At 39.3% G+C, this 113,271-nt stretch overlaps 4 protein-coding genes across 6 annotated transcripts; 1 reads left to right on the top strand and 3 right to left on the bottom strand.

Annotated features, from left to right (window-relative positions):
- Nucleotides 1-7,214: 7,214 nt before the first annotated feature.
- On the top strand, nucleotides 7,215-15,092 carry STRADB (STE20 related adaptor beta). Its single transcript, XM_009947008.2, has 12 exons — nucleotides 7,215-7,288; nucleotides 8,421-8,477; nucleotides 8,802-8,882; nucleotides 9,273-9,372; nucleotides 10,018-10,139; nucleotides 10,616-10,724; nucleotides 11,233-11,356; nucleotides 11,907-12,078; nucleotides 12,514-12,618; nucleotides 12,845-13,074; nucleotides 13,635-13,677; nucleotides 14,155-15,092. Exons 2-12 carry the CDS (start codon nucleotides 8,466-8,468, stop codon nucleotides 14,305-14,307), a joined length of 1,251 nt encoding a protein of 416 aa, XP_009945310.1. The 5' UTR covers nucleotides 7,215-7,288; nucleotides 8,421-8,465; the 3' UTR covers nucleotides 14,308-15,092.
- Nucleotides 15,093-22,778: 7,686 nt separating this feature from the next.
- On the bottom strand, nucleotides 22,779-37,306 carry TMEM237 (transmembrane protein 237). 2 transcript variants are annotated; one of them, XM_086465781.1, is made up of 14 exons: nucleotides 37,277-37,306; nucleotides 35,497-35,532; nucleotides 34,699-34,730; nucleotides 33,772-33,782; nucleotides 33,183-33,239; nucleotides 31,402-31,515; nucleotides 30,907-31,021; nucleotides 29,996-30,156; nucleotides 29,254-29,377; nucleotides 27,749-27,940; nucleotides 26,702-26,775; nucleotides 26,117-26,210; nucleotides 24,758-24,879; nucleotides 22,779-22,846 (listed from the first exon to the last, which is right to left on the bottom strand). In XM_086465781.1, exons 1-14 carry the CDS (start codon nucleotides 37,304-37,306, stop codon nucleotides 22,779-22,781), a joined length of 1,230 nt encoding a protein of 409 aa, XP_086321907.1. The 2 variants fall into 2 exon arrangements, with proteins under 2 accessions (XP_086321907.1, XP_086321909.1); XM_086465783.1 differs by lacking the exon at nucleotides 35,497-35,532.
- Nucleotides 37,307-38,634: 1,328 nt separating this feature from the next.
- MPP4 (MAGUK p55 scaffold protein 4) lies at nucleotides 38,635-61,835 on the bottom strand. 2 transcript variants are annotated; one of them, XM_086465336.1, is made up of 21 exons: nucleotides 61,802-61,835; nucleotides 59,876-59,997; nucleotides 58,879-58,956; nucleotides 58,084-58,164; nucleotides 57,418-57,549; nucleotides 56,671-56,752; nucleotides 55,417-55,502; nucleotides 54,306-54,377; nucleotides 53,655-53,851; nucleotides 52,400-52,464; nucleotides 51,648-51,665; nucleotides 50,574-50,612; nucleotides 49,814-49,834; nucleotides 48,554-48,568; nucleotides 47,023-47,061; nucleotides 46,030-46,200; nucleotides 45,063-45,143; nucleotides 42,932-43,025; nucleotides 41,997-42,105; nucleotides 39,959-40,093; nucleotides 38,635-38,958 (listed from the first exon to the last, which is right to left on the bottom strand). In XM_086465336.1, the coding sequence occupies exons 1-21, from the start codon at nucleotides 61,833-61,835 to the stop codon at nucleotides 38,767-38,769; spliced, it is 1,863 nt and encodes a 620-aa protein (XP_086321462.1). In that variant the 3' UTR covers nucleotides 38,635-38,766. The 2 variants fall into 2 exon arrangements, with proteins under 2 accessions (XP_086321462.1, XP_086321463.1); XM_086465337.1 differs by lacking the exons at nucleotides 47,023-47,061; nucleotides 48,554-48,568; nucleotides 49,814-49,834; ... (1 more) ...; nucleotides 51,648-51,665; nucleotides 52,400-52,464 and having other exon boundaries at nucleotides 46,030-46,187.
- A 7,941-nt stretch (nucleotides 61,836-69,776) lies between these two features.
- Nucleotides 69,777-111,731, bottom strand: ALS2 (alsin Rho guanine nucleotide exchange factor ALS2). The gene is made up of 34 exons (XM_086465948.1): nucleotides 111,699-111,731; nucleotides 106,891-106,980; nucleotides 104,231-104,385; nucleotides 101,910-102,826; nucleotides 99,199-99,559; nucleotides 98,168-98,336; nucleotides 97,627-97,723; nucleotides 97,161-97,238; nucleotides 96,066-96,242; nucleotides 94,213-94,384; nucleotides 93,639-93,819; nucleotides 91,851-91,916; nucleotides 89,128-89,290; nucleotides 88,218-88,349; nucleotides 87,852-87,980; nucleotides 87,412-87,482; nucleotides 86,975-87,041; nucleotides 86,485-86,687; nucleotides 86,265-86,330; nucleotides 84,397-84,495; nucleotides 83,666-83,830; nucleotides 81,442-81,553; nucleotides 81,112-81,189; nucleotides 80,858-80,991; nucleotides 78,639-78,806; nucleotides 78,250-78,367; nucleotides 77,537-77,694; nucleotides 76,974-77,096; nucleotides 75,771-75,947; nucleotides 75,334-75,379; nucleotides 73,647-73,708; nucleotides 72,854-73,003; nucleotides 72,455-72,551; nucleotides 69,777-71,067 (listed from the first exon to the last, which is right to left on the bottom strand). The coding sequence occupies exons 2-34, from the start codon at nucleotides 106,908-106,910 to the stop codon at nucleotides 71,029-71,031; spliced, it is 4,950 nt and encodes a 1,649-aa protein (XP_086322074.1). The 5' UTR covers nucleotides 106,911-106,980; nucleotides 111,699-111,731; the 3' UTR covers nucleotides 69,777-71,028.
- Between the last annotated feature and the right edge of the window lie 1,540 nt (nucleotides 111,732-113,271).

Here is a 113,271-nt window from a genome sequence, read left to right as displayed (position 1 = left end):
ACTTCGTCAATTACCTACTTGTCTATACCATTCCTCCGCTTCCATATAATGTTTAGTGTATGACAAGTTCATTCACTGAAATGAGGCATTTCCCTTTTACTCTAAAGGACAGCAGCTCTAACTAAACAGAAATTTTCTTCAGGCTACTACATTTATTTGAAGTGATGGATTCTAAAGGCAGGATTTCAAAACTGTTGTTCTTAGCATTTTCATTGTTAAAAAAAAAGCTTTATAGGACTGTTTGCTTTAATCTTTTCCCCCTTTAGAAGTCTGTTAATTAAAAATTGGATCTATCAGAAATTTACTTTGTGGATCATGACAAAATCTGTTTCCTCTTCAGTAGGGACTCATTTAAATCAGAAATGAAACTACCATGACTAACCAAGAACAGTTTAATACACTAAAAATTCTGCTGTTCCCTTGCCAAGAGTGATCAGTCATCTTCCATGTAAAATACAAGAGCAGTCCTAGACGACAGAAAAATATAAAATGAAAGACAACAAAAGTTCCATTTTCCCTCCTCCTACATTCTGTAAACATAAAATTCTCCTGAAACCTTACATTAATTTCAAATTTGCTCTTAACAGTTTCCCTAAGATCTCCCACCACCAAACACATCAATCACAGGTTTGTCTCGCTGTCTATAGCAACCTCGCATTTGACAAGATCAAAATGGACAGTGCAGGAGTTTTTCAAAGAACGCCTAGAGCCTGCTAGTTCATCTGCTTGAAGACTTTGGCAAAAGATCAAAAGAAGAACTTTCTTCCATTAAGGTCAGCTCATACTTGTAAGATTTGTCATTTATTTCTTTATATATGTACTTTATTTACCAGTTTTAATTATTATTCATATTAAGACACTTATTAAAAATCAGTAAGACTGAGATTTCAGAAACATTTGCTATCTGAATGTATAGGTGCTTCTAACACTAGTCTATGATTTTTTTCAAGAGGCTGTTTTTTAATGGATTGCTGAAAAGCGTTAACTACACACATGCCCTGCTCTAAAACAACTCAATTCAGCAGAAGATGACACTTAAGAAGACTGCTGCAGATCCACACAGCCAAGATGATTCTATCTTTTAATAAAAAGTCACCAGCATAGGACAGTTTCTTCACAACCGACTGAATCTTCTTCCTTTGAGTTTTAATAATGTAAAAATGAATGCTAATTCCTCTCAAGATTGGATTTAATCTACCTTCTAAGTATTGCAAAGCCGAAACACTCTATTGCAGGTCAGTCTCAGTTAAGCCAAAGAGAATGGGAAAAAAAAAAAAGAAAAAGAAAAAAGAAAAAAAAGTTTGGCTCAAAGTTTTCTAGAGCATCAGGCCAACATAAGGCTATTGAATTGATAGGGCAACCTCATTCGTAAAACTTTTGAGAAGTTTGCTAGATAAGCAAACACCATAAAAGTTAATGCTTACATTTCCAATGCTTCTCATACCTTTCGTTTAGTGTGCCATGGAGCAACTTCTCTGGAAATTCAACCAGCTAACGCACTGTGCAGCGGCACCCTGAAAGTGACTCCATGACCCTTTTACTCTGCAGCGATAAAACTATTTCCTACGTGCAGATTCTTTCTGCAAGTTATAACAGTGATTAAATACATTTTGATAAACCCCATAAAATTTTCAACACAGCTTCAAAATACATGGCCGCGCTACAAAAGGATGGTCTAGAAATTAAAACTGTTAATAATGCAGAAAGACCTGTCCAAAACAGAAGCCAGAAAACTTTCTCAGGTATTATTTTTAATCTTTATTTCTAAAGATTATTTCCACTGCCAATTTACTCTATTCATTCCACACAGATGTACTTCTTATCAGTTTTGTCCCCCTACTCCCTCATATGCCAATTTCCCATTGATGCTTGAGTCTTTTACAAATAGGTTAATTGAACACAGAAAAACCAGGGAGAATTAAAATATTGGAGAATGGCCTATATGCAGGAGAGGTGCTCTCAGGAGGCTTTCTTCAAGGAAGGCTCAAGAGAACGCGAAATATCAGACAACATTTTATATACACACATACACATCTATCTCCATCTGTGTATTTCTGTGTTCCCTAAAATTACATGTTATTCTGTGATGTGTGTTTCACATTTCAACTATCATGTGGCTTGAAACAGAAGCTAAAACCAGGAGTACCTATAGCACGCTTAATAAAAAGACCTCTTGTGGAAGTAAGAACTAGTCCTAGGCCTTTTGCATCTGCCCCACAGAATCCAAGTTGCTCTGAGGTTTGCTAGCTCATTTGTGCATGGAAAATGGAAGAGAAACTCGAAAGGCAATGCTGGAGCCCATTCATACCAAGAAGTATTTTAAAAAGCACAGAGGGCTAGCACTTAAGACCCAAGCAGCAGTCGTCTTATTCACCAAAGTTATAACCAGACCTGACACAACTCCCAATGAAAACTGTACAAAAATTAAAGCATAACCAACAACAAAAAAAAAAAGAAGGGATGGAAAAACATGTTAAAAGCATTACAAGAAATATACATCAATTGTCTACTAAGTGGTAAGATATCATACTGTATAGGTTAAAAAAGGAAAAACTAAAAGAATAGGAACCACATATTCCATTAAACCACTAATATTTCAATGTATAGATTGATCTCAGTACCAAAGAGACAAAAAGAGTTCTCCTAACCACATGACAGGAAATTTTATTTATTTTTCCTTCAATGGATTAGAAGATCTCAGCCAAGATTAACTTGAAAAAGCAATACCGAGTAAAGCCTTAGGAAAGTTGAAATAGCTATAAAATACTAAAAATTATTGTCTTATCTTTATATCCCATTATTCCTGCTGTTTTCCATTTGTCGAGAGCAGCTGACTCCTCACAACCACTTGGAAAGACTAAACTAGATCCACTCCTCTGCACAATTACAGGATGCAAGACATCAGGCCACAACTAACACAAACAATATTTCAACACAAAGAAGATTCTAACTTGGTTAGAATTTTCCAAAATGTCTGTTTTCCAAAAGGAAACCAACTGAATGAGTCAATTATTCTGGGATGTCGAATTTTACTGCTATGTAAGTATGCAATTAAAGAAAAAAATTGTATCAAGTCATTAACACAGTACTTTTTTCATTACTAAAATTAGAATGGTATCAAGCCAGCTAACAACAATAAACTTATTTTGCATTTCAAGGTTAATGGAACAGTTCTATTCTCATAGCAAACACGACTATGCTGAGTTGCTGCCAAAACGTGGCTGGGACCAGTGCTCAGAGGCAGAGGCCAAATCCTTCAACACTATATAGTATGAGATGAAGGACAAACAGAAGACTATATACTGAAAAACAAATCTATGTGAACCCAAACTTTGTCTATCACAATTAACACTTGCTGTGTGCCTAACACGTTATTTTTAGCTTGAAAACCTACTTAGCGCTTGTGTTTCTCTCATGCAAGGAAAAAAAAAAAAATCATTTAAGAGAGTACACCAACACAATCCTAATAACAACTGTAATAATCATAAGGAAACCTGCAACAGACCTTCAACCACAAATAGTATGGTATAAGAAAGGAACTGTAAGAAAACAAAACCACACACCCCCATCTCCTGGATTGTTTTTAATTTGGGGTGGGGTAACGCTTCAGAGGCAAAGCTGCAGAATACCTGTTAGGGGATGATGACTATCAAGGGGGTCATGAAGCTGGGCAGAACAGTTCCCTCATCCTATTTATCCAGAGTTATGCCAAGCCAGACTCATTTTTCTCCTTGTCAGTCATTTGTAATAAACCGTATTTATTCTGCATAAGCAGCAAAACTACCTGTTGAGTACATGCACACATGCTTTATATATACGCATACACGTGTACTGTTAAATACCACAGTTTGATAGTTACAAATGTTTAAGTCCTCCATGCTTGGAGGTTGTCTGTATCACCCTTAGCACAGAGTGGAAAAATAGCACATGCTTAATTGAAGTCTAACTTCATCTTAAACTATGAATGCTACCTACATGAAATACCCATAACAAGTTTCATTAATTCCTAGTTCTTGTCTGCAAATTCACAATTACTAATTACGACGTGTATACCTTATTTCTTGCAGGTTTTCTTTTTTTCCACAAGAAAAAAGTCTACCTGCAAGAAATAATGCATACATGCTTTAATGTTATGATCACAGAGGAACTTATCTCTTTTTTCAGAGGAAAAAAGAACTGTCATGGATTGAATATTTCTTGGTTAGAGAGTACAAAAAATGTGACAGATGCCCGAGGCAAGTGCTGTGCTAATATTTCATTATAAAGGTTGTTAAGAGGCTTCTTTCAGAATTGAGGACTGTTGTCTACAAAGTATACTTAAAGTGAACTTAAATAATGTTTAAGTTAACAGAAATCACTAATGCTTTCAGTTGATGCACAGCTGAATTCACCCAAGGAAGCGGTTTGTTAATATACATCCCAGCCAGCGCTCAGCATTTTAACCATTACAATTCTGTATTTATTTTAAAGTAAACCAGACTGATCTATATGACTCAGTCACCAGAGCAGAGTATGATGGCAATCTAAGTAGATTTGATCTGTCATCTCTTTTGTAACCATCTCTGTGAAAATGCTATTTTTGCATCTTCTTGGAAAACTTATCAATGAATCACGTTTATCCTTCCTGAAAGACAGCACTCCTACTGCACAATATTCATCCCAGCAAGTCCTCTATTAAAGGCAAACCGCTATGAGAAAAGTCTGTGATTTGCCTACACTTTACTCTTTTAAGCCACATTTTCAGATAGATACAATGGAAATTTCATAAAGTGATACATTTCTAAGAGATCACCCCCACTAGAGACTTGACTAATTTCAGATATTGGAATTATTTTTTTTTTTAATGTAGCTTCAGTGTTAGAAGCATAATTAAAAAGAAGTCTACCTATTTTTACTCAGAAATACATCTTGTGAAAGATAACAAGTATCTGAAAGCAAATCTAAAATTGACTGTTGCCTTGTAATGTTGTGTGAAAAGTTACTTACTAGTATATTAAGTATTTGCATCAGACTCTCACAATCAGTCAACAATAATTTTGAAACGTAACCAAAAAATAAGCACCTATGCCAACAGCCTGCAGTTGAAGACTGCACTAAAAAAAATAATACAAGGATGCAACTTCACATAGCACTTTTTCACTAGGATGGTTGACAGAATAAAAACCATTTACTGACACATACCCTTACTAGTTTAATCAGCTGATCAGAATCTAACAGTGTGATTAAAAAGCTGACAGAAGCAAAAATCTCCTTGCCCTCAAATCCGTACGTAAGCAGGACCACAACTAAAATGTCACCAAGTTTTACTTTCCAAGAGCCTCCAAGAAGAGCCCGCACGATTGTGGGCGCTTCTAAGGCAGGAAGTAGCTCTCGACCACGCTGAAGGTCACACCAGCCTCCACGCCTGCAGTCACAGCCAACATTCGCAGCCACACTCTAGCATCTGACTGCAATCTAAGCACATACATTGAACGGATAAAGCTTAACGTAATATACACTTACATCAGCACTGTGAAAAGAGTTCTGTTAACTACATCACAAGAAAGGAAAAGGAACTCTGCATTTGCCTCTCCTTCCCGGCGGGCACGCCGCCCGGGACGGCACAGCTGCCCCAGCGCCGCACGGCCGGCCGGCCCGGGACGCTGACTCACACTCGGACCCCGCGCTCCGACGCCAACCAGCCGCATGGAAACCGCCGCTTGCCCACCGCGGCCCACCGTACCTCAGCAGCCTGCGCCAGGCACAGCGGATACCCCAGGAGAGCCTGGGTGGTGCCGCGACTCGGCGGGGAACGGCCCCAAGGAAGAAGGGAGAGAGGACGCGGCCCTGAAGGGGTTAACGCGAGGGGACAGAGAGACGGGAGCTCCCTAAACTCCCGTGAGGCGACAGAGCCACCCCGAATCAGCGCCCAGCACCTCTTACGCGCCCCGCGCTTCCTCCGTACTCCTCCCCGCCGCCGCTGCCCGCGGCCGACAGCCGCGCGTGTAATAAGGCGGCGACTGAGGAAGGACCCCGATGGCTTCCGCCCGGCTCCCGCCCCAGAACTACAGCCCCCGGTTCGCCCCGCGGCAGGGAGGGGCCGCCCGCCCACGCAAACAACAAGCCCCACAATGCGCTGGGCCGCCTCGTGCGGGTGGCCCCCACCACCCCCTGCGGCTCGGCGTGGGCTGGGAGCGGGTGGGGTTCCGGGCGGGTGGGCAGGCAGCTTGGCTCGGCCCGGCCGTCGCGCCGGCCGGTGACCCTGGTCTCAGGCGGCGGGTAGGAGCGGGTGCTGCCTCCCTGCAGGGCTTCCCGGGGACGCCGGGGCTCCGGGCCGGCCACGTCCTCAACCCCGCTGCGGGGGAGGCCGGGCGGGCTGGGGAGGGAGGAGCGGTGCACGCCGAGCTTGGGAGGCGGCAGTGGGGAGCGGCGCCGCGGCCGCCGCGCTGGCAGGGGCGCAGCCCTGTGCCGGCCGCTGCGGGGGGCCGGAGGGAGGCAGGGGCGCCGTTAAACCGCCGTCGGACGCGAGAGGAGGCCGGGGTGCCGCGGCAAGGCAAGGCACGAGTTTAAGAGCGAGTGAGGAGCTCCTGGGAGAGCCTGGAGGCGTCGTTTTCTGACGTTCCGTTACTTCTGCCACGGACGGATCATTAACTCTCGATACACGACCGAGAGGTGCCTCAGTCGCTCCAAACACTGAACTAGGAGCTGCAGCCCAGCGCCAGCAGAACCAGAGTAACGTCGTTCGCGGTACCTGGGCTTTGGGCTCCAGAGCCTTCGCTCTCCCCCAGCTCGCACGCACGTTTTTCTCCCCTGCATTGCTCGCTGCATCTGAGGCTTCGGCCGAGCTGGGATGAATGTGTCGCTATCTGCAGTACAATAAAAAAGCTTGCGATACAGAAAGAAAAATGTGGAAACAAGAAAAAGGTTTAAGTAGGGACATGATCCAGAACTGCATTGAAAACAGAAGCAATGCTAAACTACATAAGAAAACCCCAAAAATCTTACATTTGTAATGTTATTTGAACAAATGTGGATCATGGATATTTCTGTTGGCTGGCTATACCCCTTTGAACAAATTCTACAATTATTTTACTTTAGTGTATCATAATTATTAAGTCTTTATTCTTCAGCCTACTTTTTGTGGTTTTCTGTGCCGAACAACAGAATAAATTACCTTGTATAATGGAATGAAGTATCTTCTTTCCAGGTAGGAGAAGGATGCTGTAGCCACTACACTGCTGGCCAGTATCTTCAAGCACCTGCTTTTTTTTTTTTCCTACTCTGCCACAGACTTCCTCAGTGAAGTTGGGTAAGTCAAGACCTGATCCTCTGAAAATGCCCAATACCTGCTAAGGAACTCTTTGCCTCCATTTTTCACCTTTAATAAGGAATTACAGTATTTTTTTACTTAAAGTAGATTTTCAGGGTAAAAAATACTGAGGATGAGGAGTGGCTTGGCTATTTGGCAGTGGATGGGGTGGTGGGAGATTGTTAGCTTTTCAAGAGTGTTGCCTTGATTAAATAGTGCTACATAATTTAAATGCAGGATATAAGCAAGCTTAGCTCCTTGATAAACAAAATGATCAGTTTCTGATATAGTACTTCACCTTTTTAAAGTTAACTTCCAAGCAATAACTACATACTAACATGGAACTACCTCCTGTATCTGACTTTATGTCAGCTACCAAGTAGGATTCATCATGGTAGACTTGCTTGTAGCTAAAGTAAATTAGCTCGTCCCACTCTACACTTCAGAAGCTTTGATATGCTTATTAGACACAGTCTAATATCTCTCTTCTCACTCTCTAATTTTCCAAAGCATCAGACATGAAGTCTGCCAGAGGACTTTCAGAGGGGCTACTCTGATCTGAGGGAGTTAGAATGCTGATTCTGTAGGCTAAATAAAATGAAAATTACCTGAGTTGGTTCCCCTCTGTTGTTTTTGGTTTTTTTAAACTCAGTTTCCTTACAAGAGTATTTCCCCTCTCACTTGTTAAATGTAAAGTGCAATTTCTTCTGGCTTGCTTCTTTTGTGAGCTAGTTCAACTGCACACAGCTGAGCTGAGATCTGACTAGCACAGCTGTGCTCCTTTACAGTAACAATGATTTATTTTCCTACAAACTGCCAGGGATTCATGAATCCATTCCTTTTTACCTTCTGCACTTATGCAGTTAACTTGCAATTAAATTGTTTGTACAGAAGTGGTAGTAAGATCTCTAAACCCATGAATCAAAAAAGGAGAACTTGAGTTGGAACATACTGTATATCCTCAGTATGGAGTTTGAAATCTGTATGCTGCTTAAAGGCTCAACAGAAGCAGGCTTTCCCCGAGCTGTAGTTTTGCTTTTTTGTGTGGAATGCCTCACAGTTGTGATTAAAGAGACTTATATTTATCATAGGTTTATATAAGATCTTCCAATGCTACTTTTAATTTTTCTAGGATAAATGGGTGTATATGAATTTTCCCCTGACCTAAAGTGGTTCCATGTCTTGTTTGGTAAGTTTGTATTTAAAAATCTTTGGCAGTTGTACCTTGTTACCCAGTCATACCTTAAATTAAAAGTTCTGGTGAAATATCTTGCTTGAGGGGATTTCCACAGTGCTGAGATGTTTAAACTTTGTTCTATCAACTTTTGGTGAAGGAGACTCTTCTCTCTAGGTCTGCCATGTATGTGCTCTGTTTCTTAACATTTTGCTTCACTGACTTGTAGCAGAAAACTTTCTGAACTCCTGCTTATAGGAGCTACTTTTGATGTTTCCCACTGCCAGGTGTAATAAAATGCAGCAACTCCACTAACATTGACTTGTTTCTGTTCTCAAGGACTGTTCCTGTATTCTACGTACACCAGTTGAATCAATAAGACCAGAAGAGTTGTCTCAGAGCAGCATCCATGAATGCCTGGTAAGAAGAAAATAGAAACATTAACTGGCAACATTAAATGCAAACCTGGTACATATTAAAAATAATCTCATTAGGAAGTACTTCTTAAAATGTTAACAGTGCAAATAACCAGAGTACTTGAGGGCTTCCACTTTGGAAGAAGACTATACGTAACTGTTACTTTTAATCTTGTACATGTTTAAAACCAAAACGAACACATTCACACAAAAAAATTCACCAGTAGCTCATAAACCTAAGTCTCAGTGTAATGCTAAAAGCACCATCTTGAATGTTCTGACTTGAGTACTTGATCTTAGCATTCTGATGGATGATATTTCTGCATTAGTTTTAATCATGTAAATGTTTAAAAATTAAATAGTCATTTTGAGAACTGTTTTTCCTCACTGTTAGGCTGATTCTGGTCTAGCTTGGATTCCCCCATCTACAGGAAGGAATGAAATGGTATTTTGCTCTTCTAATGTCTCTCACTATGAACTCCAGCTGGAAATAGGTAACATAAATGTACCTTAAAATATTTCTTGTTCCTGCAGATGCAGGAACAGGTTATTGCTAACTACAGTAAATATTAAATTTGGAAAATGTATTATCAGCTGACTAGAACTATTCTTGCGTCTCGTTAGTTGACAAAAGTGCAGTACATTGCTCATGTTTCAGTAGTCACTTATTTTAAGACAAATCGACAATTACCTGAATTTTTCTCTTAATGTTTATGCATGTGCATGTCAGTTGTCTACATCTGTGGTATGGGGACAATAAATACAGCATTAAGTAACATCATGTCTTGTCACTTGGCTACCGAGTCGATTGTTCTAAGGATGGCTGCGCCCTGAATTGCACTTTGCATGCATATGTTTATGTGAATATGCACGCCAGAAGTGTTGTTCATTTAGATGTATAATTGATACTGACAAATCTTGAAACACTTTTAGTCGTTCTGAAAATAGCTGAGCCATGCTTTAACTAATTTGCTGGATACAGTTTGCTGCAACTACTTAAGTTCTTGACATTCTTTAAAAAATGGTCATACTGCTATCAGTTGCAATTTTAGAACTGTAAAATTATCTCTAAATATGAAGGAAATTATGTGGTGGATTATTATATTTTCCAATGTTAAGGTAGCCACTTCTGGTTTCAGGAAGGAGGTTCAACAACTTAACTTCAGTCTACCTTGCACGGCATACACCTACAGGCATGCAAGTTGCTGTAAGGATCACAGACCTAGAAAATTGCTCCGAAGAGCATTTGAAAGCCTTACAGGTAAAGCAACAACATTTCTACACAAGTCTGATGATGATAGTGATGAATATATATGAGGTTACTAAACAGAGGTAGCCTTTGGGTTTGTACTGGGTCATTTCAGTCAAGTTTTTCCTCCAAAGGAGTAGAATATAAACACAAGACGTGTAAATTTGAGAGTTACTTTCTGAAGAAAACAGTTGACAAATGTTTTAGAAATACTTCTGTAATTGTACAACTTCTTCTTTGAAACACGTTCTGTACTCTGTATTTAACACCAAAACTTCAGATGAAGTTTGAGCAAACTACATCTACTTCAGACAAATGTAACTATGGGCAAGTTAATTGTATTTCTGTGGCAGGGTATTCACATCACCTGCAACTTCGTATAAATGCACAGAGGGAACAGTTCTTTCTACTGTTTGCTGATGTAGTTAATGCTCTTAGTAAGACTGTTGTCTTGTGGTCAACGCATCCACTTTCATTTAATTCCACAGAATGAGGTGGTTTTGTCCCACTTTTTCCAGCATCCCAACGTAATGACACTTTGGACAGTGTTTACAGCTGGTAGTTGGCTTTGGGTCATCTCCCCATTCATGGCCTATGGTAAGAACTGTTAATTGCACTTTTGGAATAGGAAAAAGGGCTGATACAATTTGGACCATATGGTCCATGAGAGGCTTTTCTTTAAGCATCTCCTGTCTTGTAGAAAAAACAAACTTGCCCAAACCATTTTTTTAGAGAAGTCTTCTGTATGTAATCTTCCTCCCCAGTAAAGACTGGTATTTGAACTGCATTAAATTGCACTTAGTCCTAACACCCACCATGTGAGGAATGGTAACTGGGAGATGTATTTGACTTTATACAACTTTAAATTTTGCCAACAGAAAACTTGTCTCGATTGAATAGAGATTTAGTATAGACTTTCAGTTAACAGAAGCATGACTTGAGTGTGATCTTTGATGATGCATCAGTTGCATCCATGTAACTGTCCTTGATGTACCATACTCAATATAAAGATGAATGTGCCTCTCTTGATGTATGTATGCAGTGAAGCAAGCATAGAGAAGTAATTTTAACAAGGCTAGGCTTAGCTAGGTTTTTTTCACTTCAGGTTCGGCTAGACATCTGCTGAAGACTTACTTTCCTGAAGGAATGAGTGAAGCTTTGATAGGGAACATTCTTTTTGGTGCAATCAGAGGATTAAATTACATGCACCAGAATGGCTACATTCACAGGTAGGAGAATGTCAATATGTAAGAGTCAGATTACAGCATCCAGTTTATTAAGAATTTAGTTTCACTTCAAAACTAATTTTCACCTTAAGTGTTGACTCCTTCCTTTTTTCTATATACCTTCTTATGTCAGACAGTGCAGAAGCATTTTTTTCAATAATACAACAGAACCAAGTCTGTAGAAGCTTAAGAACGGTATCCATACATTATTTAAAGTCAGTTGTTACAGGGATTATACATCTGTGTGGCTTTGTTTCTCTGAAGCAGAAGAGAATCAGTTGTAGAAGGGGCTTCCTTACTTCACACCCTTTGCAGGGAAGGAGGGCCTTTCTCCAATTTCTGGCATTTGTTTTCTTGCTGATCATCTCTCCTTTCTCTTGGGGCTGTATTAAAAAGACAACTTATACTGAGTGAAGAACTTCCATGAAAATAATCTGCTAAATAGACCTGCACGCCAACATCTGACTATAAGTTAATGAAATATGAAAGCCTTTCTACTCTAGTAGTGCTTTGAGTAATTCTTATACCTAAAATTTACCACTTTATGTTACAGGAATATTAAAGCTAGCCACATTCTGATTTCAGGGGATGGGCTGGTTTCTCTCTCTGGCTTAAACAACCTCTACAGTTTAGTTAACAATGGACAAAAGTCAAAGGTGGTATATGATTTCCCCCAATTTAGTACATCCGTGCTTCCTTGGCTGAGTCCTGAACTACTGAGACAGGTGAGTATAAATGACACTTAATCTTTCCTATTCAAAGTTACTGGAAGTACTCAGCTTCTAACTTAAGTCAGCTTCTACTCAACTCCTAAGTTAAGAAGTGGAAGCTGTTGAACTGCAACTTTTAAAAGGACACACATGTACTGAATTTGTAATTCTCCTAGAGAGAACTGGTTTTAAAGCTGTTGATAAGGTGGTGCTGTACTAAGTCTCTTTATCTGACCTTCCTGGAAACTACTGCAGATCCTAAAATTTATCTTCAGTACAACCATCAGATTTCTGAACAAAGCCTTCACAAACAAAGGTTTCACAATTTAATTGCCTCAATCCCATGTAGATTACAGGATATTAGAATCTTGTCTTGAAACAGATGCTTGTATTTTTGTCAGCACTGCTCAATGGCATCAGTGATCCAGCAGAGTTTTCTTTCTCTCATAGGATTTGTCTGGGTATAACATGAAGTCTGACATTTACAGTGTGGGAATTACAGCATGTGAATTAGCCAATGGACATGTTCCATTTCAAGATATGCCTCGCACTCAGGTATGATGCTAAACTCTATTTCTACTTCAAAATACTCTGAGCTTTTTTTGTTTTATTCTGAGAAACCAATGCTATTTACTGCTGAAATTGTGGCTGCTTTTTGTGATTTCAAATATGCATGCTTCTTTCTAGATCAAATAATCCTTCCATTCCTGGAGTTTCACAACTTAGTCTGAATAGGTCTGGATAGCTGTTGCACTCTTATACTGCTCTTCCCTTCTACTAGATGCTGCTGCAAAAACTGAAAGGTCCCACATACTGTCCTTGGGATATAAATACCTTTCCCCGTGGGGAATCCAGGATGAAGAATTCCCGATCAGGTGTTGATTCTGGAATTGGTGAGAGCATGACACGCACAATGACCAGTGAAAGGCTACAAATTCCCTTTTCCAAAACGTTTTCACCTGCTTTCCACAACTTGGTAGAACTTTGCTTGCAACAGGACCCTGAGAAAAGGTAACCTTCTGGTGAAAACAAATTTTCTGTCACTTCAATTTAAGACCAAGTATAGCCTGCAATTTAGGATATGATAATTAGTTAAATACTGTTAAAGTCAGAATGTAGACCAGAAGTACTATGCAAAACACTACACTTACCTTTGGTTTTGCAATTTAAGAATCATCTTTTCTGGTAAAGGATCCATGTTGTCTGACCTCTGAATTTCTTCTAATATGAATGTACTTTGTAACAAGTAAAATTAATTTTTAAACATGCACTTTGTCTAAGAAAAAAACAGAAATCTGAAGTATGCGTTTTCAGTATGTCTCTTCTGATGTGAGGCATTAAATTCCTTGTTAAACAGAAAAGTGAAAAAGCTTTTAAAAGAGATTTCTTTAGTAGTACCTTTGCTACAAATTGAGGCATAGAATGTAAGAATTCTGTCCTGCTTTTCTCATGCTTCACATTTGTCTTGTGGATGAAAAACCACAAGCCTTAAATTTGTACATCTGGCCAGTTTTCCAAATGCAGGATTTTACTTTGCAAAACATAATTATATTGTTCATTTTATGATCCAGGCCATCAGCTAGCAGTTTGCTTTCGCATACGTTCTTCAAACAGGTGAGTTTACTACATTTTGTTAAATGACACAGCTATAACCTAAATAAGCCACAAAATACTGCAGTTGGATTACAAAATAAGTTAACTGGAGCCAAAAAACTTTCTTTAACAGTGTACCTGCTTCAGACTAATTTTTTTTTTTTTTTTTAACAAAATGGTATTGATATAGGAAGTGTAAGAGTAATCCATTTCTCCTTTGATAAAGTTGGTTTAACTTAACTAAAGTCAACCTAACTAATAAGTGTAATGGTTAATATTCTTAATTTAAAGCAGAATAACTGCATAGCTAACGTAATTAGTCTTAAAAGACTAATTCAGCTTACTTTAGAGTCAGGAAAGCTAAACCCCTCATCCTGTTATTTTCAGTATTGTAACATGCAAGAATATGGCTCTGATTTCATAAGCTTTCAATGAAGTCAGATGCAAGGTTATGTAGACTTTTATGTACAGCCCTGTTTCAACTTTTCTTCTTTCTAGATAAAAGAACAAACACAGAATTCACTACTGTCTCTATTACCACCTCCTATTCAAAATAATAGATCAGAGTTCTTGGCACTGCCCTCAACAGCTGTTCGGACTGAACTTGGACATACTACTGCAAATCAAGATGATACAGACTGGGAATTCTAAATAAATACCGAACAATCATACCTCTCCTGTGCTTCGAAGAAGGAAAATGTGATTTGTATTTGCTGCTTTGGTTTGTATGGTTAAAATACAATTAGTCAAGGTCTACTTGAAAATGCCATTGAAGTGGCCATATTTCATTAACTACTTCCTCTGTTGGCATCATGAAGTGCAGTGTGCCTCACTTTCTGACTGTAAGGAAAACTCTGTCTAGAGAATGCCTGAATGCTTATGTCCCTCTTTCAAAATATTTTGTAAGGAGAGAGTTCCTGCTGTAATCTTACTCTATACTGTATTTTCAGCTCATTGCTGCAGTCCACGTGCCTTTCTGAATTCAGGCTTGGCTTTTGTCTGTGACCTTGCTTAAACAATCTATTTGTCTTTTCAATATCACCCAAATTATTTTAGTAAGGAGAAATCCTTCACTTCCAAGTCGAAATTTGAAACTGCACAAATTAGTTGCCTCTGCAAATAAATGTTTCTCTTCTCATACATCCCAAAAGGCATTCTTCTCACTTGACATGCTGTCATACTTGCCAAAAGTTAGCTATGCATCATTTTCATGCAGTTTTAGTACTGCATGTTCCCCAGAGAAGTTAAGCTACTTGAAACTATGACTCATACTCTCACATTTGTCTACATTCTTAGTACAAATTTGTGCTTTTGCATCTCCATTTATTGTGTCATTTTAGCAATTAATCTGAGGACCTCTTATTGTGCAAAGTAAGTCTCAAGTTATAACAGGTATTGGGGAATTTTGAAGAATCATATTAAATAATCTAAAGTTACTGGTTTTATTTATATTTTATTCCTGTTCACCACCAGAACTTACCAGAACCTAATACTGTTTTCTTAAAAGAATAGGCACTGCCACAGGCAAACAAGCCTCAGTTGAATTCCCATGGAGAGATTCAGCCATAACAAGAACCTAATAAACCCCCTAGGATCCTAGTGAATTTGTCTGAGAGTCACGTGAAAAACTGCCTTTCTTCTCCGTACAATTCAGTAAGTTCTCATCTCTCATACTGTACCAGGCAACTCAAGCTGAACAAAAGCAGCTTTTTTTAAAAAAAGCTGCATATTATCATAGAATGCATTGGGCTGGAAGGGACCCCCAAAGGTCATCTAGTCCAACCCCCCTGCAGTGAGCAGGGACATCTTTAGCTAGATCAGGTTGCCCACAGCCCCATCAAACCTGATCTTGAATGTCTCCAGGGATGGGGCCTCCACCACCTCTCCGGGCAACCTGTTCCAGTGCTTTACCACCCTTATGGTAAAGAACTCCTTCCTAATACCCAATCTAAATCTACCTGTTTCTAGTTTGAAACCATTGCCCCTTGTCTCTCACCAAAGCCACTAGTATTTTACTGATGTAAGTTCTGACTCTAGTAAAAATGTATAGATATCGAATGGATAGATTTTAAATTTTCAACATAAACAACATTCCACATTAAGTCTTCCATAGCTGAGCCAGTCTGCAACCAACCTTGAGAATACTACTCTCTTGCCAGCAGCATCACTACAAAGCCTTGAAGACCAAATGACCAAAACACAAGCCTGAGACAGACTTTAGTGTGGTTCTTTAGAATTTTATATATTAACAGAAGAGTTGATTCTACTCATTATGCTGTGAAGAGAGCTCTATATTTCAAAACCTAATACGTGAAACTTAAGATTAAAACCTTTCAATAAACTTACCCTATCTGTCTCAATTTATTTCTGTAAGTCTTGTACTTCTGTTTTCACCATAGTCCACTCGTACTAACAGCTTCTTGTTACTGCAGGAAAGAAGTTTCATATTTATGTCAGTCATTAGGCAAGAAAATAGTTGTCAAAAGTAGAAAATTACTCTGATCATAAAAATATTAATAACTGACATACTCTTAGAGAAGATACTATTTTCATGTGAACCCCATGTTCTAAATTCTTAACTATTATAAATTTTGACTATTTTCAAATCAAATACATTATATAGCATTTACGAGTAACTTTTGACTAACAGTACATGTGAAAATCAAGTAAATAAGTGAGAACATATGAAGTTGTACATATTTTAATTACAGACTGAATAATTAATACTTTTTAAAAACCAACAACAAACTGCAGAAAAATTCAGACAGCTTAACTGCTAGTATTTGCAAGCTTTTCTTGAAACAACAGTGCCCTTCACTCTCTATAAAAATGAATAACAAAGCCAGATTTAAACAACCCTGTGTTCCAGTGGAGTTACTTTGCTGCTATCTCTTTCTGAGGAAAGCTTCTGTACTGACATAACTTTTAAGAAGTAAATTAAATACAGGTGTGTACGTTAAAAATCTCACAAGTCTTTACTGTTAGAATGATTACTTTTCAATAACTACAGTACTCTCAAACAAAAGCAATTAAAAGGCAGTGTGACTTCTAGAAATTTTTAAAATAACCAGAAATACTTTAAACTAGTCCCTGGATTATGTTTGGTGAAAGGTTTGCTGCAGTTTTGCTCATTAACTCTGATATTTTCTATTAAGGAATAATGCAAACTAAGTATTAGTTATTTTAAAGCGTATAATCATATTGTTAAGGAGGTTTTGACTACTGGTCACTGAAAAGTTCTTGGAAACAACTGTGTTCTACTGAAAACCTGAAGTTTTTGCATACAGTTAGTGTTTTCAAAATCTGAGATTCATGATCTGTATTGTTAAAGATTCAAGTTGCTGAGACTTCCATATTCCAAGGTGACCTAGTTCTAAGCACAATAATTATTTATTTTTTTTTAGAGCATTTGTTTACTCATACCAATGATGTGTGTTATCAGCATATGAACTAGAACTGAACTTGGGATTTTCAAGTATTTTACATTTAGGCCTCATGTGAGGTATTTTCAAAAGGGCTTATAAGACTTTTAGAAATTTGCAAAATCTCACAACCACTGAAACAGAAATTCATAACTTGGTTACTTTTGCAATACATGTGGAAAAATAACACAAGGTGGTTTTGCTGCCACCTTTCTTTGTGCTAGCATTTAACATTACATAAAATAATTAAATAACTGTAACAATAGAAAGCTTATGTTAATTAACATTATCCTGAATATATGCTCAATGCTGTTGAGTTTCTTATTGTCTTGGTTTGATACCACAGAAGTTTGTGAATAGCTGCATGGATGAACACAGGAAAAAGTGTGATTAACTCAGAATCAACTGGATCTGTGATATGAACTACTCACTTTAACAAGACTCAATGCAATAAATAGCTACAAGGTCTTCCACTTGATGCTATTAAGGAACAAAAGTAAATATTAAAAAAAATATTACTGTGTTTTACCTTACCTTTCTCTTTTCCCCACCCCCTCCTTCTCCTCAAGTGCTATGAAAGCAGTTTTTAGCCTAGAGGATGGGTAAAATCATGGGAAAGCATTTGAAAAACCATTGTTCTGAATGTCTCTGACACAAGGCAGATACCTAAGTAGGTAGATGACTTACGTATTCTGTCTTTAATGCTAGTAAGTAGCTTTGCTAAAGTATATTATGTTGTCTAATAAACCTCTAAAACTAAGCTAGCTGTAATGACCTGTCCTGGTGATGGTCATCCCTATCCTGTATGAATGAGGAAAAGCTACTAAAATTCAGAGATACTACACAACACATCCAGTGACACAGACTGCAAAAGACTATGAGTAAGAACAATACTATGAAATAAGCTATTTGCTGTAACAGGCCAGTAAAGACTTAAAGATTTAAAAAAGAAAGCACCAAAAAATTGAGGTGGTCTGCTAATAACCAGCTAGCAGAATGACATTTGGTATTTAACATAATTAAACCTACCCAGACACTTGAGATAGGGTGAAGGAAAGAATATTAGGTTTAAACAGGTTCCTATGGGAAGCCTCCATCATTCCCAAATGAAAACAACTGATTTTACTCCATAAATTAGTTACATAAATGTATGTTACTTAACTGGAAGTCCCATAAGTTCCTGAAAAATGCCCCCCAAAAGCCCATATGGAATTAGCTGCAAAGGAGTGGTGTTTGTTTTTTTTTAGGTATGATTACAGAATACGCCATTACTACTGGATTTACCCACAAATCCTGATTCATGGAATCTATATTTGTCCTGTTGTGAAATCCACCTGGAGTAGAGGAGACCACTAATACAGGCTGAAATCTGGCCTAACAGTCTTAGCAGGGCTCTCAAAGTTTAGGTTATGGCAAAACAAACCGAAACACTAGTAATGAAGTAGTAAGTAAAGGAATCTTACATCAAAAATTCCTAGGAAAGAACTCTGTGATCCTTCAGAGTGGCTGCTTTCGCTCACTGTAGCTGTAACACTGTAGTTAATGTTGATTGACCACGTTAGAAAAAATCCACTGGAAAATATTTCCATTTCTTTAAATAGTACGGGTTTTTCCCTTCCCCCGCTTTCCCGTGTCCGAAATGCAGGCACGCCGTTGCCCTGCCAGCAGAACCACCTTTCCCGCCGAGGCCGTCCTGTCCTTTCCCGCCCGCCGCCGCCCTCACACCAGCCCCTCACGCCCAGGCCGGCGCGCGGCCTGCCCCACCAGCGCCCCCCAACGGCCGCCTCGCGGCCTGAGGTGCAGGCGGGCAGTACGGAACGGCCAGGCCTCATCATCCGTCCCCACGGACCGGGGAGGGGACGACAGCTTGTCCCCGGCAGGGAAGATCAGGGAAAAAAACATCCCCAGAAGCACCTGCCCGAGAAGCAGCAGCCGGCCGGTTGCATGCGGCAGGGCAACGGGCCTCGCCCCGCTGGGAGTTCTCCTCCAGGCCCCAATGAAGAGAGCGAGCAGCCCTGGAGGGCACAGAACGTTAGTAACACCCAGGCAAAAAAGACTTTGTCCAAGTGTCTGTGGACTTATGGACACATTACAAGCACAGCTGCGGTGAGGAATACAACAGTACCTTCCACACCACTATGAGGAAAAAGGAAGATAAAGGTAAGTCTTAACCATAAATACCTGATGATTCACTCTATTCTCCCAAAGCATTCAGTCATTTAAATTAATCCTGCTGCAGATATTTTAAGGGAATAATTCTGACCTAACCATAACCCTCCTGAAGTTTACCTCAGCAATACCAAAAAAACTTTAAAAGACACTTTTCAGATTAATGCCACCCAGCTTCACGTTGAGAAAGCTAAGTTGAGAGAGTAACATTTAAAACAACTGGAATTTAACCAAATTTTAAATTACTACCTTTTAAGAAGCAAAATAAGAACAATTTACCTTAGAAAGGATTCTGGAGGCCCACTGGGTCCAACCTGCTCAGGCTGCACAGGGTTCTCTCCACCCAAGTCCAGAGCAGCTCCAGGGATGGAGCTTCCACAGACAGACCCCATGGTGTCACCCCCCGCCCATCCCAAATCCTCAATGTCAAAACTCCCGTGGTAGCTAATGATAATTTTCCTGATGCTGCCTGCGACCATGTCAGCTCATCCTTTCACTGTGCAGCTTGAGAAGAGTCTGACTTATCTGCTTTGTAATCACCCATTTGGTGGTTAAAGACAGCCATTAGATTCCCCTCTTAATATTCTTCTTTTTTAGGCTAAACAAACCCCATTAACTGATGAAATACACTTGCTCGTCTTCAGTAGTTTACACTACCAGTTCTGATTGCATAGAAGACCAGTACAGCAGCAGGAATCTGACGGAGAGAAAGCAAAGCCATTATTTACAACACTGCCAAAAAATGTTTTCCCATATTTCCCTGTTCAAAGCTGGTATATTATACATCATATTAGCATTGGAGAAAGAATTAGGTTTAAACAGACTAATCATTTGAAAACATGAAAAAGTAGTACAATCATTTCTAACTAGTTTAGAGCAGTTGTTTAATGGTTTAATATATGTAAAAACAAGAGATTGGCACCAACATCTTCATAATTTTTTTCATTAACACAACAATACTGCATTAAAAACATGTAAGAGGTATGGAAACGCACAAAGGCATTTCAGTTAAGGCTTCTACAGATATTGCATGTTCTGTAATTAAACATATATCTTGTAAACTTTTTCTTAAACTTTCCAAGTAACTAAACAACAAAAGATCATTTAAACTCATATTCCATTGTGAAGCTTAATGGAAGGAAAAGTACTTTGTAAAATAGATAATTAGCTATCAAATTGTTTATTAAGTGTGATTTTAAATGGCAACTTCAAACCTAATTAATTTAAAAATGCATATACTCAGACCCTCCCAAAAAGATAAACTGGAAAGGAAAGCCTGGTTTGAAATATTGATCCCATTAACTTAATTCCTGCTCAACCATCTAAACAAACTACTGTATTTCACAATGAGAACGAATCTGGCTCTTGGCTAGCATCACTTTGTCCAAGGGATACTTGGAAGGGCAATTCCTAGTAATAATGTCAGAAACCAAGCAATGACGTTATTCAAGTTTTTCCTGTCCTGATGTGATGCCTTAGCAGTTTTGCCAAAGCTCCGTACTTTATGGGCAAAATTATACTTCTTACCATGCCAAGATGACAGAAATGTCAAAGAGCAAAGAGAAGCCATTATTAAATCTCACCTTCAGCAGCTCAAAAACTGTGTAAATCAAGCACACATCTGGAGAAAGTGTGGTAGCAACCTACATGGGAATACTAAGTAGTGCCTCATCCCCCATCTCCTGCAGCCAAATCATGACAAGGACCTCCAGTGCAACGCTGAAGGGGAACAGCACCCTGAATCTCTCCACTTTAATGTACAATGCAGTGCCAGCCATAATTTAGCTCTACAGTTCTGCAAAAATACATACATATTGTATGAGCCATAACAACTTACAAAAAAGGTTAACAGCTCCTTCTCATAATGAAGTGAATGCCCCAGAAGGCAGCCAACAGCTATGGAATATTTTTTAATTCGGGTACAACTCCCTCCCCCCCAAGATTACTACAGTATATTTAAATAATGTCATGAACACTGAATTTTTTAATTATTTAAATTTGATAGATGGGTGTAACAGAACTCAAGTCCTCAACAGGGAGGCAGCAGCCCTAGTTATTCATGTTCCCATCCTTGTTTTAAAGCAACTCAGGTAACAGCATAGAAAGTTACTGGCTCTCTAACATACCCCTTTCAAGTCTTTTATCTGTCTACTCTTAACTTCACTATTAGAAAGTGCAGTAATTCTCCAGGGAACTCTGACAACTTCACACCCTTTACAACCACACTTAGACACACACATTAAATAAAACAATGCAGATTCAATACATATTAAATAACATATACAAATAGGTTTGGGGCTTTAGGTGATACTTTCTTGAGAAATGGATTTCAAACTAGCTCTTGTCTATGTCTGCTAAGGAGACTGTTTCATCTTGCAATACATCTGTAGTTATTGACATCTGCAATGCTTTCATTGTGCCACTTTAATATAAAAGAATGTTGGCTATCATCATCAAAACCCACCAACTGCCACTATTAGATCATTACGTAGAAGGTGGGTTGCTGTAGAGGTTTTTTTGCTTTAGTAAGCACATTCTTGTAGTTTCAGGAACAAGTTTCCCGTTTCATCCTAACACAAACCAACAAATATCCTTTTGGGGGAAATCAATCTCCATCAAAATAGGTAGAAGTAGGAACATTTTTAACATCTGTGAAATCCCAAGTTTCTTTAGAGTAACACTGTTGCTCTTGCCATACAAGGTAAGGAGAAATCAGAACACTGTTCGTGTGAATGGCTTTGTAATAGTTATGCGTCCTGATCATCAAGAAATTACAGGACGTACATATATCCTGTTGGCAACCCAAAAATGCCCTGCTTGACTAAAAGATGTATTTAGGTATTCATTAGCTGACCAAACTGTTGCAACATTAAAACTTCTGTTTCTTGTATTCACATCAACTTGAAAGAACTTGTTATCATCAAGATCTTTGTCAAAAGAACTAAATGAAGATGAAGAAAAATAAAGTGTCCTTTTTAAAGGATTATTAAACAAAATCCCTGACAATCCAATCCCTTATTCTAGCAAACATTTCTTATGACAACTAAACCCAGATTATTTTATGCTTACTAACTTTGTGGGTTTCATGTTTCCTAACTCTGTTTTGTTACAATCCTCCTTAGACTACTTTCTTCATAAGATTTGTTTTAATCTCTATTTAGCCAAATCAGGTAAGCCAACTGCTATCAGCATTACTAACAAAAGCAGGTTGTTGAAGACTGTACAGCAGTCAAAAAAAGCACTGAATACCTGATCTGCATCCATCTAGTTTCTTTGGCTGTATAGGTAGCAATATTTACAAAATCTTCTTGACTTTATGCACTAGAGAAAATCTACTTTGTAAAATAAAAGCAAAAGCATAAAAGTTTTCAATCACAGCTGGAAATTGTAGCATACATAAAAAGATCAAAATTAAATATATACAATATAAAAATACATTTTTTTCTTATGAAAGTTATTATACATGGCTATAGTGCACAACATGTTGAGCCATCAGTCTCGGTGACAATATATGCAGATGCTCGTTCCACACTATGGCTGGACTCTGGGTATGATATCTCCCTGGGGAAATTCCTCGATTTCAGCATGAAACATCAGTTCTGAAAAAGAAAGAAAATAATTATATTTTCTTTTAAAAGTTTCCCCTGAATACGATTTCATTATTCCTGAAAAGTGCTCTGTCATTCCCCCAAGCTTCCTGCCTTTCTTCCCAATTGATATCAACAACACAGCAATGGCAAGGGCCACCCTGTCTTTAGAAAACTATTGTTGCCCCCCAAAATTAACAAAATTGGTGATGATGTTAACAGCTGATCGTCTGCAGTACCATCCTACATTCAACCTGGACACTGAAACAGAACTCTACAGTAAACTGAGGGATTGTTAAAGTTTTAAGAGTGTCAGACTCAAGAAGGAAGATTTCTGTTCAGAGACTCGTTCATTTACAGATATATCTGCTCTATGTATCACAGTGTGTGTTAGCAACACTAGAACCTGGGATAGAAAGAATCATGAATTAGATTGCTCACAGCTAGCTGTCACCATGGCAGCTCACGCACAGGAGACAGCCTAAGGTCAGCAGAGAAGAGCTCCTTGTGGAGAAATTCGGCTAGGCATGCTAAGCGCCTGATGACATAGTCCTTGAGGAGCTCTGTGCTGCTGAGGGTAGTATTTTCTCATATCTGGGTTCCCTTAGGTATGCTTACTGCACCTTCAGCGTAGGTGTACTTTCTGTCTTGCTAAGACAATCTACATTCAGCATGTAGACCAGGTGGTGGTTGCCCACAACTTGTCAACATGGTAAAGTTACACAATCTGTACATGCAACAATGTGGTTTATCCACTCAAGTTTGAGATTTACATGTTTTTGCTACCTCATCCATAGTAGACTAAATTTTCTCTAATATTTCGGGTAAGTCTGAACAGAATTCTTCTCCTGAAATTTCTGAAGCAGGTTTTCTAATTTTACCAGGCACATGTAAATATCAAAAAAGCTCATCAAAACCTGAGTTAAATCTTGACACCGGCTTCCTTGAGTAAGTCTTTGTTATTTAAAAAATGGGGTTTAAATACAATTTAAACATCTATTATAAATTTTACTGTTGAAGATCGTAAAGGCTGCCACCTAGGGGTTTTTTTAAAATCATTAAGTTACTAGAAATAAACAGAGTAACAGGGGCTAGCTGAAATACAGAAATATGTACATTAAAATTCTGAAGTAATCTGAAGAAGCATGTTGAATCTTCTTCAGCCTCCCAAACAGAAATCTGTGCTTCAACTCATGATGCTCTTTGGATATCTGTTGACTTCTAAGTTGAAACTTAGGATTTTTATGTACAGCATAGCTTCAAGTCACAGGCTGCATGCACTTTATCAAAGCAGAAAGCTGGGTTATGATATACCTTTTGGATCCCAGTTGGAACAACAAAAGGAAGTAGGCCTAGTCTCTGGCAAAGCTTCTTCTAACAAAAGGGGATGACTTGCTTGCCCCCTTCTCCAGCCCAGACCAACAAAAGCATTCCTCATTTGAAGTGCTGTTCTACGAGCACAAATCTGACTTTTCAAACTCTGGGAGTTCCCCAAACTACTGCAATGTTCTATTGAAAATGATATTGAAGTCAAAACGCATTCAGCATTTGCAAAAGAACATTAATAACATCGGGGATTTTCCTAAAATATAGGCAGAATAAATACATTTCAAATGCTCAAAATACTGTTAAGAGTAAAAAAAGTTTTTCCCTTCACTGAAGAAGAGACACACTCTTTCATGTTACAAAATTCATACTGCTTCAGCCAGGATGAACAAGGCTTTTTTTCCCTTTTTAAATTACTGTTTTTTCTTTATAAAACCGAACACCAACACCAGCATCCTAAGAAGCACTTACTTCGGAAAGCTGCCAGGAGATGCTTGTTTTTCCTCAGCCACAAAATTTCTAGTCTTGAACACCAAACACAGAGCACAGCAGATAAAATTCTACACAAGCAACATTTTGCCTATGAATGTTTCCTACCTTCGCTGTGATCTAGCTCTGGTCGGTAAGACAAGAAGATCCAGCTCGTCCCAACTAGAATAGACACTACCAGATTCACCACAACCCATGGCTGAACAATTTCTTCCTCTGTACCTGCCATCCTGGGAAAAACACATCAACCCATCAGTCAGGGGTTCACTGGTACATACAGGTTACAATAATGATTTCCACAGAGTATCATAAAAACAAGCTTGCTAAGCCAGATGTGAAAACAGAACTACGTGTACTATCCTGATGGTCTTGCATTGTAAAGGCCTGGTAAAGACAGTGACTACCAAAACCAGGAACTTGGCTAATAAATCCCATTATCTGATAGAGCATGTCCACTTGTAGAATTCAACAGCAAATTCCTTTTCTTAGCCAAGTGACAGAAAATAAAAACCAAAATGCATGGTCAAATTTTACTGTGGTGAAAGACACTGCACAATGTTGTCAGTCAATCTTATTTTTAAGCACTTCCCCATGAGGCAGCAAGGCAAGTGAACAGCACATCAGTAGTTTGGAAGCCAGTGAAGGATTTGTGAACAGATGCTGTGGTGTGGTAAGACAGGGCTTTAAGAAGGTTAAGATTTAAGTTGGCTGATGCTTTTCTTACGGTCATAACAGCAGCAGGTTGTGGTTTTGTTACCAGAATCTAGGCTTTTTAATAAATAACTGAACAAACATTTATAGAAGCCCCAAAAAAAAGTGAGAAAGAAAAACATATCTAACTGCCCAAACCAGCAAATTTTCATGTAAACGCTTTTGTTCTACTTCTCCTAGTCTATTTTAAAAACTTGTGCTACTAAAGGCCATTAAATATCTACTTCAGAAAGTAAAGTTTTGGATGGAATCTCCTAGCATGAAACAATGCTTCATATTTAATGCCAGCTGTGTCTGCTAAGCCCTTGCATCCTGTGGCAGACACACCACTTTTTCATAATACCATGACATTAATTTCTTGGACAGATTAGACTATCTCCTTCAAAACCAGTGTTGACCCTCTACAGAATGACCTGCCCTTAAAGCAGAAAAGGGTTACCTCAGTATGGTCCCATTTCTCCAGCAAAAGAGATTCTTAAGGGCCCTGCCAGATGACATTTTCAGCATCATTCCAACAGGCTGTTGTTTGAGGTATATGGATTTGCAACCAACACAGACAAACCCATCCTTGCATTCTCATTTTCCAGTGAAATTATCAGATTCAGGACAAGCTCAGACAAAGTCAGGTTTAGTTGTGAAATCCTTCATTAATACTTCCTTAACTATATGGTATAATCTTTTCAATCCACCAATCTGACTAAGGTTCCTAAGTGAGCTATGTTAAAATTTACAGAAGTGATTTCATAAGTTTCCTACCAGATGCTGCCATTTTCCGAAGGTGGTGTGTAGAGGTTAATTCTGTCACATGTCATCTGCTGGCTTAAGGATAAGATAAGAGCAGCAAAGTACACTGGAAAGAATGGAATTAGTAGTGTCAGATACAAACTCCCAAAATGCTGTCTCATCATAACATGATAATTATTACTACAATTTCTTTCCTTTCACTCCACTGCCTCCAATGATAGTCTCCTTTAATTCATTCTCTCTTCTTCAACATTCCCCTGACCCATCAAAATCTGGTTTCTGCACTTTTGCAATCCATCAGCTACAACAAAGGTGGCATCTTGTGATTCTGGTTTTTGCTAGGTCTGTCTTCTGTATTCAGAAGTGGGAAAGGAACTACCTCGCTAACAGCCCCACTAACGCTACTATTGCAAATGCTTTAAAAAAATACATAGCAAAGTGTTCATAGCCTTTGAATGCTATTTTCAACTACTGAATGAGTCATCTATTCTAAAGCAGAAAATAACCAGGGAGGAAGATTTCACTGAAAACAGTATGTAGGATTTTTCCATTTACTGTCTTTTCTGGACAATTTCATATCCACTTCAAAATACTTACAGAAAGAGGCTACTGCTGCTGGGTCTAGGGTAAGAAAGCCCCTCAGTGCAACTGATGCTTTTGCCAAATCAATCCTGATAACAAAAACAAGAGTTATTTATATAGCCCAGTAAGATAGTAATATTGTTCCTGTGACAGTATTCTATTCTTTTTACTTCTTGCCAGATATGGTTTTCTGCCTCTGTTACAGTGCCTTAATACACAACTATAGCTCAGACACATTGGCAATGGTCCTCATTATGCCAAATCCAAGAAAGACTGAAACTAAGGAGGAGGTTTGTAGCTTCCACATTGCCATCCTTTCTGGAACAGGGAGGATGTGGAGAGATATGTCCCCTCTCTACTCCTTATCATACACTTCAGCATCCACACCACCAACCGAGTTATGCTAACATAACTGCTCACTGGTGTAAGCACCAGTACAGGAGCAATGAAGAATAACTCAGGCCTCCTCCCTGCCGCCACCACTCCATTAAAAAAAGTGTCACAATTTCTTCCAGAGCACTGACTCCTCCCCACACTTACCATGCCACCATGGACACTATCTGTAACTAAAAGAAACATCTGTAACATCTGTGAATCTATTCTGTTTATGGTCTTTTTTGCTCCTCTTTCTGTTCATTCCCACTCTTAAGCTGTAATGCAGAAACCCCAGCTAAGCCAGGAAAACTGTTTACACGGGTATGTTGCAAACCTGACTGGCAAATGGATTCACATGAAAAGTAACCTGATAGAAACACTAGTTGTTCTCCACCCCGCTCCCCAACAAAAATACAGGTCAGGTCTTCCATCTGTTTAACCTCATAATCACACAAACAGCCCCAGCACATTGAAGTAAGGCTTCAGGCAGTGGACAGAAACGAGTAACAAAGCTCTGAATGCACAAGTACACCTTTTGTCTGTATAGCCAGCCATGTGTAAAATAATTCTTTAAGTATATCACATTAAATCATGTGAAATCAAGCAGATTAAAATGTGCTATAGGAAGGAGAAAGGAACATATTGCACACAAATTACATACCCCTTTCAAATACAAACATATTTTACCTGTCAAAGGCTGAGACTGTACTGATAGACAGCAACAAATAGAACAAACTTTGAGCTGGGTATGCTAGTGTCTTATACTGCTCGAGCAGGTTAGAAACCCTGGAAAGCTGATTTCCTGCCAAAATATAGATAACAATGATGTTCCATACAGCATACCCAGCAAGGAAGCCATGGGTAAAGAGTCCAATCACCCTGAATGAAGAAAAGAACATTAGACAAGTTTAACATATTGAATTATCAAAGTACTACAGATAGAAGAGGCCTATGAATCCACCTGTTCAACCCTGCTGCCATGATAGGATCCCAGCCTTTCACAGATTGTTTTTGAGTGCTTTTTCTGATCTAGTTCTAAAAATTCTAAGCAATGGGACTTCTGCTTCCTCCGTTGACAGACTGCACCAGAACCTGAGCACTTAACCAAGAAAATCAACATGTTTTGCCTGATCCTATCACCACTTCATTACTGCTACAGGAATCAAATACTTTCACTTGCTGCCTGTAGCTTCCTCAGACCACTGCCCCTTACATTTAACACAATGCTTTTGAACTTGTCTTCCGAGTCAGTCTTTTCATTATCTTCCTGGCTAAGAAAAAGCTGAGAAGGGAGCACAGGCTTCCAGCTAAAATACACCAGAGAAGAAAATGGCTGTCATCTTCCCATTCTGTATCACAACACAACCACATACCAAAAAAAAAAAAAAAAGTCTTTTTTTGCTGTTGTGTGCAAGCTTATACCCCAGTCCAATCTGCTCCTCTCTCTTTTTCACCAATTCTTTGAGAATTATCTGAATTCAGGTACTTTTTTTCTGGTCATAGAGCTGATGGGCGAATTTTACTTTGTAACACATTTTTCCTGTAGGTCTCTAATATTTTTGTAATCAGATCAATCTCTTGCTATTCAGATTTTGTCTGAATCATTGCAATATGACTTCTTTAGTTTTTTTTTATAAGCTGCATTTCACATGTGAAGTCTAGACTAGAAACAGATATTCTTGACGACAAAACCCAAAAGCTAGAGGACTGAGAAACTTTATACCTGTTGCATCCCAAACTACCATTTATTAGGAATATAAAAGAAATAAAGATACATCAGAATCATAGAACAGTTTCAGTTGGCAGAGATCTTCAATATCATCGAGTCCAACCTTTGTCCTAGCTCTATCAACACCACTAAACCATGTCCCTAAGCACAACATCTACCCTTCTCCTAAACACCTCCAGGGATGGCGACTCCACCACCTCCCTGGGCAGGCTGTTCCAATGCCTGACAACCCTTTCAGTAAAGAAATTCTTCCCAATATCCAGCCTGAACCTAACCTGGTGCAGCTTACGGCCATTTCCCCTTGTTCTATTGCTTGTCACAAGGGAGAAGAAACCAACCCCTGCCTCACTGCAACTTTCTTTCACAATGATAGAGAAAAGGTGCTAACTTTCAGGGAGAAGAAAAAAAATCAACCAAACCACCCTGATTTCTGCTTATTTACATCAAAACATTTATCTTTCACCTGAAACTTCGGTGCACTGAGAGGGCAACATCTCTGGTAGTCCATGAAGCCTTTACATCCATAAGTACGTTGATATTTTCAGTGGTTTTAATCAATTCTGCACGGTCAGCTGCCTGAAAACGCCCTGAAATAATGAGGAAATTAGTTTTAGAGAATGCTGTTACCTTTCTTCATTTCCACAATAATACTTATTAGTGTTAAAAAACTGTGTCAGAAGTTCCTTCAGAAAATTTCTTCTCCCCACTTCCTGCCCTCTGTCAACTTACATTCATACCAGGATGCCTCAGTGTGATGCATCCTGGTGGGGCAGGCTATGGATTTATCAATGGGCAAAGCACTTTAGCTAATTATTCAGTGTTCCCTGGTACAAAAAAAGCTACCCAAAAACCACAACCAAAAAAACCCCATCAATATCGCTACAACTTCCACTTGAAGACTTTTTGCAATATAGTACTGTATAGTACTGTAACAGTATTAGATCAAATAAGCTCAGCTAGGAACTATCAAACAGTCTTTTTCACCCACACCAAGGACAAAAAAATTCAGCCAAATATGCCAGCACAGCAACACTAACATCCATGGTTGAAAAACTGTCGTGTATGTTTATTTCCAAGTAATTTCTGTTCTGGAAAACTTTTTTTTCCTAATTATTTCCAATACTGCAATATTTGGATTTAAAATACAAAAATGCTTCCTTTTTGCACGAATGTCCTTGAATTATTAAATCACAAGATGTACTTACGATTTTTTTCAACAAACACTTTGCTAACAGGCTGGCTAATTCCAGTGGGAGCAGCAAACACAGGCTGCTGATCTGGGCTCTTTCTGTGCTCATCTTCAATGATGTCTTCCTCCTCCACTTCCAGCTCATTGGAACAGTGCATTTCGGCTGGCCGAGGTTTCCTATTAGCACAGAATGTACAATGAGGCAGAGAAAGAACAGGAAGTAAAACATAAAACCTGAAGGCTCCTATGACCATTTCACATGTCTAACTTCACTGATAAGAACCAGTCAGACTACTGACCTGTATAATATTACCCCCGTTTATAATTTTAAGGACTAAAGTTCTCATGGAGTTAGTTAACTAAAGCCATAAAGCTAATGCTTGATTTGGGGGGGGGGGGTTCTCTCTATTTAAATTCCTTCCTGTGTCAGAACAATAAGGTGAGAAGAAATACATATCAAGAGATTAACAATTAGAAAAAAATTGACACAAACTAAATACAAGGCTGAGAAAGTGGATGCTTTTGGTAAAAAGGCAACTAAAATGATTTAAAGGCATAGTTCTTGGAGAAAAGGCAAATAAAAAGGATGAGAAAGCAGTTAAGTTTCGCATAAAATTAAGAAAAAGATATTAAGAATGAAAGCAAGCTGTTACACATTGTAATTTTTTCAGGTATGTGACTGAAATATTAGGCTCATGTAAATGTACTCAGAACTGTACTGCATCCAGGTATGCATAAAACAAACAAGTGAAGACAGTCAGATCTTAACCCTGGAAGAACTGCACACGTACTATTTATTGCACAGGCTGAATGGTATCATGGGCTTCAAGATTTTACATTTTTGTAATGTGACAACGTAAAATACCACGCAGCCACATTCACTATCACAGTTATGCCAAATTATGAGCTATACTAGTTTTGTCTCACTTTGTTCTTTTTCTCTGTTTGCGGATCACTGTTTCTTCAGCTTCAGGGACGTCCATGCCATTTCCATTCTGAAATAGGGATGCAACATTTTGCTGGGTAAAAGAGGTCTCAGAATCTGAAGATTTAAAATAAACCACACAAAAGTTTCACAACTTCCATAAAAATGGCAATACATTCAATTAAATACATAAATAGTTATTACATAAACACAGTGGCAAAAAAGGGATCGTCTTCTGAGCTCTGAATTATACAAAGGATCTATTTTCTCTCTCCCAAAACTGCATTGCCATTATTTGCATGAGGGTTTGTACCCTATGGAATCCGAAATCAGAACCTGAAACTCTGAGCAACCATTCACTCAGAGGATCACTTTCAGCTGTTTTAAGTATGAAAGCACAAGAAATGCTTTAAGCCAAAATACAAGTCGGCCAATCATATTTCTGTGTTACCAAGCTTTATTCAGCACTCTTTGCAATCTACAGTTATGTCACATACCAGTAGGTACTTTCTTCTTCTTGCGTTTCCTCTGAGGAGGGACATCATGAGGTTCAGGAGTTAAGGGCTCACTGCTTTCAGACTGCCGACGAACTGCTGCTTGGACAATGCCATCTGAAAACCACATTAAAAGATCCAGCAACCTTAATTCAGAGCTGCTGAGAAACATGCAAGCAAAAGCTGCCTTTTCTACGTTGTGCAGAATATCTGTATTTGCCCAGCTTACAGCTGAGATGAACATGTATTGGCTAGGAAATGTAAGAGTTGGGAAACAAATGTGGTTAAGTAGGAATATACAAAGGTGATAGCTGGCAACTCTCCTGTCACCTTGACAATTTCACACCCAGGAGGAAAAGTGTCCAAGAAGTAGCAAAATTCCCATTTGGGCATGCAACAGCAGACTGATTGAAAGAAATCTACCACAGGAAAGAACTATACACTGTATTTTTCCTTTCTACATGCAAAGATTATAATACAAGGGACAAGAAAAAATTAAGTTTGTTACAAGCTGATTCACACAGATAGGTGCTAAGGCAAAACAGCATCATATCAAAGGGAAATTTAAATACTAAACATACACCACAAGAGTAAAGTAGGAGCTTTAAAAAACAGGACTGAAGGATGTTTAGTCTGAGAGATGAATTACTACACTTTGGAGGAGCTACATTTCCATGAGAGATTAGCAAATATTCTAGCAGCAGTAGCATCAATTTGCATGATTGGTAGTAGAACGACAAAGTTACTTCTCCATTTTACATAACACCTGCCTTTTTTACAGCTCTTTCAAGTACTGCGATTTTTATCGTAACAACTCCATCTATCTTTTTTTTCACTTCAAGCACAGGTTTTCCCACCTTTTAGAAAGCTTTCCTGTGCTAAAATGCAAAATTAACCAGCAAAGTAATGGCCAAAGCCAAGGCGCAATTTGCACCATCATTCAGCTCACTGAAATCAACAGTAAACAAACCTTGATCCTTGGGAAACCCTGCTAGCACCAACTCTACTTGTTGCATTTAAAGGTCTTTCAGTGAGGCCTCAACTGTACACTCTTTTCAGCAAATAAAGGAGGTTTACTCACCAAACCATCATATGGACCCAGGTCAACTGGTTTAAAGAAATCCACTAGGTCCTATCAATACATTCTGACTTATCAAAATAGATCAGACTTGTAATCTTGCTTAAAACAGTATGTTTGTTCTGCGGATCTGCTTCTTGTAAAAGTACAAAGCTCTGGTGCTAGTCATCTTTTGTACTGTTAACACTTTGATGATAATGGAACAATTAACTTGTGACTTTATTTGCCAAGGACTGGAATTGAGCCCAGTTTGTTAAATAAGTTCTATCTTTGTTCATTCAAAATTCCAGCACTTAACACATTTAACATAACAAGCAGTTTACAGCTGGAAATAATATAATATCCAAATATTATTAATATAGTATCCAAAAATTTTGGAAAGGAAAAAATAGCAGGAATAAAGGAACTTTTTCAATTCAGTATCAGGACATGCTGTACTAGCAGTACTGGGAATGGATCTAGGGAGAAAGACCAGAGGATGGAACAAGTTACTTCAGTTAGCATTACAGACTTGTTCTAAAATGACACCATTTGGGGAAAAAGATTGCAGTCGTTCAGTATAAAATAAATTGTAATAAATTAGCTGAGAAGACTACTCAAAAATAAGACTACAAGACTGAAAACCATGTTATCTGTCAGGACCTTGGCACAGTGCAGGTCTCACCCGGAATTACAAACACAGTTTTCAGTCTTGGCAGGACCTTACCTAATGGAGTCTTTCCTTTGGGTTTCCTTTTTTTGGGACGACTGAGTGGAATTTCATCTGCAGAACATAAAACAGAAGTATAGGTGCACAGCATGAAGAAACCTCCATTTTCTTTTTTTAACAGCCATTCTATTGCTAGTTAAGAAAGGGGTTCCTTTTTACAAGTGAAGACATCCTTCACCTTTTACAGGTAAGATGACAATTCACCAGTTCACACAAGCAGGAGGAGTACAGAAGATGGTGGGAAAACAGGATAAGAAATCTGTCTTAAGTGCAACAGAAGCTAGATACACATGCAAGTGTGTTAAGTGAAAACCTGAAATAGTCTGAATAATGCTCTGAAGAATAAACTTCTTGTTTAGAGCACAGTGATAACATTTCAGTTACCTTGACTGAGTACGGAAATAGTGAACAGTAAAGAGAACAATGAAAAACAACAGACAGTTATAGCAATGGTAGCGCAGGTATCCATGCAGTTTAAATAATCAGCGTGCATTCAGGAAAAGTATAAGGCTCTATCTTTAAAGAGAGGATGAAGTGACACCAAAAGGAACTACCAATGTTTATGATTAATGCCAGAATACCTCACCTTGGTTTCCACTTCACATTTAAGTAGAAAAGGTGTTGAAGATCAGTGTAAAAGGAACAAAGATGAGAAGAAAGTTAATTTTGAATAAATTACAGTTCACAACAGTGAAATTCACACTGCTGCTTTTCATTTCCTTATCCCCACTCCCAGTTCTCTTTATGAGCACTTGTGTACAACAGGGTTAAGGGTACGAAGCAATCATCGAGTCTCAACACTTTGTTCATGACTATGCGCAGTTTCTTGATTGGCTAGCTGTGGATCAGATTAAAAGCTTTAATCACCTGGCTAATTAAAACTTGTGCCACTGCCTGATATGTAACAAACCAACAGAAGTTACGAAACATTTAAGTGCATATATTAGTAAAAACACGCTATATGTTTTCAATCATGAACATCACATTTGCTTTTAGGTACTCTGAAGGAATTCTGAAGTACCATGTCATAAAAACTATGCAACTGCTTTTCCTTCCACATTGAAAAAAAAATCCCACATTTTTCTGTATACTATATAGAACTAGTAGACACCTATACCCCCCATTCAAGAATATCTAGTGTAATTCCAGAAATTCCTGAAGGATTTGTGATTCAAATAAAGAACATGAAACGAAACAGAGGGAAGGGAAACTGAAAAGAAGGACATCAATAAAACTGAAGTAGCTATTTGCCTGAAACTTTTTAAAGAGTTTATCTCTCAAAGTATTAAAATTGAGGTAATACAGGAAAATTTCTTGATCTCTGTAAAACTTTAACATGCTTTGTATTCCTTGTAAGGCGTTCTGGGACAACAAATTAGTAAGAAAAGCAATTGTTTTTAAAGCTGTTATGACTACTTAGATGCTTATTTAACTTATTGCTGTTAATTTCAATACTTTTAAAAACACTGCAGTACAGAACTATGATCAGTTCCACAGAATGAACTGATTTTACCTTGGCACTGGAGGGAGGGCACGAGGCGGGCACTGAAAGACAATAAAGAGACAAAAGTCAACTTCTGTCAGCATGAAACCGCCTCTCAGAAAACAGCTATTTTCCAGATAGGGTCAGAACATAAGTATGTTTTGCTTCATGTGCCTCTTAAATAGCTAGAGACTCCTGATGGAGATGTAACATAAAAGTAATGTGTAATATGTAAAAGATGCAGAATAGGCTTTTACCAGAGTTCTGATGGGCGCTGCGTTAGGGACATGTACGTAACAGCTGTGTGCGAGGCGCAGCTTGCATTTGAACTTCACTTGAATGATTTTCACTTTTAATGTCAGGCACTGCTTTCATTGGAAAGCTTATCAGTTATTCTATTTAAATATCAAAATACTGCAGTAATTTATGCATTGAATATACTTGCACAGTATACAGCATGAGCTGAGTATTTTCTGTTAATGAAGTTGGAAGTTCAGAACAATAGTAAAAGCATTAAAAGGAAATAAAATTATTTATGAAAAAAGACCTCTAAATATGATAAAACATTATTTTTCATATAATTTTGAAAATATTTACCAGAGGTCAGATACAACTAAAATCTAAAAATAAGTATCTCCTGTTAACAATCTGAAATTGAGCTGTTGCACTCTCATCTAGAAAAAGGCATTTTACTTTCAGATTTTGTATTATATAATTATATTGAAAGAATATACATGAATAAATATTTCCCACACTTCAATAATTCAGTGGATATCAGAAATTAAAAAGACTGTAAGACTGGTAAGACTCAAGGATCCACAGACTTACCACTTGTTTCTTTCCCATACTATTTGAAGCTGTTCCCTGAAAGAGGCACTGTGAACCAGTCTATACTCCCTCACGCTGCTCATGCTGAACCTCTGCTAATTCAGAACTAAAAATAAGCTTCTAGCAGCCAGGATTAGCTGGACGTGAACTTTCCTGCTCCTGGGTTACAGCCAGTACTACTCCCATTTGAAACCACAGCAGTTTGTTCCGTGGCAGCAAACAATACTTGCACTGAAAAACCTGTAACTCCACATCCTGCTACCGGTTCCAATGGGCAAGTTTTACTTAGGTTTGTTTCTCCAAAACAAATGAGGCACCTCGTGCAAGGAAGGGTTTGCAAGATTAGTCCTTAAATCTCTCACTTGAATTTTGGCCATGCTGAAGACTGACAGCAGGTGCCTTTTCCACAGGTAGCGGACAGCACATCCTGAGCAGCATCCAGCAAACTGCTCACACCATATGGGTGCTCCGTAAGAGAAAAAAATATTGATAAAGGTCAGATCTCATTACTTTTATTGCTTCCTACATTCTTGTGGCAGTAATTATTAAATGTTTAGGACAGTTGATATTTTAAAAACCCTAAAATCTAAAAAACCCCTAAAAACTAAAAAAAAACCCCAAACCCAAACTTTTATACGGCATTTACTGCCCCCACAGTAGTACATCTGTGTTCTGTAGAATGTCTATTTTGTTACCTTCTACGAAACAACTGAAAAGCAAATTAAGTTCTGTGTCATTTATTCCTTGCAACAAAGGAAGTCACATGCAAGCAGGCAGTAGTGAATATTCATCTGTCCCACTCGCAGTAAAGTCCCCAACTCTGCCAACAAACACCAGCTTTACTCTAATAGTCTCCAGTTTCTCGGAGTCTGAAGGAACTCACTCCAAGCTCCATAGAAAAGGGGAGTTTGGGCACAGGTTTCCAGGGACATTTCATTACTGACAGAAGAGCTGCTGACTGCTAAGGTAGCCACAGTGCCCCTGAAGCCAAGAGACTCGCACAAACCAGGCAGCTGCTGCCTCAGTGAAACCCTGTGTTTGCGCACAGGTGCCAGGCCACAGGACGGTGGGACGCACCTGGGAACTCTCGCTCAGGAGGAAAAACCCAAACTCCCAAGCCCCTGGGTGTCCATCTAGGGATGCAGAGCAGAAGATGCCTCTACTCATAGGCGCGGTTCTCATGGAACGGCAGCGAGCAGCTGTATTTACCCCCTGCGTCGGTGAGCTAAGCCACCACCAGAGCTCGGCAGTGGTACCGAGGGGGCAGTTATGCACAAACTCGAAGGTTTAAAAACACTCAACACTTGGTCTTTACAGATTTAAAGCTTCGCATAGGTCTTTTTTTTTTTTTGAGAAATATGTACGGACGAAAACGTTAAAACAACGAGGAACGTTGCCTACGCCCCAGCAAAGGATGAGCAGCGACGTGCGACCCCGCGGCCGGCTACAGCCCACCTCTCGTGGGTAGCGGCAGGGCGGGCACCGCCGCCTGCCCCGCGGAGCGGGGTTGTCGGAGCCGCGCTGCCGGGGCGCCCCGCTCCCGCCTCCCGCTTCAGCTCCGTCTCCACAGCAGCAACTGCTGCCGCTGACAGCCCCGGTACAACTCGTCAGCAACAGCGCTCAGGCCGGAGCAAGCTCCCGCCACCGCCGGTGCTCACAGCCGGCCGCACCGGGCTGCAGCCCCCACGCGGCCGGCGCTGCCGCGGCCACCAGCACTTCGCCGCCCGCTCCCCACCCGGCCCCCTCCGGAAGCACCCCCGCACCCTCGCTGCGCCCTCACCCCGCCGGGGCCCGCCCGCCGCGCCGCCATGCTGCGGCCGCCGCCGGTCTCCCGGGCGCCGCGGGGAGGAGCTGGCTCTCGCTTCCGCCCCGCGCCGGGTCTGCGGGAGCGCGGCAAGCCGAGGCTGCGGCCCCCCCAGCGGCGGGGAGGCCCACCTCTCCTCTCCCACCGGGGTTCGCATCTTCTCGGGCGCTCCGTCCGCAGAGCGACCCCGTCGCGGGGCGGCGGTACTCGTCCCTTGGGCTGCGGGCGAGCGACGTCAAACGAGGGTTCTGGCTTCCTTGAGCTTGTTGCCACGGACACAACTTGCAAAATTAAATTACACACAGTAAGCGGAAGAAAGTAGAAAATAAATATGATAAAATTTTGTTCCAGCACAAATGGACACAAAGCAAATGCAACTGTAATGAAAACATCTTTCTTTGCTAATAGTGAAGTAGTTCTGTCTGTAAACAAATCACGAAAATAGGCACTCTTTCTAGTGGACAAATGCTGGACTCAGGAGTGGAAGTGGGGAGGTGATCACCACTCTTATCCTCTACCTGTACTTACCCCACACCAGTGACCTGTTGGGACTGGGTCTCCCCAGTTTTGCCTCAAAACAAGGAATACGAGGCCTGATTAGAACAAGCAGACACACTGCTAGCTGCAATATTTGGCTTTGAATAATCTCTTTCTAGACTGTTCGGATTGCTTTTGTTGATTTTCCTCTAAGCTGAGGTAGGCCAACAGAATAAGCATCTGTGTTCCTCAGCGGTCCAGACAGCCACAATGCGAGGTGAAGAGCGAGGAACTTGTTTGCCACAAGCACGGCCCTGTTTGATAAAGAGCCTGTACTACCATAGAGCAAACCAATCGGAAAAGGGGCTTATGACTTCATTTCCCTCTTTAGTAAGTCCATGTTCTATCCCTTGTGCTGTCAGTTTTTACTCACTTGAGTTGATGGAACAAAAGAAAAGACATGCTACATGTATTCTGAAAGTAACTGTGATTTCTAGAGTAATTTTATTGTGACAACACCACTCTGCTCCTGTCTTAAACAGTAAAAAGAACAAGAAGCAAACACTAATAAGTAACACTCTTTGCTCAAAGACAGCATGAATATTGACTAAATATCATTTGTCAGTAAGGCTTCCAGAATATACAGGTATCATGGTACCAGAATGACCACAATAACAAGAACGGAATTTACTTTTCCGTAGCTATGTACAAGTAAATTACGCAGATAATGCAACAAAATAGATTTTTCTTTATTCTTGTACTTGAACACTCACATTTCCCTTTTTGTACAAAAGTGGATGCAACTGTAACATAAAAAGCTGAAGAGCTACACACAACAGAGTGTGATTGTATCTCCTGTAGCAGCTTCTTTCCTAATCCTCTTCCAAATCCCTCACATACAAAGATAAATTCTTGCAATCCTGACATTAGGATTATTCTTGAAGTAAAACATAAGCTGTAATCTCTCTGAAGCTGCCTGCTGTTCAGAATTAGGGCTGAGTATCTGAGCATATCCATATTGCAGGGACCCACTGGGGCTCGTCCTGTGCACGATGGATTGCAGACAGCAGCTGCGCGGATGCTTCTTGCAAATTGTCATTCACAATCACTTGGTCAAAGAACTGACCAAACTGAGCTTCCATTTTCTTAGCTGAATCTTCCATCTCCTGTAAATCTTCTTCCTGTGAGACACAGAGTAAGTCTATAAAGCTTTAGTGTTGTGTAAAGAAACATACCTGCATGGCATCTGCAGAACACCTTGGGCCATGTAAACAAGAGGTGAACAGATAGTGCCAGTGTACTTTATTTCATTTACAGTTTTCTGTAGTAAAGTACACTTGCTACAGTCAGTTCCAAGTCCCTGAAACAGAGCTGACTGCTGTATCCTTCCCAAGGAAATACCTTGTGTCTCTGTATGCTCCATTTGCCACAAAAAGGTTATTCTACTGATGAGTGCTGGCAGAGGATGTTAGGGACTGGAAGGCAAATCCACTAACACTTGTGTTCTCCTTCCACATTTTGCTTTATTTCCCCAGTGTTCATGTTTCTTTCTGCCACAGCAATCATGATTCATTTCCGTATACAGTTGTGGACTGAGGTCTCCAAAATTTTAGGATGCTAAACTTGATTACAATTTGCATGGAATCAATTGTGACAATGCACTAGACACACTAAATACAAGATACACATTTTCTACACGCAGGATTTGTGTTGTAGCTATAGAATTTAGTATAGAATTGATATTGTTAACTGTCACTAAGCATCTGTGAAAAAACAATACATTCTTATAACTACATAAAAAAATATTTTATTAAATTACTGAATGAAGCATGTTCCAGGTATTTCAGTGCAAACAGTAAATGTATGTGTTGACTCAAATCTTGTCACAAGGCAGTTAATTAAAACAAAAATATACAAAATAGCTCCTCCTTTAAAGACATTTTGAAGCAAAAATGCCTTAATTCCCTCAGTACAAATTACAACCCTTCTGCTTCAAAGCACATCTGGAGCAGGAAAAAAATCCCAACAAAGCAAACAGAAAAAGACAAGAAAAACTTAGATTTGATCCTAAAGACACAATCTTTTTTAAAGAGTTACCACAGTAACATCGTAGAATGCATGATGTTCTAGACACAGAATCCCAGAATAATAAGCTGAGTCTCTTCTATTCCCAAATCTCACCTTGAATTTCATGTTCACATAATAATCCGTAATGATCCTGGCATTTTTGCGAGTCTGCCTCATGCAGCTTATGCTGGATGGCTTGATGAATATTATGTAGGGCTTTAATTCATGAGTCCGGGCTACTTGAATGCCCTGCAAATTAAGAATAAAAGAAATACTTCAAGTGTATTCATCCCAGTTTTACTCCCATAAAAAGCCAGTTATTTACAACATGCTGTTCTCTCCAGACCTAGCAGTAATCTTTTTCAGGAACACCTACTTTAAAATGACCTCCCTAATAATCCCTGGACCAGACATTGTTAAGCAACTCTAGCATACCAATCACTTAATTCTGCTTGGTAACATTAGAAGGAGATGCTTTCAACTCCAGTGAGTGGCTGGACATTGTCATTAACAGATCTTTACAATCAACAGCATTAAAGATTACTCTGAAATGTTATTTTTAACTGCTGGGGAGCTACCTTTGGGAAAAGTACACCTTTATTGCTCCATACTTGAAGAAAGTATCCTGCTTTTGGGAATCTTTGCACTGTGTAACATTCCCTGATGCTAGTAAGCATTTTTAAACTACTCCACACAGTAGAAAAAAAAATAAAACAAAAAAATATACAGCATGTAAAGTTGCCAAGCCACCAATAAAATACAAGTATGCAACTCAGCAGTAATTCTCTAACCTCACAGCAGTTACTGAAGAGTAGCTACAGGCCATTACTTCATACCCTTCCCAAAACTTGTCCTTTAAACTCACACCTTAAAAACCCAATAGTGGCACATCTATGCAAGTAGCAAGATTACATCCCCGCCCCCCCCGCCCTTCTCCCTTTTGGTTAGAAGTAGCGTAGCAAAAGAAACCAAGGACATTTTTAGATCTGAAATGAAGACTAAAGTGTTGCCTAATCTGCCCCTTATAGCAGTTTAGATTTTGGGTAGTACCCTACAGATCATGTAACTTAGCTTCTATTTTAAACAGCACAAACCACTGCGAACCTAAGGCTCTGACATGCTGGCTCTGCATAATTAGAGGGAAGTCTCTAAAAGTTACCGAGTAATAGCATCTCTCTTTACATTCAGTTAGAAGAGATGCTGAAACCTGGTAGCCTAAACAGCTCCTAAGTACTAAACATGCAAGCAATTCAGAGGAGTTTAGTAAGATTTTGCTGAAAAGTTTCTTAGATATTTACAGACTCAGGCCTTTATTTGCCTTATCTTCATCATCAAATTCAATACAAAGATAGAAGGCAAAAAAATAAGTGAATAGTGTCTAAATGAAAAGATTAGCACAGTAAGTAGTTCTGAAAGTGCTAGAGGTAATAAAAGTAAAAAAATACAGAAGAATGCAAAGATTGCATTCAAAGTTTTTTTGCAATGCCCAGCATAGAAACATCTGGTAATCACCCTAATATTTGAAACATTTCTTGCCAGTATCTGCTAGGGCATAGGTGCAAGCTGCCCTTTCTCATACAGTAAACATTTACAAACTGTGGTCCCTAAATGACTGGCAGTCTACATGGCAAGCACTCGCTGCAGGCTCTTGTACAGTTTTTTGGTCATGTGCGCCAGCAGCTTACTCCCAGCTTCTGAGGAGAAAGAAATGCATGATAGAATTCCCTTCTTTTCCTCAATAAAAGTTGCAGCTTTTACCAAAGGGTGTTCAGAAATTGCTAACGGAAGGACAGAACTCTCAACTAATGGGGCTTGGAGGAGGAGGAAATCCTATGCAACAGTCTCCATATGAAAGAATAATCCTTGCTTTAGGCAAGTATGAAAACTCATTGCTGTACCATTCCACCTGATAATGCAACTGCTGACTTAGAAACAAATGAACTATACTGATCTATACATACTCGTCACTGTGGTATTCCCCCCCAGCCAAGACCTATGCAGAGAATAATCTATTATTAATAAGCACCATGAGCTGAAGTGAAAAACAAGACAACACAACTAACACTGTTCCAATAGCTCAAGAAATGTACAGACAATTATTTTTCTTTCCAGAAGATACGAACTGTAGATTCCCTGCCCCTTTACAACTCACCTGTGGTTCTAAATCTATTACACAGATCTTCCCTTCATCAAGGACTGTTCGTACTGCATCAATACTGGTACCATACAGGTACCCTTTGTACTCCCCATATTCCAGCATTCTACAACAGCGGTGAGGAAGAAGAAAAATTAAAGAGCGCTTGGGTCTCAAAAAGTTTCCATTTAAGGGTGAAATCATCAAATATAATCCAGTGATCAAGACTGAATGATCATAAAACATAGTGAACACTTATGAACAACGTCCACCTTTGCTCTTCCCCACCACACTGGGCACAAAATCAGAACCATTACCATTTGACACCTCCAAAGCATGCATTTTTTACTTATCTTGTTGTTACAAATTATGTGTTTAGAGGTTGGGATTCTAATGATAAAATGCTTGTCATTTATATAGCACAAGTAACTTCATAAACCAGAAGATCTCAAAGCACTTGACACAGCTCAAGGAGTGTATCTTCTGGTGCTGAGCTGGTCTGTCTTAGGGGGATTATCGATGCATAGAAAGGAGCAGACACATTTGAAAGTTTAGCCCTTACAGTTCAGCTGCTTACATGGAGATGTCATCACTGCAGAGGTTCTGCAATGGAGTCATAGATCAGGAACTGATTTGACTCCCTGCTCAATTTTAGAAAGCAGTCTGGTTTCCAGGAGAGTTAAACTCATAGCTCGCTAGCACATCAAATAAGCTCAGGACTGGAGAGCCCACTTTCTTTTAGAAGGATTCTGAGAATAATTGTAGAGGAGCTTATTTGCAACTGCACAAACACAGTCTTTGAAGCAATGGGCTCAAGTAATTTGATCCAAATTTACACCAAACATACATAATGAGTGGAGGAGCCCAGATCTGGGACCTAACTACAAACCTGTCTTTTCTTGGATCATGTTACATTTTAAGTAACAGAAGTGTAATTCATCTCTCCTACTTACCTGTGGCTATACACCATGTTTTCAAAAGTTTCTTTTGATACGTAGTGATACTCACGACCATTCATTTCATAACTCTTCTGAACACGAGTGGTGTCTGAAAGGAGATATAAACACACAAAAAAGTCAACTGCAAGTAAATTCTTGTAATTTTATAAATGAAAATGAAAACGACTTTCATGAAAGACTATAAATTAGTATTTTCATAAGTAATAAAATGAGCTGTTTCCATTTGTTAATCCAGAGCAAAAGCCTCGTCTGCCTTAATACTGGTTGCCCAGTGGCAAGTCCTTGAAAATTATCAAAGCACATCTGTATTTCTTGGAATGGAAGGAAAGTGGTTTAATTCAAATATCTGCAACTCAAACCAATCAGGAACTGCTTTGGAACTGGTTGCACAACTGTCTTTGCTCTTCTCAGGCAAAATAGATTAAAGTTCATTCAGAAACATCCTACAAGCCTTCCCACACTCGCACCTTCCCCATATCTGGGATCTTAAGCATAAAAGAATTCCTGAATTTTCAACCAGCTTCATAGAATTATTCAGGTTGGAAAAGACCTTTGAGATCATCAAGTCCAACCATCAACCCTACTCTACCAAGTACTCCCCTAAACCATATCGCCAAGCACCACATCTAAACAACCTTTAAACACATTAAGGGATGGCGACTCAACCACCTCCCTGGGCAGCCTATTCCAATGCCTGACAACCCTTTCAGTGAAAACATTTTTCCTAATGTGAAGCCTATACCTACCCTGGTGCAGCTTGAGGCCGTTCCCTCTTGTTCTATCATTAATTAGGTGAGAAGAGACCAGCACCTACCTCTCTACAACGTCCTCTCAGGTAGCTGTAGAGAGCAATAAGGTCTCCCCTCAGCCTCCTTTTCTTAAGACTAAATAGCCTCAGTTCCCTCAGCTGCTCTTCATAAGACTTATTCTCTAGGCCTTTCACCAGCTTTGTTGCCCTTCTCTGCACTTTCTCCAGTACCTCAATGTCTTTCTTGTATTGAGGTGCCCAAAACTGAATACAGTACTCGAGGTGTGGCCTCACTAATGCCATGAAGAGGGGGACGATCACCTCCCTACTTCTGCTGGCCACACTATTCCTAACACGAGCCAGGATGCCATTGGCTTTTTTGGCCACCTGGGCACACTGCTGACTGATATTCAGCCACTTGTCAATCAGTACACCCAGGTCCTTTTCTGCTGGACAGCTTTCCAGCCGCTCATCCCCAAGCCTGTAGTGCTACATGGTGTTGTTGTGGCTCAAGTGCATGACCTAGCACTTTGCCTTGTTGAAGCTCATACAGTTGGCCTCAGCCCATTGATCCAGCCTGTCCAAGTCCCTCTGTAGAGCCACCCTACCCTCAAGCAGATCAACACTCCCACCTAACTTGGTGTCGTCTACAAACTTACTAAGCACGCATTCTATCCCTTCATCAAGATCACTGATAAATATGTTAAACAGAAGTGGCCCTAGTAGTGACCCCCTGGAACACCACTTGTGCCCAGCCGTCAGCTAGATTTAAGTCCATTGATCACCACTCTCTGGGCCCAGCCATCCAGCCAGTGTTTTACCCAGCAGAGCATATGCTCATCCAGATTCATGCATTTCCTGTTTGGTTACCCAAATCACAAGTAAGAACAGGTAGAAACAATTTCAGTTATTACGTCAGAAATTAGGCTGTGTAAGTCTCATCTGGTACTAGAAGGCTAATAAGGAAAGCTGCAAAGCCTACTAAGCACCAACTTCTGTTGCCTTCATTCTTATATCTTATCACTTAAACACTATGAACTTACAATATCCCTAAGAAACATTCTTATTTTTAAATCTAGGAAAAGCAAACATCAAGATTAAACAAAATCATGCCAATAATCTACTGTTACATTAAGCTTTAAGGGTTTCAGGAGGGGTAACTTGAAAATACCTTTGGCAGATTTGCCAAAATAAGCAGATAGATAGTATTTTAAACTAATCCTTAGAAAAGCAAAGGACTCTGGCTTGCAGTAGAGTTGAAAAAAAAAAGCCACACAGCAAAGAGTGTATGAAAACACAAAGGCAAGAGGGAAGGACTTGACACTTCCTAATCACCTTTGAAGGAAGTAGCAGGGGAAAGAAAAGAACATTACATACGAGGTATGGCACTTTGAAACTCTCGTGGGTTACTTGCGATAAGCCTTCGCCTTAGCTCATTCACACCAACTCCTGCAGGACCTGAAAAGTTCAAAAAGCACTAATATTACTGACAGAGGCACTTTTCGCATGCACCCCCCCTGTTTTCTAACACATTGCACACACAAATGAAATGTAAATAAGTTACCAAAAATGCACCAGAAGTGACTGAAGCATCTTGATTGATTCAGGGTAGGAATCGCTTCCTAGCAATATAGTCATACCCAGGAAGCAACTCAGCAATACAATTTTAAAAGAAAAAAAATATCAAATAATTCTGGTCTTAGAAAGGACAACGGCTTTGCCTTTACCCAGTTTGCTTCATCAGGATCATGGAACAATGCAGAACAACAGCTTCCTTTCCATCACTATCACTAAAGACTACCTGAGAGCCTGCAGCCCACTTAACGCAGTATTTCCTGCAGCAAGCATTATTAAAGGCATCTTTTCAACTTTCCCTACTGCCCATGACTGAGATTTTTCTAGTCTGGAGTTTAAAATTAAACATTCTCCTTATCATTGCCATATCCATGCACTTAACACTGGCTGTAGAAATGCCTCCATGTAAAGATGCTTTCTAGTAAGTTACAAACGTTCTCTCATCACCTTCTGTACCAGTCCCAACTAAATACAAAACTGAACCATGTCCCTAATAAAATCCAGTATCAACCAGCATTCATAACTGTATGGCTGCTTCTAAGGATTTATTTTGTTTTAAACATTTACTATCTCAAGCAAAGAAGATGATACATACATTAAACTTTAAAAACAATAACGGGGTTGAAATGTTGCTTTGAGAGCTACCTGCACAGTCTGCAACCACTGCCATCAGCAGCAGGAAAGCTCAGTGGATCAGTCCATGACTGATTGTTTGCTCCCCGCTGTTACAGGTTGTGAAATTTGCATGAGAGAGTAATTAACCTCTTACCCACTAGTATAATTAGTCTGTTCCGGTCTGCTGGGTGCCGCTGGTACCTAACAACCTCTTCATACGGAGCTGCAAGAGCACTGTAACAGCTGCTGGGACACCGAGTGTAACATGACTGCTGGTTGGTCCGGGATTTCCTGCGACACAGGCGCATACTTCTACGGAAACCAGCTGTAAGGTGCAAAGATACCAGTACTGGAAAATACACCCAAGATGCAGGCAACTAGTTCTTTAGTCTAGAGTGTCTTTTTCTAAGCCACACAACATACTGGTTTGTTGAGCTTTTTGCAGGGTGAAAAATTTGTGAATTTCATTGCTGCACTCGGTATGTCAGCTTGGTAGAACCTCTGAGCATTAAAAAACAGCTAAAAAGGAGGTCAAATCTCACTGAAAGTCACCTGAAAATTAGCCCAGAATTAAAAAGACCCCCAAAAAGCCCCAAAACAAGCTGAAGGAGGTTTCTGGCCACATAAAACATCACTAGGGAACAGATAAACTATTTTTTGATAGCGTAGCTGGTTCACTCTCCTAAAGCAAATCTGGAACATTTGCTCCAGCCTCCAGAATGAATCCAAATATTTTAAAGTTCACAGTGGTTTAGTAACACGGATAGGTTTGTTGCTCCATGTTACCATTCAACTCTGAAAACCTCATTTTTAGGTCTACTGTTCTAATGAAAGCCCTCATGATTATTCTCAATGGGTGACAGAAAACATCATGCTCTAGTGAAGGGAAATCTTAACAGCCAGTCAAGTTAAAATAGTGGTGACCAGGTCTCAGTAGAAACCTAACAGGAAGAGATGTTTAAATGGAAAGAACAAGCATTAGTAGGAAGAAAGCAGCTTCTTGAAGTTTGGAAAATGGAGCAAATAGAATTCAATTCAATTCAGTTAAGTCTTTAGGTGAAAGGAAGGACAAAGCATTTTAACTTCAGACAAGCACTTAATCTAGATCAAGCCCCAGACATCTTACTTATCTTTAGTCACTGCGTACCAATAAAGACTCGACCAAATTCACCAAATTCTTCCTCTTCTAGAATACGAAGAACAAATACTCATGAAATAAAAAAAGAACAGTGAAAGCTTAAGAGCTGAATGGCTAACAATTATTGCTGATCACAAATGAAAAACAGTGTTTAAGTAAACATATGGAAGTACTGTGCCTAATCTAATAAAAAAGCAGAATACTCCATAATATGAAATACGCAAATATTTCACATGACCAATGACCAATTCAAAGGACCAATATTTCTGTAAGAGAAAAATTAAACTTAGAAAGTCTTGATATTTTCCAAATTAGATTTGAAACACATTTTGTTTCATTCTTAAGATAACTAGATGCCAGACATTGTTTTGAAATATTTATAGTGAAAAAACCTCAACATAATTTAAGCTTTGCAGGTGAAACGTAGCTTACAAGAATTCCTTAGTTGTAACATTACAATAACCAACAAGTCAGTAGCTCAAGATCAGAAATAAGAAATTTATAATTCTGTTTCTGCTCAATAGCATGCTTAGAAAACGCAACATGCATCTGCTCAGATCTTTCTGGCAGAATGGAGACCTGATTTTATTATTTCTTTTGCATCATCTTTGGATCAGTGATATATGTGCTCCAACATCCCGGACTAATCCATTTCCTCTGATTTATTTTTTTTCCCCCATTCTCATGCTGTTCTTTGTGAAGGCTTAACTGTTCAGGTTAAATCTCTGTATGTATTTTCTGTAAATGAAATCTTTCCTATAAGGCTCAAAAATATCAATTTCTCAACGGATCAATGCTCTAACAGTTTAGAAACTATTTTATAAAGGTGATTCGAAAACAACTAACTAAGGAAAAAAATGGTGTCAGTACTGTTTAGCTTTCTCTTTAAAAAGGACTCCTAATTTTCTCCTAATCATGCATGCAGTTATCCAAGCTGTGTATTCCCTTTATTTAGGCCTTGTTAAAACAAGAACAAGATACAGACTACACAGGCATATCTTTAAAGGCAGTAATTGTTCCAAGGCAAGAACATTATTTTCATTTGCAAAGCACAAAATGTATCGTCTTTTAGCACTAGATTCTTTGATTGACAGTTGTCTCATAAGCATGCAAGTATCAAAACAAAATTAGATGCTTCTTAGTTACTCTCTCTTCACATCACTTTTCACTGCTTGTTACTTTAAAATACAGTTTTATTCCTACATTTCTATATGTACAAACAACTCTTTGCTTATGACTCTAGAAAAAACGTGTCACAAAACTCCTCGTTCAGGGCAAAAGTTCAGAGTACTGTTCAGCTGACATATACCTGTATCATTTCTATGTTCAGGTCTTTTGAGCTGTCATTCAAATCTTTTTGAGCATTTCTGCTTTATCTACCCTGTGTTCTATGATATGGAGTGCACTGTGGAATTCTACAAGGAACAAGCAATTCAGCTACTAGGTGTTCTAAGAGGAATGGTACTTCCTGGTAATATAATAAACACATTCTAATAGATTACTTCTTGCAGTAGACAGGGAGAAAAAAAGTTAGTGTTACCTTCTTTAAGCTCCTCTGCACATTCAGATAGAGACAGATATAAACCCATTAGCTTTGAGAAGACAGTCTATACTAAGATTAAAAAAAAAAATCCAACCAGCCTCATCCAATGCATTTAGGAAATTTAGGAAGCAGGTACTGCAGGCTTTAAATCTAAAATATACCTGTTTGAGCTTGAATTCTCAGTTCCCAAAGAATGAGAGACTCAGCTACAGCATCTATGTCAGTATTGTACTTGCAAACTACATCACACAGATGTTCAACTACTGGTTAATTGAAAGTAAAATGTAGGATAGCAAATATTTGCACCTTTATTCCTCTGATTGTCTGGATACAGCAGAGAGCCAACTCAGCACCGAGTAGTGAATAGGATTTGCAAGAGTAATCCCCAAGCGCAGTTATCAGAAACATCCTAACCTGAAAACAAAGGACTGCCCTGGTTCTGTCTTTTAAGAGAGCTTTGGGCATTGCTTGGAGAGTGGAAGAGACCAAACCTCTGTGATAAGAGAAGATCTGACTGGCAAGTAGGAACCTTGTGGAAAAGAGCAAGTGTAAGGTGGAATGACATTTTCTCCAGAAGATTACCAAATATTTCAAACAAGAAGTTTAGCAGTAGTACATTTATTTTATTGTGGAAATGATTTCTTTTAAAGACTTAAGTTTTGCAGAACTCTGGATATGCTGTAAATAGGTATCTGCTCCCTAAAAAAAACCAACTCCAAAACGGCTTTGTTAAAAAAAAAAAAAGGCACTGATTGATTGTATCTCTTACACATAAATCATTCATTTCATAAAAGCATTTTTGTTTCTTGTATGCTAGTCATGCACACAATCAGGAATCCAGCACAGCTCTCTACCACATCAGCTCCTACAGGCACTGGGGATTCAGGCCTCCAATACCTTAATGGAGGTAATCCAATTATCCACTGACATCAGTGCAGCCCCTGCTGTCACAGCTTGCATGGGTGTAACTGATTGGGATTTGATAAACAGATCTGGTACTGATGCACGAGAAGCAGCACTCACACTTCTGGGATAACAGGACAAAAACCTTACTACTAAGGTAATCAGGGAGCAAGAGGAAGATTTAAGGCAACAGGATTTTACATAATGGCTTTTCAAGCCAGAAGGGCTTCTAAAGCTAAAATGGCATTCTGTTTTTTGTTACCTGCTTGTTTTTAAGACACTTGCTTGTTTCTGGACACCCTTCTCACAGCAGAACAATAGCAAGGAATTTGGAGTTAGGTCAGAGGAACTTACCAGACTCAAATGTTTCTTCATCTTGTTTAGTAATCCAGATAGCAAAGATATTAAAATAAATTCAAAATTTAATTCTTTTCCTCCTATAGAATTTCAGAACCAGAAATCAATTTTCCAGCTCCTGTCTGTCTGTCTCACACATACATTCCCCACTTCCCTCTGCATTGAGATGGCAAAATACAGCTTGTAATACTTGAATTAATTATCTGGTCTCTCTCCACCCAGCCCTACATGATCACATCCCTCCATGAGAGCTTTCTGAATTACCTCGTGAGAAGAAAGAATGAGCTGTGTTTCTTTAGGAAGCAAGTCAAGCTAACAATCTTCACATGTACTATTTACATGTAAATACCTATTCTTGCTCAGTGCCTAGAAAATACTCCGGAGATCAGTTTAGTGACAATTAATTGTATGGGTTCTCCAAGACTGCAATCATCCGTGGCATTAAATCCACAATAGGCAAAAACTATGGTAACATTACAGCCACAGTCCAAAACCTGAATCAAAGAGGCTGTATCTTATTCAGGCAGCTATTTTTGGGGTGGTCCCTCTCCTTGGCACAACATTTCACTGCAAGCACTGACACCAGCACTGCAAACAGGTTATTTTAATACACTAATATAGGATGAGTTTTCCAGGGTATGAAAAATCGAATTTTCTACCACTAGGAGAATGAGTGTTTTTATCTTGGAAACAAAACATGACTTTAACTAGCTACTACCTTGAAGCAAATGGAATAATCGGAAGTGAATTCAGTTACCTGTTTCCACACACTTCTCATCAATCTGCATGTCATCTTCTACAGATCAACACAAGGAAAAAAATTCATCCGAATCAGAAAAACACTAGGGAGCAAAAAAACCTTACAGATCGTACAAGACTGAACTCAGACATCAGAAAAAAAATATTTGAAGCTCAGATCAGCTTTAGACATCTTTAAGAATTTTAACTGGTAACTCCAATTTACTGATGTTCCCTGTCTTTAGTGAGGGAACACTTAAACTTGTGCTCTGAAGGGCTTGTGGCAGAGGCAAACGTGTCTAACTTGAATTCTCCTTTTGAAATAACAAAAGTTTTAACATGGCTGTTGCTCTCTTTATCCTGTAGATATCTATTAAGTATTACCATGACAGAATATAATTTCCCATTCACTCCTTTCTCTCCTGTAGCTTTTAAAAGCGTGCATCTTTCCACTATGCTTCACTCAAGGAAAGTGTTTTGTTTGCTTAGTTTTATTAGTATTTTTACAAGAAAGAAAAGAAAAAGAAAGGATTGGTTCAGCTCCCTCTCCATCCCCAGACCACATCAACTCACATCCCTGAAATGCAATCTTGTGGGCTTGGGCAATCTCACGGGCTCACAATACTGCACTGTTTGTGTGTTCCATTTTGCGTGCCCCTCCAGATAGGCCCCGTAGGAGCTATTTTCCAGTTACAGGGCAATCGTCAGAGCATCTGTCAACCGTATTCTGCCCATATGTATCCTTTAAAGAAATACTCTCTCAGAGTCAGCTGCTGAAGATGGGAGAGAAAGAAGGAGAGGAAAAGAAGAGGAAACGTAGTCTTTCCTTCCTCAAACCAACCCGTCCAAACTGTCAGTTCCCTACCAGATAGTCCATAGCTTAAATTTCCACTTTAAGACAATGTAAGCTTCTACTATTTCAAGTGAAAAAAGGCTTGATTTCAATGATGCTAAGCACACAAAATGCCACCAGCTCGGCATGTATTTACCAAACTGCCTCATTTCTGGCAACTTTTTAAAAAGCCTGTAAACCCATGTGCTATACTGATTCCAGGTTACAGGAATGCAACGTTGTCCAGATACAATCTCTTACCTTCTTCCACAGTGCTTACTGCCCACAGCATATCCATTGAAGCAGTTAAAATGCAATAAAATTATGGTGAAAGAGAGCCCTAGCTCTAAAAAACAAAGCAGACAGTGCAAGAAGAATTCTAGGCAATGAAACACACTCAATCTGGGAGTTACCACAAGAGAAAAATTAATTTTTTACTAGTGTGAAGAACCATAGAAGACAATGGGAAGAGAAAAAACAGGAAGAACATTCTTTGTCTGGGAGTAATACAGAAAGTTCTAGTTGGCAGAGGATAATGTTTCTGGATTGTCACCATGAATAAACTCATGGACACCATAGCTTATCTTACCCCTCAAGAAAAAACGTTCTGTCTTTCTCACAATAGTTGTATGGACAAGGAAACTCTAAACGTACCACATAGCATCTTCCAGTACAGAACTGTTATCTGTGTCCCTGGAAAGCCAGGCTAGTACAATTGTCACCTCAAGACCTACTCACACCCAGTTCTCCTAGAGAGCTCCTAGATCTTACAGACTTTAGGAGGAGTTGAATTCACAGCTTCTTTCACGGTCAGAGACCAGCAGTACTCCAGGTGCAACTACCATTAAGTATTTGTTTTCCTGGGGATAATTACACACTTCCAAGTTTACAATATGGCTCCAGAAACAATGTCTTTGTATTAAAGTGAATTGTATAAGCTTCTATTTCAGTATCCCTGGAAAGAGACAAGACCTTTCTTTCCTACTCTACCATTCAAGTAACTTGTCACTCACACATTGATGATTTGAGACAGAGATGGGGCTGGAAAGGCTGAGACCACCAGAATTCTCGCTGCTTCCTACATAGAAATAAATTTATCAAGTTAAACAAAACAGTCCACAAGCACATTATGCTCCAGTCAGATTCACTGCTTACATGTAAGATCAATCAGTACTGAGCTGACAAGATGACACCAAGAATGGAAACACTACCAATGTTTTAGCCTACTGCAAAGTCCTGAAAGAAAAACAACATACTATCAGAATATTTAAAAGCAGTTTCCAAATCAGCAGCCCAGAATTATTTAGAGTGTTTTGAGTTTATACATAAGGACAGGAGGATAAACCATACTGTGGTACAGACTCCTGGAAGCAGAAGAGTGTGCTACTGCTATGTGTAGTAGTACTACTGTCCCTGTTATTACACAGAGCCTCTTGATTGCAGCCTTAATCACAACCTAGTTTGATTTAACCTTTCATTATACAGACCACAGCTTGGTTTACATAGAGTACAAATCAAAGCTTATCATCTACAATTGCATGGCCTTATGTTTTCCTGAGGGTAACACAGACAGAACACGTGGTTAGAGGATCAAACTGAAAAGCATGCTACAGCAGTTTAGTACTCTGGTTCTGAAAGCCTGTAGTGTAAAAATAATGGGCTATTTATACAGAAAATAATAGGCAAGAGATCCTTGTTCTTCTGTGAGCTTGTGGGGTTTTTTTTGTTTTGAGATTTTTTTTTCTCTCCTTTCTTTTAATCTGGTCTACTCAGTTTTGACCAAAGCTGAAGAGGTCACTCATGCCTCACAGGACATCTTTAAAAAAACCCCAAAACTATTTCTTGATACAGCTATGCCCTTGTACTATATGTTTACTATTCCACTCTTCCCTGCTGCCCCCTCCCCCCCCTTTTTTTTTTTTTTTAATCATAGATGATGATCCTAAACAGTCAGGGTCCTTAATTTCTACCCATCCTTCAGCTGCCACACTCCACTAGCTATCTTAGCAACTAGCATAGATACTAGGCAACTGCTGCCAACTTCTTGGACATCAATTTAAAGTGATGCAGGTGCTTTCAAAAGCTTGTTCTCACATAGGTACTCTTAAGGGAAGGAGAGCAAGAAGTTGGAGACAGAATGAGGAAAGATGTTTGTCAGATGTCACTCTGAATCATACTGCTCTATAACGTAGGAAAATTTTAAATAGCAAAGTCTGAATAACTGACTAATTTTTGAACTGGAAATCAGAAACATTATGACTTCTTTACCTTTTAAGAAGATGATTTGAGGGTATAAGTCCAGCGCAGGCACTGAGATCTGAAACTTTCCTGGCCTGCCACCAGAGCATATCATTCTGGTCCACAATCTGGAGTATTTCACCCTTCTTAAAGGGCAAACCTGCATCAGCGCATGGTATGGCAGGATCTTGCAAGGGCCAGTAATCTGCCATTGCTCGCACATAGAGCTGGCAAAGAAAATATACAAGAGTAAGTGGAAGCCGTGTTTAGAAGATACAACATGAGATTTATAGTCACGGGGCCAGGTGTTGCTGCTACTTAAGTCAATTCACGATGAAATCAAGTTTTAAAAGTCAGATCAAGCCCCAAAACCTATCTGTTCATTAAGGGAGGGGAAAAAAAAATTGTCTCACACACTGTGAAAAAAAATTGACCTTCAACCTGTAGATCACTGAACATGTCTTCATTACCTTTAACATGACTGTATTTCTGCTTACTATCTTTACTGCTTCAGCAACAGCATATTGATGTCAGCTGAGAGGTAGCCGTACAGGCAAGTAACACTTTAAGGATTACAATAAACTTCTAAGAAACACCATTTCTTTGTATCGCACCATTAGATATCACTGGGGTAACTGTTGGCAGTAACAATCCAGGGGAAAAAAAAAAAAAGTCTCTTACTGTTGTTTGATTGCTGACAGGCCGATCTGAAACTGGAATTAATTTGAACATAATTGTCCCCTGAGACAGGGCCTAAATGATTAGAAAAGGATTAAAAGATGAAATTAAAATATGAAAACACACACTGGTATTCAACACAAATAACAAAACATTGGCAGCACGAGCTTAACACAGCATGGCTTTGAGATTACTGTAACGTCTATATGACAAATAGAATTTAGGCAGACAGAGTCAATGTGACAATACTGTATTTTTTTTCAAAAGGAAACTCAAGAATGAAACTTCAACATCTTGCTAAATATTTTAAATTCACTGAAATCTATGTTTCATTATAAATATATACAATTTCAACATTAATTCATACCAAACTCTTCTACTGAAATCTAATTTAAATTATCAGCAGGGTCTGGTTACACAAGTGATGTAGAGAAGGAAAAAATTACAAATGTTTAAGAATGAAGCATTCCAATAGAGTTTGTGTTTCTTGCCTAGAAATAGTACAACCAGGAAAATAACTTAGAAAGACTTGCTACTGATTATGTACAGCAATACCTAACTGACTGGCACTACCACTTCACAGTGAGGAACACTGAAAGACTGTGGGTAAAATTATGAGTTTCAGGTACAGCTCAACAGACTACTTCATAAGAATTCTGACAACAGTAATTACCACTGCCCTTTTTTTTTTTTTTTGGAAAGTGAGGTCTGTAGCTTACAAGTTTATTTGCTCTGCTTTAGTGCATTTTGTAACACGGACTCTTATTAGAACAGCACCTTTTCACTACTTTCTTGTGGAACATTAACTAAGTGGAGCTTCCAGAAAAATTATGCATCAGTAAAGTCTGAATAAATTAGTATTTTTCCAGAAGCTGCAGGTGGAATGGTCACAATAAGTTAATTTCTGTCCAGAACAGGGGTTAGATTTAATTCTGGTTTCATATATTCTGATTTCATGAGAGTTGTGAACTTCATCCACAGTAAGGAAACAATCTGAATTTTCTGTTAAAAATTTCAGACCTTCTCCTCTAAGAGTATGTGTGTGTAAAAGAAACAGCATACAGTTACTCTTAAGGTACAAAGTAGAAAAAAGGTTCAAAAAAAGATTCAATACCAGAATATTAATAACTTGCTCAGGCTCAAGTCCCTCAACGGGAACTCCATTTACTTCTACCAGTTTGTCTCCAGCATACAGCAGCCCTACAGGGAAAACAAGGATGAAAGCAGCAGCAGCAGTTTTATCACAGCATGGATTATGTTGGGTAGGCATAGTAGGGACACAGATATACCACAGGTTTGGAAGTCAGCATTAAAAGTTTCCATACACCAGATATGCAGGAAAGCATTTTGGATTCAGGCTATATTGCCCCTGGATAGGGCTGCAGACTTCTGTGGGTCACAAGAAGCTTATATGCTTCAGTTTCCTTGTTTCCTCCCACTTGCCCCATACAACAAGTTTACAATCTATTGATTATTTGCTTTAAAAGCAGCAGAAACATTTTAATATAGCTTAATTTCCCAAAGTAATTTCTCAACCTGTTCCAGCTAAACCCATTATATTAATAGACCATGAGACTTTGAATCAGACCCTTAAAAATTCCAGGTGCAATGGGAGGCCCTGCAACTCCTATCTGTCCTTTACAAAGTTTCCACAATATTGTTTACTTCTACATTTTCCTTCAGCTCAATTAAAATATTAATCAAACTAGGAACTTAATCACTTATTTGCTACGGTTTGGGTTTTCTTCTCCATACAAAGGCCAGAAAATACTAAAAGGAACTATTTTATAATGATTACAGTTCAATTTTACTTCCAATGTTTTATATTTTAGTTACCTTGCATTTCCCAAGGAACATGGAACACATTCAATTCTAGGATGACAAAGTAGTAACATTTCCAAGGAAACTCCTTGGAAGACTGCTTAGCAACTAATGCTACCGAAGTGCTTACTAGACTAGTTGCCAAAAGGTATTACTACATATTCCTTAAAGCCCATTATCTTATAGAATCACAGACTACTGATGTTTTCCATTTCTCCATTAGGGAATGAGCTGCTGGTGTACATACTACACTGCAATTTGGGATATTCTGATCAATCTCATGACAGATTTATCCAGATGTTAGTGCCAAGAATACATAATGAAAGCTGGATTTGTACCTCAACTCAGTCTCAAACATTGCACATTCATATGGAAATTAATGAAACCTAAATCAAAGTCGCTGCAACTTATCACTATTTACAATGCCATCCAACGCACACACCTTCTTGCTTTATAATGGAAGACTAATTTTAGAAGCTAAGTTATAATTCAAATGCCTTATTTCAAGTTCAAATTTTTCTATCACGTCATTTCAAATTACACATACCGCTTCTGTCTGCTAGCCCACCATGGATCACACGGGCAACCGTTATGTCACCTGTTACCTCATGGCGTTTAATGGTGGCACCCTGGCAAATAACAACAAAGGAAAAAAACATTGATCACTGAAGAATTCCAGGAAGTTTCCTTTCACATCACAAGTCTGATCTTCACCATGACAAAAAGGCATCGAAAGATAAGTCTTTTGAACACCACAGGGATCTAGCAGCAATAATGTACCATTATTAGTACCAAGCGCTTCAATGTCTTTAACTTCCATCATACTAAAATAACCTCATTGACTGACTGTAAGAAGTCTTTTCCATCTCAGATATGACACCTATCTTTTCCTAAAACAGATTAGTTACCCTAGACAATGTTTTCTGCTCATAAGCACAAATGATTTCTAAAGAACCTTTCAGAGTCTCTTCTCCCTTCTTTACTATTTTGGCCAAGGGAATAGCTCTCAATCTAATTTGTGTTTTCATTATATGAGATAAAAACATCTGTCAAATGTTCAATCCCCAAGCAGACAAGGCACTGCACAACCTGCTGTAGTTGTACCCGCACTGAGTAGGGCTACGTCATCTCCTAAGACCCTTTCCAGCCTCGACAGTGCTTGTGATTCTTTAAAATCTGGACCAGAATGCACACAATCTGTGATGTTCCTGGAGAGAAACCAACAGGCGTGTGATGCATTATCAATGCTTGTGTAGGTTAAAATGATTTGACAGACACCAGAAAGCTCCCTCACCAGAGGCTGGTTGTTTTTCACTAAGCAGACAATCCTCATAGCTTCCTCATTTTCAGGTATGTTGTCTGGCAGTGGTGGAAGGGTTGGTTCAAAATCTTTCTGGGCCACAGTATCATGAGCAGATAGCAAGGCCTGTTACAAACAAAAACAAACCAACCAACCCATATGCAAATATCATACAATAGAACAGCTTTAAACAGTGACTAGTCAGAAAACAGAAAACAGCGATTAACTTCCTATGTGAACATAGATCACGTTGATGTTTTCTTCTTTCCACCTGGAAATTCAAACTGTGAAAGAAAGTTTTAAAAAAAATTCCTCTCCGCTTCTTCTGGAAAACTTAGAAAAGATGAAACATTTCTATCTGAAGCTCTAGGGTAAATAAGTCAGGTTTTGTAATTACAAGGAAAATCTGGTTTTGTACGTCTGCATCAACTGCTTGGAATTAAACTTTAAGAAAACATCTCTCAAACATAGCCATTAAATAAAATGTAGCCCACTGCAGGTGCTTCAGATACACAGTCCACATCTGATTTCACAGCTAGGTTAGTTCATGAAGCTGTCTCTTCCAGCTCCTTTGCCAATGCTTGTGAACAGCTGGCCATTTCCCTTCCCACTGCAGACAGCTCTATGAGCAAACTTTTTCTTTCCTTATGCAGGACTTGCCTTTAAGTGTGGAGCACGCAGTAGTCGTCTTAGCTCTTTGATCTCTCCAGACTGAGGGGCTTCACGCAGTAACTCTACCACCTGGTAAATGTTAAGAGAGAAAGCACAGAGACTGGTTCTGGAGGACAATTAATTTAGAACACTCTAAACTGAATGTAGAGGAATATGGTACGGTGAGAGTGTTAAGCTCCCCATGTTATATGACTCAGAGCACATCCGTACAGTTTGCTCTAGCATTGGACAATATGACCACAGCTGCACAACACTCAGCCAGGCTTAATTTAGTTCAGGCACAGTGCCACGTGCTCCAAATTAGTTTTTTGTCCTATGCCTCAACCAATTACATCACTGGTGTCAGTTTCTCCACTTAGCCATTAACTCTCACGCTAATTCAGAAATTTAAGAATTAATCAGTTATTATGATTAGAAAAGTCCAAAGAGCTTTTCAAAATCATCATGTCCGGCTGCTTGATTGCAGCTGTAACACTGAATCACACAGTTACATGGGAAGAAAAATACCTGTCCAGTTATTAAAACAAGCAATACCTGTGTTCATTACACTGGCCAGGGCTCATGCAGTCTAGTGACCACAGCTGTACACATTGCTCATCCCCCCTACCCCCTTAACACTGTAAGAGTTATCAAGTAGTTTGACAAATGTGCGAGGACAGAATCTTTCCGGTTTATGTAGTGTACTCAGACCTGAGTCACAAAATGAATGCCACAGTGTCATTTGCAGCTAAGTTGACTAATTAAGTGTAAGTAAAGCAATACACTATGTATATACGGTCTTACCTCACGATTCAGTGCACGTGCCTGCAGTGTGACAGGAACTGGTCTTTTTCCGAGATAGTGTTGGAGGCATTCATAGATCTATTGCATGCCATGATAGACAAGACAGTGCAATGTTGATACACGATCTAGTCACATGATTATATAGATACACACACAATGGACAATATTGATTTCTAGAATTGCAAGCCAAAGAGCTTGCAATCTCAATTCTTAATGTCTAATGCATCTGGAATTGAATCTATAATTCATTGTCTTTCCATATTATTATCCAGCTGGGCAGTTATGCTGTAGTTTTGAATTTTCCAATAAGAAAAGCTGATTACACAGGACAATAACCTGATAGCATCAATTCTCTGACTTGTAGCTTCCTTCCTCTAGTTGCAGGCATGATTAACAAAGTAAATTTAACTTAAACTAAATTGCTGTATTTAAAATGGCCTTATGGACATTCTTACCCACTGCAAGCTGTTTTTCTTTGAATCTTAGAGATTTTAAAAATCCTTGTTATAGGAAAAGCAGAATTTGTACAGAATGTCTCAGATATAGCTCTGCTCAAGAGAGAAACACCAGCCAAAATTCCATTCTATAACAACATAAAATCTTCAATTACATCTCAGATCAGTGCGTGTAAACTCAAAAAATATAATTTCTCAAGCATCCATGCCAAAAAGTAGCATGCATAGCCATGCAGAGATTCAGGAATAGAAAAGACAGCTGAGCAGTGCTGCATTCAGCCTATGTCTCCAGCCCCCTGGCCTTAATACAGACGTGTAAAGTAGAAGAGCTTTAATGTCTAGGACATTATGAAAGAGAATACTTTTTTTTTTTTGTTTAAAGCAGAAGTGGTTTTGTTCACCTTGACTGCTGATATTAGGACCAACATCAGGACTATCAGCAGTTAGTGTAAATAAGCATTTATTGATCTAATATGGCAAATAAAGCAGCTGGAAATTGTTCTCTAGGAAACCTTTGCCTTCACAGCTGAATATTACTTTACCTTTAAAAGTGCTTGCAGCCAGCGAGATCGCAGCAGGTCATATAACATGCCAACACCATTGACATCTCTTTTACAGAGCAAACTCAGTTCTTCTAGCACTAGAGTCAGAACATGAGATACACCTGAGCCCAAGAAACAGAAAAGTGCAAGACACTTCAGTATAGATAGAAGACCAACCAAAGCCAAACAGTGACCCAGGCCTTCAAAAAACGCTTTTCCTCAGCTTATACTTCCAACAAGTGCACTCATTTCCTGTCTGCTTTGCTTGTTTCCTGCAATCAGCTCTGTGGTATAAGAGTTTTAGTTTAGTATGTTCTTAACCAGCAGGGGTAGGTCAGTACTAGCAATTTTCAACTGACCCGTGAGAAAAACACATGGGGAATCTCACGCATATCAGGTCTGGATTCAAGCTCACACCTCCTACTGAGAAGACGTAAACATAAAAAATTGCCTTGTTCATTTTATAGGCTTTTCTTTTGGATGACCTGCTGTTTGGGCCAGGGACCATCTGTCTTTCTCCACTCTTGAGAGGCGCAGACATTTTGGAGAATATCACTAATGAAAATGTGAATTTCTGCCAAATACGTACGGTTGTCAGACACTCACAACATGTCCCAGGAAAGGGGAAGAACCATTCTTACTATTAGAAGCAGCACTTGATCTGTTAGGAACAGTATTCTAATAGAGTGGAAAACGGAAAAATTCAGTGTCTTTCTAAAATCTCAAGGAGGCAGAAAGTAAAAGGTGACAAACAGATGTTACACAAAGTTAGGCCTAGATACAAACTGGATTTTTGTGCGTGCATGGAATTTAATTTTACCTCAGAAATGACAACAGATCATTTCTGATACGTGATGCTCTTCCCAAGAAACACAATGTTTATAATAACACTAATACAATAACATACCAAATGCTAGGAGTTGGATTTATTAAGCTATAAGCATTCTTAAAGAGACCATAGGAGTTGAATGCCTGACTCCCACTGCATGTTAAAGCAAAGTAAGTTCAACTCTTGTGTATTTTGGTAAGCACAAGCTGTCTCTTTGCTTTTTAGTGCCAACGTCATCATACAATACCAGAGACTTTCCTTTTTATTTACTTGTTTACAACATGAAATTTGGCGTGTTTCAGTAGGTAATATTGTAATACAAGAAAAATATTGAAATAAAACCAAGACACTAGGAGCTTCTGAAGTTACATCAGCCAAAGCCAAAATAATAATATTTTCTTAAAACTAAAGCTCATCCAGCAGACCCAGAATAGCTGAGTATTCCCTACTGCAGACAATATCATCAGCTGCTATCACCCAGTCATCACAACTAACCTAAACATGGAAGCCCTCCTTTACTTATTTCTCTCCTGAGCACAGTTTTTACAGCCATTGACCGTTATTTCCTGTGTCAGCTCGAGACCTCAATGTGAGATCTCACAACACTTATGTGAGCTATATCTTCCACTTCAGTTTCACTGAGGTATTTTCCTTATGCATAAATTTATACAGGTAGTTGTCTGCTAAGTTTCTGCAGATGGGACTTTTGCCTCAATAGTCAGGCAGAATTATTGAGTATCCAAACTGGGGAAGCCTGGGAATGTACTTCATTATCAAAAGAATCATCTGGTTCTGGAAAGCAGACATCTAAGCACTTAAAAAACCCCTCTTGCAGTTATTAGTCATTCTTGATGCAGCTGCAGAGACCCTTGACTTTATAAGCAAGAAACGGATGCCAGGAGTTGTTTTCTGACACTTTCTAAATTAACTGCATACCACCATTAAACATGAAGAATCATTCCAATTATTAAGTAGTAATCCTTCTAGACACGTTCATCTCTCATAACTCAATAGAAGAAGACTTACAGAGACCAAGAAATAAAACTTTTTGTCAGTTTTCTTTGTCTTTGAAAAAGAGATGCAAAAGTTATGAGTACCATTATCTGGACTGCAGACTGTTGGCACCTCCATCTTTTCCTTTATTCAAGGAGATTCCACCCACTTCTTTAAGTACTGCATTCACGCCAAGCAGGTTTCAAAAAGATAGATGCTGAACTAGGGAAAAGAGTACACTCATGTCAGAATACTGTCAGGTACTTCAGATTGATAAGAAAGCACAATTTAAAAGGAAGGGGGCAACCATTCATGTTTGAAGTGCACAGCAGGTTGCAAGCGTAAGTTAAATACATGAGTCCCACTTGTAAATTCAGTTACCAGCATCCAAAATGCAGACGAACCTCAACTGCAATATGACATTTTATTTCCTTCATGGAATTGCCATTAGCTTGCTTCATTAAGCCATCTATTTGGTACATCTTCTGTTCCCCAGCTTTTTAAGTGCACTACCATGTGAAGTTACAATTTTTTCCAAAGATTTTTAAAGCTTGTTTCACATCAATATAGCTTGGAAAATAATAAAATTTAAGAACATATTACATTTAGTTCCTCTTGTTATTGACCCAATATTAAAACTGAAAGGCTCTGGAGTTTCCACTGACTTTTAATTGAGCAAACATATGATTTTGGAAAAAAAAAAAAAAAAAGGGGATCCTTGTTTCTATCACTGTTAGAATTGAAAGTCTTTAAAGGATTTGTTTCATAAAGATTTCGTTATTTTGTTCTATTTCCTCACAGTGAATTAAAACTCCAAAAAAACCCCCAAATGTGAATAAGAAACCCCACACCTTGCCGTACTGGTATCTCATCTCTTTCAGGCAATTTAAAATTGGTTGCTACTTTTAGAGATGGAGTGAAAGAAGTTATTTGCTAATCTAAAAAAAAACCCTCCTATATTATCTTTCATTGTAAAAAGCAGCATATACTACCTTATTATCTTTTTTTTAAATTTTAAAATAGGAATTTAAGTAATGCAGGAAGCCAACACTTACACTAATTAATATGTATCCATGTCACACTGAACTTTTTGCATGTTAAAAATAGGCCTTCTAAAATTTTCTTCCAAATTCCATCCTTCCCTTAAAGTTCTGTGACAAACTGTCACTAACCTATAGTGTTGCCTTAGACTAAAAATGGAGGAAGCACTCCAGTCTGCTGCCAATAGGAAACAATGCAGTACGAGATTGCTTTAGAGAATTCTCAGAACTCTTCTTTGCAAACAAGTATGGAAACTCCCCAGGGAACACTGTATGGTGCTATTTATACCCCAAAGCATAAGGAACCTATACATGAAAGCTCTGAAGTAATTCAGAATCTCCATTACATCCCAGCTGATCTAACCTCAAATCATATTGGATACAAGTTTGGAGATACTGTCACGATTACCAGTATTGTAAGATTAATCTTAAAGCGTTAAATATTTAAACTGGTCACTCAAGAGATGATTCAGAGTCCAAGTTAAAAATACTGTAACATCAGGTATCCAAGCACCTCAGCCAACAATGAATACAGTGTGACTGTATGCACAGTGAATGCCTTACCGCATTCTGTTAGATACACAGTAGTTTATCTCCTGGATTAGTAAAGCAGTAAGGCAGCCATTTCCCTCTAGATTGCCTATGGACAGAAAACTGTCAAAGGTACAAGCAGGAGAAGTATTATCTTGATCTGCTTATGAAAGCAGAAGGCACTACTGTCACTTATTGCACTTCTTAATACTTATTTTTAGAACATGCTTCCTCCCATTAAATCATAAAACTGCTTTTAGAAGGCAGTGGAAATTAAGAGAGAAAAAAACTCAGGAGTTATGAGGTTATGATTCAAACATTTTGTTACTGAGTATTGGTACTAAATTTCAAGTTACCTCTACAGGATAATCGGTGATACATGTTATTGAAATTCTAATTCAAAGATTCCTTTAAAAATTATGATTTCTTCTTCAAAGACTAACAAAATATAGTTTGATCCTCCCCCAATACCCAATGCAACTGTGTTTTGAGTTGCAATTAATTTTTTTCAATAGTCAGAGTTCTTTTCCTTTAAGAGTTTGCCTTTCCCTTTGTTAAGCTTGGTTGATCTGCCTAATGCTCTTTAACAAAGCAGACCATATAAAACTAATCATCAATACCCGTTTCTTAATTATTGAAGACATTAGAGGTAGGACATAAATCTTTACTGTGGGACAGTATAGACACGGAAATAGGAATTCCTAACTTGCAAAGTACATTCAGGACAGTGGCACTCCTGGTTTTCACTGAGTAAAAGCAGTGTGAAAACACAAGTAACCCTCAGCTTGGCTGATCTCTGTCCCTCTCCTCTTTTTGGAAAGTAGGTGTCTATAGCTCCAGATTCAGTTGCAGAAGCATTTACAAAGCGATGGTACTCAATCTGCAAGTTAGGTCCTGAAAGGAAACTTCCTCTGACAGCTTATCCCATAAGCTACATTTCAGAAGCCCATTTCCTATTATTATTACTAATTCTAAACCTTCTCTAGCTTTTATAACTATGGGGTTTTTTTCAGATGTTCAAGAACTAAAGACAGACCCTGCTGACTGTTGATTGGTTCCCACATACTACCTGTTGGTTCCATGTACAATGGCTGTTTACTTTGCTTTATATAGTCTACACAGACATCTAACAGCATACTCCCAATTCAAAATCCTGATTACAATTTTATGGTAAGGGACATCTGAAGACAAAAGAAGAGCATGTCCAAACATTTTGGATGTACTATAAGGGAGCCAACTCCTGATCTGTATGTTCTATTTCACGTACTGGAAGTCCAGATTTAAAAATCTCATCACATACATCCCTCAAAAAAGCCCCCAAAACAATCCAACTTTTTTCCCCTCAAAAAAGAATGAGTAAAATCCCTGTTATAATATAGCTGGGCTTTCTGGGACAACTCCCCTAATACTAGTTGAATTTGTTTGGCCATCTGACATCTAAAAATATATTCTGGTTGTCAACTGTGATCAACTTTACTTATTAATATGCATCTGTTACCAGAGGTATGATTTTTATAGCAGTTGGTTCACTCAAAGCAAATACAACTTTCATCCATAAAGATACTCTGCCACCCAGAAGCCTCTCAACACATTGTACTTACAGTGACTTCACATTCAAAGCCCAGCTCTCTCCAGAATAAAACTCCAGTTATTTCAAGCCTAGATCTGGCTTTTCCTATGTTTTGTCCTGTTTAGCTTCAAAGCATCGGACTGCATGCCCTTTTAAGTAGGGTGGGACCCTGCAAACACATATAGGGAAACATGGAAAGACAAGAAATATTTCCAAAAGCTTTTTGGTTTAACTAGTTAAAAGAAAGCTTAGAAGACCCCTTAACCTCAAAATAGACAAGCAAAACCCCTCAAATGTTTTGTAGAAGACTCCTCAGATGCATACTGAAAACCGAATCTTTTCTCTTGAGGTAACCGTAGTGAGATTACCATAATCCTAGGAGCTGCTTTGTTCAAGCAGTGTTGTCTACCAAATTGGCATGTCACCTTATTGACAATTAGCATTGCTTACATTTCATTACAAAACAGAGAAGTTTAAAGGAAAAGAGGAAAAAAAAAACCCCACACAAACCCCACAACCGTCTCCAGTATATTCTCAGGAATACCTTCATCGAGGTCCCTTTTAGCCTTTGGGAGCGGGATCATATTTATTTCTTCTTAGCTAGGATAGATCTTGCACAGCACAGTGACTCAGAATGGGAAAGAACTAAACCAAAAAGCAAGCAAGTTACTCTGTTTCTGTCAAAGAAAGAATATTCTACAACCTTCTACTGAACATTTATTTCATTTTTAATATACTACTGAGAATGATCCTGCAGAGACAAAGGAGAATATTTCTGGAGGTGCTAAAATACTTCAGATTCTGCTAAAATACTAACAATATTGCTGTCCCTTTAAAATACTTGAGAGACTAAATTTTTTACTCCCCCCCTGCCCCCCGGAGCCTTGTAGCTCCTGGTATCATTACTGATTCTATAGAGAATAGATCTGGGATTAACTTGAGAGCATTTAAAAGTTTTGGACGCACTGTCTTGAAGGTTGACCTCAGATTTCTAAGAAAAGCTGGGAAAACTATGGAATGCTGATTGCTTGCCTTTTGGGGTGAAATCCTTGGGCATAGCTATCAGAGCACCACTAGGATTTATAGTAAACATGGAGTTAGTAACCCTTCCACCCACTGTTGCCTTTTTAAACTACTGACTTTATGCTCACACTGACAGAAGTAGCATTTAAACATAAAAATCTGTCAAGTTCTTAACAATGCAGCTCACCTCATTCATAAAGTAGCAGCTGTTTCATATTTTCACACAACAAAAGGAAAGCAGCTTCCCAATGTGAAGCCTGATTTCAGCAGCTGTCAGTAGCAACAGATGGTGAATAAGTCATAAACACAAGAGAGGAAGAACAGTATCTTGCTTCTGTGCAGTTCTTTAGAAAAAGACCTACTAAATTGCTTGCTTAAAGGGAAAGGTCAGAGTTCAAACAAACTTGTAACTACTACTGTGCCTTCATTTCCTAAGACTTAGATCTACCCAGACTGTAAGGCAGAGCTCAAGGTCTCCTCATCCCAGGGATCTAAATAAATTAGATGGAAGTTCTTACTAAAAGGCTTACCTGACTAATCTCCTAGCCAGTCTAAGGTCCTTCCCATTCACGTGTATTGCACGCAATTACAGATGCTCATTAATAGAAGACATATCTCTGCCTGTTACTAGGGACAGAACTGGATATCCCTGCAGAGTGTGCCAGAGATTAGAGTCAAAAGGAGTCTGTCACCTCAGGTCTACAAACATGTTATCCCAAATTCAGGCGACAGGGCTTACTTCCTTCAGCAGCAGAGTATGAAATTCCTTGACTCTATTTGTCAGACAGAGAAGGTCTCATTGATACAAGACAGGAGTTGCAAGTGAAGCCAAGCGCTGCTTTTCATGCACTCTTCAGAATTGTCTTTGAATGGACAGCTGTGGATGCTGTAGGGTCTCTAAGAGGGACCACACCAGAGAACTCGACATGAGAACATCAACCCCCCTGCTCTTACAAGCTTCTTTGGTTAATGCGCTTGACAAGGTTATTGAGCACTTTTAGCAAGGAAAACTACTCATGTCTTTATATTTGTCACAATGAATGATTTGGCATATCGAAGACTGCAAATTAGCTTGAGGACAGGGAACAACACTCTAAGAAGGCTTGTTGCAAATCAGCCACTATAGCTCAGTAAACTGAGTAGGCATAAAGTAGCAATAAGAGACATTCCGCATCTCTCAAATGACATGCCCTATTGGACTTTTTTGTTCTGCATTAAAGAGACTTAATTAGGCCGGTCTCATCACTGTAGTCTGCCAGCTTCCGTTTCTAGTCAGTGTAAAAAAAAAAAAAAATCTTGCCTTTTTTTTTCCCTCCACACTTTTTGAGCCTTAAAAGTATTTTAACTGAAAAAGTAACCCTAAATATTAGTGGAACAAATTGACACATTTTAAACAAAGGTAGAGACCTGTCCTTTGAAACCATATATCCTTATCTTGACCCAAGAACCACTTATTGCAGGTCAGAGGTGGTACAGGTTAAAAAAAAAAAAAGACTAAACAGATTTTATGTTCATATAAGGCATTCTGTGAGGTTTAAATAATCACACCTGCATATGCAAGGCTGCTGATGGAACAATTTCTGCTATTACCCTTTATAATCAGATGTATTCAGTGATGATTCATTCTGCCTCCCCCTAAAACAAAAGCTTACAGCTCCAGTGGTGATGCGAGTACCTTGTTTATGTGGAGGTAAATGCCATTAAAGCATTGCTTCCTAAAAGAGCTGCACATTCAGAGAATACTCGGTGCAGTGCACTGTAGTCATGTGAGGCAGCCAGCTTTACTTCCAGCTGTTTGCTGCCAACAGCTTGGGCTTACTAAAAAAAAAACCCACAAACCAGCCACCACCTGACAACATCAACACACTGATACTAAATCAACTTAGAAGTACACGGCTAGGTAGTTCAAAGAAAGGGTTTGCTTTACACTCCCGTACCAGTCACATACCTTTCCTCTACATTCTCTCTCAACATACCAGAACAGGTAGTTCCCTGCACAGTTAGGAAGTACGCAAGTACACTTAGGAAGCAAACCTACTTTCAGCAAAATAAGTCAATAACATATAGCACCTGGCATTTAAGTCAGAATACTTTGTGAAGATTAAGAGTGAGGAAAAAAAAAAAAATCTCTTTTGAGCTCCCACTCCCCATTCATACATCTCTCTAATATTTAGCTAATGGAAATTAAACAGATGTCACAAGTTTAATTAGCTTTGCTGTAGCTATGAGTAAAAACCTAAATTTCACAGTTGCAGAGGGAAATGCATCTGTGCAGTACAATGGTTTCAGTACAGTGGGTATTTCCTTACCTGCAAACACCTCAGAATACACCATGTTCAGCTCATGCAGAATTTCCAGAGGGAAAGGCATTTGCTGGACGTTAGTAGAGCAAGTAACCTTTACTGCCCTAGCTAATCTATGGACATCCTCTCCTTTCTAATCCGCAGAAACCTAACCTTAGAACTACTCATTACCAGGGAGAAGAGAACAAATCCCCTTAACCCTTTTCTTGCATAAAATGCCTACTTTAAGTTGTTTCTCACTTAAGTAGTTTCTTACTCTCAGCAACTTTCCCAGTCAACAGGGCACTCATCTCCTAGGGTCTGTCTTCAGCTACCATGCCTGCAATTAAAGTGAGAATCTGTAGTACCGTAACATTGATCTTCTGTTGCCGGTTACAGGATTTCTGCTGCAGTACAAGAAATATCTGGCTTTCAATTTAAGGGAAAAAAAAAATAAAAAGATGAGAAAAAAGTAATTACCATGAAGCAATACAGCTGGAGAAACCCTGCAAGTTAACTCACTTCTTTGTTAGCTACAGAAATACACAAATCAAAGCTGGTCTGTAACTGATTTCCTAAGGCATCCCAGCCCACGCAGGCTGTAAAGTAGAATCTGTGTCAGAAGCACATTTAATCCTAGGATTCTCTTCAGCTAATAACTAAGCTATGTATCAGAAAGACCAAAAATAATCCAGCCCAGGCTGTCTGCTTCCATTAATCTGCAAGCTAAATTCATATGCGATACCACTACTTTTTATAAAAGGTTGTGTGTGTATATAAATATATAAAATCTGTAGAGGCAGATGTAGTTGGTTTTTTAGTTCTCAACTTTGCATCATTCACAGTGACTGAAGTTAAACATTTGAAGTTGCTACATATTTGTAGATACAGCTTCTTCTTGAAAGGCGGGAAGATTATGGGAAGACTACTTCCCATCTCTAGTTACATTCTCAGTTTAAGTCTCAGAATCAATGTGGGAGTAAGGTCATATGAAATAAAGCTTTTCACATGTCAAAGCTGAAGATTAAAATCCTTCCTTTCTTCTGAAATGCCTGAAGACAACAAATACTAACACAAACAGTTACAGGGGAAAAAACACAAACCTGTTTTTAATGATTACACTCCTAACAAAAGGTGAAATAAATCCTGAATTCAGATCTTTGCAGATGAAAATTCTTGTCATTGATTTACTCCGATTTTCAGCATAGCTCCTTTTCAAAGAACAGTTCTGCTCCTGCAGGTTTCAGTTAAATATTTTTTGTACATTGAGTTCTAAGAGATGATTGCATGGGAAGACTGCATCTAGCACAAAAGATTGTTTTGAATTCCTGCCTTATACTTCATTATACTCTCTACCCTTAGTTGTGTATCTTCCCCCCACCATTTTCAAATAAACTTATTTTTATAGCTTCCCTTTTATTCATATTATTGCTTATGTCTCCTCAAATCAGTCAGTGTAACTTAAAAAATAAGATTGAGCTAACAAAAAAATGTTTGCAACCATGAAGAAGTCTATTAGCTCTAAATTCTATTATTACTATAGCCTGTTGCAAGTATAACAAGCATAACAATAGTTCTAAACATCATCTTGCCAGAATTACTCTTTCCCCTTCTCCAATAATCATAAAACTAATTTCAGAAAGACCAAATAATTTTTACTTTATTATGAAAATTGCTACATTACAGTCACTGTTCAAAACAGTATTTTGACATACGGTTTCTTTCCATTTAGGTGTCAATACACAAGCCATGATTATTATCTCAAAAATATGATTAGCATTATCTATGGTAGTTTGACATAACTCAAGCCATTATAACATTCTGTAGTCTATTCCTCTCTCCCCCTTTTTTGAGGCTGCCATGGTAAAGAACAGCACCTACAATACCCAAGTTATCCACTAGTGTTATTGGTATAAATAAAGTTAACCGTAAACCACAGAAGAACATACACACACACGCGCACATGAAAATCCCCCAGGGAAATTACTTGTTCTCTACATGTTCAACAACGCAGCAAGGTTAGCTTTTTTCACTCCGACATATAAGTTAACAGGCAAAAGTCTCAAACCTAATCCATGGTCAGCTTGGTCAAGAGCATGTTCCCATTCTACCACCACACAGGCTTCCAGAGACCTCAGGGTAATGGAACTGAACACTACAGAGTTCAAGTATTTAATTCAGTGCCAAAATTTGAAGTGGTCAGTGTCTTTTATTTCATAAACAGAAAGAATGGCGAGTGCCTCTGTATTCATAGTTCTAGTAAACAGGGAAGTCCAGAACAGTGTGATTATTTCCACAACAGCCCATTAATACTGCATTCAGCAATGCTGTTTAACACAGATGCCGCAAAACCTTTACAGCTAAACACGCTATAGGTTACCCTTTATAAGTACTAACATATTTCTATTTTTTAAATAAACAAACATAATAGCTTCATTCAGGAAGACTGAATGGTTCCGTGGTGCAAATCATTCTCTTCAAACATCTCTGTGGACACAACAGGAATAATGAAAACAAACCCACTGCTTTAGAAGCCATGCTGTCCAGACTTTCACATGTACTCTATGTAGATGCCATGCCTTTTTGCAGCATTGTTAATTTAAAAAGGAGTAAATAATCTTTCTGTTAGAATAGGAAATGGTTTCTTCTTGGCAAGTACTTGACAAACCAAGCTTCTATAGCTTCATCACCACTTCATAGGTAGCCTCTGGCTGCAGTTTTCCAATCTCAAAACTGAAAGTTCAGAAGAAGCAACTGAATATTTTCATCTGTAACAACAGAACTGTACCAGAGTATTTTCTAAGTGCCATTTCAGGGAAGAAAGTGGGTATTAGTGAAGTTCCACTGAGTAGATTATCCCACAGAGCCAGGTTGTAAGTGATGGTCTAGGTAAGCTTTTCATGTTGAATCTGGTAGTAACATGCCTGAATTAAAACAAAGGTCAGTTTAGCATACACGCCTGTTCTCAGCAAGCTGATAAAGCATCATACACAAAAAGGTTATTTTTTTTTCTATCCAAGAAAACAGAGGACCAGGCTTTCTACAAGCAGTGATAATACAGTGATACACAACACAAGAGAATCTTCTAATATGTAAACTAGCCAAAAGAACCAGAGGAGATTAAGTCACCAATTTAAGTTACCAATTATGTCTAACTCCTAATGAAGCAAGATAGTACAATTTGGCACTCTGAATACTTTCACAGCTCCCAGCTTTGCCAAGATGAAGTACATTTTTTTGTTTTTCTATGCCCTTTGACAGAAGGGGCCAAAAAAAGAAATTATTTTCTTACAGGACCAGGATGCAGGGATTAAGCATTTCAAAAGCACTCAGACTGAAAAGCAAAGGTTTCTGTCACCTAGATAAATACCCTGAACTGCTGCCAACAGCTATTCACTCCTTAATGCTGGTTCAAATATGCACTGGGTCAGCCATGACCAGAAACTTAATATAAATGTCTCAGACAACACTTGCACTCATGGAAAATAAGATTCTGCTTCTACTACATAGATTCTTTAATAAATTTTAACCAACTCAAACCTTCCCTTTTTGCAGCACTATAAAAAACAGGTATGAAAAAAATCTCTGCACCCAACTATTTCCAGTTTGCACAGACAGAAGATACAATCATGTTCACATAACAGCTCATCTTAAGATTTTTATTTAAGTTTCAGATTAACAGCCTCCCTCCAAAACAACCCCACAAAAAAGCTCCACACAGCTGAACCGTCACAAGACCCACTTGTTTGAACAGCTTTGAGGTAACAAAACAACCTATTTCCATTATGGAATTCCTGGCGTACGATAGGATATTCATCAAAACAGATTCTCTTCCTTTTTCCACACTTAAAAAGAATACCAAGTAGTATGTGGAGAGGGACACAGTCAATTTTTTTTTTTCCCCCCAAAATTGAATTGCTGAAGCATCTTGATGTAACGTTAGACCTCAACATTTATTGGAATGGCTATCCCCAAAGCAGCATTTAATTTCAGTTTTTATAGAGAATAAAGTTTATTAAGTTGCAGGGGAACGCCAAGCTCCAGGTGAGCATTCAGAACAGTCAACAGCGACCAGTGTTACAACCGAATAGAGTACATTTGCACATTGCACCATTTTATCAACAGTACCTGCAATTGGTAGATTATCCTAAGCACCAGTTAAGTTTCCTTGCTCATCCTAGCTAAAAAATTCAATTAAAATGTCAAAGAATTTACAACCTAACGTTCAAACAACTCCTAAGCTGATCATCATTGCTCAAAGCTGATTAATTTCCAAATAAATCTATTAATAACCCTGAATGATTTTCATACCTTCAAAGTAGTGAACATGATGCCTTGCTCCCCATGTTGCAGATAAGGATCCATCAGATCTTCTATTAAGTGCACCTCAGACCCCAAATTCCTTATCCTGTCACATGGGGGAGAAGGAAAGAGAAGAGATAGACAAGAGATACCATTATAATGTTTTTACTTACATGGTGTTGTGCAAAACCCATGCTTTTCCCTAACCTCATTCTGAAGTCATAGCCATTTCACAGTCAACTGTTCAGAATTCTTTCAGGCCAAAGCAAAAGGCCAAAATGGAAAATTTACTAAGTTACACAAAGCTAGAAATTAGTCCTATAATGAGAAGCAGCAGTGTTTAATAGAGGTAAAAGTCCTCATACTGCCTATACTCAGCTTATGACTGATGCCACTCCTGGTGCCTACCTGGCTCGTAGCACCACATAGAGAAAAACAGGAAATAAGTCATCCATGGACCACAGAAAATCTTCCTGAAGAGTCTCAAGTACATTCTGAGAGATCTCTTCAAAAGTCTGCTGGATCACCTTCAACTTGTCAGCTGGGGTAAATGTGGTACTATTTGGAGAGCAAAAGCAAAACAGTGTAACAACAAGAAGTTACATATCAGCACCTAAATTAGGAAGATACCTATCTGTGTCTGGATGAGGAAGACAGTTTGCTAGCTAGTGTGCCCCTGCCCAAGATCAGCCAGATCATTCACAGCCAAGGCTGCGTAGTACCTGAGGCTATAATTACTGGCTGAAGGCACAGTACTGCAAGTGAGGCTTTCTTCACAGTTTTAAGTTATTTAACATAATGGTAAAGGGGAAAAAATTCCTTTCTAAAACGCCTTTAATTTATTCTGCAGTCCTTTCAGCAGAATTCCTTATGTGAGCTGACAGACACAGAAAAGCTCCCCATGCACAGGTCATTTTGCCTAACTATTTAGAAACTCACATGTATATTTGGTTGGACATCCTCACACTTCCGATTCTAAATGGTGTCCTATAGACACATCTTGCAGTCCCATTTATGAGGCTATACTTCATTCCTCATTGGGAGAATTTGCTAACATTTTTAGTAGGAACTCTGAAACTTCTTGGTGACCTCTTACGAAGTTAAGCAAAGAAAAGTTGACAGGTAAAGGATCACAATCACGTAAACTAGATGCTACTATAGCAGAAACAGTGAAACACAAAGTCAAATTTCAGAGAGTTACCTGATTTGCTGTAAACATTCAACTGCAGAGGCAAAGCAGGCATCTTTTGTATTTGATGATACCTGTGTAATCAGGAGAAGATTTATCATGCAGGATTAACACCACCACTATTCAGCAGAAAAGCAGTGTATCATGCAACACTGGCATAAACCACATTTTTTCAGTTTTTCACTGCAAACAAAGGGGAACGTGCCTGGATGCTAAGGCTGTCCAGTAAATCTGCCTATGTATAATCTGTAAGAGTTTCATTTAAAATTCAGAAAAGCTTGTGCTGAATTCCTTGGTATGTTACGAGAATTAGGTTTCGGATATCTTCCAGGTCAACTAAGGCTGAGAATCGTTAAATCTTAATGGAACTGTAAGCCTGGAATGGTTAAAATGTAGAAGAGTCACATCAGCCAATAATCAGAGACCAGGTTTGGAGCAAACAGAAAAGAACAACTATAAATATTAGCTCTTAATATGCAACTGAGCCTAAGTCTTTCTGAATGGAGCAGGTAGAGAATAGATGGATGCAAAAAGACCTAGAGAAATTCAGAGAAATAAGGAAACAGAGGAGCAAAGCAGATAAACATGATGCCTTGGCTAAACACATCCTGTTTAATTGAAGGAATGATGCGGCAAATAAGGTAAATGGCTGCAGAGAGCATCATGTACTACGTAATTCAGAGAAGACACATGCTACATAGTACTTCACAGTGGAGGGGCTCTACTCTACTGGCCCAAAAAAAACCAGTCAGAAATGTGAAGGATTCAGACAGCTGGTAAGAATTTTACCCAGTACCTAAAAATACAGGAGATCTGTAGTAACCCAAGAAATGTGGTATGGCTGGATTTTCTAACATTTAAAGTCCAAGTGGAGGTTTGCCTCATGTTTTCTCAGGTGACTCTTCAACTTCTGATTTGGGAAAAAGGGGACTTGTCTTGCTGGGAGAACCCATAGCCCCAGGGGTGGAGTTCCGCAGCAGCTTTTGTTATTATTAACAAACTTACAACAGTCAATCTCTATCAAAGAGCATCAGCTCATCCGCGTGCAGCAACTACTCTGATGAAAGCCACGCTTCTGATTACTACAGACTCTGCACAAGCCACAGTTATAAATAAGGAAGAAGTGATCTGAAGGCAGAGTATCTAAATGACTAAGAAATTGAAAATTTCAAATAAAAGTATACTGAATCATAAACAGACATGATTTGAAGTACACTGTAAACTTCATAAACATGACTATTAAACCACTCTTACTGGAGCACAGATCAAGCACTACACTATTACCATCTAAGACCATGTTCAGCCACTTTCAGCAAGATAATGATTAGTAAGAAATACACGATTCTTCTCCTAATCAGAAAGTACACAATGGTATAACTCTCTCAATCAAGCAGCCTGAAAATTTCCTTGCTAGAATTTTATTCTCACACTTTCATAATTGGAGACCAAGCAGATGTATTCCTGAATTAGAATTCATTACAGAGTAAAACAGTTAAGTGACAAAGCCGAACTGACAGCTATTGTAAGAAGTCACTAGTGTAGCTTTTAAGTAGCAGACAAATTTTAAAGAAATAACTCAGCATAGCATCTCTTAAGCAAAAAGCCTGGACAAAAATTCTTTGACGCTTCTTCACAATCTCAGCTTCCTGAAAGAAGCACCAGGCAAAGCATACTGTACGTCAAGGCCCAATGAACATACCTTTCTGCTCTCTCCAAGGATGCATACAGTTCCTGGCCAAAATTTTCTGCAAGAAACCCAACATAGTCTATTGAGAGAGCAGAGTCTTAAAGCATTTTTCACCTGATGAAATTGAAGTCATCACATTCTCCTATGAGATACAACAGCTCTTTCTACAGGATCAGCTACATCTAGCACAATAGCTGGAAAATAGCCTAATCTGAAATGTCTCACTCTGGTTTTGTAGCAATGCCAATCTTTTTTTCCTTCCTCCCCCCCTTTTTGGAAGAGGAAAGTTTTGATTCGCACTCTCAACCATACTAATTAGCTTAAAGATATGTTTAGATGCATTTTAATCAAAGAAAACACTTTAGACAATAGGGGTTTTTTAGTTGCTTTATCTAATTACATGCTATAATCTTTTTCTAAGTTCTGTTTTATTGTTCACGCATACTCACGCTTGCACTCCAAGAAAACTTAGAAGAGCCATATCAGTTTGTTTGTTTAGACGTAAAACACATTCCCAGTAAATATCTTCCTCACGCTCATTGTCTAAGGCATACAACATAAATAGAGGAGGGTAGAGTCGTGGCAGTAATACAGGGAGCAGCAAGCCAAAACTGGTTACCACATAGCTATAAAAAAAAAAAAAAGAGGGGGGTGGCTTGAAGAGGAATACATTTTAAAAAAAACTAATTATCTATAAAAATTTAATGAAAAAGAAATCATTCGAACAAATCTTTCGTTTTTCCCATTCTATGATAATAAAATAAATACAAATCCATCAAATAGTATCTGAGCCCAGAAATACTTAGGAATAATTTTCCTTTACAGCCCACGTACAGGTGGGTTTGGGGCAGGGGGAGAAGTTATGGTGCAGGGTTTTTGTGGTGTATGTGTTTTAGACAGAACATTGGGTTTCTTCCCTATATAATGTAAAAGCTGAATATTATACTATATTACAGTTAAAGCTTTACCTCTACTTTCATGCCCATTCTCAGCCACTCTGCTGACAGCTGAACTTCACCTTCAAAGCACAAGCTAGGAAATATGCTAAACCCCATCAAGTTACCTGACCTGTCTCCACATACTCACACTCCAGGCTTGATAAAATCAGCAGTTGCTTGGCGTCGAGCTGTAATCTTAACAGGGAACGCTGAACGCACGGTGCCTACTAATACCGCCTGCAGAGGTCACTGGAGCCTTGCTCAGAAGGCACTCTCTCATGACCCCTCGTCCTTGTTTTGACCATACCTGAGGCTGCTCTGGACAGGACAACGAGGGACTCAGGGGTGAGCTCCATGTGACTGGCTATTTATGATACAGTACAGGGGCACTGGACTTGTATTACACCCAGTGCTCCCCGAAGCCCAGACCCAAGTCTCAACTTGTTTACCCACAAGAGACAAAAGCAAGTTTGGGCTTAAGTACAGTACCATTGCATCGCACAAGGATGAACTGATTATAATAGCCAGCACAGGGAAGTTTGGTTCTGATGACAGATTCTGACAAGCAAAGGGAAAAAAAAATTGCGTATATATCCGTAAGTTAAACACGTGCCTATCTTTCTTCCCCCACCCAAGGAAAAACTGCAAACAGAAAGAAGATGAAGCCTTCATTAGTTTTTGTTTGTTTCTTTGTTTTTTCCTTTCTTTATGTACCCCGGCTCAGGAGATTCTGATCTGGAGTCAGATTTCCCACTGCAAAATGATCGCCTTCCTTTTGTCTCGGTTGCCAGAAATGGAATTGTGCTGCCCTCTTCCGGAAGATCAGGAAACAAGAACCTAAATGGCAATACGCATAACAACAGGATTTCATTTCAACAAGTTTCCACAAATTACAGCATTAGAAGGCAAGATTGGAGAAGAAAAGTAAGCTGAAATAATACATGGTGGACTATTAAGCCAGTGTATTTAACAGACATACAGTACCACCTAGCCAGAAAACTTAGGAAGGCCAACCCCTCCAATGCCAAAGATACCTTTCCTACCTTGACATCACTTCCCTCCAGACAAGGCTTCTCAGAGTTAATAATTTGGAGTATTTCTGCTTTCAGATTGGCAGGACCCAATTAAGCAACCCCCAAAACAGAGTAAAGATACTGGCACACTTGGACTACATAAACACTAGCACACTTGGACTACATAAACACTAGAAGTTTTAGTACACAAGACATCTTTAATTCAGCCGTAGTTTGACTTGAAAATATTAAGAGTTTCATTACCTCACCAACTGGAAGATGCGTTTGAGGTAGGACTTGATCTCTCTTACAGCCTCCTGCAGTAATCGCCGATTAGCTCCCACTCCAACATAGGTCATTCTGTAGACAGCTACTAGTGTTTCCACCAGCTTGCCCAATGGATGGAGAGGAGTATCACAAGCCTGAGGTGAAAGATATTAATTGGCCAGTCAGAGAGGTCAATGCCAGACAAGTTAAAGAAAGAAAAATGGAATTCAAGAGAGATAGGTCAGAGATCCAACAACAGGCCTTGAAAAAAAATACTACAAATACATTAAAAATGAGCTGTATTTAACAAATTGCCATTTGGATTATAGAATTTATGTATGAGCTGAATAAAGCGCTCAGAGTCAAGACAGTACAAGAACATATGACATTACTTGGACTAGTCGTCTGTTCAGTACTGTTAAAATTAACATGCAGTAATTAGCAAGTATTTCAAGATGCTTTGCTGGGATCCAGTGCGTAAGAATTAAAACAGTAACTGACTTTAAGGCAGTATCCTTTAGGTATATAATGACTTTAGTCTTAGTTGTGGATTTTAATTAAATAAATTAGGAAGTTATGAGCAGACATGAATGAATACAACATGGATTACAAGAGTGCAAATACGGAAGGAATTAAGGAAAGCTATTACAAAGTGAGCTTGACATCATGCCTTACCAACAACCAATGAGAGCATGTGAGTGTGACAATACCTTTATCAAATATTTTTTTATATTTTCGTATTTTTCCAGGGTGAAGGCACCAATGTGTTGTGGAATGAACTCCAAACTTTCCAGTGTCTGAGTATGTGAGCGGCTCAACAATTCTGGGCTGCAGTTACAAAAAGGACAAAGACATTGTACAGATTATTTATGTGACAGAGTAGGAAATAACCCCTGAAGCTAACAATTGAATTAATTCTAAACATCAGCACGTCTTCGAAAGGGTTTATAGTGCAGAGTATTAAGAATTCTGATTTTGGTTAGGATTTTTTTGTTGTTGTTTGAACTTTTACAGTTAGAGTTTCTAGTCTAGAGTCGAGTGGGATTCCAGTTTCTCTCTCAGTACTTTGTCTTACTGAGTACAGTCTCTAGGAACCAACCTGTCTTTGTGTTGCCTTCGGTTGGTGGTCAGGGCCACCGCAATGTTGTCCCAAGCCTTCCATCTGTCCCCCTGACCCGGGCTCTCACAACCAAGCTGGTTCCAGCATTCTTCAAATACTGCCTTCCATTTCTCATCAGGAGGCACTGCCAGGATCCCAAGTTTCCGCCTAATAAAATGATCGGTTAGTCTGTTAAAATCAAACAGTTGTGAAACACCACACTCAGCTATGAAAACTACCTATGGCTAATGTCAATCTAATATCTCATACTATTTTACCAAAAGCTGATACACGTAACCAAATGAAGTCTATCTCTAAGAATAAACCTATAACCTACTATTTAATTAATGTGTTGACTTTCAACACCTTTTAAGAAGAACTTACAAAAAGTTATACTTATCCTTTTTTTTCCCCCCTTGCTAACATACCTTAATCCATGTAACATAACGTTACAAAGTTAAAATGTTTTTAATACCTACATATGGGATCAACTGTGAACCTTATTCCATTAGACAAGTCAGTCTTTCTTGTTGTCTTCCGGGAAATGGTTTGTTTAAGCACAAAAAGGACTGTTTGATTTCCAAAAAACCTGCCCTTGACTGGGCTTATCTTCCCCACTGGTATTCATTCAGGAGGTTCAGGACACAGTCACACAGCAAGGACACATACAAATATGTCCCAAATATCTCACCGTCCTCGAGTGTGCAAATAGCATAGCTACACAGATAAATACCAAGGGTGGAGTAGCATCTACATATGATGTTGCATGACATGTTAGGGATGTGCAGGTAGCTTGGGCATCTTTTCACTGACAGCCAATGCTCAGAGAGCCTCTACAGTCAAAAGAAACCAGGAACTGTGTTTTTCATAGATAGATACAGACATTTAATGAAATTCAAGGCTTTGAAAAGCCTTTGTAAAGCGAATAAATGCTGTCAGAATTAACAGTTCTACCTTGATTTAAATCAAGTGTCATAAATAGTCAGACCTTTCATTAGTATTTTTTCTACCACGTTTGAGGTGAGATCTAGACACACTGGTATCTCCCCCTGCTTCCAGTTTCAAAGAGCAGAAAAAGTAGGCTCTAAGCCTTTTCACAAATTATACCGGAAGATTTTCAACTTCAAGAGAGCCTGAAAAGGGTAGATGAAACCCCTATTTCATGAGCAATCTTCACAAATATGTACATACATTTATTCATAGACTCCCTACTGGGGTAAAAAGCAGACAGCTGCTAAGGTTGCAAGTGTTCAGTTCAGCAGGGAGGCCTACTTAACTTTGCATCCCGTTGTAGGTGTCAGCACTGTCAAAGGAAATTACCAGTAAATGCTTCAGGAAGCATATCGCGAAGTAATCTACGTAAAAACATTAGAGTTTTGTTTCCTATTTTAATCTGAAATTTGAGAGCATGCTTTAAACACACTGAATCCTGTACAACAATTGCTACTACTGTAAACCAGTATATAGTGCTACCAAATACTGAAATTTCACTATCTCTTTAAAATTACTTCAATTTCTTTGGCTCAAAAGATCTCAGTTATGAGTTAAAAAAAAAGGTGGGATTTTTCCCCAGAGATAATTAAGCAAATTGACCTAATGCATCTGCTATAAACAGGGTTATATGGATACTTCTCAAAATTATCTTTGCCAAGGTGTTAAAATGCTCTCTTTTATAATTCAGTAGAATTTTCTACTATTTTCTTAGGCATTGTTTGGAAGAGGTGTAGTAACTAGCTAATGTATCCCCACTGGCATTATTAAATGAGACACTAAATGTATTAATTCACCAAAGAATAATGGGCAGAAGGCAGAGAGGTCTGCGATTGACTTAATCACTCAAATGTAACTTAGTCTTCCTCAGTACCTCAAAAATTCATCAGCAGCTCTGAACTCAGGTTCTAACAGTCAGTTCAGATATAAATAATAATAAAAAAAAAATATGAGACTGCTACAGGACAGTAACAGCATGTCAGCCATCCTGTAATTTCACACTGTTACTTGCATATTCAAGTAGTAATTAAAGCAAGAACAGCTATAAAGAAAAATTTTATCTTATTTTATTTCCTAAGCAGGAGGGAAGAGGAATGAAAAAGGAAAAATGTTTTCAAAATCTGTTTCTTTGGAAAAAATATTTTTAACTTGCCTTTGAAAAAGGACAGCAGTTACGTGCCAAAGTATTACTGAACCATATGAGAAATTATTTCTTATTCAACACTCACAACGCTTTAGGTTTGTCCTTCTCATTCTCATAGAAGCTAGGTTTGAAGTAGGTTCCTGTGATTTTTATCCCAGATCCCCATTCTCCACTGAAGAGACCTTCAATATAATCTCCATTTGGCAAGGTTAGTGTTCCCTTAAGAGAATATAATAAAAAAAAATTAACTGAAATCCCTTGGGAACCACATTACAAGGAAAGAGACTTTTTTTTTTTTTAAATAGTAACAGTTTGGCAAGCGACAACTGTAATACCAACCTTTCCACTTAGAGTCCAGTTATCTGAAAATTCACCCTCATAGACTGTATCATCTTCAGAAAGAAGAATTCCAGTGCCCTATAAAGAGAATCATAAAGAACACAAAGTAGTATACAACACAAGGCCAGACTGCAGCTCTACAGATACACTGAAAAATCTGTTACTAATTCTTAGCAAACAGTAATTTTTTAAAAAGCAGTTTCCGAAGTAGTCCTAAATAAAACAGAGCAGGGATTATAAAGACACTTTAAAAAGCCAGGACCACAGATGGTTAGAACACAGGTTTTACACAGCCTAACATATACTCCTCTACCCCAGAGTTCAACTCACCATCATTTTGTTGGTGCTGAAGGCTCCTTCATAATACAGGCCGAACTGGGTAACCACAACACCATTGCCCTGGCAAAGATCATCTTGCCACATTCCCATATACTTTTCTCCTCTGAAAAAAAAAAAAAAAGCCCCACACCACACAGCAGGAAGAATACAGTCCAAGGACTATATTTATATCCTTTCTTTGGCTTTAGTGTGCTATTTGACCATTACGGAAACCATTAGAAAAGAGTCATACAGCACTTGCTTCAGGTCTGTCAATCTAGTTTCACTGAGAAACTATTTCCACTATTACACATGGAAATAAAGACTCTTTTTGATAGAAATAAACTATAATGAATGCCCTTTCGCAATTCACATTACAAATTGGCTACATCCAAGCAAACTGTTTCTGACGACCTGAAACAATGCTGAAGCCCCGTTAAGCCCAATTCCTATCCAAACAAACCTGAACAGTGGCTACAGCACCTAAGACAGGAAAACTTGTTAGCTCATCTGGATCAGCTTTATCTAAGGTTTTAAGTTGCATCTGAAACGGGATCTTGAGCTTCATCAGGCATCTACCTGATGTATTTAACAGCTATTTAGAAAATATGCAAGAAACTTATTCCAGGCATTTTTTTTGCCACAGCTTTTGATTTTTTACCTAAACTCAGACAACTCAAATTGAGAGGATATCAAATGAAAGAAACCAAGGTGTTCTACTTGTGGGATAGGAGGGAGACACAGAAAGTCATACATGACATTTTGAAAATACCGGAGTTCAAAAATTTTAAGGAAGCAGATCATGTTGTAGAAAGTGATTCTGGATAATAGCCTAACAATTGCTATTAAAAAAAAATTTTAGACAATTAAAGGCTGCTCAGAAATAAACATCAGTCGCTTTCAGACTATTATTTAAAAGACTTTTTTGTAAGTTTAAGTCCACAGAAGTTAAGCTAGAGTGTTTGAAACTAAGTGCAAGTCCCAAATATTCTGAAACAATCTATGGGTGAAAGCTTCTTGAAGAGACAGATGCAGCATACTCAGTTGTGGGATGGAAACATAACAAGAGCAGAAATCTCTCTTGCTCAAATGACTGGTTTGCAATGATGACAGCAGGTTATGAAGAGTGTCTGCAGCTATTCCTCATTTGTCTGGGCTGAAGAGTAAGAAGCAAAGAAAATGAATCCTCGTGCCACAAACATATGCACATTATCCTTCCCAAAGGACCAGAAAGAAAACTAGCATGAGGGCAGCTCACTCATATTTGAGGAATAGAAAGCAGATGCCACACTGCTCCCCCACCATGAACGGCCACTGCATTTACAAGTTCTGGAGGCAAGAGGATCTGCAAGGAAAGCTGCTGTCTCTTTAGCCTGCCCTAGGTAAATAAATGACTAAAAGTATGTGGAGACATCTTGACACTAGAGTATGAGAACAACTACCACCACTGAGCAAGACTAGATGCAAAACTGACATCAGGAAATACCCAAAGATGCTACAATAGCTCTGTTTCAGAAAAATATCCACATACACACTCCCACACACCCCCTTCACCTACAGCCTTTTATAGTATTCTGATTTTCTACATGGGCTTTCAGTTCAGTTAAACCAAAACCAGTTCTGGGCTATCCAAAGGGCTCTTTTCAGGAAAAAATTGGTGACTGAAAAACCAGACTATACTGAGCTGTGCTCAGACAGTATTTTTTTAGTGCAGTTCTGTTTCCGAGACCATCATTTCAATAATCTGCCCTGAGAGAAAGCATCTTCCCTCTCCAGCACTGACAGAGTAAGTCAATGTAAAACCTGAGCACGAGCTGAAGCTCACCTAGTCCTGGATGTCCAATTGCTGAACAACCCAGTCTTCTAGGCCTGAGACGAAAGACTACTCCTCATGTGACATTCATAAAACTTCCAGCACTCACACAAGATACCATATTCGGTGCCAGTTTTCAGGCAGGAGTACGATAAGAAAGCAAGGCCGAAGTCAAAGCAAAACAAACAAAAAAAACCCCAACCACATTCACTCCAGAAGCAGCACCAAAAAGCAGTCTCTAGGCAAAATTCTTTAGATCATCAACCCAAAAGGCCTAGCATAAAGAAGGAGAAAAAAAAAAAAAAAAAAGAAGAAAAAGAGACATGCACTACTACTGCTACTAACAGATCAAACCCTTTCGTACTCTTTTTGTGATTGTACATCATACCAGTGTTTTAAGGATTTGTGGAACTGAAGCATTACCTTGTGATATCATCAAAAACTCCATATCCACTCTTCTTATCCATTGTCCACTGTCCAATGAACATACTGGGAGAGGAAGAGGTCAGCTTCCCACTGCGAAGCAGACCATGCCCGTGACGCATGTTATCCTGAAAACACCCTTCATACACCTCACCAGTAGCGTAGCTATAGCGAAAGAGAAAATAAGTCAGATTCCTATAATCCACTTTTCTGTTGCTTTTTTTCCCTACTGTTGGGTTTTGATTTTTTGGCTGGCGCCTTTTTTTGGGTGGTTTTGTTGTTGTTTTGTTTGTTTGTTTGTTTGGGTTTAGTTTTTTTTTCCCCCCACAAATCAACTCTCTCTTTTTTCCTTCTAGGAATTACATTACAGCCACACCAAGCAGGAACTACAGCAAAAATATATTTGAGATAAAACTTTAATATGAGTCTTTTGATGCTTTGTTGTTTTAAAGCCACTCTATCCCCAACAAGTACAGTCGTTAGAGGTTATATTTATCTCTCAGAAGAAAGAATCTTCTGTTACTGAAAGGTGGTAGCAACATTAGAATAGATGTTAATAACAGAACACTGTATGCGCTGCGAGCAATCTACCAAAAGCAAAGCAGAAAATAAGCCACACTAACTATAATCACAAGTCTGAAATGTTACATACAGAGGCTTGGCAAGCCGTGTGCCAGAGCATCAGCCCTGCTCTCCTTCTGCAACTACAGCACACAAATGCCACACATTACCTGTAGACTCCATGCCCACACATTTTCCCTTCCTTCCAGTGCCCCACGTAATGGTCATCCTTATTCAGTGCTTTGTTTGGCACTCTGTATTCACCATACCTGTCAATGCACAGAAAGGGAACACAAACAACGATAATGCCAACACATTTTATTAAAAACAGAAGCAGATACATATCACAGACCTATTCTAAAATCAGAACGCTCTACATAATTTTTAGCACATCCCTTCAACTACAGCAGTTACAGATTTTTTAATTTTTTTTTTTTTTAAAGAGAAAGAAGGAATACCAGCATCACTTTGTCAATTTAGTCTGTGCTGCTCTTCTCCCATTCCATAGTGGCTGCATGCTGCAAGTATTCCCCGCCTCTACCACACTGCAGCGTTTTTCTCAGCTTTCTAAAGGCCACAAGGCTTCTCCCATCCTAAGACTGCTTCTACTTTTGATTTCTTCAGCTCTTGATAATTCAAGCACACCTTTATTCCAGGGAAAGATGAGAATATATATTGCTACAGAGGAGGTTTGAGGGGGGGGGGGGGAAGAAGAAAAAAAAAGACTCTAGCTTCCAATTACGCTCAAACAGTGGCACAGAGTTGTTCACCATTTCAGTACGTCTCGAAAGAATGAGACACACAACGCTTATTTATTGATTTTATCTTCTGAGGAGATAAAAATCCAGTTATGAAGGTTCTCCTGAGAACATGTCCCTACAAGACATTACTACTGTTGTGTTGAGACTATAGCACACGTGTTGAAATACAGACAACATGCATTTGATAATCCTAGCAATTACAGCTAAATACCAATCCATTTATTTCTGGTGGGGATTTGTTTGCAGTATTTCCATCTCCAAAAGCACTAAAATCACCAGGGTTACTTACACTTACTATTAGTTACAAATGATCAAAACTCTAATCTGGTTTTATAGTTTGTCATTGTACCAATTGCTAAGGTGCATTTTAAAAAGCTGTCTGCAGCCAGACCACATTTCAATTTCCCCTCCAACTCAATACTTTGAAAATACATCTGGAAGCCAATAGGACTCCTTACATATTTTTATCCTGAGCAAACACATAGATTAAAAAAAATTTAAAAAAATTTTAATTTAGTAGACAGCTTTTTTTAAGCTGTGTACTAAATTAAGTTACTTTCAAGTGGTCTTATTTGTTTCACCAGATAACTTGATAATATCTAGAATTTCTGTTCATCCTATTTTCAAACTCCTCTGTACTATTATCTTAATCATCAGGTTCACACACTCTCATTAGTTTTGTTTTCATCATCAAACTCTGAAGTCTTGATTCAAGATTTTGTCATCTCCTTCCTGAATTATTAAATCCTTGCTCTACCAGAAATACAGCAAGGAAAACATTAGAGAAGATGCATCACTACTTTGTATGAAAGGCATTGCATTGCCTAGAACTATAAAAGGCCCAAAACAATACCAGAACTTTTGAAAGAACCTTGCAAACGAAAGAGTTAATAGTTACCCATACAGCATAAAGTTGACTGCAGACTTTTCAATTGGCTTCCTCTGCTTAGGAGTTTACACCCACCCACTCCTCCTCAGCCCTTTTACCAGTTCCTTCCACCATCCTACAGCTGATTAGGTTTCCTATTAGCTGACTAGGTTTCAGTTTTTATGAAACAGCAAGTTTTTAATCATGCAGTTGCAGAATCTGTTGTGAAGACAACTAGCATACCTCTGGATAAATGACAGGTTATCTATGTATCAACATATAGATATATCTTGTCAACGTAGATAACCCTGAGTCAGTAAGATTCACTGCAAAACCTTTAATTACAAAGTTTTTGTTATTATCTCCTACAACATCCTGTCTGGCTCCACAAGTAGTGACAGGATCTTACCCATCCTCCAGCCCCGTCCGGAAAGTCCCGGAGTACGTCCTTCCATCTGCCCACTTTAGGATCCCTCTGGAAAAAACACAAAGCCATCCACATGTATAATGATCAGTTCACATTGCACTTCCCAAGTAACTTCTGTGAGTGAGCCTACCTATTGATACAGCAACCACTTAATTTTTTTTTTTTTTTTTTCTCTCCAACTGCCTCGTTCAAATGCTTTTACCTGCCATGGGGTTTTCCCGAAAGCCATCTCCCATCATAAACAGCATCCTTAAATCGAGGGTCCTTATAGAAGGTGTATTTGGCACTGCGAGAAATAGGAGGTTCCTGTCGTGGCACATTCCCACCAGGTCCATACAGCATTAAGTCGGAAGTCCCTTTAAGGGCCTGATCCACTGCTTGGCTTATTGCCCTCAGCCACTTGGTCTGAAACAGAAAGTGTTTCATCACAGAATCTGGCTAACATCTGTCTTTGCATTGAATCTCACCTTTAAGCAACTACAGTAATCTCCTCTGCACTCCTCAGTACGGCGCTGCGAACTGAAGCACTGCTACAGTCAGGCAGTGTATCATTTTAACTTGCATACCAAGCTGCAGGGAGACTTCATTCTTAGTGAATACTCTGGCAATACTTCTCCCTGTTTGGTTTCACAGTAGGAGAGGAAAACTCATTCCTATCACTGAAGCCATGCAAAATTTGTAGATATGCCTACCTTTTCCTGTGGTGTTGAAGAAACAAGAATAAGCTGTTCTTCTGGTGTTGTAATCTTCAATCCATTCCTAGATGGGGAAAAAAAAAAAGTATTTAAATCTAATGAAATTTCATTCTGAAAAAGGCAAGGTTTCCTAGAGCATGAATATTGTATCTTCCCACCCCAGCTACCATTCACTTTAATACTAAGTCAGCAGAGAAAAGAAGCAGCAGGAAAGACTACTTGCTTCCCTCTTGACTACCTTGTTCTTTCTGATGTCTAACAGATTTTTTTTTTTTTTAAAGACATAGAAATACATAAGTTTCCTGAAACAAGAAAGAGGAGTAGACATGATTGCATCCAGCCTATTCCGCTCCTAGTTTACAATTGGTTACAAAATGCTCATCCTCCTTCCCAAGATATCTGACTATTTCAGCATCACAAGCAAGAATACTCACACATTACCAGCTTCTTCTGAAAGAGCTTCTACCCACAGTGTGGACAGGGGAAAAATATGGTGCGTGGAGAACTGTAGGCAAGAAGGAGAAAGGAAACTTCACAGTACTGATCCATTATGCCTGCCCCATGCTGCTTCTGAACTTTTTTTTTTTCCTTTCTTTAAGGACTAGGAAAAACTGAGCATTACAGGCTCCTCATATGCACCTTGCTCAAGAAACACCCAACAGAGAGCATCCCAGATACAGGCCAACAGCAATCAAACACTAAAAAAATAGTACATGATTTCAAATGTATTTGTCAACATTAAAAAAACGTCACTTTGAAGTGTTCAAGCAACATTGCAGTGAACGGTGCAAAAAACTTGTCTTCGCTATATGAAAAACACGTCACATTATTTGAAGCAGAGAAAAGGTTTTGTTCTGGATACAAGCAGCCTTACCTGAGCATGTACCAGAGCATCATTAAAGAGGATGAACCAGTTTACAGAGAATCTTCCAGCATGCTGTAGGGACAACCCCCGATTGCTGCTTTCACAGATTAAACGACGCTCTGGCCTCCGCAGGGAATCCTACAGGCAGGGTTGATAACAAAATTACAGAAACTTACTTCTCACTGATTGTGACAAGGTCAGCGCTACTTGTCTTTCACGGCAAAGGCCCAACCTTTCTAAAGTTAAGAGTACTACAGCAACGCAAGTTAGAAAAATGAAAGTGCGACTGGGACAGTAACGTCAGTAACAGACCCAGGGCATAACGCTAACAGCAAAAGAGTCGAGCTGCTAACAGACTGACAATTGTCATTATACCGTCATTTTCCCAGGAAAGGTCTTCCAGAAGCCAAGTGTGTATTCTGCTTCTTTCCTTTTTCTGCCAAGATGGACAGCAAGGCTTTCATAACAAGAGCTAGAATCCTGTAGCTTCTGGTACTCTGGAGATGCCTACAGGGCACAAGGTAAAGACAGACCTAAGAGTGTTTCTGAACACCTGTACCAACACCACTAACCAAGCTGCAGTGCGACTGTTCGTTTTATTAAATCAGCATGAAATTCAGGACAGTTGGTCTGGTTAATAAGGCAACAGCGGAGGCTAAACTATTTTCTTGGTCACATGTTCTGTTGGTGTGCTGGGAGTTCTTAAAATCACAAAAGTTCCTGCAGTGTGAAGAGGAGAATGATTAATACACAATTACATGATCTACCTTCTTGCCACTTAACAAGCTGTAGTGGAAGTAGTGCTAGTAATTGCAGGAGTAATACTTTAAATTACTATATTGGGATAAACGTACAAGTAGTTTAGTCATCTTTCAGTTCAAAAGAATGCAATCATATACATCTAAATGGGTGGTAAAAGTCTAATAGATACATAGTATTTTTGGTAGAGTATTACAGCCAAAGATAGCTGCAGTAGTGATGCCAGATGGAACTGAAAAGCAACAGGCAAACATCAAAATAATAAATTTGCAAATTAACTGCTTAGGCACATCAACAAGTTCTGGCAGGGTAACAAGTTTCTACCCATCATATGATCTGTGCAGGTGGGGTGTAAGATTGCACAACTAAATGCGCAGGATCTTCCTTGCGGCAAATATGAGTCCAAGGGAGCTTCTCTGAGGACTAAGCTCTTTCTCATTACCTGGCATTTGCTTCACACAGTCACTTCCGAGCCATAAGTTTCCTGTGTATATTTATTCAGATACAGATAACAAAGCCAGCTTACCACTTCAAAACATGTGGCAAGCTTCAGCAAAGTTCTAGCATAATTATGAAGCCGTCCAAATGGCATGAAAAACAGAGCGTTCAGAACTTCCACTAGCTGGAGGTTTTCCTCATTCTTCTCAGACAGTTTCTGTAACAGCTCCTGGTTTTTACTCAAGAAATCTCTAAATGATGGTACCATTGCAGGAACAGAGGGAGGAGAGAAGAAAAAAGACAGCAAGATATCAGTGATGTTTTATATAAATGAGGTCAGAATGCCCCTTTTTGGGTCACCACAAATCAATAAAAATTACAAAGGCAAACGCATGCTGCTTATTAATCTACTCCCACTTTAGTTTAAGGAAGTACAGTAACAGACACGTAGCTCCCTAACAACTGCCACACAGGACTTTTTTTTTTTTACTTCTACTCTCACAGGCTCAGTCATTAAACTGGTTGAAGGAAGTTGACCTAAGTCGCCCCACTTGGAAAGTAACTAATTGCCTTTTTCCCCTTTAACATTTGATTAGTAAAAGAGCTAACGGGAGAATGTGTTAGAGTAGTAACCTTCTAACACTGTTGAGTCATACAAGAAGGCCTGAAAGAATTTTAACTTTGCTGCAGCGCACTTCCCTAAATATATCCAAATAACCTCTTCCCCACCCCTGCTGTTCAAGGCAACTGACCAGTTTTTCCCCTAACTAGAAAAATTACATCCTACCTCAAAGAAAGGCAGGAAATCTGTTCAATCCTCAGTCTGATTTCCAAGAGGGAGAACTAATCTAGTTCAGAGAAGAAGAGGGAAATGATTCTGAAGACAATGCATTAGCACACAAAACCAGGATTTCTTCATTACAAGGAAAACAAACCTACTTTTCCCTCTCCTTCACCATACCTGTGTGCACACATGTGCTGGCACATATGACACATCTGCATTAAAAGACATTCAGCTGGGGAAGCACTTAAACCACAAGCTGCAAGAATCAGATGAGGCTGAGAAAGCAGGCCCCAAGGAGAAGCAAAACAGATCAGCAACTTGCAAAGCAGGGTCCCTAAGAAGTCTACATGATTAGCAAGATGCCATTTCACACATCAAAATAATGTGCCTTGTCTAGGTCTGCTAATGATATTTAAGAACTCTCTTGTTCAACAAACCTCGGGAATAAAGTCTTCTTTAGAGAGAAGATGGTATTTCTTAATTTTCAATTTAACCATCTGGATGGCTTGCATTTTTAAAGTGCTTCGAGATCCTCACGTGGAGGCATCTCTGTAGAAAAGCGTCAAATAACAACAGATTCACAACACCGAGTATAGCTCATCTGCTCTTTCAGAGGACATGCTCAAAAACTTGCCACCAATGAAGACTATGGAAGCTAGCACGTTTTTAAAGTTGGGACTTCTCCTAATGCATTCATACTGCAGAATATCCACAAAAGACAGGCCGACATCATTAACCATTGACTTAAGACAGTATCCCTCCGGGAGGGGGCGGGGAGGAAATTCACCATTGTCAAAGATATTCCTGACTTCCCTTTGCAAGTAACAGGACAAAACTTCTATGTCATCTCCTCCCTGAAGTTTCAGAACCCAAAAAAAATGTTATTCGCCTAATGAGACCCTGGTTGCAGTAGAAGCTGTGACACCTGACAGTAACAACTGAGGTGATGAATTGAGTACAAGCAATTTCAGCATCTAGAACTTTTCTAGTACTAATTACAAATAAGCTTATACTTGAACTAAGATTTCATGGAAGTCATCCTAAAAATCTTCACCAATGCAGAAAGGTTCTCAGTGTCTCTCTGAAGTGGGATTTTGTATTTAGTCTCTGGCACTAGTCCTCAGGTGCAGAAGAATCATTGCATTAGACACGCTGGCATTTCAAAGAACTTCTAATGCCATCATTTACGCTGCATTCAAAGTGCTCCATAAACAGCTGTAACAGAACTACTCCCAGATTAGAGAATTTTGGAAGGAAGGAAAGCTGGCAATTCCTCAGACAAGTTAAAAAAATACCCTCAATTGCAACAACTTCTGCACAGCACTAGAGTGGAAGATGCACAGTGTTATTATTTCCTAGACAAAAATACTATTCAACTCAGAAAAGCTTTACTTTATGATCTACAAGCTTTAAATATACTGTCTCAGGCCTTAAGGTACAATTCCTTCCTCACATTTAAGAACCTCTATGCATGAAGTAAAGCAACCTTGAGAGGCAGAGAAGGTACACATGCAGAAATGTTATTTTTGTGTCATTTTAAAGCACTTCCATAAACTTAAAGAATTCAAATGAAACCAAATTCACATTATCTACTCTTGCTAATTCCTAAAGCAAAGTGTGCTATTCTGTATTTTCCTGACAGTAATGTTTGAAAGAATAAACCACTAACAAACACTGAATAGATGATGAAAATTTAACCTCAAGACTAAGCTTTCAAAAAAATCATTATCTGGAATCTATTTACATTTCTTTCAAGGAATTTACAATAATTTATGCTTTTCTCCTCCTTTCTCCACCTTCAAGATAAAGTAACTGAACTCATTCAGAACCATTTTAACCTAAATTTTTATCACAGTGGAGAGGAAGTACCTTTTTCTTCATCTGATGGAAAAGGAATTAGCATACTCAAGTAAGCTGAGACCAAGTCTCTACATGCCCATTACTACACACATACACACACAATTCTTTAAAGCACAGTTCTTTGCTAGTTGATCAAAACCTCCAGAAAACAGTAGAAGTTTGCTTACATTGCTGGCTTTGCAAGGAGCATAAATCCTCCCATTACGAGGAAGTTTGTTATGGAAGTACAATACCTAAAATAGGGAAGAACAGCTTCAGATACAAAATAAGAACATCCCTGGAACAGCAACTGTTGTAATTTCCAACAGTTTATCAGTGAGCTCTGCAGTATCTTTTACTTACACAAGTAATCCAAGTACTTCAGAAAACATTAAGCAGTGAAACACTCAATGTTACTGGAACACTTAGTGTTCACTTTCCACATGGAGGATAGCACATGCATTATTACTATGCCACATTTCTGCTGCCATTAACACAATGCAGGGGGCTTACTTTGCAAACAAAACTTTGCTTTTTTTTTTTTTGTTGTTTGTTTCCCCCAAATCTGGGCACGTAGAGAATAGGCCATCTGTTTCAACAGTTTAATCCTGCTAGCTTCTAACTATATTCAAGATGGAAATTTCAAGAAGAGAATTTCTTTTCCTGCTATTCAACATTCTACCTTTCACTTCTCCCCTACCAAAAAAAAGAAGCCATTTAAAAAAAAAACCACCTTTCTCCAAGGGAAGAGGTCTCAGCTTAGCCCAATTAACAGTAATACTGATGTTGTCTGACAGATCCTCGGAAGATGCTCAAGGCACTATGCTGAGGAGCATGCATGGGTTCTGATGTCATACACAGAAAAATGTGTAAAGCATTAGATAGCAAAGGGGAGAGCAGAAGACCAGTAGGAACAATGAGAACAGAAATTTGGTATTTCGGTCTTTAACAGTGAGGAAGAAATAAAGAAACCCTTCTAATCTGAGTAATGAGAACCAATTCCGGAAATCCAGGTTATACAAGAAAAACTGAAATAAAAGACTAAGAAAGAAAGAGAGAAAATACATATTTACAATTATGAACAACCCATTTGATAAACAGAGAAGAAAGCTTTTTGTTAGGGTGATATGGCATAAGTTTATCTCTGACCCAGTAAAAGTGGTAACTGTTGTGCTTGTGTCAGAAAAAAGTGCAACTGGATGCACATTCAAAATGCTACTGCATAACAACTGAAGTCTATGGTCTTAGAGATTTTCAGATGGCTAGTAACCAAGGCTACATTCAGAGAGGACATTTTTAGACTCTCCCCTCTGTCAAGCCAGTACTTTTCACAAAAGCCTGTAGGTATTAAGTATGATGGACTTCTGCTACCTTTGGATGAATGCATAGACTTCCTCTCCCAAAAGCATTACGCTAATAAAAATAAAACCCAGGACAATTCAGACTTAATTCTGAGCACTAAAGCAGCTCTTTCTTTTGGGTGAAAGGTGTAATGCTAGCTATTTAGCAAATACCAGGACGGAAGAATTGTTCTTCTGGAAGACTATTTTTAGTTAATGACTACTGAAAAGGCATTTTGTGACCACAATAAACCCCCAAAGGTAGCTTTACTTAGGAGCCTAGCCAGGGTAACTTTTACATTATATTAGAACACCCTTACTCATAAGCAACAAACATGTCACTTTTTACAGGTATATATGCAGCAACCAAAGAAAAGTTTGTATGTAGAGCTTTACACTAGGGAAGCTGTAGCTGTCCAGTGTGCTCCACTGGCAAAGACTTTGAAATACATAGCTCACTACAAAATTAATTCGTTCGTGTAAAAAACTCCATACATTTTAAATTGCAAGAATACAGTTCGCACAACAGTTACTTATGTAGCTTTCCTCATGGTCTACTTTCCCCTAACTCAGGGCTTGTTGTGGTCAGTAGATACGCCTGCAGAGACTCAAGGTGAGGGGGAATTTGATACTTGCTCAGTGTAACTATCCAAAAAGAGACTGGAATGCTTCAGGATGGCCAAGCTCCTGGCTTCTTTCACTCCATGAAGAAAGCTACTTAGAGAAGCTCCATGCTGACCAATGAGATAGCATAGCTTGCTGAACCTGCTGGCCATTTCCTGCAACAACTGGATTGTATTTGCATTGCCCAAATTATCTGTAACAGACCAGAAAGCAATTTAGCTTACCTTACAAAAGAGCAGCACCCATTAATAAAGAGAATTAGCACAAGGTGCTGTTTAGATGTTTTATCAGCAATTTCACCTCGTGGCTACATTATCCAGGATCAGGAATTCAACAACTTTAGTCTAAATACAGCTCCAGTAATTAAGTCATTTCAGGTGAAACAGTCAGGAAAGTGCAAATACTAATAACATAATGGAGATGTCAAAATACAGCTGTATTTCACCAGTTCATCAGAACAGGGAAGAAGAGTAAGACCTTAGGTTTATCTTAAAAATACATCATTACTTTTAAATTTCGCATAAAGAAATATGTTATGGAACATAGGGGAAATAATATCAAAGAAAATATTAAAAGAAGTTCTTACCTAAACCTAAAAGAGGTCTAAGAACCTGAGATTTGATCTCACTCAGTTTGAAATAAAATCTTCTCTCAGTAGAAGCCAACTCATGCAAACTGGCAATATATCCCATCACGTTTTTGTCTACTAAGAGCAAACAGTTGTCACCACCAGCTATCACATTGCTTATGTACCCTATCTGAAAGATGAAAAAGAGAGAAGAAAACAGCAGCTTTAATTTTTCCTTTTACACTCCAATCTAAAAATAGGGCAATGCAGAATAAAGCATATCTTTAGGAGCACTAAGCGATAGTAAGTATTAATTACCTACAGTGACAAACAATCCATTCAATACTGGCTTAATACAGGAATGATAAAAGTAGAAAAATCATTTATAGTCAATGCTGTTCATTTTACTGACAGCCTAAAAGACAATAAATAGACCATCTTTTAAGGTGACTCATACAACCATTCCGTGTTTAAGAGATAGTGACCTTAAGTTCAGAATTGCAATATACTTCATGCTAATATCAACAACATTGGTATTAAATAGCATCATTACATCACCTATTTCTATTAATTAGTAAGAGAGAATAACAAGGCTTTAATATCACTGTGCTCCGAACTATAGTCCTCCCTGGACCTGAAAGATGTCAAGTTATTGATAAGAGTAATACCACAGTATCAATAAACTGGACTAATACCAATAACTACACTAACAATGCAAGTGGTATTAGCAGGTGTTTACTTTCCACAGTAGTAAGAAGCAAAATTCTTCTCCAGGTTTGCACAAGTGCCGCTGACACATTGTGCCTCCTCACTGACTCTGGTTCACATGCAATACCATACAGTAACGCGGTGTTTGAGCTCTACTTTTACTTCCTTTGTTGTTAAACAAACATTGAGCCAGAGTCGTTCAATAAGCAACCCACAGGCCAATTTGATATGCAAGAGCCTACAAGTCACCCTACAAAGGAAGAGAAGGGAATGGTGAGCAACAGTCTTGCAGAAGGAATACTAGTGTGTGTGTCTGTACGCAGACATGTGCACACGCATAAGCGTGGGCCCAGTGTACAAACCCCTTTCCCTCCTCAAAACCCCTCTCCAACTGTTATTCTGCTCAATCTAGGGAAGCAGCAATAAGACCCAGAAGAGTTGAGTCAAAGAGCTGCTTTCTACCCTCACCATTTACTTTTTGTTACCTGAAACTCAGGTTGGCCTGAAATCATACAAGCAACTTGGAAGATGACAGTGCGGTCAGAGCACACACTCCCCTACCTCATGCCTACTTCAAGGCCGATACAAGATTCAATTTGATGAAAAAAACTGCACAGGGGCACCTCCTCTCCCCCATAAACATGCACACTTAGGTGCCTTTGCTCAGTTCCCCTTTACACCCATGAGAAAGGTAGGGGCAGGGAAGGAGATAGTGCAGAACTCAGGGGGACCTTCTGCCCACTCACAAACAAGATGCACAGCAAGCAGAACAGAACAGAGCAGGCAGCGCCCTCAATCTCTTGAGAAACAACAGGCAAATGAAGAGCAATAGCAGCGGAAAATAAACACATTAAGACTGTGGTGAAAACAGAGCACAATGTAAGGGTGCCCTTCTGCAGCATGCACACCTGGAAGGAAATGGATTAGACGCACCGCAAAGACCTCCTTGTTCCTCAAACAGATGGAAGACCAAGAAACAGGCAGGGAAGGGAACTATACTGATTAGGCCTCCTCTCTGCCCTCCATAAGCTGCGCTCCTGATTTCACTGCTAGGAACCAGTTACTAGACCTGACACCCTTAAAGCTAGTTGAACAACCAGCACTGTGCTATTTCCAAAAAGCATCAGTATGATTTGCGCTAACTTAAAGAAAATACCACCCACCTTACTACAGGACAATAACAAAACTGGACTCTTAGTACAGCTATTTTCATCCAAATTATTTTCTGTTGTTGTCTCCTGGCCGCTGTAATATAATCCAGGTTGGAAGTCTTCCTCATCTGCTAAGAAGAGGGAATAATCTAGTCCTGCTGCTGTACTCCAAACACCATCACCACACACCTGAAATTCATAAGGAAAAGACATTAGAAATCCTCACCCGAAGCTGGAAGGAGAGGAAAGTACTTAACTCTTCTAGCCACACATGCATGTAAAACACCTGCCAAGAAAAAGTACTGCAACAACTAGTAATTTTTCAACTTCAGCATCTCATAACAAATACATTTCTTGCATGTATTCTGAAAACTATCTTTCTTTCCAGTCTTCTTTCTAATGGCTGATTTTTTGCCTTTTAATTACAAATCAGTTTTATTTTTAAATGGGCATCAGGTGAACTTGATTAAAGTTGGGACACTATTCTCCCCTCTACGTTTAACTGCAAAATCTATACGTTTGGGAGACAGTTAACATGCTGTACATTAATTTGCATAAGGCCCAAGCAGGAAAACTCTGCAGCTAATTGTCAACAAAGACAAGCACCAGAAAACACTGGAAAGGGTCTGGTCTAATCCAAAAATCATTATTTGGCTATATAGTTCAAAACAAACAGAAAAATCCACTGCCAAAACAGCTCTGGAAATACAGAAATGAACAACAAATATGGTCATGATCTAATAAAGCTAAAAATGCTAGAAGCAATTATTTAGAATAAAAACAGTGTCCCAAAGTATTTTAAAGTTTCAGCACTGCAAAATCTCTATCAGAGAAACCAAATAGAAGGTAGAAGGGAAATTGGGTAAGAAGATACAACCAGTCACATTTCCCAGTTTTAGAAGTTCAATATGGTCAAAAAACAATGGAAGTCTGGATTTCTTGGGTAGATTTTTCCAAGCTCATCTAAGGATTGTATTCACAAAGAGACCTAGGGCTCTATTACTATATAGCACACAGATCCACAAACAAGGTCAGTTTCTAGAAATTACTTTGCACTCACTTGTATAAGAGACCCTAAACTGAAGAAAAATACAGAAAACAGAGTACCTTTGCGAGACGAGGGACTGTTGTTGGGGAGTTCAAGTGACCAAGCTGGCCAGAGATATTACTGCCCCACGAATACACCTGTAAGAAACACAGCCAGTCATCAGAATGAAGTCTATACACACAAACACAAGCTGAATTGTAGTAGTACAACACATCAAGTGTGCAAACACACACGTCAAGGGTATAAGATTCAGGTACTAAGATGCACTTCCCTAATATCCACTGTCTTCCTACATTCTCAAATTGTCTTCTCACATTCAGAAATAGAATGCACCAAATCAAGTCATGGCAATCTTTAAATGTAATGTTGATGGTACATGCAGAACCTTGGCAGAAATAGAATTAAAATTCCACACCACTTCCAAGATGCCTCCCACAAACGGGAACAAAAGTTTAGAAGCAAAAGAAACAAAAACCTAGAAAACACCAAACATGATAAGCAATAGATGATAACAATCACTTGTACCTGGGATTTGGCAGTGAGTGCTAAGGAATGATGGCCACCAGCAGAGAGATGAATCACTTCTTTACCATCTAGGCTTTTCACACAGAGAGGCTGAAGCCTGTCAATCCCCAGAACCCATAAACGGGCAGGGGAGAAGAAAAAAACACTCAGAGCTATAAATGAAAATTAATTCTAAGGGTTGTCTTGTTGGGGTTTTTTTCCCCAAAAAAACAATTAGAGAAAACAAACACATATGGAGAATTTTGGCAATAAACCAGCTTAGGCAAAAAGGTCATGAAGGGCAAAAGTTGATGATAAACCTCACCCCAATTTGGACAAAGTCAAAATATCACCCAAACTCCTAATGATTACAAAGGTAAAAGTCATAACTGATTGACATCCAGTAACAAGACAGCATAAAACATGGTACTTGGAGGAACTTAGGTCACAACACTCAAATTAACAAGAACACAATGCAAGGCAGTTGACCAAATTTGAGAAAGCTGAATACTCAAAATTTCCCAGTGACCTACTGAATTAAAAAAAATTAAAGAAATCTCACCTTGGCAGAACATCACCATGCCCTAGCTGTCCTTCCTTTCCCTTTCCCCAGCTCCATACCTCTGTTCTTAGAGAGGGTAAAAGAGCATCAGCCTCACCGCTGTAGGTTGGAGTCAGAGCTACAGTCCTCATTTTTGCCCGCCCTACCTTCCGTAAGAGCCTAGGAGAAACTGAAAACAGGCCAAGAGATAGAAAAATTGCTCATCGTTTTAGGTAACAGTATCACTCAGACTGTGTGTACACAGTAACAGTACCATTTGAGATAATTAAGACTTCTTTGAGAAGTCTTGATCAGTCCAGATTGAGAGCAAAGGCTGACATGTAAGAAGACAGGTTACTGATACACGGAAGTAACTTGTGCTAAAAGCAGACAGATCCCAACTAATTCTTACCAGCTATTAAAGGCTAACAGTCACGTGATAACTGTGCAGTTATACTGAGGCAAATGAACCAAAACAAACTATACACTAAAAAAGTATGTTTTGAAAGAAAATATATCCTTGCACTGAACAAACGATTTCCATACTTCCTAAAATCTCCCCTCAGATCCAAGATCAATGTAGAACTAAACCATGTGCCATTCAGAGCAATTAACAACAGTAAAATCTAGGAGCGAAGGTGGTCATTAACTTCGAAGTTTGGCAGCGGGAAGTGGAATCCCTGGCTCAAAACCAGCTCCATGCAGCAGGGATTACAGGCCACACAGATTTTTATCTGCTATGCAACCTGCATGAAAGCTGTTTTGCTGTTGTTTTGCAATAAGATACCCAGCCTACTGCAACGTGCCTGCTTTACCTTACCTTACCAATAAAAAACATTCCTAAACCCACTATGCTTTTGGTTTTCTTAGCATGCAGTATTTACTAGTATTCACTTCCTCCACTGCTTTCAAGTCCTAAGATACAGTTTGTAATTCATAAACACCTTTGGCAGATTATTAGATTTGTGTTCAATAAATATGTTTTATATTCAGTTATAAACCTCCACATTATTACAACTTTTCCATTTGGTTTTCCCAACATGCTTTTTTACCTTGTGACAACAAGCCAGGCAGGGAAAGTCTTCGACTCCCTCCTTCAGATTCCTCCTCTCTAATATCTACTAAGCTGGAGCTCTTCTTCCCCTGCATGGATTCCAGTCTGACCTGCTCTTCTCGAGTGTCTTTCAGAGCTTCAGGCCCTGGGGAACCACCACCAGAGTGAGATCCTGGTTCACTTGAAGGTGTGCCATAGAAGTTCATTACTTTCTTCAGAGACAACGCTCCAGCTTCATAGGTAGCAGCTACTCTCACACCAACCGCTGATGCGCAAGAGGCCACTAAGCTGTTTAAGGCAGATGTGCTGGTACCTGGAGGGCCAGGGATACAAGCACTGAGTTGTTCTTCTTGAGAAGGCTAAAACCAAAGAAAAATTGAAGACTATCACATGAGAGAGCATGTAATGGTAGGATGATATACACATTCACTATTCAAACTATGTGCTATACTGAACCAGACATTATGAGGAAGCTTTTTACACTTAGGTGTAAGTCTGCTCCTCAGAATCATACTTTTTAAAGTATGACTAAGCACCATTTCCACATGGACTGGGCTCTGTCCATTTCACCCGTCTTTTAGATCATCCTTAAAAGACTGTGGGTCTGCTTTTTTAAAAATAAATTTTAAAAAAGTATCTTTGCAAACAAATATAAAAAGGGATCTAATTTTAGGCTTACTACCAACTTCTTTGCCACCAGTTGAAGCACATCAGTGGGCACGCTGTATTTACAGAGAGGTAAGTTCTCTCTTCAATACGCTGGCAGGAAAACAGCGATTCATAGAATCATTTTGCAAGGTCTTAAGACCAGTCTGGGCTATGTGTCCCCTTACGCTACTGTTATATCCATATAAAGCTTAGTTAATAGTTATCAAGTCACACTAGGAACAAAGTGAGTGACGGCAATTATTAGTACCAGCACATAATTACCTATAAGACCAATAAATTTACCCACCAAATAAGAAATAACGTACAAGATTATATTTGTCAAACAGTTTGAATGCTAAAACAAAGACAGCTAAGTCCCATTTTCCCACCTAATACATGGCAGGAAATAATATTATTATAAATATTACAGCTCATTTTATTCTGCCAGAAGGAAAACAATCTTTGACTTCTCCTTTTTGTGAGAAGTTAGGCTAAAGGCCTGGGATTGGTCCTATTTGTTTGTACTTCATTCCTATATAAAAGGCATATCTAGCAATATGAAAAGGAAACTCAATTTGTGTAGGAAAGTAGAGAAACAAAGGATTTTACTAAAGCCGAAACATTACATTATTAGTCCTTATCTCTGCTGTTCACATATATGCTCAACTGGGTTAAGATTCAGTGAATCAATTCCAGGGCTGTTTATTCCTGGAACTGTGTGAGGGAAACAGTACTCTGGAAATATTCCAGGAACAAGGAGTTGAGAAAGGGAGCATGAAACTATGTGTTTCAGTCATTTCATAATGGCACGAGTTCTCGCATGAGTCTGGGGGGGCCCACAACTGCTAGAATACATCTGTATTAGCAAAAAGCAAAAGGAAGGACAACGGTGTTCACACAGTGTTTATTTCTCTGAAATAAGCCTCCCTCAGAATAGGAAACCAGAACTTGCTGAATCACCACATTACCAAACAGTTTGTTTTGTTTTTAATACTACTTTTTTTTTTTTTCTTTTGCAATCAGAGGTGATAACAAAGATCAACTATTTTTAGGCACTGTGAAATTTATCTCCCAGAACCACTGTGAAAAATTTCCTACTGTAACTGGAAAAAAAAAAAAATATGAAATTGATGTCTACACAACACTTGAAATAACAAAAGAAATTTTCAAAATTCTGTTACGAATTTTGCATATTAGGTCACAGAACGGCAGTTTTCCTTACAGATGTTACCTTTACCATGAAACATCCAGCAGGACAGTACTCACGCAGGGAGAGCCAGACTGCACTGCAAGATTTTGGATCAGTTTTCTGTCTAATAGCTTTCGGATTGTATCTTCTTCCCCCTACCACACAATTATTTTTTGGCCCAAAAAAGTGGAAAACGTAGTATTTGGGCAGAGAGCTGGGAACAGCTCTTGAACAAGCACTTTCTGATGCTTATTAAGACAGTATTGCTTTACTGTTCTGCTATAGCATCAAAAGTGTTGTTGAACCATTGTCCACATCACACAGAGTAGCACTCAAGCATTTCCCATCCTGGTTTGTAAGTTTATGCTACCCCTACATGACTAACATCAGAAGCCTTTTGGTCAACGTCTCACACTGCCTTTACAATCTTATTTACTTGCAATCTACAGTTTTTAATCCACTGAGAAATTAGACAGATTTCCAAGTGATTCGTTCCACGTATAGAAAAGAGTTTTACCTTACAGGTAAGTTAGGTAAGTATCAGCTTACTGCCTCACACAAATAGGAAACCTATGGATCATAAACCAGCAAGAATGGGAAACTGGCTTACGTGGTTCTGGTACTGTGGACTAACAAAGAGGAGAGATGATAGCACTGTCAAGGCTACTCACAGTAAAAGCTTACAGCTGAACAAGGTGGAGGACAAAAAGTCTTCCACTTAAAAGTTGAGAACCACCACAGAGAAGAAACATTTTGAAACTATAGGAACCCCACAGCTACATCAAACTAACAGGATTTTTCATTCAAGAGTAACATTGTCACGTACATAACAGGAGTTGTAGCAAAGTCAGAGCTAGTTGCCAGGTACCAACCTGCTCAGGTTCTGCACAGATGTTTTTCTCCAGGCTCTCATTTAACGAGTGTTCTGATAAACTGATTAAGTACTCTTTCACTTTTTTGTCTGGGAACAGAGTATTTCCAGGACTAGAAACTCCACTGTCTTCCTGACCATCTTTGCTGGAAAGCACGCTTGCTCCATCAGATTCTAAAGCAACAAGAGTATGTTCTTCCACAAGTGGCTTCTGACAGTCTTCACTCTGGCTACCTGTGACGCTTTTTCCTTCTAGGGTCTCCAACGAGGGACAGAAGACATGGTTTTCCAGTTGGTTATCGGTCAGTGTAACACCCAGCGGGCAACAGTGACTATCTGAAATGATTACATGATCTTCCTTGTCCGTCATGGTAATGAGGAGTTGACTGCAATGATTGCACCTCTCTGGGATAGGCTTCATTTCTTGCACAGGAAGACATTGTACCAGAGCCAGGCTGTGGTAGGCTCCACAAGCGATCTGGAGCACAACACGTCCTGCCAGGTGCTCTACCTTCTGTGGCTTCGTCACCGGGAAAGTTGTTGTTATGAGACCGAGCTGGCAGCCACTCCCCCAAGCCCATATCTCTCTGCTTAGTGACAGCGCCAGCGTGTGTTCCTCTCCACATGCTAGCTGCAAAATCCTCACTGATAACAGAGGGCTGGTTTCAGAATCAGAAATGCTGATGGGTTGTGGCTCTGGTACACACGGCTGATTAGCAACTGCACACTGGCCAGCAGAATTGTTCCCCCACATGTACACCACACCACTTTCTGTCACAGCTCCATTATGGAAGCTGCCAGCTGCCACTGTAATAACATGATGCCCAAGCAAAGTATTTTCTAAGACAGGACTATTAGCACATGACTCCTCTGGTCCTGGTCTCCAGGGCAGTCTTCCAAAACTGTAGACCTCTCCACCTGGGAGAAAAAAAAACCAGCCAAACAAAATCTAGCATAAGCCAAATGAAGTTAAACCAATACAAAAATTTGAAGAGATATTCAGACAAACAGGTATCAATTTTTAGCTTACTCCAGGTGCAGTGAAACTATGGCTATGGGTATATGAAGACTGCTAGCTGCTCTCTGCTGTTGCTGCTAAGCTCCACAACTCATGTTAATGTTACCCTGCATGTGCACACGCTGTTGAACTGAGTAATGATTTTCTGCTAAAAATTCTACTAGACCCAAATTAAGTGTATTTGTATTTTATTTAAGTGTACTTTAAGAATGTACAACCATATTAAGGACACACAACCACACTTGAAGAGCACAAAAAAACACAGAGCTCATCTTGCTGTACAGAGATCTAGCACCACTGAACCGTGTTGTTTGCCACCTTACAGTAAAATAGGATTGCCCTGTCAGGGGGAAAGTGGGGGGTGGCTAAATGTATCTTGCCACTGCTTTGATGTTGTACTGCAGCCTCTCCAAAATTTCAGTACCTTTACCTGAAAAGATTGCAGCAATGCCAGTTCAAGTTACTTTGCCAATTCTAAGAAAAGCAGAAACGTATTTTTAAAATGAACAGTTGTTTTCACAGTGATAGAAAAATGGTAAATCATACCCACAAACGACATCCTTCATTGGGCAAGAACACAGATGCAAAAAGTCCTTTTAATTATGAAAGAAACATGTTCTTAAAACAAAAAAAAAACAACACACAACCCACTGGAGCTCTGTAACAACTCCAGTAGAGGAGAGGTGCTTATAGCAGGCACACCAATAACCTGGAATGTTTCCTTCAAAAACATCAGAGAAAAATCAGAGCAGCAACTTCCAGTCCAGCCTTTACAGCTGTATGCCCACTGATCGGTACAAGCAGGCCAAGCTATGCAAACACTTAAAGGGACTGGCCTGTTTACAAAATACTTTGATTCACAGTGCCAAACTGCTCGCTAACCAAGACTCAGTGTAACGCATCTACTAGCTACACATTTTTCCAGAAGCACACAGAAACCAAAGCTCTTACACGTCAAGAGAACCCCTTGCTGTACTGTCCTTTTTGAAAGAAAGGCATCACAAGAAAAGGCATTTTGAGTTAACATCGTTCAGATTACATTACAATCTTTAAATGGGAAATCGAGAGCCATTGTTAAAAGAAGAAAAAAAAAGTATGAAGGAAGACACTATGCATATAATTTCTATTCCAACACAGTTTTAAGCAACTTACAACTAATAAGGAAACACTGGCAAAGTTAAAAATCTAACCATTTGAAAGTTGTGGATGAGGCACAGATAGAACGAAGAAAAATCTAGAAGAAAACTTGACAATAACTAAAGTTTGCTATTGCCTCAAATCTCTACAATTCAGATGTTTATTACCTTCTGTTAGAAGTAAGCCATGATGTGTTCCAAGGGCTGCCTGTAATACAGTCTTTCCACTGAGGCCTGGAAGCCTTTCTGGAGTCACAGAGCAGGAACCAGCCTTCCAAACATAGACCAGGCCTCTCTCTCTGGCTCCTTCTGCCTCTTCTGAGCTACAAAAACGTTGGAGGAAATACAGAATCAGCTTGAAGTTTTCTGTGGTTCAGTAATGCATAGCTTGCTTCTCACCTGTGTAGGAAAGGCTTAGCAGTTCAGGCATTATTTCTAGTTTCAGGAAGTCAACGTGTTTCATTTACAATTTGGTAATCTTAATCTAAATGCTATTTAAATGAAAACTCAGTATCTTCTATCTGAAATCATCAGCTTGCTTCTTCATTTGTACTTTACTGCCTGAAAAGCATCTGACCTTGTCACTATTAAACTCAAAGATACATTTATTCACAATCGATACAGCCTTTACATTACATGTTGTATTTGTTGCTTACAGCGAGGGCATCAAATTAATACACAATCCTGCCCTTGTACCCTGAGGGATATCGTTGCATCAGTTCTACCCACATGTAAGCAACTCGATTCCGACCTGAACAGTGAGATTTATAATGTTAACTCTTCCTGTGTTAGAAAGCAGAAAGAACATTCCTGGTTTATTAGGTTTTATTCATGTTTTGTGTTATTCATCGTTTGGAAATCAAAATACAGGAAAAACAGCCTTGTAATGGTGTTTTTATCAGTTACATGGAACATCAAGTATGCTGGAAATAGACATAAATGTCCCAAATAACGTTTGCTTTAAAAAGTAAGTGTGCGGATTTTACCGTGAACCAATTGCTCCCATTCACGGTGTCTTCAAAACATTACACCTATAAGAGCTCGCCCTTTATAAACTTTCACTACTACCTTTAGAGAGAAAAATGAGATTTTGGTTGTGGGTTTTTTTTCTCTCGTAATTCTTAATGAGTTGCTCAGATTCAAATGAGACAGTCACTCAAATCAATTGAGCCAAGAAAAAAAATTATCCTGAAACACAATGGAAGTATCTGGGCTTGCAGGAGTGACTGGAACTATCCAAAGCTTCAGCACACTCTGGTCTGAAAGCTGAGTCAGCAACCTCTCCCATTCAGCAGAAAGAAATTCCTCACAACTTTGACACGAAGCATGCAGTTCTAACAGTTTGTGGAATCACGTGATTTAAACATACAAAAAACGTCATTTTAAACATCAATACAGACTGACAGCATTTCAAGTGAAATTAGGAGTTTTCTTTAGATTTATTTCAAACTTTATATAGAATACATTGTTATCCACCCTGCAGGAAAAAATAGATTTAGCTCCTTATTTGCCAAAGGCCAAGTTATTTTCTCCCCACATAAATCAGTTCTGGCAGCTCTGTATGAACTTGGGAAGTTAAATATACAAGGTAGTGAGAAAAGCTTTGATGGAATGGCAATCTTTGTCTAGAAGAAAGGGCACGAAGAAATCCAATGTACTCCGAAACCGAAGCAAACCCAGAAAAAGCTAGTCTGATAGGCCACACTGTGGACAACTTATGCAAGTAGCACATTCAAAGCCACAAGGCCCTATTAATGCAGGCTACCGCTTTTTTTAAGCTAAAAATTGTGCTACCTGTGGTTCATAGGATGAACAATATGTTTGCACAATCTGCCTCTGAAACATTCAAGAGGCGAACTACTAAGAGATGGAATACTCTCTCTTAGCTCCTGTGCCCATCCCAGTGTCCTGGTTTGGGTTAAACCAGAACTAATTCTGTTTTAGTGCTTTAACTTTTTAGTTAAGTCTCTTGTTTTTCCGCATAACAGAAAAAAGTCAAGAAAAAGGTGAGAGTGAAGAACTCTTCTAAAATTCAGGAAATTTAATCCAAACAACATACATAGTATTAAACCCCAGAGTCCATCTTGCATTTTAAATACATAGGACTTGTGTTTAGAATAGAAGTAAATTAAAAAGGAACCAATTGAGTATTATATAGGCCAGGAAAAAGAAGTTAGAAAAATCCAACATCAGAGTTAGGAGATTTACCTAAAAATCAAAATACAGGTTTTACTCGGATGGGCAAAGCACCCCAAAGAACACAACACGATCACATAGAGTTTTCATCAATATACTGTGCATTAAATTCACTCCAAAGCCTGATATTTGGGCTTTTATCCATTTAATAAGCCTTCAGAGAACAGCGTAAGACAAATTCAGACATTTATATACCAGAACTTGATTACAAGACACTAATTTTCCATCCTGAAAACATCTGACCTCTGTTAGGTTTCTTAGTGGAAGAAACAAGCAGCAAAAGAATAGTCTACCAATCCAGAGTCAAAATTCACGGGTGTAGGTAACAGATATGATTTACTGTTCACCAGAGAATGTTATTTTCAAGTTTCCAGCCTATGGCTACCCCTCCGCAAGTTGCAACCACTGACTTCTTTTATAAGCAGTTGCTGTTGTAATAAGTTGTGAGTTCCAGACATAACTGAAACTAAAGCTATGTTATGCCTCCTGAAACTAAAACTACATTACTCCTCTTCCCCCTTTCAGTGTAAGTTACATAAAGAGTATGCTGAGATCACTCAATTTTACAGGATGATCATGAGCTGGCATATTTCAGGGAGCCTCTGTGGCTTTACCTAGCTGCTCATTCTCACCTTCTTTCCTGTGAGTCCATCTGTCAGTGGCAGCACTCCATCACCACCAAATCATTCCTCTTTCAAAAGGAACAATATAATTTCCACAAACTGTAAAACACAAAAACCAGCTATTTAATTGCAAATAATGTTAAACTTAAAAAAAAACCACCACCAAACCCCACACCGCCAAAAAATCCCACAGCAGCAAAGCCTTAGATCCAGTGTGAAATAAATAAGCAACACTAGGATGGCTGAAGTATTTAGTTCACTCATGCTGAGTTGGCAGACAAAAGCTAAACAGCCAGACTTGTCCTACCTACTCATCTCACAATAGGTCTATTGTAAGGACAGACTGAACCAAACCTTGTTCAAAGGCAGAAATTAACATCAACTTCTCTATAATTCTCAGTATACCACTCAAGAAACATCAAATTGATCCATTTTCAGTCTAATAGAAGACAGAATTCTATGCTCAAGCTAAATTTATAAGGTAAACAGATTTGTATGAGCAGAAAACGGTTAAGAGTTGAATTTATTCATAACCATATTGCTGAACCAAAGCACATCTCACCATTAAAAGGTAATTCTATTGAAGCCTGGGTGGAAACACAGAAAGCCAATGAAGAGTTCAAACCAGTTCTTCACGCAAGCTGGTAGCAGAGTATCTATGAAGATATGGCAAGATCATGGATGCCAAGGAGGAAAAAGTGGCTGCTCTACTTATGCTTTTATCCTTTCAGATTTTGAGTTTTGCAAGTTCACCCTTGCAACGTTCCATCTTCATGAAGATACCTTTGTATCACTATTCTTGTAATGAAACAAAGCTACAGTTAATCTTCGTGTCTTATAATCAGTTTGGCTTTCTAATATTGAAAGGATTGTAATTTTACTTGATCTACTGCCTTACCAGATAATGTAACTAAAATTTTTAGTACTTCAACGCATATGTGTAATCACATTTATTCAAATAAAATAACTTTCATATATAAACTCTTTAGACCTTTTGCTTTATTGCAGTTGCTGTCTGATACCCACTGTAACAAAACCAGAAAATAAATTATTTAATATGATGGTCTTTCACGACAACTCATCTCCCAGCAAAGCACCAGGATGACTAGGCTGAAGCTCTCACATACAGAAAACAGATAAAATACGGCCAGTCTTGATTACAACAGACAATATACACAAACCTGTAACTTGCATATAGAAGTTTCAATTCACACCTGGAAACAGTAATCATCAAGTTGATAAGTAACTGAAATAACTAACACAAATTCCAACACTTTCACTAGACTGCCCTGAATACTGCAGTACCCACCAGACCTTTACAGACAGAAACAGCAACACATCATACCAAACATTTCCAGTTTTCCAAATACAGGACACTAAAAATAGTGATTTGGGCTCCAGGGTTGGCAAAGAACATATCACAAAAAGATAAAGAGCCACGAAAATATGAATGAAATGAATATGATACAATAGCGTTAAGTCATATGCATCTTGTTCTAAAAAAAAAAAAAAAAAAAAAAATTAGAGCATACTTTCTAGGAACAGAAAGCTACACTTGTCACCAGAAAGGTACTCTTTCAACATACTTCCGTCTCTCCTTCCTCAACAAAAAAAAAGAAAACGAAAGAAAAAACCCGCCCCAAACTGTAAAAGCTAGCTTTTAAAATATTATCAGAGGCAGTCTCACAAATGTAAGGGAACTGTCATGCAGTACTTCAGTAACAGAGGCGTTGATGAAACATCAAAGGAAGATGGAAGCGCATTTTTGGAACTTCTCACTTTGGGATGTGTTCTTGCTCAGAGTAAGTGTGTTTGGGGTTTTTTTAGCCTACTCAAAACCACCTAACCCTGCAATTCATTTTCTTAAAAATGCTGGCACTTCTCCTCTGCTCCTCTGTGAAGAACTCTTAACTTCACATATCAACGCCCAGCAGATCATTGAATCAGATGAAGAGATAGGAGCTTTGATAAAGTCATCCAAGTACCAACAACTGTATCATTTAAGTCATATGTACCTATTTAAGATCAGGAATTGAGGCTTAAAATTCTTGGCTTCTATAATTTAGGGCTTTTAACTTTTTTTTTTTTTTCATTTCTTTAAGAGCTCAAAGAATTTTCAGAAGCTTCAACTGCACAAAAATTTACTGTAATTCTCATGAAAACTTCCGATTGTAACAAAGAGGGGTTAAAGCCAGACATCTGATCAGCTGTTCTGCAAGATGTCCCTTCAAGGCCCAATTGAAGAATAATTTATGAAATTATTAAGTAAGAAACCTGCAATACTGGTGAACTAGAAATGATGAGAGTGATACGACAGTGGTGATATATTTTTTCTCTACAGAAGCTCACACTTAAGGTTGCTTTACTAAGCATTTATGGATCTTAGGGAAAATGACAGTCAAGCTACTTTCTTTCCACAAAGGAGACATCTTTAAGAAATTTAAAAAACATTTTCAAGTTCAGTGCAAGTTTTCATTCACTCATATGGGACAGCATATTATTCCCATTTCACAGCTAATACAAAATATAAGTCATTTGGTCACAGCTATAAACTAAGTAAAGTGATTATAAATAGAAAGTTTCTCGTTCCCAAAAGGTTCCTTGCTGATTTTCACATTTCTACGTACGATGTTGTAGCATTACCTACACACCATTTCTTTTCCACGAAGATTATCGAAGTTGTTATTAGGTTTAATGTTCATCGGAGCGAACAGCCAGGCACAACACATCCTTGTCATGGTATGGAAGATCGGTACGAAACCAGCACCTGCACTGCTCCACCCAGACACTTTCTACACTTTTGCTTTAACTCTGCAAGAGGAAAAAGCAAGGAGTGCCAAATGGGGCCAAACTAGGGAACCGATTTGTGTTACAGACAGATGGTCACTAGCATGACACTGATGTCATACTTTCTGCTTACAGAGTAGAATGCTAATTCAAATTCTCCAGAAATCAAACACTACCACACCATAACAACCGCTCTGGCAGGGAGTGATGTGGAGTAAATATCTCTCTTATTACTATGGGACTGCATCCTTCACCAGACACCGATCATTCTTTAACAAGCACCATCAGTTTAAAAGCAATCTTACATTCAATGCTGAACAGGAACAACTGATATGCCCTCAACTTTCAGAAATACCAGAACTCTCATGTACTTATTTACCTGCTACAGTTAATATTACAAATACTTCTACAACTTTCAGACATGTCTACTTACATATTTACAAACTCATTTTTATTAAATTTGTTGCATCCTATTTAGCAATAACTTGCACTATCAAGTCTGCAAGTTTGTTGTACCAAATTATCTACTCAGGTTCCGAAGGAGGTGACCTCCAAGCTTTCCAATTCAAAACAGAGCTGTCAACATTAGTCTTGTCTACACATAAATCGTTTACTGCTGGATGGTGGTTCACACAGAGTGCATTACCAGTTCAAGAAGCCCTTGTGTTTTGGTCAGCACTGACTAGGTACAACCACTGTTTTTAACACTGGGTGATTAAGATCCACTCAGAGCAAAACAAAACCACTTGCTACTAAAAGACAGCAGCGATCCCTTCAGGTGAGGGCTCAAAGCTTTTAATGCCAGTTCCAGTGAATGAAGGATGGTAGCAAAGAAGATACAACAGTAAAGGGGCCAGGGGGGAAAAAAAAAAAAAAAAAACCACAACAAAGAAAGGGCCTAGTATCAGCTAAAATAACACAGCTGAAAACAATCCACTATAGGATGTAATTAATAATTTAAAGTTTACCACAATCCTAACTCAAAAATTTCTGGATATCCCTCCCTCCTCTTTTTCTTTGAAATGACACCTTCTTGATTTAGTACACGTTCAGGTGCTTCCCCTTCTGAAACTCCGCAGAAACTGAAACATGGCCAGTATAGCCAGTTTTTGTAAGTTGCTGCCCGGTGTCTCACGCCAGTATTTTTGCGCTGGAAGAGGAGGTCTGTGAGAGTGACAGCACGCTACGTCATCTGCACACGGTACCGCCGCCACGCCAGGACTATCTCTCACTCGACAGACTCTGAAAGTTGAAACAGCATTTACTCCTGAGCAACCCCGCCACACAGAGAAAGGACTCTGAAACGCAAGCGGAAGGAGACGAAGGGCATCCTATTCAGAGTCCAGGTGGTCTCTTCCCGTCAAAAGGGAGGAGCCCTTTAGGAACCCGCGGAAATAAACCTCATGAGGCGCCTCTGCTCCACCACCCTCTCGAGAGCGAGAGGGGCCGGATGGCCGCACCTCCGGCCGGAGCTGGTCTTCGGCCTCGACCCCAGCCCCTCCCGCCCGGTCCCTGCGCGAAGGGGCCTGTTCCCGACCGCCGGTGAGGCGCAACCGCGAGCCACCTCCCGCTCTGAAGCTGAGGGGGGGGCGCAGGGCGCGCGGCGGCCGGCCCACGGCGCCCCAGCCGAGCAGGCTCCCGCCGCGCTCCCTGTTCCCCCTCGGGAGAGCGCAGCCATTTCCCTCGCTGCTCCCCGTAACCCCCCAAACTTTCCCCACCTGTTGCCCCGCGGCCAGGGCTGCACCTGCCCCGCCAGAGCGGCTCCCCGGGGAAAGGCCGAGGGGCGATGCCCCAGGCGGGGGCCGAGCGGTGGGAGGCCGTTGGCGGGGTGGGGGGGAGCGCCGAGCCGCAGCTGGGCGGCGGGGAAACGTGTCCCCGCACGCACGCACGCGCGCGCTCACACACACACACACATACACACGCACACCCGCGCACAGGCCGGCGCCCCACGTGACCCAGGCTCCACTCCTCCCCACGGCAGGGCGCGCGCAGCCCCCGCACCTCCCTCCTCGCACCAACCGCCACCTCACCCGGCGCCGCGCTCGCTCCCACCGCCGGCCGCGCCGCTGGCCCCCGGGGCGCAGATCAGCTGATTCACGCGGGGGCGCGGCCTTTGCCGAGCGGGGGGCGGAGCCCAGCTTCGACCGGCGCGCGCGCGCACGGAGGGCCGTTGGGTAGAGAGGCCGCAGCCAGGGGGCGGGCTCAGGCGCGCGCGGACGGGTCCGTGCGCAGGCCAAACGAGGCTGGGGGCGGCGGCGGCCACGAGCGCGCGTTAAGTGCGCCCGGGCGCCTGTCGAAAGGGGCAGCGGCACAAATAACGAACAGCGCTACAGCCTGCCCGGGAAACCCGGTCAGTGACGGCAGAATGCCCGGCCGCCCTTCCCCGCTCCACGGGCCCCTGGGCTCAGCTGCTGGGCCACGCGGGAGCAGCCCGCGCCGCAGCCCTCCTGCGCGCTGACCTGGGGCCTTCCTGCGGGACGAGCCCTCCCCGGGGAACTCTGGGCTCGTGGTATGTGCGTGCGTGCGTGTGCACGTACGGTTTGCCTCGCGCGGTTTAGGTATGGGTTTATACAGGCATGAAAGTCACAGCATGTGCTGAAAATACATGGAGCCCCTTGTGCGTGTGCATGCACAGGATACGCACACGCCTGGCTCTGTATGTACGTCCGACGTACACGTTTCTACTTGAACAAGTTCTGCAGAACGCACTTTTTATGTCCTGTCAGCATTTAGCAGACTATTTCTCACATTGTCCCTTAAAAACCATGGTTCCAAGGACAGGTATAGGCTCTCCTTTATAAATACTTGTCTTTTCTAAGGAGGACTATTAAGCATTGCTATCAGAGCGTTTGCTCTGCTAACTGGGATGAATACTCTCTCATCTGCTTTTCAGTAACCAGACCACCAGCTATTACGGTGCTTTCTTCATCTACCAGCTCTTGCTGACTGGCAAAAATAACTGGCAAAGTTATTCCCTTCTACTCCCTGACACAAAACGTACCTAAGATTAAAATGAATAATCTTCATTATGAATTAGTGTCTATATTTTTATGTTGTCTACTTTTTGTGCATTTCTCTTTCCATTCCTTTAAAATGCAAGTATTATTTACACTTAAATGTATTTTAAAAGTGCACTTACATAAATATGGCCATCACGATAAAAAACGTTTTCCAGAGTAAGAAACTTTGTACAGCTGCGCAAACGACGCTTGCATAACTAGTTTATTACGGAGTGTGTTGCAGCTAGACAACCTTTCTCATGCCTGGACAGCACAACAAAATTACTGCTCTATTCTGATGGCTCAAAGAGTATGTGGAAGATCAATCAAAGACTGAAGTCCCTGATGATCACTATTTAGCATCTTAAGGCTAACGGGGGAGTGCAAAAGAAAATCATGTGAAAGAAATCAAGCCTTCCAGGCGTGTTAGCTCCTTCTTGCCATGCAAAGGCTGCTGGGTAGTTTGGTTGCAATGAGACACAGAAATTGTTCCTGCCTTCCCAGGGCATTTTTGCATGAGAGAATCCTTTTGCTCAAGGAAAGAGTGTTATTCTTAGCCACCAAAACAGCGAAGCAAAGTGAAGATTTCACATCATGCATTCAA

Source organism: Leptosomus discolor, chromosome 5 (genome assembly GCF_034619465.1).
Source record: "Leptosomus discolor isolate bLepDis1 chromosome 5, bLepDis1.hap2, whole genome shotgun sequence".
Taxonomy (NCBI): Eukaryota; Metazoa; Chordata; class Aves; order Leptosomiformes; family Leptosomidae; genus Leptosomus; species Leptosomus discolor.
This window is presented reverse-complemented; position numbering and strand designations above follow the sequence as displayed.

Coding starts and splice junctions, on each gene's coding strand:
- STRADB (XM_009947008.2), top strand. Junction 10,725..11,232: donor CTCCCCATTCATGGCCTATG/GTAAGAACTGTT, acceptor TTTTCACTTCAG/GTTCGGCTAGACATCTGCTG. Junction 13,678..14,154: donor CGCATACGTTCTTCAAACAG/GTGAGTTTACTA, acceptor TCTTCTTTCTAG/ATAAAAGAACAAACACAGAA.
- TMEM237 (XM_086465781.1), bottom strand. CDS start 37,306: ATGGCGGCGCGGCGGGCGGGCCCCGGCGGG. Junction 31,516..33,182: donor CAAAGGAAAGACTCCATTAG/GTAAGGTCCTGC, acceptor TGTGGTTTTCAG/ATGGCATTGTCCAAGCAGCA. Junction 22,847..24,757: donor AGAGCTAGATCACAGCGAAG/GTAGGAAACATT, acceptor TTTCTTTTTCAG/AACTGATGTTTCATGCTGAA.
- MPP4 (XM_086465336.1), bottom strand. CDS start 61,835: ATGGAGGTGCCAACAGTCTGCAGTCCAGATAATG. Junction 52,465..53,654: donor TCAAATCATCTTCTTAAAAG/GTAAAGAAGTCA, acceptor ATTTCTATGTAG/GAAGCAGCGAGAATTCTGGT. Junction 46,201..47,022: donor ATTTGGTCGAGTCTTTATTG/GTACGCAGTGAC, acceptor TGCACCTTACAG/CTGGTTTCCGTAGAAGTATG.
- ALS2 (XM_086465948.1), bottom strand. CDS start 106,910: ATGGACTCACAGGAAAGAAG. Junction 93,820..94,212: donor TAGACCTCTTTTAGGTTTAG/GTAAGAACTTCT, acceptor GGTCTGTTACAG/ATAATTTGGGCAATGCAAAT. Junction 91,917..93,638: donor TTTTTGGATAGTTACACTGA/GCAAGTATCAAA, acceptor TCCCTATTTTAG/GTATTGTACTTCCATAACAA.